We start from the raw sequence: 127,964 nt of genomic DNA, 5'->3' as shown, positions 1-127,964 counted from the left end.
AAAGCATAAAGAACTTGCAATCTTCACACAGGAAGGCTGGAGCTAGGATTTGAATCCAGAAATTTTCGAACTGTGAGGCCAATGTGCAAACCACTCTTTCACCATGCTGCCTAGTTATAAACACACTAATGCAAATACCCTAATAACATGTTGATGGAATTCCTTGATATTTTACAGTGATTTAGAATTTTATAATGCCAGTGCAGTGCAAAGTAGGGGTAAAGAACATTTGTAACCGTCTTTTTTTGCCACCACTCCAGTCAGCAAAGAAACTGGGAGCATAGCGGTAGTGCTGCTAGCCTTCATAAAGACGGCACAGGGTCGTCCCCCAGTCAGTGCCCCAACACTCTGCCACTGTAGCTCCCACGAGAAACAGATGCTGGGGCATTTCTAGACCCTGTGGTGGCACCAGGCAAGAAGGCCCTGGAGGTCCCCCCTCCCAAAATACATGAAGTTGCCATCATCATCATGTCCTGATGTTTCTCAAGGTTCCCCTCATAACCTGAGGTTCATATTGCTATCCACAACCAGTTTATTTTCATACTCTCTGACCAGCACCGACGTATGAAGATATCACCTTGTTGCTCCAAAGAGCGTTACAGCCCGGCGACGGCAGCAGACGGGTGAGTCGAAAGTCCATTGTAAATTAGCCGATTGGAAAACAAGATGCCCCGCAATAAACAACTTATCGATCAGTCGACTTCAAGCTTTAAACATCTATATGGTGTAATAAAGTCAACTCGTTGACAAATCGGTTCAACCCCTAATAGTCGCTATAGTGTTAACTTAATAAAGAAACTTGATAACGTCCTACTTTGATTTGAAGTAGCACTACATAGTTTCATTATAATCAAAGCACTACATAGTTTCATTATAATCAAATAAAATATAAAAAAATGGGATTTCCAAAAGTTTGGGCACCTTTTTATTCAAATTAATTTCAAGACCTGTAGGGTCTTTGATTAGCTCGGTAGACCATCAGTTACAAAGACAGGTGGAACCAATCATGAAAAAGTCTATTGACACAGGTAGTTGCTCGCTGTGCTTGTCCTAGGTTATTTTTTGAGAGAGTGGCAACATGGGGGCCTCTAAACAACTCTCCACTAACCTATTATTATTATTATCATTATTATGAATTAGGAGAAGGACACAAGACGTTATCTGGAAGGTTTGGACTCTCTGTCTCCACAGTCAAAAATGCAGTGCAGAAATGGAAGGCTACAGGAACACTCCTTGTGAAGGAATGATATGGTAGGCCGGAAAAATACAGAAAAGGCACAGACGAAGGATAGTTAGAATGGTCACAGGCAAACCACAGACCACCACCAGAGAACTACAAGAACATCTGGCTGCTGATGGTGTAGTTGGTCATCGCTCCACAGTCCAACGTACTTTGCACCAGGAAAAGCTCATTGGAAGGGTGATACCCAAAAAGCCTTTCCTGAGTGTTCGTCAAGCAGCACAGTGGGCAAAATCCGGCCTCGCCTGTGTGGATTTTGCATGTTCTCCCCATGCCTGCGTGGGCTTTCTCCGGGTACTCCGATTTCCTCCCACATCCCAAAAACATGCATGGTAGGTTAATTGGCATCTCTAAATTGCCCGTAGGTGTGCGTATGAGTGCGAATGGTTGTTTGTTTGTATGTGCCCTGCGATTGGCTGGCAACCAGTTCAGGGTGTACCGCACCTCTCGCCCGAAGACAGCTGGGATAGGCTCCAGCACGCCCACGACACTAGTGAGGATAAGCGGTACAGAAAATGGATGGATCGATGGAGTGTTCGTCACAAGAGTTGCATGAGGTATGCAAGAGCACGTCTGGACAAGCCAGAAGCACAGAAGCCAAGAAACCTGACTGAGCTGGAGGCATTTTGTATGGAGGAATGGTTGAAAAACCACCTGTCAGACTTCAGGGACTTGTCTGTGGCTATAGGAGGCATCTACGGGCTGTTTTTGCAACAAAAGGTGGCTCTACTAATAGACTGGACAATAGACTTCTTTAGGGTGCCCAAATTTATGCACATGCCTATTCATGCTTAAATGCACATACAAAAAAAATTATGTTGGACCAATAAAAATTATTCACTACTGAGATGTTTCTGTTTCCATAAGGTACGACATATGATCAAATTAAATTGCTGCTTCAAAACCTTAGCAAGGGACAAATTGATGCAGTGATTTTCCTAACGGGTGCCCAAACCTTTGCATACCACTGGAGGAAGTGCTGGAAAATACTCCTGCTAGGGACTCCTTCATTTTGCTCAGGGACTTCAGTGCTCACATGGGCAATGACAGTGAGACCTGAAAGGAATTAACTGGGAGGTCAGCACCTTCCTCCAGAACCTGATGTTCTGTAATTGGACTTCTGTGCTCGGCAGAGATTGTCCATAACAAACACCATGTTCAAATATATGGGTGTCCATTCGTGCACTTTGCACCAGGACACCCTAGGCCACAGTTCAATAATGGACTTTGGAGTCGTGCCATTATGGGTGAAGAGAAGATTGGAGCCGTAAACTGAACACCAAATGGTGACGTGTTGGCTCCGATGGTGGGCAAAGATGCCGGACTGACCTGGCAGACCCAAATGTAGTATTGTCGGGGTCTGCTGGGAATATCTGGCAGATTCCCCTGTCCATAGGAGTTTCAACTCCCACCTCTTGCAACTCCTGGGGGCGGCAGGGGACATTGAGTCCGAATGGGCCAAGTTCTGTCTTATTATCTTCCATTGTTGAGGCAGCCGGTGGTCGGTCCGTATGGTGGCAACAACGCCTGCACCTGCTGTTGGACGCTGGCGATGAGGGATGCCATCAATCTGAAGAAGGAATTCTATCAGGCTTTTTCTGGCCCGTGGGACTCCGCAGGCAGGTGATGGGTACTGGCAGGGCAAGTAGAATAGAGCTTTGGTGGTCGCTGGGACAAAAACCCAGGTGTGGGGGAGGTTTGCTGAGGCCATGGAGAAGACCATGACCGAGACCAAAGCCATGAAAACTTCCGCATGACTTCAAGGAAATTCTGGTCTACCATCTGGTGTTTCAGTGGGGGGAAGCAGTGCACCATCAACACTTTGTATAGTGGGGATGAGGTGCTGCTGACCTCGACACGGAATGTTGTGAGTCAAAGGCTGAGGAGAGAATACTTCGAAGACCTCACACGCCCCTTGGAGGAAGCATTGTCTGGGGACTCTGAGGTGGGCTCTCCTATCTCTGGGGTTGAGGTTAAAAAGCTCTTCAGTGGCAGGGCCCCAGGGGTGGATGACATCTGCCCAGAGTTTCTCAAAGTTCTGGGTTCTTGGTTATCACACCTCTGCAACATCACCTGGACATCCGGACAGTGCCTCTGGATTGTCACACTGGGGTGGTGCCCCCCCCCCCCTTTTTTTTTTTTTACGAAGGAGACCAGAGGGTGTGTTCTAACTACAGGGGGCTCACACTCCTCATCCTTCCTGGTAAGGTCTATTCAGGGTTTCTGGAGAGGAGGGCTCATTGGGAAGTTGAATCTTACATTCAGGAGGAGTAGTGTTGTTTTTGTCCTGGTCATGGAATAGTGGACCAGCTCTACACATATTGAATATTTAAATTTATATTTAAGATGTATTTATAAAGTGTAATGTGATATACGGTTTTATTGTGTAACTGGTCTGCGCGTGAACATTGGTGCTTTGTTGCGAGGAGGATAAAATGTAAATCAGATAAGGATGTGGGGGTGTGCTGCTGGAAAGCTGCCAGAAGGGTGCAGGTGGAGGCCACAGGCAACGTCTGTCGGAGATAACTGTGGCTACAAAGGATTGCTGTAAACTTTGAGAAGCAAGAAATGTTGAGACAGCGTCTGGCACCAGCGGCAAATTGCTATCATTCTGCATATCAATGATGATGTCAATGGACCCTGGACCAATCAGACAAAGACGATTCCACTCTTCATCTTTGAAACATTGTATACGTCTGGGGCAGGAACAGATAGCTCTGTTCAGTCTACACTATCTCTGCTGAGGCTAAGATAAGGGTAGCTGCTGACCCAGAGCTCTGAAAAAATGTATAGACTCCTCTGTCAGGAATAAATTGGTTGGCTTTTAACAGATCGTTATAATTGGAGTTCTTTCACGAAAATGAACATGCATGGAACTTCGAGAGTTAATAGGTGATTTTAAAACACAGGTTCCTTTAAATGGTGACCCCAACGTGATCCTGGAAGGACATTAGATAAAAGGACAGAGGAGTGGACAGGGATTCAGTTTGACTGCAATCTCCCCGGTGCACCGACAGATGGAGGTGAGCAGAAACCTGTTTAATTATATCACGAATTCTGCTCATTGGAAATTGTGAAATTTGGGAGATTTGTGGTACAATCGTTTCATTGTCAATAGTTACTAAGACATTATGTTGTTATTGTTGCGTTAATTGGAAGTCAGGGTAACAGAGGGCCTGACTGGTCAGGGTAACAGATGAAGTAGGGTAACGAGGTGCCTACTAGTCCCGTCGTAGACTGACTTGAAATCGGCCGCGGTTCCATTCTGTGACGTTTCGGTATTCACTAACACACTAACGTGTATGTGTTCACTGTGATGGGTTAAATGCAGAGAACAAATTTCATGTGCATGCATGCATGTTCATGACAATAAAAAGTTATTCTTCTTCTTCTTAAAACCGATTTAGAATAAGATGAGTGTGCCACCAAAACCCTAGGGTATGAATTGGACAGTCGAGTGTAGAGGTAATGAATGCGATATTTATCAGAGTGATTACCAGAAGTCATTGGAGGATTTGTGGATTGAAATAGAAGGTCAGTTGTTGGCTGGCATTGAAAGACACAAGCAGAATTTAAAAGTGTGTGGGCAAAGTGGAAAAAGGAAAAGTTGAACACTGCAGGGTGGATGGAGAAAAGAGATTTAAATAAGAAAATAGAAGAGAATGAAAAAATTTAGGAGAAATGTTCACAAGATTTGTGCGGTGTCCACTGCCATGGTAGCTGTTCGGAGCGAAAAAGAGCCACAAATTGACCCACTAAATCCAATTACGGACCTTCCCAAAAGCGGCCCCCGATGACTTCCCTTTATCCGGCTTTGCCAGTCGAGGGAGCCGCTCAAATGACAGACCTAGACACCAGGGAACTCCCATCAATCCCGGACGAGCCCCCAGTCAACAAGGTGGGTTAATATACCAAGAATTGTTTTTAAAAGAGCTTGAGTTTTTACAGAAACTAGCTGCTGGCAGTGAAATGTGGTCCAGGCGCTGAAAAAGTTGATGGGTGGAATGAGCCTTGTGTGTGGTGACATAGTGAGATTGTTTCGCGCCTGTTGCATTTCGGTTCATCAATCGGATGATATTTTGACGCGGTCTGGTCTGAATAATGTCAAACCTGAAATTTTATTTGCCCCTTTTGCTCCTCCAGTGTTTGCGGTCATCCGTGACATGTTCCTGTCCTCCTCGCCGTCGGTGCCAAAGCTCCCGGACTTCAAACCTCTCATGGATCCCAGTTCTCATTTCGAAAATTGACAATACCAAGGACCATTGAATTAAATAATAATAATAAATAAATAAAATATTTTGAATAGTAGTTAGATAAAGAAATAACAGCAGCTATTAGATGGGAAGTAGAAGCACAAAAAAACGGAAAAAAGGTCAGTTAGATGATAAACAAAGATTGTTTATAAGAAATGAAGACAATGAGATGCAACAGGAATGCAGACAACAGGGAGGGGCACCTAAGGGCTCTGCTCCTCTATTATCTGGCCCTGCGGGGGAGGAGAACCATATACTGGCTCTCCTCCACTTTCTGTAAACAAGAATGTGATAAGCCTGTATTCGCCTCTGCCAGCCATACCAGCACATACAAGTAAAATTGGAGCAGAATGATGGGTGGAGTATTAAGTCCAGACTCCTCTCCCAAATTGCAAGATAACTGAAAGGGACCTGTATCCCATGATCGAAGTGGCAAATCCTGCATATGAAGGTGAAGTAGGCAGAAAAGGCAGTACAATTCTTGTTTACAGACCTTGGTCAAAAGAAGAGTGTGTGAAAGGTGGAAAGCTTAACACCCTGCAAAAGAGATGTAGAAAAGTGGTGCCGTGATATGCAACAACTGGTTAGCACATATCACTGAAATGGAATGAGATCAGAAGTAAAAGAGTGGATTAAGAAACATGATGTAAACCTGGCCACTCAAGGGTTGGATGAGTTAATGAATCATGCTAGACATGCTGAAAGTGTAGTACGAAATAAAAAATAATAATAAAATAAACCTCCACCGGCATGCTTCAACTGCGGTCAGTATGGACACTGGTACCGTCAATGTACTGCTCCCACACAAATGCAACAGAGACAACCCGGAGGGGCCCCACCTCAAAGAGGAGGCTACAGAACTCCATGCGGCAGAGGTGGACGCGGCCCAGCACCCTGGCAACAGCAACCGCAGCAGGCTCCACAGCAACAACAGCCATCTAGCCAGTTCAACTGCGACGAGGACTGGTCCGATTACCAATAGGGATGCTCGGAGCCCGGGGACGGAGGAAAGGCAGAGCCTCTTATCCCCGCTAAGGGAAGACGACCACCTTAATGGGCTTTGCAGGGGCGCCCATGTGTCTGCCGATTTAGACATCATTAAAGACTGAAATTGCTGGACAGTCCCGGCCTGGACGTGGGTCCCCTTTCCCATGGGCTCACCACCTATGGGAGGGGCAATAGGGGTCGGGTGCAATGCGAGCTGGGCAGTGGCCGAAGGCAGGGACCTTGGCGATCCGATCCCCGGCTACAGAAGCCGGCTCTAGGGACGTGGAATGTCACCTCTCTGGCAGGGAGGGAGCCCGAGATGGTGTGTGAGGTCGAGAAGTTCCGACTAGATATAGTTGGACTCGCCTCCACACACAGCTTGGGCTCTGGTACCAGTCCTCTCGAGAGAGGTTGGACTCTCTTCCACTCTGGAGTTGCCCACGGTGAGAGGCGCCGAGCAAGTGTGGGTATACTTATTGTCCCCCGGCTCGGCACCTGTACGTTGGGGTTCACCCCGGTGGACGAGAGGGTAGCCTCCCTCCGCCTTCGGGTCGGGGGACGGGTTCTGACTGTTGTTTGTGCCTATGCACCAAACAGCAGTTCAGAGTACCCACCCTTTTTGGAGTCCCTGGAGAGGGTGCTGTAGAGCACGGTGGAAGCCATGGATCGACTCTCTTGCCTCCTACAGCCCTCCGATCCATCCCCTCCATCTCACACTGTACTATGATAAAAATGACGAACGTAAGTGACAAAAGAAAAGATGCTGAGTATGACTACAAGGTGAAGCTGTGGTTTGGTCCTAGGAGACTGGTGTTACCTACAGGAAAGTTCATGCGGTTAGTGGTTGAGGAAGCACACACCCCGACACATGAGAGTTATGTGTCAATGCTGAACAAGCTGCGCTTTTGGTGGCATCCTGATCTTCTGCGTAAGGTAAAAGAGTTTTGTGTTTCTTGTAATATATGTGGCGGCACGGTGGACGACTGGTTAGAGCCTCACAGTTCTGAGGACCGGGGTTCAATCCCCAGCCCCGCCTGTGTGGAGTTTGCATGTTCTCCCCGAGCCTATGTGGGTTTTCTCCGGGAACTCCGGTTTCCTCCCACATCCCAAAAACATGCATGAATTAGAGACTCTAAATTGCCCGTAGGTGTGAATGTGAGTGCAAATGGTTGTTTGTTTGTATGTGCCCTGCGATTGGCTGGCAACCAGTTCAGGGTGTACACCGCATCCAGCCCGATGACAGCTGGGATAGGGTCCAGCACGCCCGCAACCCGAGTGAGGAGAAGCGGCTCAGAAAATGGATGGATGGATGTAATATATGTCAGAATTTCAGTGTGGGCCCTACAACGAAGAGGGAACCGCAACACACTGAGATGGGCCGATGCCCGAATGATGTGGTGGTAATGCATTACACCAATATGGTGGTCCCAATCCAAGGAAAAAGGTACCCATTAATGATTCTCCACATTTTTTCTGGATGGCCCGAAGCCTATCCTTGTGCAAAAGACGACGCGCCGTCGTAATCAAAGCGCTGGTTAACCATTATGTCCCTACACATGAGTTTCCACAAGTAATCAGATCAGACAAGTGGTTCCACGGGTCACAGACACATCCTGCGCAGGCCTCTATTGTAGAGTAAAAAAACGTGGACCAAGTGTGAATGGTATAAATATTCTGTGCTATACGAAATTGTGTACACAATATAAAGGGAACCCTAGAACTATGATAAATATAATTATCTGAATATCTATGTAAGTATTTATAAATGTATTTATGTAAGTATTTATAAAGCGCTTTAAAGGGTACGCATTATATTTATTACATAAATAAATAAGGCATAAGTATTGTGTGTATACATAGGTTTGCACTCAATATTCTGGAAGATAAATTAAATAATAGATATCTTAACGCGTGTGCTGGGCGGATGTGATCACGGCAGAGTTGCGTCGAAGCAGCCTGAAAACAGTACCGGATGTTTTTGTTGTCAGAAAACGCTTCGGTGTATGAATAAAGGAGGCTTTTGAATTTGTGGAGCCCCAGATGTGTTGTGGCGCCTTTACAACCCGATCGGAGAGGGCCTCTGTAAGTCGAGGCGGTTCTGGTCCGCGTCGGGCTGCACGCGGGGTTTAAATGCTTTTGATGGATGAACTGGATGTGGCTAAAAGTGGTGTAAAGGAGTTTTGAAAGTCAGAAATGGGGAATGCGAAAGACAATAGTCAGGGTTACAGAATGACTTTAGTGTAGTACCGAAGGGATTGACATTAAAAAAAGCACGGAATTTTAATATTCGACTTGTGTGATGACTTAGAGAGTGGCTTTGCGGTGAGTTCAGTTAGTAGGGAGAACTTGAGAAATTAGTTGTTAATGCATGTTGGATCAGGGATTTGAAATGTATTGCTTGGAGAGCACTTGAAATGATAGAGAAGCACATTAACGCATACGGTGGCTCTAGTCCTGTTTGTGCCTAGAAGAAGAGCTTTGACATAGGTTGAAAAGTAATGAAAGATGTGTTAACTTGGCTGTCAGAGGGAGTCATTTAGCATTTTACGGAGTGGCACACAAGTAAGCGGTAAGTAATGAGGGAAGAGCATATTTGTAATATAAAGAGAGTCTGTATTTTTTGTAAGTAGATATACATAGGAGTTCCTGTTTGCGACAAACCGGATTAAGGAATTATTAAAGGGACCCGTGTCGACTATAGACATCCTTACAATACTAAGTTGATACAGTATAGTGAATGCAATCCTTTCCATTCACAGAAGAGGGAGGAGGTGCCAGAGGTGTTAAGTGGATTCGTTACTTAGCATAGTGACTTCCCAGCCATGTAGGAAGGGAAAATACGATAAATGAGAATAGAGAGAGTTAGGGTGTTTATAATGACCAGCTACATACGCAGACAGTGCCTAATTTGCATAATGTGCAAGGGAAATTATGTGGAGTACTTGTCTTTGAAAATGTCTAATTTGGTACGAGGAGTAATCTGTTTGGTTGTCTCCCCAGGTTCAGCATTAGGGCAGGGATGATTTTTTTCCATCGGTCTAGGCAAGTCAATTTTGAGGTGGTTTATTTATTTGCATTCTGTCTCCAAATTCAGGTTGATTGACTAGTTAATGCTTCCTGGAACCTTGTCAGACATAAGAACCTGTGAAGTCCTTCTTTGCCCCAGAGCCGTAAAATCGCAGGGAAAGGGCACCAAAATATATATAACAGGACACAAGCGTCCCAGCTGGGGGGCCAGCTTTATGACTGGGCACGGGTGCGAGTTTACGATCGGCGGAGCAGATGGTTGAGCGTAAGGGACTGAAGTCAGGATGGGTGCAGAGCATACACAACTGTAAAATGGAGAGCAAGAACAAAGGTTCGCTAGACTTAAAAATGGGGGCTTAGTTGAACAAGTTAGAAGGTAAGCGGATATAAGAAGAACTTAGAAGGTATGAACTAGACAGAAGCGCCGTTTGCTGAACAGGTGACTAAGGGAGGCCCTGGTAGTGTTAGCTTGGCCTTATTGACAAGAGAAAACCCAGTGTGCCCCATCTTATATATTCTGTAACAGCGGCTGGTCTGTCGCCGGTTTCGGCTTGGCCATGCTAGGGAAGAACACCCTCGACAGTAACAGAGACTAAAGCAATGCTGTGCAGCCAGGAAGAGGGGGGCCGGCTGTTAATATTTGTCATGATTGAATCAGAGAAACTCTTCAACCTGATGTCTGCATCTATATGAATAATGTTTCTCATGACAGAAAGGGAGACAATGAAAGGACTTTGCAGTGGAGACTGTGAAAGCTGGGAAAAATGAGGAGCTCCTATGTCTACGTTTACCAAGTTGTTTGGAATAATATGATAAAAGTCTGTTTCAGTGGGGGACAAAGTGGACACGACTAGAAGCCATCAAGGATGCTGTTTGGCTGAGGTCGGAGTCGGTCGGTGACCAGTGGCTTAGGTAATTTGGTAATTGGTATTGTCAGGTTCAAACAACCTAGAACATTTAATGATTTATTCTAACAGGTATTACGCAGGTCACCTGCCTTTGGACAGAAATAAAGGTTAAATGCAATAAAGTACATATATTTAAGAGTTGACAGTGTAAGGATGGTTAAGTTTTACTTAGAATCAGACGTCTCCCTTGTCAGAGGGGGTTTGTAGAGTCACTCGTAAAGATTGTAGGAGAAATTAGGGCCTTTTTGGGGTCATCCCTCTTGACTTTGTTCTGGAGTAATAAAAAGTGGGATACAAGGGGCGTGGTATTGCAAAGGCCAGGGAGAGATTTACAATAGGGTCAATTAAGTAATGCAATGGATAGAGGCCTGGTCTTTAGTGGTAGAGGGTGTCTTGATTTTGATAATTTGCCAGATGTAATATTGGGAATTAGGGGACTGAAGCAAACAGTTAGTTACGGCATGTTAGCATAAGCTATGAAAGACTCCTGTAGACTTGTAAAGGTACCTGTGGAAAATTGTGCGCAGTAACGTGTGGTTAGTTGAGCAACATTTAAGCAAGCCGCTTCTTTTACACTTGGATAGTGATAAAAAATGAATCATTATTAACCAGAGCTATTTTCAAATCGTCACTCTTGCAGGAATATCGCTTTGCTGAGGAGGAAGACCTAATGTAGTGATTGTAATATTTATTTCAAACCTATCAACCTTTAAATACAAGCTACGTGGTTGCAGGAGATGAGTCAACTGTTTGCCCAAACAGGAACGAGCTAGGTTGGATATTAATTACGTTAAAGAAGCGTCAGGTGGCTGTACAAGTTTCATAACTCTCAAATTACAACCAGTTCAGGGTGTACCCCGCCTCTTGCCCACAGTCAGCTAGCTGCATTATCAGGTATACAGTAGATGGTTATTTTCCCAGGTTTTTGGGCAATGGGGGCAGGTGAAAAGTTCCGCTGGTGCATGAAACCAGCTCCATTGATTTTGGACCTTTGGTCACCTGCTGATGACATGGCACCCCAACCCTCACTGATTATGGGGACTTCAACTCAAGCAACTTTATTTGTATGCCTCTCCACTCTTCCTCCAGACTCAGTGTACTTGATTACCAAATGTAAAGCAAAATTGACTTCCATTTGAAAATACAACTTAGGGCCACTGTTCTTTTTTCTCCTTAGCCGAGGTATGATGCTTCTGATGTCTCGGTTTCAAGATTGGCTTGACACCAGGAATGTGAAGTTCGTAGCTAAATTCCTTGACATGTCTATGCACAATTTGACTGTAGCCTCAGTCCCACTTCCCCCAATTGTTTCAAAGGGGACATATTTTGCCAAACCAACTTTTTCTAGCAAATAGGATGTAACATTGTCTCTATGGTGCCTCAGTAAACATGTGAAATATGAATTAAAATCGTCCGCCATTCCTGAGTTCCAGACGTTTTTCTGCCGGGAGGTCTGAAATCAGGTCATTCGAATTTCTCAAGCTTATCTACGTCACTAACGAAGAGCTCCGCCTTCCCTTTACGCTCCCTAGCCAGCGCTGTCAATATGACACACACAGTGCTCTCACAAGTGGGTCTCCTACACAGATACAACCAATCAGAGGAAAGGGGGCGGTCTTAGCCAAACATGGACAATGAAGCCGGAAAACTGTGTCAAACAGAAGTAGCTGTTGGGGCTTTTTCTGGACACTCGTCTGAGAAAACCAAGGTGTTTTTTTTTTGTTTTTTGTTTTTTTAATTCAATTAACACTATACCAAGTCCATGTTAGAGGATGTCTGGGGGTCTAAATAGCCACAATACGGGACCTTTAATGGATTTTGACTGACAATCATTTCAAGCTGCAGTGAACCATGTTACATCTTTTTCTACCAGTTTTTCCTTCCACTCAACTTTGTATCATGTGCTTGCATACAGAACTGATGACAATCAACTTCTTGAGCAATAATCTTTTATGTTGTCAATGACTGTCTTATGGAAAACAATAAAGTCAGCTGTCTTCCCCATGATTGTTTAGGCAACTGAACCAGACAAACCATTTAATGGCTCTGGAAGTCTTTAAAGTAACAAGGTGATTAACATACGACCAGTATTTTACAATAGCGAACAGTTTCACAACTCTATGAGATACTAAATTGATTTCTTTAAAACCCCTCAGGTGTCAAGGGGTTATATTAGCTGTAAGCCATAATCAATACACTGAAAGTCCCTGTAAAGTGAAAATGTCTTGTAAATCTGACACACCACCAGTGTCAACGACCCTGCCAAATTTGAATGATTAAAAGAATTTGCCAAGTACCCTATATAAAAAAAAATCATGAAAACTCCAGCCATTCTCTCAGCTCTTGAATGCTGCAGTTGTGTTCGCTGAATGCTATGAAACAGCGCCCTGTTCTGTGGTTAGCTGCCAATCAAATACCACTTCATCTAAAAACCACTACATATAAAATCTTTCTTATCCCTACATGTTTGAGCTGTGATAATATTTCTGGTCAAAGCCTCCGGTGGCTGGATTATATCCCACCGAGTCCTCATGGGGCTTTCTTACAACCTGACTAAGCGGTAGCCACCAGCTAACTCAAATGCTATAGCCACCAGCTAGCTCAAAAGCTAACAGGCTGCTGGATGCTCCACAGAGCTGACACTGCGGACAGATGGCGTGCTGGTCTGCCGAGTCACCTCCTCACTTGGTGCTGTATCGGTGTGTAGTTCCAAATAATAAAGACACTTCAGGGAAATTCAACCACACACACTTGGGGCTGACGTGGATCGTTGGGCGACTGGTTAGAGCGTGTGCCTCACAGTTCTGAGGACCGGGGTTCAATCCCCGGCCCGCCTGTATGGAGTTTACATGTTCTCCCCGTGCCTGCGTGGGTTTTCTCCGTGTACTCCGGTTTCCTCCCACATCCCAAAAACATGCATGTTGAGTTAATTGACGACTCTAAATTGTCCGTAAGTGTGACTGTGAGTGAGAACGGTTGTTTTTATGTGCCCTGCGATTGGCTGGCAACCAGTTCAGGGTGTACCCCGCCTCCTGCCCGATGACAGCTGGGATAGGCTCCAGCACGCCCGCGACCCTAGTGAGGAGAAGCGGCTCAGAAAATGGATGGAAGTCCAGAACATAGGTTGTAATGATGTCATTAATCAACATTGATTTATTACCCAGTGACCTCATATTGAAAAGAGAGAGTCTCGCAGAGATAACTGGAGACAGTGGTTAGATAGATTCACATTTTATCCTCACTGAGTTTGTTGTTCTACTTTTTTTGTTGTGCCATATTACTTTGACCAACTTACCGTCCCTTGTAATTACAGGGATCAAAAATGCCCATAGGGGTCTGACTTACTCTGGAAAAGACCCCACAGATATCAGTCAGATTCACAGATAAGGTTCTTCATGGGTGGAGAAGGGGCCCTTCGCATCTTAGTGGACGGTGGTTACAAGGTCTTTGAAAGAAATATTCCCCGGTGATTAATGACATTATAAAACAGGTTCCGCACCCCTACCTTTGAGCCAAAACTTTTCCCATTAGAAAAAAATCTGAAAGACCACCACCAAGCAAAAATGTCACAAGTGGAATCACTTGGTTAATTATGTACATTCGGCCACATAGTAGAAGAGCATGTAGTTGCTCTGCCTGTCCCTACACGACGCTAGATTTGATAGATTAACACGGGTTATGTGGATGAGTCAAGAGAACTGGGTAATTTTCTAAACGGCACACCTGATGAGTTCTCAAGGGAATCACTGCTAAATGAGTTTCACTTTTTGAATTCAACTACAGACGTAATTGAAGTTTTCCGCAATATTCAAATTTATTTAGATGCAGCTGAAGGTACAGAGCTACTTTTTCTCATCGTTCCTCTTTGCAAATAAGATGTAGGTTCATTGTGAGGTTCGTTTTGAAAAGCATTCTACGATCATATACAGTATGTCCAGTGTTGCCACAGTTACCTTGGAAAAGTAACTTATTTTACAAATTACTTGAGCTTGAAAGTAACTTATTTATTTTGCTGATTACTTGAGCTTAAAAGTAACTTACTTTGCTGATTACTTGATTTCAAAAGTAACGAAGTTAGAAAAAAGTAACTTTTTAGTTACTTTCGGCACCTGCCAAGTTCAAGTCCATGTAAAGGTGAGAGTGAGTGACACACACACACACCATTGCTCCCACCACAGTAATTTTGATGCAAAGAGCGAGAACACTTTTTTTCTTACTACATGACGTCAGACGTGCAGCGCGTTCAGCCAGCTCACAGACGACGTTGAGAGTTCTCACTTTTCATTGTAAATATTATTAAAGCTAAGTATTGTAAGTCCTTCAGTGAGTCAGTCCTTATTTTATGACGATTTATTATCGCGCACTTCGGTATGAATAGTTAACCCACAATGCATTGCGTATTTAAAACGCCAGTAAAACTATTCTTAATGTTCAAATAAAAAAGTAACTTCAAATACACTTTTTTCTAAGGAAAATAACAAAAATAGTGTGGCGACAAGTGAAATCACTTGTATAGAACTGTGCATTGTAGAATCAACAATCACTTCCCGATCCCTTTCTTTGAGGGAAAATTTTATTTATACATATATTTCAGTTAAATGCTACTGCACGCTTGGACTGCACTTTGTTTGAATGACCAGCTACTAATTCCTGTTTGGTGAGAGACATTGATGATGCCCAAGTAACTATTTTTGGATTGTAGAAGTAACTGTAGTCCAATTGCTTATTTTTGGAGTAACGTGTTACAAACATCACTGAGTTTCTCTCATCTCACACACCATTTTGCCGCTGACAGTGCAAAAGTTTGTGCAACGTGTCCGCCGGTAAGAAAAATCACCGTCGCGATTAAACGGCTGTTAACTGTAATGATGTAAGAATAAAAGTTCCACAAGAATGCGAGAAATAAATGTATAAATCATGTATCTAAACATTTTTTGTTTTATTAAATCATAATATACATGGACAAGGCTCTCGTCTCCAGCAACCTGAGGAAACACTGGAAACACCAGCGCGTATCCCAAAGTGTTTCTTCTTCGGTTTTGTGATCACACCGGACTGAGATCGGTGGTACAACAGAATGTTTGTATGTGTTGTCTACTGTAGAGATTCCCGGAGCAGACTGACAAATGACAACCATAGCTGTTGAATTCAGGATTTTTTTCATCTTACGTTTGGGGTCTGTAGCAGATAAAACAATCTTTTGAGTGGAAAAATCTGTGTACCAGGCCTAAGAATTTTTTATTTACGGTTACTTCCGTGTTCATCAGTCCTTGGGTGCTTCTTTGATTGGTTACATTCTGGTCCGTCACCACACACTGCATCGGGACTCGACAGAAGTCGGTGTTCCCCCCGACCTGTTTCGGACCCTGAAGTCGGGATGAATCCACATATCAGAAGATTGTCTGGTGTTTGACGTGTGAGGTCGGTAAGGAGCAGACGCGGCACAAAAACAGACCGATGGTGTGTGTACAAGGCCTTACTTACATACATTTTCCTATCACTGAATGCCCGTATTAGCAACTCAAATTCCAAGGGGGAAGTAACGTATTTTAAGGTAATAATAATTTCGGTTTTCTGTGGTGAATCGACATATCGGGGCTGCATTGATGTCTTTTGGGTGTAGCCGTGAACGATCTTAGCTCAAGGTAATTTGCCTTAATACTTGATTGCACTAATTCAAATCAACTGCTCTGGAATTTAATTATCCCAGTTTTGAGTGCAGGGGAAGTCAACACAAAACTTGGGTTTAGATTGATAGCACCAGGAACTTCAATAAAAGTGCAAACAATCCTCGAGCATGAACAAGTATTCTATTGAAGATAACAGTGTGGGCCGACTGGTTAGAAAATCTGCGTGGCGTTTGCATGTTTTCCTCATGCCTGCGTGGGTTTTCTCCAGGTACTCCGGTTTCCTCCATTCGGAAAACATGCATGGTAGGTTCATTGAGGACTAAATTGTCCATAGATGCAAATGTTGGTTTGTCTGTGTGTGCCCTGTGATTGGCTGGCAACCAGTTGAGTGTGTACCTCGCCTCTCGCCCCCAGTCAGCTGGGATACGCTACCAGCACCCCTGCAACCCAAGTGAAGATAAGCGCTCCGGAAAATGAATGGATGGATGGATATAATACAGTGTGGATATGGCAAACACAATATTCCCAGTTAAACTCGTCTCTAAAGTTTGTGCCTAGGGATAAGCATAGAGACCAATTACAATTGATCGATGAAAATTCGGTCAATTGTGTGGATTGATACAATGAGTGAAAATGATTGTGAAACATGTTGTAAGGCTCGTTTATGAAAAAAAAAGACTAATTGACATTGCTCCTCGATGAAAGAAGATGGCAACAACATGCCACTTGAGGTTACTCTTACAGATTCATTTCCGCATATGTGGGTTTAATTTTGAATTGATTGCAACACAATGCCTCCCTATTTATCCCCACATACACATCTGAAAATATCAGAACAAACGGTTATATCAATAGGTTTCCACGCCGGCCACATCTATCATCCCACGAGGAACACAGACCAAGATGACATGATAGTGACGTGAAACAGTACGATACACAATTATGAAGTGAAAAGTTGCAGTATTGGTCATTTCTGTGCCTACTTTTAATTATCAAGTGTGGAGTCTGTCACGTAAATAAAACAAGGATCTTTGTGTGTACTAGGCTTAACACGCTAATATCCACGCAAAGCTCCGTTATGGCACAATTTCTTTGAGCGACATGCTGGTACCCACGACAGTGGCACGGAAATGGGAGATCACAACGTTTAGATTCTCCTATCCCTCATATGCAAACCAACTGACTGATAGAAAGTGAATTTAATGAGTTTATCCGGGCTTGCAGACTGGTGCAGCATGTCAGTATCTTTGTACTACTTTAATAGTCTTGACTTCTTTGAAAGTCGTCACCTGACTGTGTTCATGTTGACATGCTGATATACTGTATGTCAACAAGAACCAGTTAAGGTGTAGGTATTTATTTTGATGTTGCATGCAATTCAAATGTGGAAAGGTTTAAAATGGGCCTTCTGTCTTTCCAGCTTATGTTATGTAATGTTTCAGCATTATTAAACAGTAAATGCAAAGTCTACACACGCATGTTAAAATTTTTTTTTTTTTTTTTTTTTTTTTTAAGACCAAGATACAGCATTTCAAAACTTTTTTCCACCATTAAGGTGAATAATACCCGCTACAACCCAAAACGTGGAAATAAATGAAAGTTTAGGGTGGGGAAGTAAACATAATTAAGATGTGGTTGCACAAATGTGCACACCCTCCTAACAGGGGATGTGGCTGTGTTCAGAATTAACCAATCACAGTCAAACACGTTAAACGCGAGTCAGCACACACCTGTCACCATTTTAAGTGCCTCTGATTAACCCCAAAGCTGAGATGTTCTATTGTACTTTTCCTGAATTTTTTGTAGTCACAGCATACAGCACAAGCCATGGTCCACATAGAGCTTGCACAGCATCAAAGGGATATTATTGTTCAAAGATAGAAGGGTATAAAAGAATTTCCAAAGCGTTAAATATATGATGGAGGGGAGCAAACACAGTCATCAAGTCAAGAAAATATGGCACAACAGTGACATGACCCAGAACTGGACACCCCTCAAAATTTAAGAAAAGGAGAGAATAAAACTGGTCAGGGAGGATGCCACGAGGCAGACTGCAACATTGAAGGTGCTACACGAAATTCTGTCACATACATGTGACAACAAATCTCCCCATCTTCATTTATCTGGACTATGCGGCAGGTACGGTGGCAAGATGGAAGACATCTTGCAAACAAAACAAAGCATAATCAAAATCTCCTGAACACGTTGGGAAAGTTTTGGTTCAATAAATTGAAAGTTTCACTTTTTGGCCTGAGGCCACCAAGACAGATGATGTGGTTCTGTGACCTCCAACTCTCAATGGAGCAGTTCGCAGCTGAGTGTGAAGCGGCTGGGATGAGAATCAGCACCTCCAAATCTGAGACCATGGTCCTCAGTCGGAAAAGTGTGGCGTGCCCTCTCCAGGTCGGGGATGAGATCCTGCCCAAAGTGGAGGAATTCAAGTATCTTGGGGTCTTGTTTACAAGTGAGGGGAAAATGGAACAGGAGATCGACAGGCGGATGTGCAGCGTCTGCAGTGATGCGGACTTTGTATCGGTCCGTTGTGGTAAAGAAGGAGCTAAGCCGAAAGGCAAAGCTCTCGATTTACCGGTCGATCTACGTTCCTACCCTCACCTATGGTCACGAGCTGTGGGTCGTAACTGAAAGAACAAGATCCCGGACACAAGCAGCCGAAATGAGTTTCCTGCGCAGGGTGTCCGGGCTCTCCCTTAGAGATAGGGTGAGAAGCTCGGTCCTCCGGGAGGATCTCTGAGCAGAGCCGCTGCTACTCCACATTGAGAGGAGCCAGATGAGGTGGCTGGGGCATCTGATTCGGGTGCCTCCCTGGTGAGGTGGCTTCCTCTCGAAAGAAAATAATTAAGAAAAGCCTACTAGAGCATCTGTGCTTCAGTTGGGGTTGATCAGAGTCACTTTAAATTGTGGCAGGTGTGCGGACTCCCATTTAACATGAGCTTGAATGTGATCGGTTAATTCTGAACACATCCACATCCCCAAGAGGGTGTGTGCACATTGTTTGTTTTACTTCCTCCTCTCCAGATTTTTTCAATTTTGTTTACAAATTATAGGTCATAGGTTTTTGGAGGAAATTATTTATTTTGGTCGCTTTTTTTTTTTTTTTACATTACAAAACTCTGGCATTTTTACACGGTGTTTAGACTTTCTCTCCACCATACGAGATAATATATTCCCACCTAAATAAGAAATATGACGAAAAAGGAAGTGTAGTCAAATGGCCATCCCTAGCCGTGCATCAACTACAACCCCAATTCCAATGACGTGTTAAACAAATAAAAACAGAATACAATGATTTGCAAATCATGTTCAACCTATATTTAATTGAATACACTATAAAGACAAGATATTTAATGTTCAAACTGATAAAACTTTGTTTTTAGCAAATAATCATTAACTTAGACTTTTATGGCTGCAACATGTTCCAAAAAAGCTGGGACAGGGTCATGTTTATCACTGTGTTACATCACCTTTTCATTTAACAACATTCAATAAACATTCAGGAACTGAGGACACTAATTGTTGAAACTTTGAAGGTGGAATTCTTTCCCATTCTTGCTTGGTGTACAGCTTCAGCTGTTCAACAGTCCGGGGTCTCCGTTGTCGTATTTTACGAGCCACACATTTGTGTGGCTCGTAAAAATAAAAATGTGTGGCTCATAACGAGCCACACATTTTGAATGGGAGACAGGTCTGGATTGCAGGCAGGCCAGTCTAGTACCCGCACTCTTTTACTACGAAGCCATGCTGTTGTAACAAGTGCAGAATGTGGTTTGGTATTGTCTTGCTGAAATAAGCAGGGGCGTCCATGATAAAGACATTGCTTGGATGGCAGCATATGTTTCTCCAAAACCTGTATGTATATTTCAGCATTAATGGTGCCTTCACAGATGTGTAAGTTACCCATGCCATTGGCACTAACACAGCCCCATACCATCACAGATGCTGGCTTTTGAACTTGGCGTCCATAACAGTCCGGATGGTTCTTTTCCTCTTTGACCCGGAGGACACGACGTCCACAATTTCCAAAAACAATTTGAAACGTGGACTCGTCAGACTACAGAACACTTTTTCATTTTGCATCAGTCCATTTTAGATGAGCTTGGGCCCTGGGAACCCGGCGCCATTTCTGGGTGTTGTTGATAAATGGCTTTTGCTTTGCATAGTAGAGTTTCAAGTTGCACTTACGGATGTAGCGCCAAACTGTATTTACTGACATTGGTTTTCTGAAGTGTTCCTGAGCCCATGTGGTGATATCCTTTGTACATTGATGTCGGTTTTTGATGCAGTGCCGCCTGAGGGATCGAAGGTCATGGGCATTCAATGTTGGTTTTCGGCATTTCATGTATTGATTTCTCCAGATTCTCTGAACCTTTTGATGATATTATGGACCGTAGATGATGAAATCCCTAAATTGATTGCAATTGTACACTGAGGAACATTGTCCTTTAACTGTTCGACTATTTTCTCACGCACTTGTTCACAAAGAGGTGAACCTCGCCCCATCTTTGCTTGGGAATAACTGAGCAATTCAGGGAAACTCCTTTTATACCCAGTCATGGCACCCACCTGTTCCCAATTGGCCTGTTCCAAACAGGTGTTCGATGAGCATTCCTCAACTTTCTCAGTCTTTTTTGTCACCTGTCCCAGCTTTTTGGGATCGTGTTGCAGCCATAAAATTCTAAGTTAATGATTATTTGCTAAAAACAATCAAGTTTATCAGTTTGAACATTAAATATCTTGTCTTTGTAGTGTATTCAACTAAATATAGGTTGAACAAGATTTGAAAATTATTGTATTCTGTTTTTATTCATGTTTAACACAACTTCCAAACTTCATTGGATTTGGGTTGTAAATCATAAGTATTCAGATTTAAATGCCTTAAAACAGTATGCAGTCACGAATTAAGGACATCACACTGTTCCAACTCTTTCCAACTGAAAAATGGCCGAAATGTAAAAGATCATCTCTATGGGCCTTTTTCAGTGCATGCTTTATACTTCCAACCTTGACCAGACTTGTAATGTTGAGGAAAAGTAAGATCTTTATCGGGAGAGAGCTTGCTGTTCAGAAAGAAAAAGAGAGATGCATTAATATCAACAGTACACACAAAAGCAATGTAAATATTTGCGACTGAAACATAGTTAAAATATCATTTATTTTTTCATCTTTTGTCAGAGGCCAATTACCTCAAAGGACACATTCAAATTATGTACACATTTACAATTTATTACAACTGATGACAATCTAATCACCTAAGCGGGTGATTCTGAATGTAATCCTCCAATTATCACGACAACAAAAATCACAAGTGATGGTGGAGTTGGACTGAGCTCCCAAAAAGCATTGAAGAAACTCTTCACTAGAAAAACTGGCGAATAGGCAAATTAAATGACATATACCATTATTACCGATACTACCTTAAAAAAAATACCAGGCCACGGTGGCAGCAGCTTGTCCAGACTCTTCAACCTCCACCAGCAGAATCCACTTCAGCAATAAAGAAAAACAGGTGGCTCTAAATGAAAGGATTCTTTTGTATTATGGTGCCGGTTCACAAAGAGGTATTTGAAAGAAGAAGAAAAAGATAATAAATCAATCTGAATACTGAATGTTTCAGGAATCCGAAAGCCAATTAAAAATGACTCTTTGTGGACCTTCACCGCCATTTATACATCATCTGTACTATTTCATTGAGATTCTTTGACTTAAAACAGTTTTTACAAATTAGCTATGACCAAAATGTCTTTAACATAACTGAAAATGTCTTTCCGCTCTGATCCTTACCATGGAGTCAAGCAGGTTAAGGTGTTCAGAAAGCCATTCATCCCTCATGGTAGATCAACCATTACCTAGAAGAAACTGTCAACAAGGTTTAGCAGTAAAGGGCACCCAAGCCAACATGTCGTCAAACACATGCACTATCAGCAAGTCCGACATATAATTAATTTAACAGTCTCGTCCACCATCGAGGTGGTCAGTACATTGAGCCATGTCTCAATATGTGAAATCAGAGGTAAGTACTTGACCCTACATTTTAAGAGATGTGCTTGCACTTGCTGCACACTTAGTGCAGAACTCCACTGAGACATGGTTCTTGTCCACGTGGAGGCACACGCCACCGGATGTCTCTTTCTCCTCCACTTTCACACGTTTCCGTGGCAGAGCGTAGTCGTGCTCGTTTGAGTCGGCGCCCTGGAAAAGCGAGGAGGATAATTTCATGCCATTCACACCGCTCAGCCGTGACAACAGCTGAGCCAACATGCTCTCATTGGCCAGCACGGCTCGCAGGTACCTGGTCTCATCTTCCAATTCCTCCACTCTTTTGGTCAGATGAGAATTTTCTGCTTTGAGCATGCTGTTTTCCGTGGACATGATGTCCACTTTTTCTTCCAGGCTGTGAACATATTCTTTCTTTTTAAGACGATTTAACCTAGCAGCGACTGCATTTTTGTTGATCACTTGGCTTGCTTGCTGTTGCTTGTTCCTCATCTTCAGGGCAGATGACACTTCAGCTCCGGAATCTTGATTCTTGGCGCTGTAAAGATGACCAAGATCAGTGTCAAAGACTGGCAAGGTTGTCTCTCGCTCAAGAATCCATTCCAGGTCTTCTATTCCCAACTGCTCGTCGAGGTCCTTCTCCATTTTGTCAAAATCATCAGCTGGGAACTCCTCAGGGAAACTTGGGAGATCTTCTATAGTTTTCACAGCACTGCTCACTTCAACCTCCAGGGACGTCACTGCAGTGTTGCAATTGCCTCTTCTCCTGGTTATCATTGTGTTATGCGTGTTGTGTGGTAAGTGGAATGTTAGGAATGAGGTCCAGATGATGCAGAATTTAGACCTGTAAAGATGAACAAAGGCTGCAATTATATTTCATTGTAAAATAACTTTTCAGCTTCGTAAAACACGTAGGCTGCACGTACACATTGCAGGTCCAAATACCAGCAATTTCGGTTTCCTGCCTATGCGCCATCTATCTACATGTACTTCATTAGATACACCTGCACAATCGAATTACACTGAATAGAAGATGTATCAAAAAATCTGCCATTATTATGATACTAATGCATATATTTGTACACCACTACTATAAATAAACCTATTTAAATTTTTTATTTTTTGTGCAAAATGAGCAGCAGGATATTTTCAAAGGCATAATATTTGACAGTTCATTCATATTATATATACACAGTGGAATCTCAGTTCACGAACATCCCTGTTTAAAAAAAAAACAAATATATATTTACTATCATTTTTGGACAAATGTGGTATGCTAGCTTTTCTGGTTACTGGTCTTTTCTGGTTACGTATCAAATGAATTTTCACAGTGGCGTAAGAATACTGCAACGCCCTCATATGTGATCAAGGATGACAGTCGCTGATTGCACTTCAGTCGCTTTACCACCATGAACACTAACAGAATGTACATTGATACAAGAGCAGCTATCAGGTACCAAACACACCCAGGCACTAAACAACACTCAAGAGGCAGATATTACAATATGTTGCAATGCAACACAAGGCACGCTCAGTTACTGCCGTACTTACCATTTTTTTAAATTTATTTCATATTTATGGCCTACTAGTGGTTTTCGTACGAATATTTACTGTAATTATGACTTTACAGAAGCATTACGAGGTGAACAGCGTGTCCCGAGACCAAACCGAGGACCCCTATTCCGTGCTGTCGCCCTGTTACTTCAAGAGCAAATGCCATTAAGAATATTAAATGGCGTGCTGCTGAACCATTAACATTACACTGAACTAAATAGTTGTTAAGCCATGTTGCGTCACAACAGCGCAAACGTATTAAGGCACCAACATTTTCAACGGCGTTCATGCTGAGGCCAACTATACATAACGTCTTGAACAACGTTACTTCTCAACTCCAACCGGAACTAGTCGAAACAGCACAAAAATGACTTTTTAAACCTCTCTAGCACACGTACACTCCGATTAACAATAACATTGTTAGGCTATATTCAAGCATACAAACGCTATGCTACGCTAATATTTTGGGACGAAAATTGTGTGTGTGTCCCCCCGTAAACTACAGATTTAGCACCGTGAGCAAATTAACAAGGCCCGGATCAAAGCCGTTACAACCCTATGGGCGAAAAAAACATCCATTTTAATCGCAAATGATTGTATTGTAGGAAAATTGTAGTTACAGGAGCCACGTAATGCAACGTTGTTGGTTTTTTTGTCCTGTTCGGCTGTTAGTTAAAGCAAAAAGGAGGATCCGTATCCCTTTTATGCCGGAATAGTTTTACTGCGTCACAGTGGAGTTTTTAAGGTGCCGCTGTGGTTTCTTAGTATTATAATGAATATTTATTGAGAACGGCTCAATAAATACGGTCGAGAATGGCTTTTTGAAGCGGTTACCAAATCCAACCGCGTCGTTTTTGTTAGCGTTTGCTAACACGAGTTAGCTAGCACCATGCAGCGCTAATGCCTGGATGACACAACAGTTTCGAACTGCGTTACATTTACCGTTCTTCTCAAACGTGGACAGTGTAGCGTTGATATAGACAGGTGATCGTGGGTTACAGATGTCCCACTGTATGATTATTTCCTCGGTAGCTCACAATTAGCTAATCCAAATGTGGCGTGTTGAAGAATGGCCCGGACTGCCTGGCGAGTCGCAACTTCCCAACTCAATTTTCAACATGGCGGCGCAGCGTTTAGTGACGTTAGTAATAGTCAACATTATAGTTATTTTTTTTTATTATTTTTTTTTTTACACACACAACTGTTTTATGTTTCTGATACTGCTTCGTCACAACGTGTGTACATGCATTTCGACGTCTTGCAAATCATCACAGCTCTAAATCTTGGTTATAAATTTTGTTGGAAAGAAATATTGTACTGGAGTTGAAAAAAACAATATTAAACACAAAACGTATGCCCTGAATTTAGCACTAAACAGGTGTATATAGTCACCCAAAGTTTATAATATTGGACTTTCAGGTGAGATTTCAGAAGATACCTGAAATACAGTATACACTCTGCAGGTGAACTTAATTTAACCTCTTCTAAACTTTTTAATGCACGTTCAACTCTATGTTTTAGTACATTACACAACTTGCTGTTTACTCACGAGGAACTGAAGGGCAAAATTCACAACAGGTGTTCGATCCATGAATCATCCAATAGATTTTCAAGTTCAAATACAATTGGTATTTAAACAGTCATCATCATCATCATCATCATCATCACGTATCATGCTGTTCACAATTTGACATCCTGAGACCAAGACAACGGCAAGCAATTGATCAAAGAGTACCTTGCCAATGTGAGGCTTCAAACAGGAAGTTCTCAAAGGGGGGCAGCCACTGTGTTTTACGTCATCAGCAGGTTGCAACAGATAAGAGACCAGAAGAGTCACAGAAAGTAAATAGAGAGAAAAATAATAATACATTTTCAAGGACCAAACAACTTCTGTGAATTCTGCCATTAGTCAGTTCCAGTTAAGATAGCACGTTGTACAAAATGTACTGAAACGTTTGTGTTCGACCTGCACATTCAAACGTTTTGAGAACATCAAGTGAAGATCATAAAAGGTGAGTAAGTGTAAACATCGTGCCACATCTATCGTCTTATTCACAACAATAAGATTTTTAATCAATAAAACAGAATTAATTAAACAGTTTTAAGCAGAATTAGAAAGCCTCACAAGTGGCATGCTTCCTCCCACAAAACTACGCTTCTTAGGTTTATGGATGATTTGAATGGTTGTTTGTCAAGATCAGGGCCAAGGACCCCATGAGTATCGCGCCGGCCTGTTAAAAAAAATAGCTCACTAGTGATGGGACATTGTGATTTTCAAGGTATGTTCTAGAAGTGGGCGGCGTGGTGGACAACTGGTTAGAGCATCAGCCTCACAGTTCTGAGGAGTGAGGTTCAATCCCCGGTCCCGCCTGTGTGGAGTTTGCATGTTCTCCCCGTGCCCGTGTGGGTTTTCTCCAGGTACTCCGGTTTCCTCCCACATCCCAAAAACATGCATTCATTGGGGACTCTAAATTGCCCGTAGGTGTGAATGTGAGTGCAAATGGTTGTTTGTTTGTATGTGCCCTGCGGTTGGCTGGCAACCAGTTCAGGGTGTACCCCGCCTCCTGCCGGACGGTAGCTGGGATAGGCTCCAACACACCCGCGACCCTAGTGAGGAGAAGCGGCTCAGAAAATGGATGAATGGATGGATGTTCTAGAAGTGATCATTTGAAAATGTAAACACTGGCAGAGCTTCATAGAAATAAAGTGTTACATATTAATTTTCATGTCTTCTAATTATTGTGAGAAATAATGAACAAGATCAGTGTTTTTAGATAAATGAATATTATTAATTGTTGATAATAACACATTATCAAAGGTAATTTGAGCATATTTCAGAAGCCTGTATCAAACTGGTAACCCTTCACATTAATCAGTGCCCAAGAAGTAGATCTCAGTTTCAAAAAGGTTGGTGACCCCTGGTCTAGATGTATGCTGCAATTTACTGGCGATCAGTCCAGGTTGCACCCCACCTTGCGCAAAATCAGCTGGGATAGGCTCCAGCTCACCCAAGACCCTAATGAGGACAAGCACTATAAAGAAAGAAAGAAAAAAAAGGATGGATATTAAATGCACTGCCAACATGTTTAATTGGCCACAAGGACAGATTTTTTTTTTTTTTTTTTACACACAGCATAGTAACATTGGTATGGTGAAAGGAGCTTATTATGAAAAGTGGAGAAGGAAAATGCCATTTCCTTACTTGGCAATGGTTGTAAAAAAGAAAGTACATAGAAAGTGTCTGTTGCGTCTCTCGAGCAAAATTCTTTAATGTTCTCAGTAGACTTTACACCGATTTTATCGGCCTGATTGGTATCGGCCGATAATTAGCATTTTATGCTGATCGTCTTTGTCATAATTCCATGATCCGATCAAAAGACATTGACTCCGCGTCGCCTTCGTGCACAGTATATTTGAATCCAAAAGCTAGTTTATTTTTAGCCTTCTCGCGTGTCTTTTGACATAGTACTGTAAATATCTGACGGGCAATAAAGTTCTTAAAAAATAAATAAAAAAACATGTCTGCGGTGTGGGACAGACAACACGTAATGCGGATCAGACTAAAAGACAAATCTGCTATTTCACGATTGCACTGTCAGACTACTGCAATAAAATCTTGTATTCCGATACCACTGCATCCCATTTTTTACGATCATTGGGCTTTATCTTGTCAACTCAAATGTGACCGGATACACTCGTTACCACGGCCACGACAACAACAATCGATCGCGTTGTGCGTATTATAAGAACTAAATGGGGGAAAACGTGTTGGTGGTCGCAGGTGCTCAGGAGAGGACTTTCATTTAAGACTTACTTCAGGTATGTTCACATACTTTTAATACTACACGTCTCGCAAGCAGGCAACAAAAACGTTATGTAGCCTAGCAAGCTCGTGCTAGCACTAACGGTTGTACATAAACCTGCCGCCGTTCTGTCGAATCATGCTGTAAAGTTTCGGTGTGGGTTCAGTAATTTGATTACAATACAGTAATTTAATTACAATAAGTTGGCACCCATTATTTCTGTCATGGTGTAATGTTGGTTTGACCTGGCTGATTAGAATACACGATCTGACTAGAGCAGTGATTTCCAACCTTATGGAGCCAAGGAACATATTTTACAATTGAAAAATCTCACAGCACACCAACAAACAAAAATGTCACAAAAAGTGGATACATTAATTACTATATGTACTTCCTGCCATCTAATAGAAGACCATTCATTTGTTCTGTCACTATGCCTCACTGGCATAAATATGAACAAAGATACATTATGTATTGTAAATATAATTTTTTGGAGCAACTAAAGTACACAAATATATACAGTAAATGAACAGGTCATTTAAATAAGACACATTGCTCCATCTTACGATCGGATCGGTGATCGTTTTTTTAAACTCGCTGATCGGCCCCAAAAATCCTGATGGTGTAAAGCCTAGTTCTTAGAGCTTTGTCATGAGAACATCTTTTTCAAGTTTCGGGACTATTGGTCTGAGATCACACATTTGAAAATGTATTATTTTCTGACATTTAATACTTAATTATTAATCTGTAAATAAAGGACTATGATCAATTGTTGTAAATGTTTATCATATTAAGCAAGCAAGAATACTGATCATGTGTAATCCACTAGATAATGTGCTTTTAACAACAAGCTCGTATAGTTTACAGCATTTTAATGAGACTCAAAAAAGTTGTAGTCCAGTTTTGAGCTTGCTGAGGTCACTGTGGCTCCAAAGAAGACCATCAGCTGTTCTTGTGGAAGCAGAAGGTCCAGAGACACTCTGTGGTGTGCTGCTCTCCAACTCCACTGGCTGGTCAAACACGCTCATAGTTGAGTAATTGTCCACCATCAGGCATGAGGGCACATCTGACTGGCCGGGGACTTTTCCGAGAGGGTAATTCTTCCATAAAACTTCATCAATGCACACTTGCCATGAGGAACCTTGAAGCAACTCTGCTTTTTCCACCTCTGCATTTGACCATTTGTTCTCCTCTCCTGTTCGCTTCTTCTGCGGGTCCGACTGCGATGGGTGGCCGTGGCACCTTGAACGCTGCAACTTGTCATGCAAACTCTCCAGTGTGTAAATAGGCCACTGTTCCTGTTCTATGTCCGGTTCAGAATGTTCTGTCCGAGTGTAGATGGAGCAGAGCTGCAGCAGCCTCTGCTGGGTTTCCATTGGAAGAGGATGGTCCATGTCCTCCAAGACTAAGTAGAGCAGGTGAGGCGTGCTGGCACAGGGAGCATCCAGGCAGGCGGACAGCAGCTTCTGCCATCTCAGCTGGATGCGGTGGAGAAAAATCTTGTCCTTCATCCTGGCTTTCTTCTGTGCCTTTGTTTCGAAGTGATAGTCACTTTTTTTACTATTACAGCGCATTACTTCCGAGATCCACCCAGAAATGTAGTACTTCCTGTGCTTGCTCTGCTCACTGGAGAGAAGCTTGAGTTCAGCAAACAGTTTCTCCAGGAAGAGATGAATGAAGCACAGCGAGTTTAGTGTTTTCAGGAGGGGAAGCCAAAAATGCAGGAAAGCTGGAGGGAGTTTGGGCTCAGTGGGACAAAACCAATCATTATCAGAAGTGTCACAGCCTAACGATGACAGTTGTTCAGATGTAGGAATTAGGAAACCATCTTCTAAGAGGACGTCAATGAGCAACTCATCAAACTCCTCAGAAAAATGTTTTATCTCAGCGAGTATCCAGCTCATATCAGCCAAAGGGTCAGGCCATGTGTTTTTGTCTTTCCCTTCATGGAGGCCCCCATAAGCATCATATCGCTCCTTTTCAAAAGAAATCAGAAGGTCCCTTGCATTCTTGTAAGCTTCCTTTTCTTTTTGCCGTGCAATGAGCTCATCTTCTTGCTGCTTCAGGTCCAACTCTTGCCCATACTGTGCCTCCCAGTCCGCACTGGGGCCTCCTCCCAACTGTCTGGACCAATACTCCTGCTGGAGCCACTCCAGAATCACCTCGCATCCCTTTCGGCACCATTTCAAAGCAGGGAGTTTCCGATGAGTGACGTCATGCCTTAGATTGATAATCCATTCTGGGATGTTCAAATTCCCGGCCAGTCTCCTTAATGGGCGGGCAATTTTTCCTTGTTGGCGTTCGGTGATCAAGTTCGTAAACCTCACCAGGGCAGCCCCATAAAGCAAAACCAGGTCATGAGAGTCCAGCTTTTCGGAGCGGTCCAGCACCTGACACCTCACCAGGTCCGCGGTGCAGTCCATTGCCACAGGAGTACTGTTGGCATACCTTGCTTTCCACGCCGATATCCGATGAAGACCATTCCTCTGCAAGGCGCAATCCTTGGAGTAAAGATATTCCCGGACTTGATCCCACTCGGCTTTGTTGATCCACGCTACCACATGGCGTTTTTTCTCCGAGCCCTTTCTCTTCATTTTGACGGGGGAGTGAGCGGCGGGCTTGGAGGGAACACTTCAATCCACCACAGTCTCACAGATGCTCTTTGAGCGTAACACCTAAACGTGACGGCAGGTTGACAACGTTTAGCTATTTTTTTTCTTTCCAGCGAGTGATGGCGATTCCACTCGGAAATGGTTCTCTTCTTCGTATGCTTTCTAACGACTTGCTGGCAGAATTGTAGACTAGTGTGCTCCATGCTGCCACCTGCAGACAGGAAAGGGGAGGCGCGGATAGCCGCGCCTTCACCAGTGCGCATGCGCGCCCGCTGTCAACGAAGAAGAACATGGCGGCTGTTTCGAATGAGGCTGAGCAGGCTCAACGCATTTTTGCACGCCTGCAGGTAAGTTATTTACTTCGCTTAAACGTCAAACATCCAATACACTTTGTACATTTGGGGCATGTTATGTTCTGTTTAGTCTTAGCGAGAATATTTCGACTCACAACGCACGGAGAAGCAAATAGAAATACGGTAAATCGCTTTATGTGAGTCTGTTTGCAAATAGTGGCGCTTTGCGTCGTTATCGCTGATAAACATTGATGTACCAAAATAAAAAGTTGGATATTCCGATACTACGCTGAATCATGCTCATGGACTCATGTATTTGAAAAAGCAATGGGATGGGATGGGATGGGTTATACCTCCATGTATGAGTTGATTGTACTTGGACAAAGGAACACTGAACTCTGGTTTCCATGTTAACAAAAAAAGCAGTGGGAAGAAGTCTAGGCTTATGATATGCTACCTCTTCTCCATACTCTGCTTCCATGAGGTACGAATAACTATAAATAATGCACATAATGATAATAATATAATATGTATACACATCACATTGAGAAATTGCCATGGACAAATGAACCAAACAATAGCAAAAACACAACATAGTCAATTACAAAATAGCTAAATCATCTTCTTTTCCTTTCGGCTTGTCCCCTTAGGGGTCGCCACAGCGCGTCACCCTTTTCCATGTAAGCCTATCTCCTGCATCCTCCTCGAACACCAACTGCCCTCATGTCTTCCCTCACGACATGCATCAACCTTTTCGTTGGTCTTCCTCGAGCTCTCTTTCCTGGCATGTCCATCCTCATCATCCTTGTACCAATACACTCACAATCTCTCCTGAATGTATCCAAACCATCCAAATCTGCTCTCTCTAAATCTGTCTCCAAAACATCGAACCTTGGCCGCCCCTCTAATGAGTTCATTTCTAATTTTATCCAACCTCCTCACTCCTGGAGAGAACCTCAACATCTTCATTTCCGCCACCTCCAGCTGTGGTTCCTGTTGTCTCTTCAGTGCCACTGTCTCTCATCCATACATCATGGCTGAGCTCATCACTGTTTTATAAACATTGCCCTACATCCTTGCAGAGACTCTTCTGTCACATAACACACCTGACACCTTCCTCCACCCGTTCCAACCTGCTTGGACCCGTTTCTTCACTTCCTGACCACACTCACCATTGCTCTGGACTGTTGACCCCGAATATTTAAAGTCCTCCCCCCTTGCTATCTCTTCTCCCTGTCCTGTCAGTGTTCCACTTCTTCTTAGCTAACCTCTTTCCCTGTATGATTTCCTGTACATTGAGGTTCCACCACCAAGTATCATTCTACCCTTTCCTATCAGAAGATACACCAAGTACTCTCCTGCCTGCCTCGCTGATCACCTTGGCTGCAGTGGTCCAGTCTTCTGGAAGCTCCTCCTGTCCACCGAGAGCCTGTCTCACCTCTTCCCGAAAATCCGCAAAACACTCAGAATTTCACAGAATTTCTCTTTCACCTCTCGGTCAGATCCTACCTGTGGGGTAATCAGATTATACATAATCAGAATCATCTTTATTTGCCAAGTATGTCCAAAAAAACACACACAAGGAATTTGTCTCCGGTAGTTGGAGCCGCTCTAGTACGACAACAGACAGTCAATTGACAGAGAACACTTTTGTGACATCAAGACATTGAGCAAAAAAAAAAAAAAAAAAAAAAAAACAGTCACTGAGCAATAAAGGGTTGCTAGTTGTCTAGTAATGCCGGTCCATTTTTTTTTTTTTTTTTTTTTGACAATTGTGCAAAAGAGTCCTCTAGCACTTAGAGCAGTTCGAATGACTAATATTGCAATAGTCCGGTGCAAGGACCATTGTGCAAAGGGCGCCGAGACTTCAAGGAGTGTATGGAGTTTAAAGTGATGAGTCGTGCGATAATCTGGGAAAATGTTGATTGTACAAATGTTGCAGATACTCCTCAATCAGTGTGCAAATGGGGCAGCCTCAATTTCAAGTTTCAGCCTCATCACTCAATCTGATACCCTTTTCACCTCCAAGACATTCTTTGCTAACGCTTCTTTTAAAATAACCCCGACTCCATTTCTCTTCCCATCTACACCATGGTAAAATAATTTAAACCCTGCCCCTAAACTTCTAGCCTTACTGCCTTTCCACCTGCGCTCCTGAACGCACACTATATCAACCTTTCTCCTAATCATCATGTCAACCACCTCCTTAGCTTTTCCTGTCATAGTCCCAACATTCAAAGTCCCCACATTCAGTTCTAGGCTCTGTGCTTTCCTCTTCTCTTTCTGCCTAAGAACCTGCTTTCCTTCGTCTTCAACCCACAGTAGCTGAATTTCCGCCGGTGCCCTGTAGATTAACAACGCCCGATCTGGTACGGAATTCTTTCGCTCATATTTGTTTGGCAAAGTATTAAGCCGGATACCCTTCCTGGCGCAACCTTCTGCATTTATCCGGGCTTGGGACCGGCCTACATTTTGCACTGGCTTGTGCCGCCATAGGGCTGCATTAAATAATAACTAAACAATAATCCGTTAGATTCTCAAGTGAACATCCTGGTGACTGTCACACTCCTGTTTCATCCCTGCATCCTATGAAGGTATGATTTATTGCCCCAAATGTCTCTCTGCACAGTAGCTAACATGGCAAGACTATATAACAGAGCAGGATGCAGAGTTAAGTATGATCCAGAACCCGTTTTGCTTTATATAAAATGAAGATATTTCTTGACAGTTTGGTTTGTATGTACAGTATTTGATGTGACCCCCCCCAGCTGTTTTTTAAATACTTTTTTTTGCCTATTTTGTACTCTACATTTGTTCTGGAATTCTTAAACAAAAATTTTGTTTTATTTCAGTCTGCTCATTTCTTTCGTGATTTCTTCCAGTAGATAATTTTAATTTTTGCTTTTATTTTGCTTTATTTATTCTACTATCTACAGCCAGATTGGTATTGCAAATGAGAATCTTCTCTCAATTGCCTTACCTGGATAAATGAAGGTTAAATAAATCCTCCCCAGAACAGAAATGTCATTGATTGAAATGTTTGTCTTTCTTGAGGCTGTTCCCTGTCCCTTGCTGGAAGGTGTGTACATACAGGAGTCTGACGACATGCTACAGCTACTCTGCACTCCATCCCAGCTTCGCACCGACATACTGACCTGGATCTGCTGCAGGTTACAAAAAAGCAACTTAGATCGCTACCTATTAGCATGCACGTCATTAGATAGCAAGCTTTATTAAAATGGCCACTTCTGTCTTCACAGTATTGACCCAAACTTTGCCAGTTTGAAAGAGAAGGCATCAAGAATAAGAGACCCTGATCTATTGACAAACGGTAACACTTTTGTCTTTAAAGGTCCCATGCCATCACAATCCTACTGTTTTATGCATAACATACAGTAGGTCAAAATGAGTCTGGGACCTGGTTTAAGTTTTACATCTATGCGGTTTGTGGATTGAATTCAAAAGACGATAAACGCATAAGGCTTGCAAAACGACTGTGTCAGGTTTCCGTCAAAGTCGTTATTCAAGTACTTGCCCACTTCGTGGTTGCTACACGCCCACTCATCTCGGGAAAAGGCTGCATCTTGTGCAAAGCTTAAACTTTGCGTCACCTGCCTAAACTCACAGGAGTTAAGGAATAAATGTCTACCATTTATTTTGGAAGAGATTCCGAAGCATTTCGGAACTGGAATTGTAATGTCTTCGGGCACATTTTATGGAGGATGGCTTTGCAAAATTAGCTTTCACACACTGCTGCAAGTGCATTTCTGGGTTTGGAGCAAGCGAGCCAACTGGGCAGCCACCGAGCCATGCAAATATAGTATATACAATCATACATGTGTTGTGGTTTACAGCAATATTGAAATATATTTATACTGTTGAATGTAACAGCGGTCACTGTCTGCAAAATGTGTGCGAGAGATGAACGCCTCACCGCAAGCCGGTGACGTTATAGTGAATCAATGGCACCCACTTTCAAAATATCCTCCTCTCTTTTACTTCACCCACATGACACGTGACCCCTCCTCTGTGAGGCTCCGAGTTGTGAGTAGTGGGCCAACAATCCAACGCTTGGTGAATTATGCTTCACGATAATAGCAAGACCCCTCCACATCGAATAAAATGAACGTGAGGTCGCTACGAATGCTTGGCTGGGCCGCAGAAATATCACCATTCGCCAACGGCTAATCGTAGCAAAGCTGTTTTCCATATTTTAATTAGGAAAGGTGAGCAATCCAATCAGAGCAAAGCTCATTTACATGTCACATATTCATAAGAAATCCAGCTGTCTCAAGTCCTAGGTGTAAAAAGACTAAGTATAGCTTGAAAAATTACTTTCTGGCCATTCTAAACCTAAAGTATCTCGCAAACCCGATAAAAGGGCATTCAAAATTATTAATAAAATTTTTTTTTCAAAAGATGACGGCATATGGGACCTTTAAATTGCATGCCTGACAAGGGGTAAACAATTTGGCAGCTCTCTTGTTTGGCTGAGCTTCAGGTTGATTCAGTTGTGGACAATCAAAAATCACAACCTTGAATAGATAAATGGGTGGCTTTTTGTGACTGCTGGCTTGTAAACAATGGCGACCTCAAGAGATTAGTGTGGATGTTGCCATAGCAGCAGTTTTGCATGTGTTCTGTCCTTCTAAACAGGGATGGCTGCACTTGGCCAGGACATGATGCTGTGTAAAGGAGACAGTCTGGACTTGATCAAGGTGGGACGACTTACAGTATGAGGCCAACAATGTGTCCTCTTGATGATCTTGTTTTGTCCTTGTAATGTTTTCATTCCAATTTTTCTTCCAGGGTGATGCAAGTTGCCACCAGCAACTTCAGTTCCTGGAGCAACTTCTTGCTGTGGTCTCGGACTGCAGTGTGTCCACTGTGCATGATGTGGAGATGCTGCTCCAAACACTATTTGCTACCGAGAATCTTCCTCATCTTACACAAATGTTTTCGCCTTCGCTGGACCCCTGTCTTTCAAACGTCATGTATGTTACACTCTTCCCCCCCCAACGCAATTCGAGTCTTTTTTTTTTTTTTTTTTTTGTGTGTGTGTGCGCGTTTTCTTCACCAGCTATGCGCTTCCCAACCTCTCTTTATATCACAGAGCTTTATACAAGGGTCCCAAATCGACCAAGCCAAGTGGAGACAATGCTGGGAGCATTGCCACTCTTATTCAGTCTACACGCTCCATGCTAGAGCAGCTACAGTCTGAGGTATGACCTTTATAAGGCTGCTGAGTCACTAATAATCGACAAATCAATTATTACACATAGGGCTCCACGAGTACTTGGGTATTTCGAGTACCTCGAGTAAATGAAATGCTCAAGGAATTCTCTCTGCATCTAGGAATAGTTTATTTTATTGTGAAGCCCAAGGGATATACGGGCGTTAATGTGGCACCACCTCCTATTACGGAAGAAGAGCTATTTGGTTGACAAAGCGGGAAGATGGCGAAGACCAATAGAGAAGAGAAATTATTATTAAAAGTATTTTTACACATGGAGGTAGAACTTCATACACTGCATTATATGCAAGTGGTGCATGGACACACGACTAAACACAAATACTCTCCACCAGCACCGTGTCGAAAACTTCACCGACCAAGCAATCACCGAAATACAGCTTAGCAGAAGCTAACGCTAATCTGTACGTCCAATAAAATTCAATTGCAGCCCTGCTTACCTTTTGACTTTGACATAATAAGGGCTATGGGTTGTTCTGCATGATAGTGCTGCTGCGTGATAATGTTTCAGACAGTGTAGTCTGGCCGTTGCTTGAAAATAGCTCTGGATCTTTGCCCAGCGTAGGGCCCTTTAATCTTAGAAATAGGGCAGATAATGTTTGCCCTAATGCCAAAAGTGCTTTCTGCTCTGCTCAACTCAGTGTGAGTTCCTGACAACAAATGAGGTGCCAAGTGCCCGTGTCTTCACTCCCTGCGCGCTGCGTGTGGCAATGTGTGACCTCCAGCAGCTGATGACCACTTTCTGCCACGTGTATGAGACAGACCTGAGAGCTTGCTGCACGAGAGAGACACCCAGCTTTAGCGCAGAGACACAGGTCTTCCAGAGAATATACGAACTCCTGCAAGCTTGCAACACGGTATGCGCACACACACACACACACACACTGTGTATGCAGAAGATGATCACCTGTCTGGAAGCAGGTGCTCACTTGGATGGCTCTTGTGCAGGAGTTGGAAATGCTGAACGAAGTATCTGACGCATCGGTGACTGTGAAGCAGGAAGTGAGCCAGCTGCGAGCAAAGCTTTGCCAAGGAAAGAAGGGCACTTTATGTGAGTGCTGCTCGCTCATCATACATCCTGAGACTGGTTCCTATCATTGTCTGTATTGCCATATTTTATCGCTGTGATTCCCAACCACTCTTCCAGTGTGCCGCGAGGGATCATCAAGCAAAACTTGAATGTCCAATTTCACTTAGAGCTAGCAGTGCGCCGCGGCCAAACTAGGCGAAAATGGGCATTCATGAACAAATTAAAACCAGCAACTAACCCTCACACACCTACCACCTGGCTCAAACAAAAATGTGACTCCTGTCATTCTTGTTTAGAAACATTTTGAAGCACCACTTGTTATAACAATAGCAACATGGCGTGATTGTCAAGGGAAAAAGCGCCTCGGCAAGGGGGTCGCTATAGTTCTCTGTCGGCAGGGAGTACAAAGAGAGGGAACTGATGAGAACAAAGGAGAAGGTGAATATTTGAGAGGCTGCTGACAATGATAGCCCCATTCATCGACTGCATAAACGTAAACTTTTGGACATACATTTCAGCAGCAGAAATACTTTTTAACATGTCAATTTTTATCCACATCTACATGTGAAACTATAAATATACCGTAGTTAAGTATTTTTCAGGAAAGAAAAAACACAATACGCTACCTTGACGTACAGGTTTAATTCTTTCCTTGACCAAGCTCAATTTACTCATTTATCAAATAAATGTTCCCCTTTAAAATGAATTGAAATGCTATTAATCTGTTTCAGCCCCCCCAAAAAAACACCCAAACTGATTGTTGGATGTTATAAATTAATATAGCGAGAAGAGAATGTAAACAAACAGGTTTTATATAGTGTAATTAAGGTGAAAGTCTCACACACATTATAGCACATTCGTGTATTGATGTGCCTTTACTGGGGTGTGGTCCAGAGAGTACTGACTCCAGCTCCGATTGCCCAATTTCTACGTCTGCTCCATGTACATGTTTGACTACTTGTCCTGTTGAATGAACTTCTGAAAGTGCATCGGTGAGTGTGACAATAAAGGTGAGGGATTTTCCGTTTTTGGGTGAAATTTCAGAATGAACCTAAAAGGACCAACTGTATCAATGTTTCAGCACAACTTGAATTTGGTCCATGAATGAAGTTATTGGTCCCTTAGCCACTTAATCTCTTTAAATGAACTCTGATGCCATCTTAATTAAAATTGTACAGGCACCATACTATGTCATATAGGTTTCCCACATCCATTGCAGCCTGGTCATCCTGAATGGGGGAACCCTCCATTTGCGGTCCCTTCTCGAGGTTGTCTTCTTTTCTCCCCAAATGCAAATAGGGTTTTGTGTTTTTCCCCTTACCTGATTGGGGGGTTTAGATTAGGGGATGTCGTCAGTCTTTGTCAACTGCGGGCCTGTGAAGCCCTTTGAGACTCTTTTGTGATTAAGGGCTATAGAAATAAACCCGACTTGACAGTCCTCATCATTTTGTTTACATTTGGACATTGAGACCAAGACGACGCCTAACAATTGATCAACAATATTCAAACAGGATGTTCTCAGAGGATAGTGGCACAGAGTTTAATAAGGAGTTTTCAAGAGCGCTATTAGAGAAAGTGGATGGAAATTAAAAAAAAAAAAAGAAAATCGTGAATTTTGTTGTTCAGCTCCTCGTTCGAGCGCAGCAAGCTCTACAAAAAGTACTAAAACATTGAACAGTTGTACATACTGTATATGCATTCAAAAGTTTTGAGAGGGCCAATTCACCTGTAAAGGTTATTTTAGATTCATCCTGAAAGTCAAATAACCCTAACTGAATTGTTCAGTGAAGTTTGTTGCAGATGTTTGAAAATTATAGATAAGATTTGTGTGTGTTCGCCCGTGCCTGTCTGTCTGTCTTCAATGAATGCAGGTATATCAGCTTTGCATTCAATTAAACAGGGACAGATTTCACACTAAGCAAATTTTTGGTTAAATTGACACAAATTTGTCATTATTTCAGCACAGTGAACCCACGCTATCCGCGGGGGATGGGCCCCAAGCGCTGTCACAAATAGCAAAAATCTGCATGTAACTGACTAGTTTGAATTTCAGCAAATAACGGAGGATAGGTCCCCCCCAAAAAGTCTGTGAATTTGCGAATGTGGAACCACATGTATACAGTATATATGTTGTGTGACATTTTTGTTTGACAGTGTGATCCATTAAATGTATGGATGTATGTACACATACAGGTGCATACATGCATATTGTATGCCTGTTTTAAAATGTGCCTCTGCAGATCAGTACAGGCTTATTTATAATCTGGATTGGGTCTCAATCTGGCTCTTTTGTGCATTCCATGATTTGGATGTTTTAATTCTTTAAAACATTTCTTATTGTTCTCAGCTGATCAACTGTATGAACTAACTACACGCTACAAAGACTTTGTCTCCCGCCTTCATTCCTCGGTGGAGCCAACAATGAACAAATGAATGGATCAGTCATCCCCCCCCCCACAAGCATGGCTTCCTTTTATTTTACATGTATTTGTGTAATTCTGTTGTTGTTCTGTACTTAATCTGAGAAAATAAAGGCAATTTCACACTGGATGGTGACCAAATGAGACATCTGCACTAGTTAGGATTACAGCACCTTGTCTCTGTGAAGCCAAAACAATGCAGCAGCAATTTGTAATCATATTTGACAAAACTATGTGACATCTTTAATACAAATGCTGTTTTTATTTGCTCAGCAACCCTGTGATGTCACAGCGCAAAGTACCAACAAAATGAATGGTTCAATGCACTGGATTTGGTTGTGACTTGACTGGAATTCAGTAGTAATAGCTTTGCTCCATATAGCTGACCATAAATGTACACCTTGTTTTAATCTAGTGGATTTTTCCACTTCTTGTGACGGTTTATTAAATATTTCATCAGTAAAAGTAAATAATACATGCATTGTAGGGATTAAATGTTTTTCTCATAAATGGGATAAAATTACAAACTGCTTGTATTCCATTTAAAATTTCAATGATCATTTTTACTGTATTTAGTGTCAAAGAGCAAAACTGCTGTTTTTTTAAGTGCACTCAATATTAAAAATCTGGGAATAATAGACACCCCTCCCCTTAAGTGATTATAATTAACTGTATTAATAGTTTAAACCATATCTTTTGTAGGACCCCGGCCGGGCCCTTGAGTAGCGTAATTTCAACCCTCTGTATGTGTTATGCATATGGAAGAATGGACAATAAAAGGACCTTGTACCAATATACCACAAAGTATGATCCTAAAACACTTGGGAAGCTGAGAGAGGCTCACAACATTCAACACTTACAAACATACTGTACTACTGTTGACAGTATTTTCCCACAAAAGAACAAAGACTAATAACTGAGCTTTTCTGCAAATAGGGTCTTGCGTGCATTAAAAAAAAGTCATTTTGGTTGTAGCCGTTTACAACTTTGAATGTGTCAAAGGTGCATACGTAATACTATACTGCTACTATAATACTTAATTTTACATTTTAGACATTTCAAATAAAACAAGTTGCTATACGTAAGGCACACAATTTGGTGCTAGTTCATCTTTGCCTTGGTGGCGGTCTGCACACTGCCTAAGGGAATAGTTAAGTGAACAGTTGTACTGTGTTTACATGTTGCGCATGCAAGGAATGAGATACAGTACAAGACATATTTACAGATGTTATGCTTTATGGACATCTGGAATCATTACCAGCAACTCGGCCATGGCTTCTACAGGCATGCACCAAATAATTGCTATGCATTTATGAGTTTCTCGGACTCTAAACTGCGTCTGTTTGGTGCGAGGCAGAGCTGAACGAGTGTCACACACGAGCATGTCTCCCTCCAAGCTCCTTCAGAAGCCTTTCCTGCTCAACCATTCTTTCAGCTCCTTATCAAAATGGCCTTTCACCTTCAGTGTCATCGTCACCTCGTTGACCTGAGTGGGCATTTCTTTGCCAGTCACGTCCTTCAGGTGCCGTTTCACGTCTTTCTCCAAAGCCCAGATGTCGCCCTCCACCTTCCGGACCAACGTCATCCTGCGGTTACCGTGGGTCACGTCAGTGTAGACCGGAATGTTGTGCATGCGGGAGCGACGTATCATGTAAGGGAGAGACGGCGGGGACTCTGCCGGCGGGGTCCAGCCAGACGGGGTCGGTCCCAGGTGCTTGGGCGGAGTGGGAACCCGAGACGGCGGGAGGAGACGCTCGACGAATTCATATTCCTCCGTCGACTCTTGGATTGGCCATTTTGTGGCACAAAGGGACCTGAGGCCCACCACGGAAATAGGAGATCCCGGTGACCCTCTCTGTAAACCAAAGACTCGTCGCGGCGCCACCGAACGAATGGCGAAGTTGGCCGCCATGACTGAACAGGAACGGTCGGTGTCTGACCTGTGATAGCGGCGGAAGTCATACAAGAGCTTCCGGTAGTCAGTTTAGCGTCGAGGAGTGCCCCCATTCTGCACTGCCCCCTGCCGGAAAATGTTGAAACACTGCCCCAAAGCGGAGCGTTCTCTTCTGGCGAGCAGAAGCGCTGACCGCTGATATAAACCTCATTCTAATATTTGTCCCGATAAATTGTATTTATTTATTGCCAACAGTATATTCTCTAAATTTTTTACAATTTCTCTTGGCTTGCACTGCTTCCAGTATGTGTATGACGTGGATGTGCTGGAGTATTTTTGTGGTGAGCACCGCAGCGCACCACTGACATACTGCATAACGATCTCATCACAACAATCGCAAGTCTCCTCTCCCAAATCGTGCTGCGCCATTAAAAATAAAATAAAATACAATTTAAAATTAATTCGTTTTTTAATTCATGGGTAAACTTTTGAAATACTATTTTCATCAAATGTTTCATAGTGATGTCTAAATGTGGCTCATTTTACATTGTTAAATATCAAACATCAAGAGGCTTATACAGTATACAGCATTCAACTCTCTCGATTTGTGCGAAATATTTTTGACACAATATGCCTCCCTTGCTAGTGCTTATCACGTTTGGCTCACATTTCTGGTGTTCTGGATTTGACCTTTGGCTCCGGACTTTCTTTGTGGAGTTTGCTTTATGTTCTCCCTCATGCTTAAGTGGCTTTCCTCCACGTTTATCCTCACATAGCAAAAATGGGTGAATGTGAATATGAATGCCTGCTTGTTTGTGGCCAACAATGGGCTGGCAACCAGTTCAGGGTGTACCCCACCTCTCAGCTGGGACAGGTTGCAGCATACCCACAACCCTAATGAGGGCAAGTGGTATAGAAAACGGATGGATCATGGAAGAATGTGTTTAATTGCCATCTTATTCGTGAACTAGTTATTCATGCTCATTTAATTCAATCATGTGTGAGAATTGAATTATAATTAAGCAATTCATCCATCCATTTTCTGTACCGCTTTATCCTCACTAGGGTTGCAGGTGAGCTGGAGCCTATCCCAGCTGACTTTGGGCGAGAGGCGGAGTACACCCTGGACTGGTCACCAGTCAATCGCAGTAACCAAGCAATTATTTAATAAAATGTGTATTTATTTGATGAACTAAATGTACACATTAAATGTCTTTTTGAATGATTTATTTGACTGCTATTTGACAAACACCACAGTTTGTGGCGTTGAACAACCAAAAGGGAAATCGACTTGGAAATACTGTGAGGAAAATAAATCAAATAAATACTGCAACCATCAAGCTTTGCTCGAACTCTTGCTTTTCCTCTCTCTTAGAATCACAGGAGCGAAAAAAAAAAAGAATCACAGAAGACATTTTTATTTATATACAACCACATTGGTCACATGACATTTTCATTCCATCGGCTCTTGTCATCCAAACAGTACAAAACAATTAATCACCTGAGTTTGATTATACTGTATGCTTAAACTTCATTACAAATGTGAGCATGTGTTAACATTACCACCTTTTTCACTTACAATAAATAAATTCCCAAATCATTTTCTGAAATAAATGACTGTAAAAGATTTAAAAAAAAACTAAATATTACAGGTGGCGCGGCGCTAGAGTAACCGGAGGGTTGCCGGTTTGCATCCCTGTCCCAGCGCAGGTTGTTGTTGTTACGTCCATGGGCAAGATACTTAACTCACATTGCCCATGTACGAATGTGGTTCAATGTTTTGTGGTGGTCAGAGGGGCCATAGGCGCGGAGTGGCAGCCGCACTTCCGTCAGACTGCCCAGGGTAGCTGCGGCTACACAAATTGCTTACCACCCGTAGAGTGTGACTATCGACAGGATGAATAATGTGTGGAAAGCGTCTTTGACTTCTTGAAAAGCGCTGTATAAGTGGTACGCATTACCATGATTATTATCACACCTGATCTAGATGCAAAGTTTAAACTAACAATACAAACTTGGAGGAAGGACTGAAACGTCCTACATTTATTTTGTACGGTGAGTCGTGGCGTCCCTTTTCTCATGTAACCGGAGGAGCTTCTGGACTTGTTCATCCTGTCTGTCTCCCCAGCTTTTCTCTCTGTCTCTCTCTCTTTCTCTCTCTCTCCCTCTCTCTCGCTCTCTCTCTCTCTCTCTCTCTCTCTCACTCGCTCCCTCTGTCTTCAGTTTCAGGAGTGTTGGTCTGAGAACGCCTCTCGTCATACTTCAGGCAACAACACCAAGCAAGCTCGGGGAAATTTATTGTCAGAGAACAAAAATATGGACCGAGAACGCACACACAACGGAGAGGCCATCGCTCTCAATAAACCCAACGATGTAGAGGTATGGAAGATGTGATAGATAGATAGATAGATAGATAGATAGATAGATAGATAGATAGATAGATAGATAGATAGATAGATAGATAGATAGATAGCTAGATAGATAGATAGATAGATAGATAGTGTCAAACAGTTCAGTGAAATGTTTTTCCACTGATCTCTAGCGATGAATGAGAGCGTTGTTACCGAAAGAAAGTTGTAGTCTAAGTGTCTTGTCACACCTACCTGTGCAACTGGATTTTGTAAACAAAGGCCAACAAAACAGAAGTTTCCCTTGCATTTTCCCCCCGACTGTACTGTGATAGATGACCTTCCATTTTTCACTTACACTATAGCCAAAGAACAGAATACATACTGTACATTACTGGTGAAACTGTATGCGAGAGCGCGTTGTGTCTTGCTGCCTTTCTCTCTGCCCAGGTGAGTCACTGCCTAGTGCGTGCGTCATTCCCTCTTGTAGCTACACATCTAGTGACGAAACAAACAAGCACCTCTCTGGGGTATGGAATAGACAGAGCTGTCAAATGTTCAGGAGCATCCATATTTTGTTACAGAAATCACTGAAGACTGACTCACTACGGCCGTAACACCGATTGTTCTGGATATTGGGGGGGGGGGAAAAAATCCAGTGTCCGACATTACCGGCCTTTATGGCGCTGTCTTCCCACCGTGACGAAAATTGCATGAATGAATTTCATGAAATAAACACTATATTATTTAAAAAAAAGAGACAAAGGAGATAAAAAAAAGCTGCTCGGGGACACATTATTTAATTATTATTATTTATTATTACGCATTGTAGGTCACGAATCATCACCCCCATGCTAGCGAATGAATTCCACTTCATTCTGTGGTTCTTACACGTATCGTTTAAGTTATCACGATGGGAGACCGAGGAGTGTGTAGGAAAAGACAGAAAAGCATGATGCTAATTGCTAAGCTATCGTGTCATGAAGTCGCAAAACACCAAATTAAGTGACTGGGTGATACAGTACACTTGTTAGTCACATGGGTCTGGCTGGAACCGCGATATAGCAGTGAGTAACCAAGTTTGAAAAACTAAATAAGCCAATTTGATACACATCTGGAGATAGAAATGTAAAATAGTTCACGGCCTCACAAGCCGCCCTCCGAACCGGAAATTAATTAATATGTCACTGGAGATGTCGTCTGAGAACGGGGTCTGGTTAAAAGTATGTTATTATTGATAATAAATATTTGTAATATGAGATAACCTTCATCAGTCCTACAATGGGAACATTTCCATCCTATCGGTAGCGATACTGGATATAGGAAATATAAATATATCATTGAATAGCATGCAAGAGAAGACATCAATACGAGTACATTCACAAAATAGAAATCTCCGCTATTGTCCATACATAAACTATCCCATTCTATCTATCAGCAATGTTATTTGTTTGTTTGCAAAATAGAGTGTTGAGGTTTAATTGACCTTTGAGATGTGATTAAATCGATTTAACCAAGGTTGCAGAATTATTTTATCGTACGACATGCTATACTGCAATAACTGTCCCTCGGTAATGTTCTCGATCAAATTTAGGAAATATGGAAATTCAGACCAATTGGGACAAATTGTTCAGGAAATGAATTGAATGCGGATAAAGCCCCGTATGCACTGTTTATAAAGCAAGGGAGTCAAATGAATTTTTGTTGCGGGCCACATTGTCGTGACGGTCTCCCTTTAAATAGCCGTTATGACTGTGAACCCATATGAATGATAATCACCTAATCATATTATTGCAAATTAGAACTGAAAAAAAGTGGTTTGGTAACAACAACAAAATGCTTGCTACTGTATATCGCTATTAAAAGTGAAGACAATTTGATATTTTGGGACAGATTTTGCAAGGAACATGAAATGAACACACATGATTTGCTTTAGCGGGCTTCATGACATAATAATGGGGGCCAGATTTGACAACATGCTTCCAACTAACCCACCGTACTGCCCTTGAAATATACAGCTTTTAACTCAGATATATTCATACCCCGGCGGCACGGTGGACAACTGGTTAGAGCGTCTGCCTCACAGTTCTGAGGACCGGGGTTCAATCCTCGGCCCCGCCTGTGTGGAGTTTGCATGTTCTCCCCGTGCCTGCGTGGGTTTTCTCCGGGCACTCCGGTTTCCTCCCACAACCCAAAAACATGCGTTAATTGGAGACTCTAAATTGCCCGTAGGTGGAAATGTGAGTGCGGATGGTTGTTTGTTTGTATGTGCCCTGCAATTGGCCCGATGATAGCTGGGTTGGGCTCCAGCACGCCCGCAACCCTAATGAGGATAAGTGGCTCAGAAAATGGATGGATATTCATACCCTAAAGTCTTTATTAATATTATTATTATGAAGATGATGATGATGATGAATGGTTATAATCTGGCTGGAACTGACAAAAGAAAGTGTCAAATGACTACAGTATTGGAACACATTTGCCATTTTTGTTGTATTTATTTAGTACATTTTGAAAATGAATCCTTGATCTTTTGCACTATTCTAAAGGATCCTAGTAATTTCTGTCATAATCTAAAACATTCTAATTAACTATACATTTAGAACATTGTATATGCCTGGATTTCATATCATTTTGGACATTTTTATATGTTGAAAAATAAGGAAAATATCTTACACCGCTCAAACTTTTTGTGTATTTCTATTTACTATTATTATTATTATTATTATTCCATCCATCCATCCATTTTCTGTAGCGCTTATCCTCGCTAGGGTCGCAGGCGTGGTGGAGCCCATCCCAGCTATCTTCGGGGGAGAGGCGGTGTACACCCGGAACTGGTCGCCAGCTAATCACAGGGTATTATTGTTATTATTATTATTATTCATTTATTTATTTACTTACTTCTTTTTTTCTTATTAGAAATGAACTGTAGTTGTGTTGGTGGATGTTGCACTTTTGTTAATTGTAATGTTTAACTAAACCAAACTAAACCAAAGTGAACTAAACAAATACTACTAGTGTGTCGCCTCTGTGTTGTCTCTTCCGCAGGCGACGGCATCCCCCTCAGGAAAAGTGTGGCGGCCCATCAACATGAACCACTATGCCACCAAGAAGAGTGCGGCTCAGAGCATGCTCGACGTGGCCTTATTGATGGCCAACTCGTCCCAGTTGAAGACCGTTCTCTACGTGGGGCCTCAATATCATTTCTACATCCCCCTCATTGTCTTACTGTCTCTTTCCATCACGCTGCAAGTCATCGTGGGTCTACTGCTCGTTTTTATAGGCAAGTAACTGAAAGGCCTGCATTGGTTTTGTCTGTGCGCCATGTTTCATACTGCATTACAAATGAGAAGAATGGCACATTGAAACCTGTCAAACCAGTCAAACGTTGAACCAAGTCACACTTAGCCGAATTTTAAATGGAAATAATTCAAGGGTTATATTGTTATTAATCCCGTTTAGCTCCTTCCTTTTCTACTTATCCTCCTGTCAATCTCATATACTACAAAATGTTCATCTTTTTCCCCAAGTGGATTAATTCCCATTCTAAATTGGTTTGTCTATCTGCCACCATTTCCAGTAACCTTACAGAGTGTTACACTAGAACATCATATTACCATAAATAACCCCTTCTATGTCATTTGACCAAGGCAGAGCGATTTGAGAAAACAGGCTAAAAAGGTTTGAATGAGCAATTTAGCCGTTTTCTCTACTGCCGTAGTTTGAATGTGTGACGTGTCACTTGAAAAGAAGATGTTACGGGAGGTAAATTGCTTCCAAGATAGAAGAAACACCAGCTGTTGTATACATTTCAACAGGTAAGTGAATTTATCCTCCTTGCCGACAGGGTCCGCGGGATTAATTTGTATTTTTTGAGGTAAATCAAACAAAACAAAAAAACAGAACCTTATGGAGTAAAATTGTTTTTGTCATCGTTTTTAGTTCAAATCAAAGGTAGTCAATCTTTTTTTTTTTTTGCCACCCAAAAGTCCATGGCACCTATTGTTTGCAAACATTATGAAAACGTCAAATAAGATTCTTTCCTTCCACACTAGTTGGCATTCAGTCTTCCAGTGGAGATTTCTTGCATCATTTTGGCTTGCCAACATTTTCCCCAAAAGTCTTCTTTTTTTATTGCTAATAGTTTTGGTTTGCTTTGACTCTGTACCAACAGTGAAGTACGATTTGAATGATGTGCGTAAACAAGCCAAGTTGAACAGGATGAACAATGTGGCAACTGTCTTGGTCTTCTTCACGGTCCTCATCAACATCTTCATCACGGCGCTGGGCTTCGAGGGACACGCGCTCAGGTGCAGTATAGGCCGCCAAACACACGCAGCCACATCTCTTGCTGTAATGATACGATCCTCTTCCTCCTCCTCAGGCCACCGCAACATGGCATCACGTTAGAAGCAGCACCTCAGATGTCCCATCAGCCTTCTGAGCGCAACGCGACCGGCCTTTGAACCAGCACTTTAACCTGTCATCAAATGCAAAGTTTGATTGTTAGAAGTCATTTTTATTATGTAGATAGCATTGTTTTACCGCTCTTCAAAATGCTGCATCATTCATAATTTTGTATAAAAACACTGTCTATGATTGGGTTCATCTGAAATGAAATTCTCTTACAGTATATTGACAAATCAGCATTTTTTGTCATCTCCAATGTAAACAGTGTCGCAGTCTATCATGAGTAAGGGCCATTATTTCATAGGTGGTGCTGAAAAGCATTTAAAATTTTTTTTTTTTTTTACATAAAACAAGCCGATCGAGGAAGAGTTCAAATGACTACGTCCCTTTTCAACTAACTTTCTTAGCTTGCAGGTACAATTAGCCTCATTACACACGCAAAAGTACTTGGACAGCTGCCACATACGGGAAGCAAACATGTAGGTTTTAGTAACAGCAATAACAGCTTCCACTCCACTAGAACTGCTTTGTACAAGACATGATGGATTTTTTCTGTCCATTCATCCAAAAGAGTATTTATGTCTAATCCGGTTCCTGATAAAGACATGAGTCACAAAACCTGCATATGTTTTTTTAGCAGTTTTCCAATCTTTATTGAGCCAAGGCAGAATTGTTTTTCTCACAAAACAACACCTAACAAAAATGGCACAAAAATGTATATACAGTATACTGAAATAATGATCTTGTCTGAATTTACTATACACATACTTAATGTGAAATCTGGGCCACAAATCCATTATTCTGTTGGAAGAATGGCAACGTGGATAATTGTACCTTCTGCCATCTAGAAGGAAGAGAATTTCAATGTCCTGCCTGTCACTTTATGTCACTGGCATGGATAAAGATACAATAGTATTGTAGTATAGAACAAGTTTCAGAACACGTTAAGTGGAATAACTTGCCACAGCTCACCTGATGTTGGCACAGTGGTTGGGAATCACTGATTTCGAGATTATGTGACGCTACAGGTAGCAGTTAGTTTGTATTGAAGGATCAATTGTGACAATGTTTGGGACAAGGTAGCACGATGGTGACGAGTTAGCCCACCGCCTCACAGTTCTGAGGACCCGCGTTCAAATCCAGCCTCGCCTGTGTGGAGTTTGCATGTTCTTTCCGTGCCGGTGTGGGTTTCCTCCCACATCCCAAAAACATGCACGGTAAGTTAATTGAAGACTCTAAATTGTCCGTAGGTATGAATGTGAGCGCGAATGGTTGTTTGTTTATATGTGCCCTGCGATTGGCTGGCAACCAGTTCAGGGTGTACCCCGTCTCCTGCCCGCAGTTAGCTGGGACAAGCGTGCCCGTGACCCGGGTGAGGATAAGCGGTGCAGAAAATAGATGGATAGATGATGATTTGGAAACCCATTCACAGTAAAAAAAAAAAAACATAGAATGTCTTTATTTTTTACATGGTTGTTTTCCAAGAAACCATGTACATAATCGATAGTAATGTCTTAAAAAATTAATTTACAAAAGCCTTACGTGCAATGACAACAACACTCAACATATAAAACAAACAAAACACAATCGTTGTATATTATATTGTAAGAAGAGCAACACAAGCGAAGCAATGCAAATCAAGAATTGAACTTTCTTTTTAATTTCTGTGTATCTATCACATCTTTCTTACCTCTGTTTACATACCCATGTTCAAATGGAAGGTAAACGTGATATACAGTAAAAAAAAAAAATTAAGACCATACTAAAATGCTCACCATTAATGTGACCGCACAACACAATTGAAATAATTTATATATATATAAAAAAACATTAGAGAGGGGTAAGTAAAAATTAACAACTGAGATGTGGTTGCAGAAGTGCACACACCCTCTAATAACTAGGGGTGTGGCTGTTTAGAATTAACCAATCACATTCAAACTCAGGTAAAATGGGAGCAAACACACACCTGACACCATTCAAAGTACCTCTGATTATCCCCAAACATTTTGACATCTCAGAGCTTCCGCAGCATCAGAAAAGCCTCATTGTTGAAAAGTATCAGTCAGGAGAAGGGTACAAAAGAATTTCTTCCAAGCAAGTGGAGAATATATGGCACAACGGCGACATTACCAAGAAGTCGATGTCCCTCCAAAATTCATGAAAAAAAATGAGAGGAAAACCGGTTAAGGAGGCTGCCGAGAAGCCGAAAACAACACTGAAGGAGCTGCAGAAATTTCTGACAAGTACTGGCTGTTTAGTACATGCGACAACAAACTGCCATCTTCTTCAGATGTGTGTGGGCTACGGTCAGGCGGCAAGACGGAAGCCTTGTCTTACTGTTAATATTGCGGTCTGATGAAACCAAGGTTGAACTTTTTGGCTTGAATTCCAAAAGGCATGTTTGGCGTTAAACACAATTACTTTTCATCACCAAAAGAACATCATACCTACAGTGAAGCACAGAGATGGCAGCATCGTGCTTTGGCGTTGTTTTTCTTCAGTAGGAACTGGGCCTTCGACAAGGTGGAGGGAATTATGGAGAGTTCCATCAAACGTCTGTTGTGCACAGGAGATGCCCTCGCAGTCTTAGAGATTTGGAGTGTTTTTTACAAAGAAGACCAGATGTGCCACACTGACAGACTTCCTTCCAAAAAGACAGTGCTATAATACTGTATAAGCCAAATGTGCTGTAACAAAGTCTAGTTTGAGGGTATGCATATTTATGATTTATGATCCCCTAAAATTATTATTTTCCCCCCCCCAATTACGTTTTACGGATTATATGTCACAAAACACTGATGGTGGAAAAAGTCATAAAATTATTTATCTTTGGCTAATTTTTTTAATATCACAAACATTTGAACAGGGGACTGTAGACTTTGTATCTTAAAGGATTAGTCTTGCTGAAATAGCAGGGCACAGTTTTTACAAGAAAAAGTGTTCTTATTTATCAAGCTTTTTTGAAGGTATTACAGTAGATTTTGTAAATGGGTGTTCCCTCGCAATGCTCCAATAATAATTTGAATTTCAATGTCACAATAAATGCCCAAATAGGCCTACAATTCTAGTAAAATGGGAAATGTCACATTTGCTATGTAGGACCAACATAACATTGATGTGGCTTCACATTTGGGATTTGCAGACAGCATTCCCAAATTTTAATTGTACAAAAAGTGTCAGTGTCTTTTAGAAATGAAAGAGTGCAGCAACAAATACCAAAAACATAGCTCGATATAAGTTAAGGAAATGACATGGCATCCTAGAAGTGGCGGTTTATTGATTATTGAAGCTTGAAAGGATTTTCGTCTTTGGTCATGTGACAATAGGTGTAGTAGGCAGCTGCTAACACCGCTAGCAGCAGTAGCATTCTGATCACTCTCCACACGCTGCATCCAGACCGGACCGCCTTCTTGGAGTGCTCAGCGTTTTGATTGGCTGTTCTAGTCCTACGCTGGATGGGCCTTTAGCACAGGAGGGAGGGGGGGGGTGACGATTATTTTAAGTCATTTGCTTTAATGCGACAGGTTTACAGACATACTGTGTCTCTCCGTCTGATGCCTCATCTTCAAGCGGTTCGCTGTTGTATCTCCTTTTCAGCCTGGGTGGGAAAATACTTTCCTTTCATATCGGCAAGGTCATAATGCAAAGGTGACTGACATTGCAAATGAGCTGCAAACAGATTTATTTGAAAAGGAAACCATGCATTTCCCTCACAATTTAAAATTGTGTCTGTGGCATGCAATGAAAATACCCCCAGGATTAGGAATGATATAGTAAAACCTCCAGCAGTATGCGTTGCGCCTGCCAGCTGCTTGCTGCTGTTTATCAGAAGCTAATGCTGTTGCAGTATCTAGCACTAAGCTATTAACCTAAGAACACTCAATGCAGCTCTGCTTACCCTGCACAGAGGAACCACTCTCTAATATAAACATCCCACCCCACAAATAAACAAACATTAAAACATCAATTTTAACATTCTTAATTCTTACACAAGCCGACTTGGTCGTACAGGTTTTCATGATGCTCCACCCAGCAGGACAAACAATGGACTAGTCTAACAAGGTGTGAGTACGCTGTGCACTGTATGGGTGTGTGGTAACATTGCACTCACATGTCTTCATAACGTTCATGTTTGACCTGTGAAAATGAAAGCAGGAAAGAATGTAAGACGATTTACCATGTCTGCCAAAACACAGAAGTGGGTAACAAAACACCGAGTGTTAAGCTGCGCCACTCACAGGGCTGCGGTACGTGACGTAGGTAATTTCCTCTTCTGTGAAGAGAAACAACAAATCAGTACACTTTTACTGCTGTCAGTTGTTTGAAGATTTGTCGGTCCGCCAACAGAACACTGATCATCGTCTTAATTGGAACATGTTCACAGTTTCTAAGCTTCGAGCAGACAATTCATTTCTACACTGCTTCTCCTCACTCGTGTCACGGGCGTGCGGGAGCCTATCCCAGCTGACTCTGGGCAAGAGGCGGGGTACACCCTGAACTGGTCGCCAGCCAATCGCAGGGCACATATTGTATAAACAAACAACTATTTGCACTCACATTCACAGCTATGGACAATTTATAGTCTTCAATTAACCTACCGTGCATGTTTTTGGGACGTGGAAGGAAACCGGAGTACCCGGAAAAAACCTACGCAGGCAAGGGGAGAACATAAAAACTCCACACAGGCGAGGTTGGATTTGAACCCCGGTCCTCCGAACTATGAGGCGGGTGTGGTAACCAGTCATCCACCGTGCCGCCTAGAGCAGAGATTATACAAAGATTATCCCAAGAGAAGAGTAATAACTCATCCAGGAGGCCACAAAGGAACTCAGGACAACTTCTAAAGAACTGCCGGCCGACCTTGCCTCGGTTAAGGTCAGTGTTCATGACACAACAATAAGTTCTGACCAAAAAGAACAAAGGCTCGTCTTTCTTTTGCAAAAAAACAACAACAACAACAACAACATATGAACGATTCCCAAGACCTCTGGGAGAATATTATATGGACTGACACAATGAAAGTTGAGCTTTTTGGAAGGTGTGTGTCTCGTTACATCTGGTGTAAATGTGGCACAGAATTTCAGAAAAAGAACATCGTACCAACAGCCAAACATGATGATGGTAGTGTGGTGGTCTTGGACTGCTTTCTCCTTAAGGACTTGGACAACTTGCTGTGCTTGATGGAACCATGAATTCTGCTCTTTAACATAAAATAATGAAGGAGAATGTTGGGCCATCAGTTTGTGACCTCAAGCTGATGCGCACTTCGACGATCCAAAACTCACCCCGCAAGTCAACTTTTGAATGGCTTTAAAAGACAAAAAGAAGGTTTTGCAGTGGCCTCGTCAAAGTCCAGACTCGAATCGGATTGAATTAAAGTGGCATGACCTTAACAAGGCCCTTCATGCTTGAAAACCCTCAACTTTTCCCCCCAAACAATTCTGCAAGGAAGAGTGGGCCAAAATATCTCCACAGAGATGTGAAAGACTCATTGCCAGGGATAGAAAACGCTTGATTTCAGTTGTTGCTGCTGAGGGTGGCCCAACCAGTTATTAGGTTTAGGCGGCCATTACTTTTTCACACGGGGCCAGATAACTTTGAACAGTTATTTTTTCCCCATTAAGTGAAATCACCATTTAACAACAGCATTTCAGTTCACTTGGGTTATACTATAGTTGTCGGATATCTACTACTTTACTATTTATTTTTATTTGATGCTCTTAAACTAACCTCAACTTAACTTTGCAAAAATCTAAGAATTTGAGAAGAAGGGGGCCAGTACCTTTTCACGGCATTGTTTGTGGTGCATTCCGATTCTGTCATTTCTCACTGGATGGATTGACAGACAGTCAAGAGCAGTTGTCCCTTACCACAAGTCTGCGGACCGGGAGCAGGACAGGGGCCATTTGGTACCGGGCCACGTGTGAAATTACCCCTCCTTATTCATCATTAATCTTAAAGTGGACATATTATGGAAAATATAACTTTTTACTGGCTTGTATATAAATAATTGGGTGGTGTCTTGGAGTGCTTGTCCACCCACCAAGTGTGAAATAAAACAACAAAGTTAATCTGTTAATAATTTTGTCCTTTCTGAAAATGCATTTCTGCTTCATTGTTATTTATCTTTATATCATAAATTCCCCCCACACCAGGTTTGTCAGCCCATCCCATGACCAGCTAAGCTGGACAAAAGATACAGTTCCACTATCAAGCGACGGCTGGACTACACCATCTAAACATTTTCATGCACAGACATTAATTATCATGCAGAAACCCCCACGTCCCCCATGGGTGCAACTTCCCGGCTATCGCGTCAAAGCCAAAAGGTAAACAGAGCTGCATTGAGATTCGAGTTTGTTAAAAACATTAGCATCTGATGAAGGAGACATACTTGCTCGCTGAAAAGGTTGATATGTTGGCAAGAGGATATTTGTTTTAGGTAATGTGTCCATGCGCCACATACACAGTAGTGCAGTTTAGAAAGTGCTTCCTTCATGAGTTAAAATGATTTTATTGTCATTATGGGCACTCAATTTCTTGAAGCCTGATTCACACTTGCCCAGGAGTATATTGGCCAGTGTATACCGTCACTCACTAGCATGAGACAAGGCTGGCCCCCCAAAATAGGCTAATTTCAGCGAGAGAAGAAATGAGGTGTGTAAAGTGTGTGATAATTCTTGCTCCTTGGGGTATTTTGACTATCACAAACGTCCTAAAAACAACTGGGAATAAAAATGCATAGACTCAGTGTTCTATTGTCTCTCATTGATTCACTTCAGACTGCTAACTTAATTGTTGTAAATGTTTTCTCAAAATCTGTGCGGTCATAAAGATTGCATGATGGCATCAGTTTGGATTACGGACGGAATGATTTCAAATATAAATGAATGAATGCGGCAGAGTGCGTTACAATGGCAGGAAATCATTATTTTCCAATTTCTTGCCGTTGTTGAAGTCTCAAAAAGAGTCATTCCACGAATACCGCAGCATCCTACCTTCCTCTCTGTAGTAAGTCTTATCAGAGGAGGGTTTCACTGGCAGTTGTTCCATGGCCTTCTCAAGCTTCTTCGCATACAACTTGCGAGTGGAGTCTACAGTCGCAGACACACATCAGCAGTCTACAATACAATCTTCAAAATGCACACGAAAAAGACGCACAACTATGTGTGAGTGGAACATTCAGCGTGCTGTACTGTAGTACGAAATTCAACTGCGGTCAAGCCAGCCTCCACTCGTAAAGTAGCAGTCAAGCCAGCCGCCCCTAATTTTGTTCATACTAGGCATTACGGTAATAGGTCGCCAACTCGCGGCGAAAGCCACCTTCAAAATAAAAGCTTCCACTAAAAGAGGTTTGATGAAGATGCGATATTGTATTTCAAAATAACAGTCTATGAAAACTGCATATTTTGCTGTCATTACCCCTGACTGAAAAAATCTGTTTAAAAAAAATATATGAGATATTGCAACACCGGTCTAGTTCTGGGGGACACTGCACAACCCCAGGTCTCCAACAAAAGAGGTCCCACCCAAATCGGATGCAGAATTTCAAAATAAAAGTCCCCTGAAATTGGTATATTTCACTGTCACTACCACTGATTTAAAACATTCATTAAAAAAAATAATAATAATCTATGAGATATCGCAACAACAGTCCAGTACTGGGGACCACTTTTGTTGGAAACCTGGGGTGGTGTAGTGTCATAGATTTTTTAAATGAATGTTTTAAATCAGTGGTAGTGACAGTGAAATATACCAATTTCAGGGGACTTTTATTTTGAAATGCCACATCAGATTCGGGTGGGACCTCTTTTGTTGGAGACCTGGGGTTGTGCGGTGTCCCCCAGAACTGGACCGGTGTTGCGATATCTCATAGATTTTTTTCAGTCAGGGGTAATGACAGCAAAATATGCAGTTTTCAGAGACTTTTATTTTGAAATACAATATTCATATTCTCTTTTAGTGGAGTCCTTGGTGGTCTGTCACACAGATCTGGACTTGTCTTGCAATACCAATGGGATTATTTTGGGGTGGGTTCGGCTCAGTAGGTAGAACAGGTTCGAATCCCTGCTACGACTGTCTGTATGTCGAAGTGTCCTTGGGCAAGACGCTGAACCCTAATCTGCTCCCAGTGGGCCTGGCATCGCCTCGCATGGCAGCATGACGTCCGTATTATTGGGAAGCTTTTATTTTGAAGGTGGCTTTCGCCTCGCGTTGGCGACCTATTACCGTAATGCCTAGTATGAACAAAATTAGGGGCGGCTGTCTTGACTGCTACTTACGAGTGGAGGCTGGCTTGACCCCTGTGAAATACTATACCACGCGATACAGTAATTGGAGCGGGGGGGAAAAACCTTTATCGTCAAATTCAGTATTTCGTGTTTTAAACAGCACTTTATAAGGTGTAACAAATTGCCTTGGTTGCATTTGTTAAAAGGTGTATTCGCCCAAATTTAAGGAGATAATACAGAAGCACGTCAATGACTTTGTCAGTTGGAAAATGGTATATCTTACCAACTATGGGTCCGTGTTTGATGCCGTAGTCGGTAAGCAACTTGCTGAGCTCCTCGTCGCTTTTGTCACGCAAGGACATTCTGCATAATAGATAAATATGTTCGATAGAGTCGATCGATGGGTACGTAAATGGTCGAGTTCAGAAAAGCGAATGAAACATGGTGGGTAACCGAAATAAATAAACAACCCCCCCCCCCCCCCCTTGTTTGGTCCAATAAGTCCAAACAAGACTTATTGGACAGTGAAATTACAAGATTTCAACTTACATTTGAATCAGACAGAAGCGTTCTGCGATGGAGGGGGAAACAAAAAAAAGTCTCCCGACCAGACAAGTTTGGGACAGAGGAGGAAGAGGGCGGGTGGGCGTGTTCATCTGGATCGTTACATTCTCGGCCAACTCAGTTGCCAGGAAAGAGGGAAGCGTTTGAATTTGAATTACGAATTCCTAACACAATATATATATTGTTTTATTTTTTTGGGATAAACTGTCATAGTCAATATTAATGGCTCAACAATGCCATTTTTGTTTTGTTGTTGTGCGTTTTTTTTTTTTTTTTGGGAGGTGTTCCTGTGTTGAGGGACTGTTTTGGAGATGCAAGGTTTCTGTTCGACACCAGCGATATGAGAGTTGGCAAAGTCAAGAAAACAGAGGCCCTTGTAACAGAAACTTACAGACTCGACTTTGTGACAGTTAACTTGATAATATAGGGCTAAATAATACAGGATACATGCACAATCCGTAAAGGGAGAGCTGGGCGAAGAGCTGGAGAGCAAAGTACTTGGTCATGATTACTAGTTGTAACTGCGATGAAAGAATGAATGCATCAACTCTTGGGTACTTGTAAATTGCAAGGCTGACCTGACGCTGAGAATTGGAGGTGCGGAGGCTTACGGCACCACGCAGGAGGCAGAGGCCTCGCTTCGGCTCGCCGGCAGCGTTGTCAAACAAGGAAAAATTGGCGTAGCTCGGAACGGAACCCTCATTCGGGTCCGGTCGTGGATGACCGGAGTTGGCCCTTGAGTCAACAACTACTCGGCAGGGTCGCGGGCGTAGCGATGTGTGGCGCAAGCGGGACTTTACTTCATGAGGCCGTATGATGAGAATGTAATCATGTCTACACGTGGGCAGAATTGTTGGTACCACGCTGTTAATGAAAGAAAAACACATAGAGGTCACAGAAATAAATTGAAACTGGCAAAAGTAATAATAAAATAAACATGAAATGAAAATTAGTCAATGAAAAATCAGACATTGCTTTTGAATTGTGGTTCAACTGGATTATTAAAAAAACAACAACAACAACAAAAAAGCCCTCATGAAACAGGCCTGGACAAAAAATGATGGTACCCTTAATGTTTTGTTGCACAACCTTGTGAGGCAATCACTGCAATCCAACAATTTGTGTTACTTTCAGTGAGACTTCTGCACTCTGAGCAGATATTTTAAAAAAAACTAACTAATTTTGTATTGATTTATTTTCAGCAGGTATTTTGACCCACTCTTCATGAGCAAACTGCTCCAGTAGTCTCAGGTTTGAAGGGTGCTTTCTCCAGATGGCATGTTTCACCTGCTTCCACAGATGTTTAATGGGATTCAGATCAGGGCTCATAGAAGCATTTTTTTTTTAGCCGGGTGTTTTGTGTCATTATACTGTTCCAAGACTGAGACCAAGCTTTCTGACACTGGGCAGCACATTTCTCTCTAGAATACCTCGATAGGTTTGAGATTTCATTGTACCCTGCACCGATTCAAGACACCCTCTGCCAGATGAAGCAAAGCAGCCCCAGAATAACAGAGCCTCCTTCATGTTTTCACAAGAGTGTCTCACAGTTTCACAGTCGTGTTCTTTTCTTGGTATGCTTAATTTTTGCATCTGTGAATATAGAGCTGATGTGCCTTGCCAAAAAGTTGCACTTTTGTCTTTTCTGGACATAGGACATTCTCGCAGAAGCTTTGTCAACATACAGTTTGGCAAATTCCAGTCTTGCTTTTTTATGATTTCTTTTCAACACTGGTGTCCTCCTTGGACGTCTCCCATGAAGTCTACTTTTGGCAAAGACGGATGGTGCAAACTGACACTGATGTATCTTGACCTTGGAGTTCATCTTTAATTTCTTTGGAGGTTGCTCTGGGCTCTTTTTTTTTTACCTTTCATATTATTCGCCTCTTCAATTTGTCATCAATTTTCCTCCTGCGGCCACATCCAGGGAAGTTGGCTAATCCCGTGGATCTTAAATTTCGGAATAATATGTGCAACTGTAGTCACAGGAACATCACGATCCTTGGAGGTCATAAAACCTTTACCTTTAACATGCTTGTCTATGATTTTCTTTCTAATCCCCTAAAATAACGCTCTCCTTCACTTCCTTTTTTTCCATGTTTGCTGGGGTACACACCATGTCACCAAACAGCACAATGACTACTTGTCACTCTTTAAATAGTCTGACTGACTGATTACAAGTTTGTAGACAACTGTGATGCTAATTAAAATGTACCTGTGGTCAAATTATTTTCAATCTTTTCAAGAGGTACCATCATTTTTGTCCAGGCCTGTTTCATTATTATTATTTTTATTAAATAATTCTGTTTAACCAGATTTAAAAAGCAATGCCTGAATCTCATTGGTTAATTTTCATTAAAATTATGTATTATTACTTATGCCAGATTCAAATGAGTTCTGCGACCCCTGTGTCTTTTTTTCCCCCATTAACAGAGGGGTACCAACAATTTTGTCCATGTGCGTGTATGGGTCGGTAGTGTGTGCGCGCGTGCGGAAATTCCAGGATGACATAGTCATATTCAACAAAGAACACTGTGAACAACAGAAAGGATCACATGCATGCAGTTTTGGTTACTCTACTCTGGGTGTCACCCAAAGACCACAAATGGTTAGCTCCTCTGAACTCTCTGCATTCCTTAGTTTCAGATTTGTGGCAGGCCCAGATATCCTAAACAGGTCTAGTAATTTCTTTGTTCAAGATCAGCAAGTTTGAGGCTCTGCTGATCTAAATAATCACCGAAGCTAAAGAACCTCTTAGTAAATTACAACAGTAGAAATTCAATTTTATTACTCGGGAACATGGGTATGGTTTAGACCGTCGATGTGAGACAGGCTAGTTCTACCCTAAAATGTGTTGTCCCAATAGGAATCCTCAGCAGACAACTGGATTTGGCAGTTCCATTTGGGGTTTAAGGTAGCTGAGATAAAACTCGGTTTATCTGGACATGGCCTGAAGATGGCTTTTGGGTTCCTTTCATTGGAAAGCTGATGAAGGGGGTTGCGCTGGTTTGTTGGCTCATGCCACTTAATATCTTGAGTTGATATACACTATATTGCTAAAAACATTCGCTCACCTGCCTAAAATGAATTTAAGTGACATCCCAGTCTTAATCCATAGGGATCAATATGACAATGGTCCCCCCTCTGCAGTTAAACGTCTTAAACTCTTCTGGGAAGGTTTAGTAATGTGTTTATCGGAATTTATGACCATTTTTCAGAGGAACATTTGTGAGGTTACACACTGATGTTGGACGAGAAGGCCTGGCTCTCAGTCTATGCTCTAATTTATGTGTTCTATAGGGTCGAGGTCAGGATTGTGCAGGCCAGTCAAGTTCATCCACATCAAACTCTCTCATCCGTCTTTATGAACCTTGATTTGTGCACTGATGCACAGTCAAGTTAGAACAGGAAGAGGCCATTTCCAAATTGTTCCCGAAAGTTGGAAATGTCCAAAATATTAGTCCCTGAGCTCCTGTGAAAGGAACTCTCAATGCTTTAGCATACCAAGAGACTTTGGACAGTCAAACAGTTTGAAGATTACCGTTTCCTGTTCCAACATGTCTGTGCACCAGTGCACAAAGCAAGTCCATAAAGACATGGATGAGATAATTTGACATGGATGAACTTGATTGGCCTGCACAGTCCAGACCTCAACCCAATAGAACACCTTTGGGATGAATTACAGCAGAGACTGAGAGCCTGGCGTTCTCACCCAACATCAGTGTGTGACCCCACAAATATGCTTCTGGGAAAATGAGCAAAAACTCCTATAAACTCACTCCTAAACCTTATTGAAAGCCTTCCCACAAGAGTTGAAGCTATTACAGAGCAAAGGGTAGACCAACATCATATTAAACCATAGAGATTTAGAATGGGAGATCACTTAAAATATGTGAGTCAAGGCAGGTGAGCAAATACTTTTGGCAATATAATGTAGAACATGCCCGTTTGCAGGTCACCCTGCTGAGTAGCCATGGAGATCAGTCTTGGTGCTCTAACATTAATCCAGACCTCTTGCTATATATTTGTGGCCTATGAAAGTTAAAAAATAAATAAATAAATAAAAAAAAAAAATATATATATATATATTACGTAAATAATGATTGTAGAATTCAACTGTACTTCTGACTTCATCCGACGTTGGAGCAGAACTCTGTCATAAAACGAGGACCCTCCATATTGATATAAAAACCTGCAGAACATAAGCGTATATATAAATCCACACTTTGCACATAATACTCAATACAACTGTATAAAAACAGCATTTAGTTACACTATTGACACTGGCAGTTAATTTAAAAATAGCTTATACTGATTGAATCAGCATATTTACTCTGCCAACATTTGGTTGGTCGTGGTTGTCGCTTAATCATAGAGATCTGTGTCCAGTTTACATTAAATGGCTATAGAAGTGGCAGCAGTACAGTGCAGCTCTATGCTTCCATGTTTAAATTTGGGTGTATGCAAGTAAAATTGAATTTCTAATGTTGCAATTTTCCAAGTAGCGTCTACTGTTAGATCAGCAGGGCTTCATCTCCCAATGTCAGTGTGAATGGTTGTCGATATGCCCTGAGAGTGACTCGCGACCCACCTCTCACCTAAAGGCAGCTGGGAAATGGATGGATGAGTTACATTTCCATTTACCGAGGGTAGTCTGTAAAGAAGACATGAACCCAACATAGTGCATCTGTTCACAGTGGACAACTAGAACAAAGTCATCACAGCCAGCAAAATACTAGACAACAACAACTTTATTGTGTATCAAAATACTGTCTTACAAACATTTAAAAGCATTTTTATTCAGGACAATATTCATGTTTTTGTAGCAAGTGAACTAAGGAGGGAAAAAAAAAAAAAAAAAAAGAGGCGAGAATAGGAGGCAGCTCAAAATGTGAGAAACACTGAGAAAAAGCAACTTTTCTTTTTTGGTCATCTTGGAAAGATGTGATGAAGCACAACTTTTGTCCAGCGTCATTTTAAATTATTCCCTTTTTAAAAGAAATGTTTGCAACACATCAGGTTGGTTTTATCCTGAATCTGAGAGGGCCTTGGAGAAACGAACACACAGCGGCATCAAACACACAAAAAGCGGTGTTGTGAGCGTGTGAGACAAGCTTCGCACAGTTGACTGTTGACCTAATGCTTTTATTTAATGTTTAATTAGATCTGTAATGTGCGTAATTTTAAGAACAGCAGTGACTAAAACTGGTCACACTATCAGCAGGTAAAACAACTTGTCAAAAACAAAACAAAATAAGGATCATGAAGAACATATAGAGCGGACTGGACATTTTTGCAATCACTAACCACCACCACCACCACCACTACTACAAACCACCCCTGGTTAGCATGAACAAATTCTATTTTCTATGGGCAATGAAAGAGTGTCATTTGATGGTCAAACATAGGAAGGCACATTTAACACCGGCTTCATTGTTCATATAAAATGTAAACTTCATATAGGGCCAAACTCAGTGGGAGGCATGCTGCACCATTACAACTGAGCCATCTATAGTATGCCAAACTTTTCAAATGGAAAAATATAAGCTGAAATGAACTGCTAGTTTACAATCATTAAAAGGTGCCCTTATTCTCCTTCCCGAGACCTTGATTGTTAGAAATGTGACAAAATGGATTCTACGACTGAAAATAAAGAGGAATATTTGCATCTTTGGGAGATGGGTGGTTTTCTAAAAGGTCTGCATAAACTGAAATCAGGCTGAGAGAAATGTATAACATGGGTGGGACAAGAAGCTGTAAACAATTACAACAGTGGTGAGAGAAGTTGCTGATGGTGGTGCATTTTTTTTTTTTTCTATTTCTTTTCTTTTCTTTCAGACAGTGATATAGAAGGGGCTGCCTGGAATGTGATCATCCCCCCATTTGACCACCAGGATGTACTCTCCCTTCTCTTTGAGCTGGTAGCTGACGTTATAGAGGCGGTTGCCCAAATGTTTTACCAGGATCTCTTCACAGGGAACTTTGGGGCCGTCCACCCCAACCAGCAGCATGTTCCGACCTGCGGATACAGATGGAAACGTATCAAGGTGTTAAGATTAATGATCCCGTATTTTGGCTATTTAGACTTCCAAAGAGTGACTCTCTAACATGGACTTAATATTAAAGTGTCAATTTCATTTAAAAAAAAACAACACCTTCGTTATGCCATACGAGTGTCCAGAAAAGGCTGACAGCTACTTCTGCTTGACCCAGTTTTGTATCGGTTTTGTCCATATTCAACTAAGTCCGCCCCCATTCCTCTGATTGGTTGCCTCCGTGTAGAAAACCCACTTGTGAGAGCACACTGATTTATTATGTTGACAGAGCTGGCTCAGGAGGCAGAGATCTTCGCTAATGACGTAGATTTGCTCGAGAAATTCAAATGACCGGATTTTAGGCTTCTTGGCAGATAAAAACATCTGGAACTCAGGAATGAGAGGATGATTTTAATTCATATTTCACATTTACTGAGGCACCACAGAGCCAATATTACATCCCCAAATTCTTGGACAGGCAAAAGGTCCCTTTTAAATTAGGGATTAGGGTTAAAGGTTTCATGCTGCTCCAGGATCATCAAATCATTTTTTTTTTTGTGTAGCGCTACTGTATCATTATTACCCTTGATGCTATTGACTGCAGAAATATGTGGTTTGATAAACTAGACTAGCGCACTGGGAAGAGAAAAAGTACCAAATCTGTGTTTTTTTTGTGTGTGTGGGTGTGTGTGTGTGTGTGGGGGGGGGGCTTCCCACCTAAGCCCCGGTCAAACTGTGCCGAGCTGAAATTAAACTGAGTTAAAACTTTGCAGCTCACTTAAAATATCCAACAATTTAATTCAAGATACAGTATATACATTTTTAATGACCATTACCTTGCAACTTCACTGCCTCTCAGGAAAAACACTCTTCATAAAATGTCGAAGTAGCTGATTAAAATCTGGTTGCTTTTTCTAAAAATAGTCACTGAAGGTGTTGGGAAAGTGGATAAATATAGCAACCAAATCAATTAGCTGGAAACATTTGATTCTTCTGTAAACTAGCTCCTCCCTGTTCTCAGCCATGTTAGTGTAAGCAGTGCATCTCAGCCGGACGCGGTTTGCTCTATGGAAGCTGTTTAAAAAAAGAAAAAGTAAAGAAAGAAATCACCCAGCCCTAGTTCATGTATGCACAGTGTACTTATAACACAAGTGCTTTAGGAATAACTGCTCAATAGGAACCCATGTAAAAACTTAATGTTTTTTTTTTTTTTCTTTTGATAACTTTGACATAACTCAGGAGCTAGGCAATAAGTGATGCTTGCTGGGGTAGGTGAGAAACTCAAGACATGCCTGCTTTGCTGCAATCAACACTGAAGCTGTTCTTCTGACCAACAAAGCCCCTGTTGAGGCCATGACCTTTAGCCACCACCTTACTGGCATCTGACCGGATCGGAGCACCTTGCTGAGTGGAGCTGATGGCACGAGTCACGGGATCAACCATGACAAAGGAGGTTTCATGCATACTGTGGCTGGACACAAGCTTGGAACCTAGAGAAGTGTGGGACAGTGTTACCCATCAACCTTTACTTAGACACTCTACATACATGTCTTTCTCACCAGTGATCTTTGCCTTGAAGGGGCTTCCCACAATGTGGTAGGGTCCACCATACTTAATAGATATGAGATAATTGCCAGGTGCCATTGGGGTGTACGTGACCTTGTAGCCCTCCGAGCACTCCACACAGTCCATCTTTACTTTGGAGGGACCATCAATGGTTACAGCCAAAGCCCCAGGGCCTGCATTGCTCGTGTTGACCACAAATTCACATGCTGTTCCTGTGGCAACAATGGAAGATTGGCGTTTATCCAATGACCATTATTCCACGCAGGACCACGCAGTTTGTTACCTGTGCTGCCTCTTTCCAAGCCCGGTCCATAGGCAGACACCATCCCTGGGTCTCCAGCCTGGCCCGTCTCGCCAACCCGGATCTTAAATGGACTACCAGGGATGTGACTTCCGTTGAACTTGACATCAATTAGATAGAGGCCATTCTCTCTGGGGATGAAGCGGACTGCATACTTATCTAGACAGACAGAAAATCACTTACGGAGTAAGAATTCTCCACAAAATGAATTCTCCACAAAATGAGATAAAGTGTTCCCTCGCCACTTCGCGCTTCACGTTTTGCGGCTTCAGTGCTTTGCGGGTTTTTCCCAAATATTCATTTAAAAAATAAATAAATACAGCCATATCGGCAGTCATATTGCGGAAAGACTCGTTTCATGTTGATGTGCGCATTTTCCCTGCATGCCAAACAAAGATGAGTTGACTTTGTACAGGCACTCATACAAGGCGCGTGATTGGTTCCCGGCGCGGCATCGACCAATGCGAGCACGAGTCGATTCATCCCGTGAGTTGATTGGCTGTGCATCATCGCAGCCTCACCCAGCATCTTCCCTTGTTGCGTCTCGCCAGTCTCGTCCACGCTGTTGTGTTCGCAATAACTTTTTTGGGTTAGTTAAGCAAGCCCTTACAATGCTGCCAAAGCGCTGTGCCGCTGTGAAAGCTTCCTCCGGGGCGCCCAAGAGGAAGAAGAAAATGATGACCATCAGCGAAAACGTGAAACTTTTAGATTTGATCAAAGAGGGCAGAAGTTATGAATCTGTGGCACGCCATTATGGCGTGAATGAATCTACAGTGCGGTACATCAAGAAAGAGGAAGCAAACATCCGCAAAACTGCTTCAATAAGGAAGTGAAACGTGTGGTAACTCCGCGTAATAAGAGAATTGTGAAAATGGAAGCTGCATTGGCATTGTGGATTGCAGGGAAAAGACTGAGTTTGGAACCCAATATTATCAGGACAAAGGCCAAAGCGCTCTATGACCAAATCTTGCCCGATGACGACAATGAAGAGGCTGAAGAAGGTGCTGACGAACCTCAAACCAGTACTAGCGCTGCCAGGAGTGATTTGCCTCCTCGAGGATGAGGCTTTTCAGCCAGCAAAGGCTGGTAAGAAAAATGTCAACAAAGATATGATACTCTGTATGGTGAGGCTTCCTCTGCTGACAACGATGCTGCTCGTTGTTACGTGGAGGAAGAGTTTCCTAACCTCTCCTCCGCCACCAACACAAGCCTCTCGCAGAAGGCAATGTTGATGAATGTTAATTACTGTATAAGGTTTTATAATTAAAGATTTAAGTAAATACGTGTACTTTTGTAATCTTCGTCTCAAATATGCAAAGTATAAAAACTGTTTACATATTTTAAACACTCTGGTACCCACATACACAAAAATTCCTAGGGGGAGCAAATCCTACTTTGCGATTTTTCTGGTCCCCATTTAACCGCGAAATACGAGGGAACACTGTATTACCATAAGTTTGTTCAACAGTTGTTAAAATGAGTTCAGGTGCCCGTTTTGTGGTTACCTTGGTCAATCTCAGTAACACAACATTCCTCCAGAGCTCCTGATGGGCTGTGTACCTTTGCATCAATCACACCCTTCGCTCCATTCAGGCTGACTGCAAATGATGCTGGGTGGTTCACCTTCAAGCCAGACTCCTGCTCAACAAAACACACTCACACTCTCAACCTGGCATCTCTGTTGTTCAGCATTTAAGGTAACCCCACCATCATTATACATGACATGATTAATTTCTACCTTACCTGGAGGTCGCTAAGAAGGCTAAAGAGGAGGCCGTGTCGTACAAAGGCAAGCAGGAATTTAACAAAGTGAAAGGGAGGAAAAGTCCTGAGTGTGAGTGCATTTATACAAATTAGCTACCCAGACAAATCAAAAGGATATTTTTGTGCATAGGTGACACAAAACTTATACCCCGCTGAAATGAATTGAAGCAGAGCTGGTCTCAGCTCAGTTCACCTTGTGTATATTGTGAATAAAAGGTGATGGGGCTAGGTTAAGTTGACCACAAAAAGAACTGGTCATCTGTCAAACAAGCTCACTATGGGACAGCAAAAATAAAGTTCAGTCTGCTTCAAATATGTTACACAGTGTCGAGTGGGTCTGCATGCATCTATCAACATCATATGTCAATATGATTGTGATAAAAATAAATAAAGATGGAACATTATTTTATTAATCCAAATCAAGTTAGGAATCTGAATTATTTATTTCGCCTAAATTAAAAACATAGTTTTTTGGGGTTAGTTGTCAAAGACTTTCCTCTTATCCACAGTAGTCATCCCATGTATACTACCATCTATAAAATATATTTTATGTGTAAAAGGAAGGGGGGGGAAAACAGCCCATGTCAGACCTCTTTAACCCTTTAGCGCCCCGCAATCACATTTAGAGGAGGGAGGCTGTTGGGAGCCTTTAGAATGAGGCACGAGAAACACACACAGTCCTTCCTTATCCCAGAAGCCCTTAGCACTGCCCAACAATGCAGCAGCTGCTGAGTGGCCTGCATCTCTCAAGACATTTGATCCACTCGGTCGAACGGCACAGTCAGTAATTCTTTGCTAAAATGGCACAATATCTATCTGACTCCACTTTATCCACATATTAGCTAAATTCTGCTTTGCAACAAGTTCTGTTCTCAATGTCCATTGTTGCATTTTCCCTCTACACTTCCTGATTGTTCGTACCTCAGAGTGGTATTTTACATAAAAGGTCACTTTACAAGCAGTTGCATTTTGGGCAGTGTACTGTGGCCTGGCATGTGCTTGCACATGGACGTGTGAGTGTCTCAGAGCCTCACCTGAAGGCTGGCAACAGTGAGGCGTCGGGCGTCATCTGAAGGCGAGGCCACTGGAACGATGAAGGGGCTATCAGGGATGTGCTCGTCATTAAAACGGATTGACACCTCATAGTCTCCTACACACACACACACACACACACACACACACACACACATTCCCAATAAAAAGGAAACAACATTTATACATTTATCAATTAGGCTACCAAAGGTGGCACAATAACAATAATTAATTCATTTTATTTACAGGCACCTTTCAGGGCACCGTACAAGGATAGTACAAGAAAACTAACAGTAGGATGGAAATAACATGAAACCATCCGTTAAAATGGCAAATGATATGGGCAATGTGAGAGTGAATAGGCAGTCCGGAATAGGTGTGTTTTGAGTCTGGATTTGAAAAGTGTTAATCAAATCAAACTATTTATAAAAAAAATTTCATGCAATGAAATGCAACTCAAAGTACTTTACATCATTAAAATCAATCAATCATAATGAGTCTATGCCCCCAGTTTAGCCTCCTACAACTTGTATTTGGCTTTTAATGGTCGACTATACTGCTACCATGCTTACATGTGCTGTACACTTTACTACGACTGCATACATGAGATGCACGCCATCTCTTCGGGCAAGTTGTGCAACGGCCAATGGCCCCACCATGTTGCATTTGCGATACTGTTGCCTACAGACTTCTTGCAGTCTACTTCAGAGTCAAAGCGTTGGGGATGAACTGTTTGGTATATGTGCAGATGATCTTAGTCCCGTCCAATTAACCGTATACATGCTGCAAAATAGTTATTTCAGTCGAATTTACTTCTATATCAGACTTTCCGACTTCCTTGTAAACCTATGTACTGCATCTCTTGCCTCACCTGGCTCCTGCACAATGTAAGACACTCCACTAGAGCCATCTTTGCGGTCCTCAAAAGCGATTTCAGCCTTGCTTGGGCCCTCCACAGCAATACTGAGCCCTCCAGCTCCAGCCTCCCTCGTCCAGATACTAAATTCAGCTTCATACAAAAAAAAAAAAAAAAAAAAAAAAAAAAAAAAAAAGTTCACTTTGGACAAACTCCTGTAATCTCATCATATAACATCCAGCCATCACACCCACCTGGCACTCCAGCCTCAGCTCTCTCCAGGCCTGGCCCACCAGCACGGACTTTATGTGCCCCTCCCTCTCCAAGGGGGCCAACAGTGAACTGGAACGGGCTGCCGGGCACGTGCATACCGTTGTATTTCACGCACACTGTGTGCACACCCGTCTCAGTGGGGATGAAACGTATGCAGTAGGTGTTGTTCTCTCCCTCCATAATGTCAGCCTGGTGAACCTGACCAGAGGGGCTGGTCACCTGAGCAGCCATGTCTGCTATGCTGATCTCTGAAGAAACAAGCATTTGGGTGGTTGAATTGAAAACACTTTTATTCAGTAATCCTGGCAGAACAGGATCAAAATAACAGTACAGTGGAACCTCAATTTAATGGATTTTGGGTTAAATTTACATTAAAACAGTGTTCAGTTGGAACTTAAAATCCCCCCCAGCAAGCCAAGTTTGGATAAACTTTGAAACTTTTTAAAGCCTTTTTTTAACCATCAATTCACAATTTTGTAATGTACTAGCCATTTTTGGCCATGAAAAAGTACAGAGATGTTTGGACTGTCCTGGTGCTTTAGGTCATGAAAAGTGCTCCGATTTTTTAACAGACAATCAGATTTAACAGGCAGCCCCTCGCCCCATTAGTCCATAAAAATAAAGCTTCCACTGTATATTGAATAATTGGTCACCAATAAAATAATGCACACAAGAACAGGAGTTCAACAGACAAGCACGCATTTTGCCACTTCAGATCATCTCTGTCACCTGGGATTTTGAGGCTGAGATCACACTGGCTGCCAACGTTGGCCACCGATGCAGCTCTCTTTTTCCTAGTGATGCTCTCCTTCATCCTGCCCTCGCCTGTAACCTTTACTGTGAACGCACTCCCTGTACACGCAATCACAAACAATGGGCAAGGTTAGCAATTCTGGACGTCACTGTTGTGGTCTGTCCTGCTATTTTCTCACCTGGAACATGTTGGTCAGCGAACTTTATGCTGATGATGTAATTCCCAGGTTCAGTGGGGCAGTATGTGACCTTACAGGTGCCGTCTTCCTGGTCCTCAGTGTTGATGTCCACTTTGCTGGGTCCTTCAATTGACAGGCTCAGGCCACCATAGCCTGAATAGACCAAACGTGTGAGAGTCATTGTAAATATTTTCTCAATGACATGCAAACTATAATGCTCTCAAGCTTGTACCTGCATTACGAGTGTCAATGATGAATTCAGCAGGCTCAAAGGTCCTGGCTTCACTCAGCCCCAAGCCACTAACATGAACGCGGCTGGCATCTCCAATCTCAGACTGGTTAATCATGACAGGGATGGGGCTGCTAGGAATGTGGCGACCATTTTTCTTTATGTTCACCAGATGTTCTCCAATCTCCTTTGGAATGAATGAGATGCCTGTAACAGAGAATGACAATGCGACCCAGGAAAGATATTTATAAGCTATCAAGCGTACATTTATTTGTTTATGCCAGCTACACTCACCAACATGCCCATTACGCAGCATCTTCAGGAGGCAAGGTTCCTCACGACCTGAAGGTGTGGTAAGTGAGGCTGTAAGTTGGCTCAGGTCAAAATCTCCAATGTCCAGAGGAATGTCAGCAGCTGATCCCACCTTCAGATGGGACATCCTCATTGAGTCATCCCCTGGAGGCAGGAACAAGACTGTGATATACCTTCATACATCTGCAAACAACCCACTTTGAACCCCTGGGTACATTTATTTATGTACTGTATTTCAGGATTTCATAAGTGCATTTACCAGTAATCTTTGCTAAAAAGGGGCTGCCAGGAATGTGCTTGTCATTGTATTTGACCAGGATGCTGTAGTCTCCTGGCAGAACTGGCAGGTAGGAGACACTGCACGTCCCATCCTGGTTGTCTAAGCAGCTGATGTCTGCTTTTGATGGACCCTCGATGGCCAGAGACAGACCACCTACAGAAAGAAATAATATATGGAAAGACTGTGTGTAAATACTCATTTTGGTGAGCAATCGGGTAGGAAATAAATTGGCATGAATGGCCTTCAAACACACATTTGGCCTTATCCATGATGAGAGGTAGAGAAAATGTATGGATGTGAATCATTTCCATGCTACTGTGTGAACACGGCATACCCTCTCCTGCATCTTTAGTGTTGACTGTGAAGACAGCAGGTTTGTTGACTGTCCCATGGATTAGGCCAGGACCATAGGCACTGACGTTACCACTGTCCATGTAGTCCACATAAAACTGCAGGGGACTTCCTATGAAGTAATAAAATTAGCAGACAAACCCCTCATTAATGTGATGCTATGCAATGTCTCAAAACAAAAAGACATACCAGGGATGTGAATGCCGTCGTATTTTATGTCCATCTCATGCAGCCCAGCCTCAATTGGTGCATACTTGACAGTAACAGTGCCATCCTTGTTGTCAGTGATGTCAGGGTTGGCAACCTTGCCTGATGGCATTCGGACTTCACCTTCAGTTTGGAAAAGACTACAGTAAGATTCATGCAACCCATAAGAAGAGCTCAACCTGACAATTCAGTTCCCTACCTGTGATCTCTCCCTTCTGAATGGTGAATGGGATGACCAGGTCAAATGGCCTGAGCCCCGTCACATCTAGACCGTTCATTCCCATTGGTCTGTCTGTTGCCTAGGAGACAGGAAGCACAGGTCTAATACAGTGTATTAAGATGTCATGGCGATTAACAACACAGCATAGGATCAAAAAACAAACAAGCAAACAAAATGGAATGAAACATTGAGATGAAATGATCAACAGTGGTGATCATTGGCATGATGATGACGATGACGCCAAGACAAAACTGACAATGAGATGAGGACTAAAACACTGGAAGGTCAAAGGACAGTTTAGCACCAAGTGACTCAGAAGACATGTCCACATGGATGACGGTCAACGCAGATCATTTGTCCCTTCAGTAAGATGTCAAAAAGCACTGGGCAACACTGTGATTCATAACGAACTCTTGTTTAGCTGAATGCCAATTTATTGACTTAATCAAATAATGACTGCAGCACTCGCTATATAATTGTTAACCAGTGTCTCTTTGTTACTGAGCAACTCTTTTGCATTGTCCATGTTAGGAGTCCTGTTAATGAAATGTAGGAAAATGGCAGAGGATGAGAAAGAAATGCCTCTCAGGTGAGACACCTGCAATGAGAGACTGCACAGACCAGCGCCAGAGATGTTTGATGGTGCAGAGCATAGGAAGGAAGTTGGGAAAGAGACAATGGAAAAGAAGAGGTAGGACCCATTTAGGTTTAACAAATGTTGAAAAGCATGGGACAGAGTAGTTAGGTACCCAGGGCTGTTGCGCGTAGTACTGGGGCATTTGGCACTGCTGCATGAGCTGGTCTGATGGAGATCCCTCCAGCGCCTGGGGAGGGCGAGAGGTTGGGAAAAATAGAGGGGATTGTAGGGAAGTAAAACAATGTGACACCACCTGGATCCAATCATATTTCTGTGGGGAGAGACCATGAGGCCAGGGGCACATTTCTCAAAGAGGTTTTCTTTAAGAAGACCCATTATGCTCTTCCTTGTCTCGCAAATACACAGAAATTACAGGAATAAAATGTTCATAAATGAACATTAAGGTCTTCTGTAAAGAGTGTCTTCACTATTCTGGGCACTGTCCTGTTTCTGAACTCAAAAAGCTGTGTGCATAGCTCTCTCACACCACCATAAGTCTTTGTTCTATGCAGGCTTCTGTTAGAGGTGACCTTTTTCCAGTGCTTGCTCGACTGTAAGAACTGTGGTTCTGAACCCAGTTTACATGAGAGGTGACAATGTTAGTTTTGTGCCATGCAAATTCAATTAAATTCAACAAATACTAGGATTATGGATACTCTATGTTCATATTCCAGACATTTCCAGTTGCTGATGTTGACTGAATCATGACTTACCGTAATGTCTCGTGTATAATGCGCATCCCCCCCAGCCCCCCCGAACAAAATTGGCAAAAGTCAATAGTGCGCATTATACATAGGTATAGGGGAAAATGGGGTTGGGTGGAAAACAAAAAAAACTCACATTTTATAAATGTATGCAGTCATCTAGATGTTAGGAAAAAGCTGTACACTTTCATGCCAATGTCATCACCCCCTAGAGGTTATGAGAAAGGTGTACACTTTCATTCTAATATGCCGCCACCTAGAGGTTATGAAAAAGGTGTAGCCTACACTTTCATTCCAATATGACAAGGGTACCCCGTATGACCGCATACATGTACAGTTGTGCTCATAACTTTACATACCCTGGTAGAATTTGTGAAATATTGTTTTTGTTTTTAATAAGAATGATAACTGAACAACAACCATCATTAATTTCTTTATGGTTATGTTTTGTGTAATAATGCTTTTCTGAAATGCATGACAGTTTAATTTGAATCCCATTAAAATAAAATTGTGTTTCGCCTAGCCCTTTATGTTTTCTTCAAATAATTGTACCCATCTTACAAATTCTGCCTGGGTAATCAAACATATGAGCACAACTGTGTTTTCTTAGTTACTAGACAAAAGTAGGGCTGTGAATTTCAAAATACACAATATTTTGATCATATGGGTAGAAAGAAAATCATGCCTTGTAAAAATGCCTTACACATGGGTAGAAGGGTTTTCCAGAATATTTAGGTCAACTTTGGGGGTGCGTATTATACATGAGAAATTACGGTAATTTTTAATTCCCCACTGTATGCCCAAAATCTTGTAAATTACATAGTATCTGGGTCCTGTAAAATCTAGTCAGATCAGGCTGTAGTTTGTTGCGCTCATTGTCTTACACTGCATACGTTTATACCAAGCTGACCTACAAATACACTCACCGTGACTTGGAATGGACTGTTGGGAATGTGCTCTCCTCCAAAACGGACGCAGATGACATACTCGCCGGGCTGTGGCGCAGTGTAAAAGATGTCGAATGTGCCGTCCTCGTTTTCGACAACATCTACGTCCACCTCTGCTCCCTCGGGTGTGCACACACTGCAGGTCACTTTGCCTTTCCCTGCTGCCTTGGCATCCACAGTGATGACTGTTTGTTCCCCAATCTGGATGGTTGGGCCAACACCAGCACCTGTGGGATTGAAAAATGATCAAGTAGATGATAGTCTTGCACTCTTACGGTACTCATTTAGCATGCACATTTCACCACCAAGAGAATAGATTAAAGATGAAATCTAGTCATGTTAAATCTAGAAACTATTTGCCCCACATCTGTAATGTTATATTTCTATGTAGAACGAAGCTTGATTAGCCGACGTGCCGGTTCAGCATGCCAACTTAACCTTTTTTTTGAGTTAGTATTAGTGTATCAAAATGATGTGGGCAAAATGGACACATGAAATGAGATCTGGGCAGTAAAAGGGAAGAGGGAAATGTAAAAGGTGTAAAAGAAGAGAGAATTCGAGCCCAGTGTTGTTTCCATGCTAAAAGACAGGCGTTCCTCCACAGTATAAAGTTGCTCCATAGGCTTACCTAAACCGTGACCTCCGATTGAGACTGATAGTAGGAACGGTGACAAGCAGGATGTGCAAAAGACAAAAGTGACAAACACATGGTCAGGTAGGCGTGGGGGTGATATTTTTTGTGCACTCCAAAAACTCAAATGATAAAAAAAATAAAAAATATAAATAAATAGAACTGTGATAAGTGCTGTGTGAAGCAAGGAGGGGTGTGTGCATTTGTGGAACAGTGAATGGGCTAGGGAGTGTAACAGCAATAGAAACAACAAATACATGAAAAGTTCTCAATTAAGAAGCAGCAGCAGAATTGATTTTTACATAAAAGCTCCTGAGAAGCAGAGACATTTATGGGCTTAAGTCGATCACTGGTCACGCGGTCCCATAACTCAAACCGCCAGAGGTTAAAACCAATGGGCGTGGCTCTGCTCCCATCAATGTGACCCAGTGATGAAAATGCAGTGCAGCAGGGAGCAGCAGCCCAAACCGGCAATCTTAGAGCGGGAACTACATTTCGATGTGACCTCATGCTCTCAGGTGACCTTTAGCAAAGCTTAAAAATGAAACCCAAATACTGAAATGTGCATCACTGTTGGCAAAAAAGAAGAGTTTGTCAATCATATTGAGTGATCTAACAGCTATTATTTTGGGCAGTTGTTGATGCATCGTTAAGTAGGCAGAACAGCTTTGACAACTTGGCAGCAGCCACCAGAAGGCACAAGAAATCCAAGCCCAAACCAGTCTAGTCTCTGAATAGGGGATTTTAGTGCCACGCATCGTCAATACCAGAATGCTGGATTTGTTTGTTTTGTAAAAGTAGGGTCGGGTTTAGGTCAGAGTCCACCTTTCTGCCTAGCTGGATGGTCTTTTCTGAATGATTTCCTTTGTTAATAATAAATGGCAGCTGCATAGTGTTTTTCAGGAGACCCAAAGACATACTCAGTACTCAACAGAATGGTTAACGCAATTTATGGGAAAAAACTGCGACTGATTTCTCAAGAGCTGGAAAGATTTAGTCTGAGGAAATTTACCTGGATGCCAATATCAACAGGTATAAGAGCAAAAGTATAGAGGATATTCAGTGCATACCTGTGACAGTGCATTTGCTGGCGTCTCCTGTGGGCAAGGCCCGGATGCGATATGGTGAATATGGGATCTCGTCTCCTCCATACTTGATCAAGATAGTATATCTGCCTGTCATGTCCGGAACATAGGACACCAAGTACGTTCCGTCATGGTTATCACGGATGTTGGCCTTCTTTGGCTTTCCTTCTGGATCCTGCACATACTTACTCATTAAACAGCGATACCAATTTTGTTACACTACATTCCTTACATGCCAAGAGACTCACAGTGATTTGCACTGCCAGCAGTCCCTCCCCTGCATCTTTGGCATCAATAGTGAACTCTACAGGCAGAGAGGCAGGCACCCCTGTGGTGTTCAGACCAGGCCCACTAGCACGGACTTTACTGGCATCGTGGGTAGGAAGCACCTTGATCTTATAGGGGCTGAAACAGGAGACATATTTCAGTGCCGTAGGCCCGGTATATAAAAAGTCCAGAATTTACACCTTCCCCACCACCGGCGGCAGAACAGAATCTTTATGCGTGTGGTTTTCTGTGGCGAAATTATTGGAGCACACCAAACAATACGACCAAACCTTTAAAATGCCAGATTTTTTTTTATCTTTGTGTGTGGGATCTTTCACAGAAAAAAATATCTTATAAGATCTGAAAAATTGTTCCATGTACCAGGTCTTAGAAGACTACTATGGTTAAAGTTTGGATGTGTGGTACCTGCGTGGGATCTCCTCATCAGCATACAAGACGTTAATGGAATACGGACCCTCTCTAGTGGGAACATAGTTGACCGTGTGAGTTTGGTCACCATTATCCACAATTTCTGCAGGTTCCACCACACCTAATAGACAAATAATTTATTTTAACCGTAATTTCTCATGTATAAAGCACATTTACCCCCCAAACAATGTTTCTAAAGTCAATAGTGTGCATTATACATGGGTATAGTAAAAGTTAGTACAGTAAAAGAAAATTCCTTCACAGGGAAATGAGGTATGAGTAGATGCGCTTTAGAAAAGCAAACAATTATTTTTAAATCTTGTGAACATAAATATGTAAACTAATAAATCATATTTAAAATGTTATAATTCATTTATTGTGTGTAAGTATCAAGGCTGTGATGCATCCTAGTGTATAGTTTTGACACTGCAGCATCATTAATACTAAAGTTTACTAGTTCTTGAGTAATTTATGCATTACTGTGGCGCACCCTAGTTTTAACACGCCGACTTCACAGAGCTATATTCCATCTCCCATTTGACCATTGGCATGTTAGCCAGCTTGTACAACATACTGAAAGCTAGAATGGTCATGTGCCCAGATAATACATTCACTCCTGGTGCAAGATTAACTAAATATTTAAGACAACAAAAGCTGCACAGGGGGAATAAACACACCTAAGCTGTATTAACATTCACAATAACTATTTTTTATTAGCTTTCAGTACGTTGTGCAAGCCAATGGTCACGTGGGAGGTGGAAAATACCTCAGTAAAGCTGCAGTGCTAATACTAAATACGAGGGTGCGCCACAGTAATACATACATTACTAAAGAACAAGCAAACCTTTGTAATACTGAACAGACTTAGGACAAAATGAGGGGATCACTACCAACATTTATTGCATATAAAATCAATCAATGGACAAAGTCATGGGTGCGCATTATACATAGGAAGAGGGGTTTTCCTGATTTTTTGAGTCAATTTTGGGGGTGTGCATTATACAAGGGAAATTATGTTAATACCACCTAAAAGACCAAATGATCATTTTTGTAATACTGCAGTAAATGTCATCTTAAAACAAGCATTTATCATAACAGAGTCGGGAAAATGTAGGAACACACCTTTGGGTCCCTGTACGCGAACCTGCAATGGAGCCACTCCAGCTTTGGTAGCATCCACTGTAAAGGCCTGTGGAATATTGGCCCTGACATTGCTGCCAAGCCCTGGACCTTGGCATTTCACCTTGGAACTGTCCACTGTGTCACTGACTGGCACTGAGAAAGGACTGCCTGCGAAGACAACACATCAGGTTTAGACAAATTAAATGTAGAATACACATTTCCCTGCATGATGAAAATAACTTAAAATGCCAATTCTAATTGAACCAGGTAACCCATTGGTCAAACGCCTGTTGTGAATTTGCCGTTCAGCATTAAAAGTAGAGACTGTCCAATAAAGTTACTTTGTAAAGGTTATAGTGCATTTAAGGTTCATCCTGAAATTTCCCCCAAAACCCCTACCCGATTTTTTTTAGGAGTGTATGTTAAGCAATGATGGACAGATGACAGACAGCGTGTACACATCAACACTGAGAAGTAGGTAGCTGTAGTTTTTTCACAAATTGAGTACCATTGATGGGTTGTCCTCCATAGGTTACGTTGAGGTTGTATGTGCCTGGCTCATAGGGGATGTACTCAACACTGCAACTACCGTCCTTGTTATCAGTGCAGGACATTTTGGCCTCCGACGGACCTTCCATCGCCAACCCAAGACCGCCAGTGCCTGCTCCCCTGTAAATAAGAAATATAAAAATGGGAAAATCCATCAATTCATTGAGCAGTGAATTTGCTGAAACAGCTTTGAATTAAAGGTTTCAAGTTCCATTTACCGTGTCTCCACTGTGAACTTGTTGGGCTTGTTGGTAGTGCCACTTTTCAGGCCAGGACCATGCACGCGTACTCTGGCCGGATCACAACCTTCAGTGACGGCAACACGGAATGGACTTTTTGGCACTGGGGTGCCATCATAGGAGACCTCCACATTGTGTGGACCTAAAGCATACACAGGAAACATATTTAAGCCTGTGTACCAGAAACAACAATGCACTCTCTCTAAACTGGGAGGACGGTATGTTGCTACTAACCCTCTTCGTAGGGCGTGTACTCTACATTATAGGTTCCATCTCCAAGGTCGGTGATCAGGCTATCAGTACGGCTTCCCGATGGGTTGCTGATTAGCGTTTTGATGTGGTCACCTCCCGAAAGTGTAAGAGCTCGAGCATCCACCGTGAAATCTGTGGTGGCTTCACGGAATACACCTAAAAAAAATGAAAGTCAACTTCATGTGCTGCAAATTTTAACAGGTTCTAATGTAATGTCATCGTGCCCTAATGATACCCCACTGAATCAATATAATTTTGTTAAAGGTTGGACAACGCCACTGAAACCAGTGCTTGACAGTCCGTCTGTGACTCATTTGTGACCTCCACCACAGAGGTACACCTGCTTTTTGATGTCTATTAACTGGGAAGTCAGTAGCTAGAGCGAGAAGAGTTCTGAAAAAACCATGATGTACTGTCTATTTCCTTGTTAAGTTATTCACCCCAAACTCAACCAAATGACTCAGCATGCCAAATCTACAAGATGGTAGTTCGTGGTTACTATTGATTTAAAAAAGGGGTTCAGGGAAAAAAAGTTTATTTAGATTACATCACTGGAGAGGAAACCCCCCACCCATGTAGGAATTGTCTTAAAAATGATTTTAAAAATTCATTTTTACTAAATTTAGTTTTCTCCTACCAAACAATTGAGAATTTCAGCATAGCAAACCTGCCATAAAAATAAATAAATAAAAGTAGCATTGTGGAAGTAATTTTACTTGTATTATACTGTCCAAGTCGCCAGCTTTTTTGCTTGGACAGGGACCAAGTTCATTATGTTTATTTAAAAAAAAAAGTCTTTTTTTTTTTTTTTTTTTTTTAAAAGAGTAAAATTTGTGGCTATATGCAAAGGAACACTTACGTAGATTAAAAACAATCTAAGGTATTGAAACTCAATGTAAATCAAACATTCATGTCTATTATCCTTGCCAATGAATACTGAATAGTACATGAACCAGAAAAACATCTGGGGACAAATTTAAGGTTATAACCCTTCTATTCTCCAAATTGTTTCACCTTTGCCTTCCACTCCTGGTCCAAACACACGGATTCCACTGGCATCGATTGCTGGCTCCACTGTGAGCCGAGCTGGGAAGTTGGGCACATCCTGGCCACCGTAGCGGATTGTCAGAGTGTACGAGCCAGGATAAAGGGGAATGTAGGTGATTGTGTACGTGCCATCCCCATTATCCTGGATATGAACTTCAGCCTCTGTACCACCATCGGAAATGATCTCTATGGTCAGTTCAGCTGGGCCAGCATTGGTACAGTCTACAATGAACTCCCCAGTTTCCCCAACCTTGGCACGCTCCAAGCCTGGGCCAGAACAGCGGACCTGACAGGAGATTATGAAATGCATTAACAACTAAGGCCTGCATTTCTAGAATTTAAATCATGAAAACTGTGCACATGCAGTCTTTCACAATTACCTTGGAGGGGTCTGTGGCAGGATAAGCTATAGGTGTGAAAGGAGAGCCAGGGATCTGGATTCCATCGTAAGTCAGTTCAACCTGGTATGGCCCCGCTTCCCGTGGGATGAACTTCACGTGACTGGTTTCTGGACTCAGCCCAGGCTCAACCTTAAAAGATGATTTGATACGTCAACATTTGTATTCTGTATGCAACAAGTTGTAAAAATTACTTTGGACATAATGTACTCCACCTTGCTGGCAACAGGCTTTCCTGAGGGGGCTGTCACTTTGGCTGCCACTTTGCCTTGACCTCCAGCACCCTTTGATTTCACAATCACTTCCTGGTCCTTGCCTACAGACATCTCTACAGTAAACACACAAGCACAGTAATGTAGAGTTGGGGGGGGGGAGAAAAAAATAAATAAAATAAATAAAAATAAATAAAAAAAACAGCTTGGGGTAAAACTGAAACAACAAGTTGATCAGGTTGCAGCATGTATCTAAATGTGCATGAACACCAGTTTTAAATGAAAAAGCGTCAGCGTGTAGAAACAACATTGAACTATTAACTATGGTTTAAAACAGGAATGATGAGCACGTACTGTCCCCCAGGCCTGTGATGTTGATTTTGCTGAGGTCTAGTGAGGGCGCCACAGCCACATTAAAGGGGCTCTTGGGTATATGATCTCCACCATAAGTCACAGCAAGCCCTAGAGGACCCTGATGTCAGGAAGGAATTGAGATTCAAGGTGTCACGGTCAATGTCAATGACAAGCTTGTGACATAAAACAACAACTCCATTGCGTTAGAGAACCTTAGAGTCAACAGTTAAGTGCAATGGTGAGTGTGGAAAGGAAGTGAAGAAACTGATCCAAGCAGGTTAGGATGGGTGGAGAAAAGTGTTAGATGTGTTAAGTGATGGAAGAGTCTGTGCTATAATGTAGTATGATTGAAATTAGCTCAGAGGGACAGCCAAGGTTAGATGCTTTAGAGACAAAGAGCGACCAGACTTCCATGGTTTGGACACGTTCAGGTGAGTGAGTGAGGATATTGGTGGAAGGATGAGGATGGAGCTGCCAGGCAAAAGAGGTACAGGAAGCCCTAAGAAAAGGTTGTATGTAGTGAGTGAAGCCATGAGGCCAGATTGTATTAGAAAGGAGGATGCAGAAGATAGATTGCACTGATAGAAAAAGATTACACACTGTGGCCAACTCCTAATGCGACAAGCCGAAAAGGGGGGGGGGAAGAAAGAAAAAAAAAAAATCGTGTCGGTTCGTACAATCATGAGCACTTTGATACAATTACACTGAACAAAAATATAAACGCAACAATTTTGTTCTTGCTCCCATTTTTTGTGAGCCGGACTCCAACATTAAAACTTTTTCTAAATACACAAAAGGCCATTTCCTTCAAATATTGTTCAGGCAGTATCTAGTCTGACCAACATTTGCCTCACGCAGTGCAACACATCTCTGTTGCATAGAGTTGATCAAGTTGTTGATTGTGGCCTGTGGAATGTTGGTCCACTTCTCTTTAATGGCTGTGCGAAGTTGCTGGATATTGGCAGGAACTGGAACACGCTGTCGTATACGCCGATCCAGAGCATCCCAATCATGCTCAATGAGTGACAATGAATGACATGTCCGGGGAGTATGGTAGCCATGCAAGAACTGGGATGTTTTCAGCTTCCAGGAATTGTGTACAGATCCTTGCAACACGGGGCAGTGCATTATCATGTTGCAACATGAGGTGATGGTCATGGATGAATGGCACAACAATGGGCCTCAGGAACCCGTCACGGTATCTCTGTGCAAAAAAATGCCATCAATAAAATGCACCCGTATTTGCTGCCCATTACGTACGCCTGCCAATACCATAACCCCACCATCACCATGGGCCACTCGATCCACAACGTTGACAATCAGCAAACCACTCATCCACACGGCACCACACACGCTGTCTGCCATCTGCCCTGAACAGTGAAAACCGGGATTCATCCCTGAAGAGAACACCTCTCCAACATGCAAGACGCCATCGAATATGAGCATTTGCCCACTCAAGTCAGTTACGACGACAAACTGCAGTCAGGTCAAGACCCCGATGAGGACGACGAGCATGCAGATGAGCTTCGCTGAAACGGTTTCTGACAGTTTGCGCAGAAATTCTTTGGTTATGCAAACCGACTGTTGCAGCAGCTGTCCGGGTGGCTGGTCTCAGACAATCTTGGAGGTGAACATGCTGGATGTGGAGGTCCTGGGCTGGTGTGGTTGCACGTGGTCTGCAGTTGTGAGGCCAGTTGGATGTACTGCCAAATTGTCTGAAACACCTTTGGAGACTGCTTATGGTAGAGAAATGAACATTCAATGGCAACAGCTCTGGTGGCCATTCCTGCAGTCAGCATCCCAATTGCACACTCCCTCAGAACTTGCGACATCTGTGGCATTGTGCTGTGAGATAAAACTGCACATTTCAGAGTGGCCTTTTATTGTGGCCAGCCTAAGGCACACCTGTGCAATAATCATGCGGTCTAATCAGCATATTGATATGCCAGACCTGTGAGGTGGGATGGATTATCGACAAAGGAGAAATGCTCACGAACAGATTTGTGAACAATATTTAAGGGAAATGGACTTTTGTGTATGTAGAAAAGGTTTTAGATCTTTGAGTCCAGCTCACAAAAAAATGGGAGCAAAAACAAAAGTGTTGAGTTTATATTTTTTGTTCAGTATATTTGCACTTATGGGGTAACAAAAGTTTATAGCTACTGTACATGCTTAACATACATACTCAAAGGCTTGGCTAAATTGTGTTTGGCGTCGCGTCTTCTGCATGCGGCACACACTAATTGACAAGTATAATTCAGGGGCTTGGTGATGAAGTGCTGCCTCCATGAGTGAGAATACAATTCATGCTAAACAGTTTTCACTCACTTTTTTTTTTTTTTTTTTTTTTATAAAGTCTGGGCTCAACAAAGAGCCAACCTGTCGCTCTGTGCCTAGTTGTCAGGGTAATAACTGTTCTTGCGTTGGCACATTCCACAGTATAGGTGGGCATGGTATGCAGTGGCTCATTTGAATAAGAACAGTTCCCTCCAAAATCGAGTGATTTCAACCAGTGTGTTACAAGTCGATGTTAAGTGCTCTCTAATTATTTTTTTCTGTATTTTTGACCAAAGCATGTCAGGGAAACACCTGAGAACAGCGCTAAACTATTAAAAACATAACCTCTAACTAGTGGCTGGACTTTGCTGTTGCTGGAGAATTATGAATTCATCTTCTGTTTAACATTCTGGTTCTGTCTACATGTTAGGGCCTTACCTGCTGTACAGGAGTGTATTTCACAGTGTGTGTGTTGTCATGGTTGTTAATGATTTCAAAGTCCTTAACAGCCTCTGCTTTGATGGGGCCGACAAAGCTGCTGTCCAGGTTTGCTTTTCCCGCTCCTTTAGTGGTCACGGTGAAATGAGTGGGCTTGTTTAATTCAACACCTAGCAAAGACAGCAGAAGGTTAATTGGACTAGGCATGTTTTTATTGCATTTACGGCACTTAATTTCTTTCTGGCCTTCAAACAAAAATTATATTTTGAGAAAGAATGAACAATGGTAAAATATTGCACACAAAAAATAAATAATCTGCAATATAGCAGGACTGTAGTGTGAACTGCAGTATAGCGGGGATAATTACACTAGTGTGTAGAAAACTTTTAATCCAAAAAATTATTTTTTAGCCATGAAAGCTTGCGTGCATTAATAGTGTATAAAAATAACTAAGTAATACAGAAATAGAAAATTGGAATGAAATTGTACCCTTACCACTGCGGCTGAGTCCTGGGCCTTCTGCCTTTACTTTACTGGCATCATGAGCAGGATCCACCTTGATCCTGATTGGTGTCATTGGAATAGCCTGAAAAGTACAAACATGAAACGGAATATGGTCTAAAGACAACTTCTCACTTACTGACAGTATATATATGCAACTTTCATGACAGAAAGAAAATATATTATATACTGTAACTCACTTGGTCAGCAAACAGAACCATGATGGTGTAGCTGCCTGCTCCAGGTGGTGTGTATTTGACAGTGAATGTATCATTGTCGTTCCTAATAATATCAAAGTCTATGTCAGCTTCTGCAGGCCCCACAACACCAGGGGCGCACTTGATTCCAATGCTGATGTCACCTTTGAATAACAGAAAAGCAAAATCACGATACACTCGTGTTTGCATAACTAATAATGCGATGGTACCGTAATTACGTGTGTATAATGCGCATTTTTTACCCCCAAAAAATTGTCAAAAGACAATAGTGTGCATTACACATGGGTATAGGGGCAAATGAAAAAGACTTCCACATTTTTTCAATGTATGCCGCCATCGAGAGGTTATGAAAAAGCTGTACAATTTCATTCCACTATGACAGCGCCCCCTAGACGTTATGAAAAAGTTGTACACTTTCATTCGAGTACGCCACCTAGAGGTTATGAAAAAGGTGTAGACTACACTTTCAATCCAATATGACAGGGGTACACATGACTGCATATATGTTCAATTGTGCTCATAAGTTTACGTAGCCAGGGAGAATTTGTGAAATAGTTTTGTTTTTAATACAACTGAAGACTGAACAACAACCATTAATTTCTATATGGTTATGTTTTGTTTAATGATAATGCTTTTCTGAAATGCTTGACAGTTTAATTTGAATACCATTAAAATAAAATTACATGCGTTTCGCCTGGTCCTTCATGTTTTCTTAAAAGAACTGTACACATCTTACAAATCCTGCCTGGGCAATCAAACATATGAGCACAACTCTGTGTTTTCTCATTTACGAAATAAAGGTAGGGCTGTGAATTTCAAAATAAGAGCAAGTAAATAAAAAAGTATTGTGTGTTCAAATAAGGTCTTTAACATCAGAATAATTATTTGAAAAAAAACTAACAAAATGCAGATAATACTTCATGTTTTGATCACATAGGTAGAAGCAAAATCATGCATTTCACATGGGTAGAAGGGTTTTCCAGAATTTTGAGGTCAACTTTGGGGGTGTGCATTATACAAGAAATTACGGTATATAATTACAGGGTCCAGCAATACACGAAGCCTAGTAACACCATTTTAGAGAAAAATTAACGTGCGAAAACAGAACCCTTTAACAAGGAGTAGTTACATCAGATGTATGCATTTAAAGGTCAGAAAATTATGAAAAGTGGAATGCGTAATGTTTCAACTTTTGCTACAGTTACAAAGTTAGAGTTACAAAATGTCTTGATTTAATCTTGTGGAAGGAAACAACTTATCCCATATTTACCTTGACCGGCCTCGGCACAGTCAACCGTGAAATATGTTGGCTCAAAGGCCTTGAGACCTGTCTTGGCCACTCCAGGTCCTGATACCTTCACCTTGTTTGGATGGCAGCCTGCACCAACGTTCATCTGTGGGGCAATGCAAAAGAGAGCACTCTGACAAAATGTCATTTGAAGAAAAATCTGTGTCAACTTTGATTAAACTACAGAGTGTACATACCCTGAAAGGGCTGTCAGGAATGTTGACTCCTCCCCAGGAGACCATGACTGTGTGTTTCAAAGGTCTGCGCGGTGTGTAAGCACAGGTGTATGTGCCATTGCCATTGTCTTTAACCTGCACATCCAAAGGAGTGCCTTCCCCATCCTGTAGAGTTCAGAACAACCAAGGTGTAACAGGCTATGCCTCAGAGAAATCAAACATAAAAAAAAAAGAGCACATCTCGTTTTAGCTTAGAAGCTAGTGTGCAATTGCACATAAGGGAACCAGAGCAGAGAACAGCCCCTGTAAATGGAAGACAAACTTTTTTTTTTTTTTTTTTAAGCCTTGTTGGGTGCTGTGCAGTTAATAATGTGGGGTGGGAAAGTAAATTTGAAAAGCAGTCAATGGTTTAACTTTTGCCCTGTAGGTGGCAGTAATATTTATTAAAGTGGTTAACAACTGTCAAGAGTTAAATTTTAACCTTATTTTTAAAAAAATAAAAATAAAAATAAATTAATTTGAATTAAAGTTGTATAATACACATTTACAATTGTTTGTATATGACAGCTTTACCTGGGCAACAATCTTCAGTGGAGCTTTTCCACCTTGCTTTGCATCCACTGTAAACTCAGTGGCCTTGCCAACAGCCAAACCACTGCTTTGAAGACCTGGACCATATGCCTTAACCTGGAAAAATAACACCGACTCGTTAGGAAGAAGGTTACATCTATGAAGTGAATTACAGTCCTGTCTAAAAGCTTAGGCCACCATTAAATGTGTTATGTTAGCAACACCATGACAGTTTGTTGCAGTCACCGTAGCTGTTGCTTACCTTGTCAGGATAGAAGTCTTTGGCAGGTGGGTTGACAATCTCAGCCATGAAGGGGGAGTGCTGAATGTCCTCACTGTTGCAGAGCACATGTACTGCATACTCACCAGGCTCTGTAGGCCAGTAGCGCACATCACAAGAACCGTCACCCTTGTCATCACATTCAATCTTGGCCTGAGATGGACCTTCCACAGAGAAACCTGAAGAGAGCAATGCGAGCTTAGCAAAGCAACCAGGATGTAAGCAACAGTGAAGATTTAAAGACCTACAAAAACATACCCAAAGTGCCAACATTTTCTCCAACAGCCTCCACTACAAAGTCAGCAGATTTGCCAATGACACCGCCCTCTAGGCCCGGACCCCAGGCCCTCACTTTCTGCTGCCCAGCCTCAGGTCCAACCTTGACTTCAATGGGACTAAAGAGTACAAATGGTCTTACTACAGTACTTGTTCCTCAATCCAATAACGTCAGTGGGAGCACATTTTTCAGTGCAAGTTTCTACCTGCGAGGTATGTGCTGTCCTCCCCAGGTGATGGTGATGCTATATGTGCCATTTGTAGTGGGGTAGTACTCAAATCCGTACACACCATCTCCCAAATCTTTCCTCTTGCAAGGCTCCTCAAGGCCCTCTGTAAATAGGGAGCCACATAAGTACCACTTTGTCTGGTCATAAATGTTAAAAGCCAATGAAACACGAGCCACTTGAAAAGGATCCTACTTAATTAAAATGTTTTAAACAATAGTTTAATTGTAAATCAATTTTAGCAGTTTGCAGCTTGGGCATCATGGCAAAAACCCACCGTGATGATAAACAATGGCTACATTTAAAACAAACAAGAAAAAAACTCACTGGGCCCCTTGATGGTGACTTTGAGCTCTCCAGTCCCAGCTCCTTTGGTGTAAACCTTGAAGTCTGCAGTCTCCTTTACCCTTAAACCCTTTGGCTGTAGCCCACGACCCTTTGCTTTGCATAGGCTGGGGTTGCATGCTACATACACACACACACACACACACACACACACACACACACACACACGCAGTGAGAGATGGTTCTCTGTGTTCTGTCAAAGTATGACAACACATCAGATCAAGGAGTTTGTGTGTGTGGTCCCTTTGAAGCAATCATTGAATAGCAGATATAAAAATATCAACTGAATACGTGTACCGATAGCCTATGATATTTGACCTCAGCAGTCAGGCTCTTGCTTTGACAAGGAAATAAAAATCACTAAAACTGAGAATCAACAAGTACAAATCTTGTATTAGACAAACCAAAGTAAATTATGTTTTGCTGGCAAGAACCATGTACCTACCAATCTGGCCTTCAAGCTACCATGGCCATCTTGGGTCCCATATCCGTTGGGATTTGTTGAGCTAACGTAGACAATCACTGGGGGTTTGAAGGAGTAAATAGTGGCTGGTGGAACACCGAAATTCACTAAGCACTCATTTGACCAGTGAGGTCAGCTAGCTCTGTCGTTGTGCTCTGGATAGCTTGGATATATAATAGGGTTCTGGGCTTTGCAGATGAGGATTAAAAAACAAATGCTTAACATTTGAAGGTCAGGTGACAACAGTGCCTTGCAAAAGTGCTTAAATGCCTTTTGTTGCCCTACAATTCAGTGGGGTCAGCCTTAATGGTATTTCCTTCACATTGAATTGCTACTGGAGAGCATCTGGTACTTTTGAACAGTGCCTTCTCTCTCTCTCTCTCTCTCTCTCTCTCTCTCTCTCTCTCTCCCTCTCTCTCTCCCCCCCACTATCTTAAGTGAGCTGTTAACATGCATAAAATGAAATGGACCTTTACCACTAAGCAGGAAACGGCATCAAATCGCCTCGTATAATATAATGCCCGTCACAGTTGGATGGCTTTCCGACGATAAGGGAAAACTCTACAGGAAAAGCGATTAGCTGTATGATAATGGGCAAGCTATGGCGTTCTAGTGGGAATATACAGTAAATAGACTGTCAAAAATGCTTCATACAAAATACGTTTTTAAATATACCACATGAACCTATACTTCAGTTTTTTTGCACTGTTAGCAAAGTAAAATTGCGTCATAATGGCAATTTTGGAGTATAATTAATTATTGACAGAAGACATTTTTAACCCAGAAAAATCTGTCAAATATTTTTTTGTAACTTGAAATAAGTGATTGAAAGAGATTAGAGGGTGGGGAAACCGACTGTAACCGTGACTAATGTCATTATGTAATCTGCTGACAGACTTATTGAGCTGGAACAAATAAGATTCAAACTGTTTAATGGAGAAAGGTCTACTCGCGACATGACAAAACGTCAGTTGCAAAGCAGCATGTAGGGAGAAGAGCATTTCCTCATGGAGGTGTGGAATTTTACCCCACTAGGTTACAAACAGAGAGCTTATAGGCAAATCGCATACACGCAAGTCCACAGATGCAATAATGACAAGACATGCAATTTTACAAAAACAGTCAAAATTATGGGCATACAGCTCAAACACACATGCATGCAACCACACATTAAAAATGATTGCATATTGCTATCTTTGTAAGGACATTCAGTGGCATAACCCATTTATAGCCCTGTACAATAATTTTATTAAATTTATTTAAACACTTGATATAACTTTCACCAAAAACTACAAAAATCCTCAAACAGTTGTTTGAAGGCATCTTCTGAGACTGAACACACTCGCAAAAAAGCTTCTTACTATAATGGTTTTAAACTATGCCGCTTACGAAGATAGCGATACAAGAACACGCAGGCACAGACACATTTGGGTACCCAAAAGAGATCCCAGGAAACAGGAAATAACAGCAGAAGGAAGAGGCAGCTCCCAAGAGAGGCCAGATGCCACCAGGCCTCTATCAGAGGAGGCCAGGGAGGATCCGGCACAGAGGCAGGAGGAGACACCAAAGCATTAGAAACAAAGAAAACTGATTGTGACGACAAACATGTAATCACTAATGATGTTACAGTAACATTGACAATAGGATATCAGGGACAACTGGTGTGACTCGGATTGTCAATGCATAAGATTCTCTTGAGGCATCATACCTTCGTCGATGTCCACTATGAAGGGACTTTTGCTGATCTGACCACCAGCAAAGGTGACATATATTGTGTGTTGGCCCTCCTGGGTTGGTTTGTAGGTGCAACGGTAGCTACTGTTGCCCTTGTCCTCTATGTTGCAAGTTACAGTGTTCTTCTTCCCTGCAGGATCCATGATCACAACCTCCACCTCACCAACACCAGCACCTGCGCAACAGGAGGGATATGAGGAAGACAAACCAGGAAAAAGTGCACCTCTTTCACCTGATACTTAATCCACGTAATTACCCGCTGTGTAGGTGTCAAAGTAAGTGCTCTTGTTAGCAATGTTCCCTGTGGGTTCTAAGCCGGGTCCCTGGGCAGTCGCCTTGCTGGAGTCTCCCTGGGCCATGCCAATCTCTACCTCAAAAGGGCTCTTGGAGATGTGTTGGCCTGCAAACAACACCGTCACCTACAAATTGCCAAAGAAAACAGAAAATATATCAGAATAATCAGCAATTAACACTAAGGAATGCTTTCAGATAAAATGTCAACTTCAGGATTAACATTAAAATTCCTTAATTCTACTTATTAGATGAATTATCCCACTAAATTATTGGAACAGTGAAGCCAACAACTTAATTTTGGTATGGACTGAAAACGTTTGAGTTCAAAAGATGGTTCAACTACTCCCCCCGACCCTCATGTATACAAATATGGTTTGGATGCACAACTTGGAAGATATTTGTAAGGGAGGACCAAATGTTTAGGTGACCAAAAGTATTGGAGGAGATGGATTTAAAAGATTACAGGAACCAAATTTGATAGCTAGTGTGCATTCTTTTGTTATGCAGCATCTTTCACCTGTTTGTTTTCGGGGGTTACTCTCCAGCCTTCAAAATTCATGCTCTACAAGATTTAAGTCAGGAGATTGACTTGGCCAGTCTAAAACTTCCACCTATTTTCCCTGTTAAAAGCTCTTTTTTTTTTTGGCAGTGTGTTGAGTCTTGCTCCATGATGAAGCCCCAGTAAGTTTGGTTGCATCTTTTTTCGAATTGGCAGACCGAATATTTCCGTAGAGTTCAGAGTTAATTTTGCTGCTGCATCATCATTAGCAAGCCTGTACAAGGAGCCATCCAAGCCCAAGCCATGGACAATACCTCCAGAGTTTTACAGATGAGTCATTATGTTTGGCATCATGAGCACACCCTCTCTTTCTGACTTCACTTATCACTCTGGTAAAAGTTATAATCATTGTCTCAACTCAAAACTTTGTCCCAAACTTTGAGGCTTTTGTCTGCTTTTTTTTTTTTTTTTTGCGTAGAGGGTTGAAAAAAAACCCCAAAAAAAAACATTTGTCTTCTGACAAATGTTTGTCTTCCGAGTAGAAAAGTAGAAAAAAGTACATCGTGATACTTTCATTCCTGCGATCTGGAGATTGCTAACCATTTAAAAAAAACTTATTTTACGGCATCTTCACAACTCTTGCTGGCATTTTCCTTAATATACTCAATTAAAATCTGTTAATACACCAGTGGTTTGTTGCATTTCAAATTTCCATTTGAAATGGTTGTATTGCATCTTCTTTCAGCTTCACAATTGCTTATGCTTCACCCAGTGACAACTCTTTGTTTTCAGGTTTGTTAGTCGTGCTCAAGAATATTTTTAGCCATGACTGTATAAAAAGACATTATGCTTTTGTTTTACTGTCTGACATGAAATCAGACCAAAACTTTTCTGTTTTAGGTCAATTAGGATTTCCCAAATCTATTTGCTAAATGCCATAATAGAAAGAAATATTTTTTAGACAAAGACACAGTATAATGATAGACAATACAGTCAAAAGTCAGTTAAAATGTGAATGGTGTGGTAACAACACTATACATCTATACATTACCTTATGCATGCCTGTGACCTTCGGCATATAGAAGACAGAGTAGGTGCGATTCTTATCATTGTTGCCAGTCACTTTGGCCTGGAAGTAGAAGTAAATGGTATTTAAAAATTCAGTACCAAGTGATACCATTTGATTAATGGCACCAAACATCAAGAACCTCCTCTCTGTGTCCTGCAGGGTCCTCGACATAAACAAGTACTTCTCCCATTCCTGCACTGATGGTCTCCACAGTGAATACGGCCTTTTTCATTACGACATTGCCAAGTGGCTCAATGCCTGCGGAGAGAAGAGGTGGTCTTTATTAGCTTCTTTCTCAGAATGCGTGTGTGTGGGGGGGGGGGGAGGGGTGTTCATCTGTGTGTGTGTTTGTGTATTTACCTGGCCCATAAGCACGAGCTTTCTTGGGGTTGAGCTTGGGTCGTAGTGGTGCACCAGGCTTAAGTTTAGCCTTTGGGAACTGGGACAGGTACGTCATGACTGAATGTTCATCCACATTGGGGTCAACAATTTCCTCAGGAGTTATGACCTGAAAGGGCAACATGACAAAAAAAGTTATGAAGCGAGCCTGACCTTTATTTGTTGATAAAAACAGGGATGCTACAGCTGTACAACCCAAAAGGAGAACTTTGTTAACTGTACTTTGGTAGAAAGTACATGCAACTGACTAACACACAAAACCAGAATGCACCCAGTGAAACACACATACTTTGTCTTTTTGATTCAGTCCACAAAGACAAAGGGCTCCTCTTAGCAGAAGCATAGCGGTGGGCGGAAACAGCAGCAACCACACAGCCAAGTGTGAGCACGCAATGCTGTGCAAGCTGCCAACTCCGTGCCAGTCAGCACAAGGCAACGAAGTCAATTCAGCCTCTGAGATAATTATGCATTTTGAAATTGCACCAATAAGTTCAGCTAGATAAAATGAGGCCGCCATGATCCTCTTGGCCCAATGCGGATTGAGCTGTTTTGATTATTTCTGTATCATGTGGGGCGGAACCAAACCAACACAGACAATTAACATCACAAATCTCCAAAATTTGTCAAGTAGTGCAGTTATAATTCAAACTTCAAGTAAAACTTGCTGTGTGAATGCTGAGTGCCAAACATTCACACAAATACATTTCTGCAACAAAAATTTGTTTAAAATTTTTCACCACATCAGCTCTCAACGTAGTACCAAAACTACCCACTATGCTTAAAAATAATGATATAAATTCTAAAAATGTGTGAGCTACAAAGAAAAGGAATAATTGACAGTTATGCACCATGGAGAACAAAGATAGGCGAGGTGATGTACTGTAATTTGGTATGTTAATACTTTGAGTTCATCATGGCCATAGCATTGATTCCATTCACAACTCAACAAATATATTGCTTAGAAACAAACAAATGCAATTTGCAGAGGTAAAAGGCAAATCCAAACAGATGTAATAGTTTAAATTATGAAATGTTGAAATCTTATGAAATCAACATACACGGGGTCATGCAAGTCCAATCCCAGGGCCACCTGTACTGAACAAGGGAGTGTTTTATTATTCATATTACACACGTTACATTACTTTGGTCTTCGGAAGAAGAATTACACAATACCTCTTGTTTGCAAGATTAAACACATTTACGGTGTAGAAGTAATTCATCACTTTACCTGTGGTATACCCAGCCAGTCATCAGCTTGCTGCATGGCCTCACGGGCATTGTCTACAGGTTTAGTCTGATCCCACTGGTCCCAGTCAGGACACAGACCTGACGGGAGCAGCAAAGGTAAGACGAACAGTATTGAAATCAGCATATAATGCTTTTATATGAAGAAAAGCCTTGTCATGTGAGGCTATAAGTAATGTACCGTAATTTCTCATGTATAATGCGCACCCCCAAAGTTGACCTCAAAACTCTCAAAAACCCTTCTACCCATGTATAATGCTTTTTTACAATGCATGATTTTGCTTCTACCCATATGATCAAAACATTGTCTGTATTTTGTTAGTTTATTTTAAAATAATTATTCTGAAGTTAAGCATTTTATTTGAACAGTAAATACTTTCCTTTTTACTTGCTCTTATTTTGAAATTCACAGTCCTACTTTTATTTAGAAAATTAGAAAACGCACAGTTGGGCTCATATGTTTGATTACCTGGGCAGACTGGTACAATTCTTTAAAGAAAACATGAAGGGCTAGGTGAATTTTAATGGCATTCAAATTAAACTGTCAAGCATTTTAGAAAAACATTATCATTCAATAAAAAATAACCATAAAGAAGTTAATGATGGTTGTTTTTCAGTCAGTTGTATTTCAAAAAACAATATTTCACAAATTCTGCCAGGGTATGTAAACTTATGAGCACAACTGTAAATATAGGGCTACACCTTTTTCATAACCCCTACGTGGCGGTGGCATATTAGAATAAAAGTGTACACCTTTCTCATAACCTCTAGGTGGCGGTAGCATATTGGAATGAAAGTGTACAGCTTTTTCATAACCTCTAGATTGTGGCATACATTTATAAAACGTGAGTTTTTTTCCACTTTCCCCTATTCCCATGTATAATGTGCACTAATGACTTTTGACATTTTCTTTGGGGAAAAATAATGCGCATTATACACGAGAAATTATGGTATTTCAGTAGTATCAAGCTGCATAAATAGGAATATCAAATACGTAATTTATCTTATTCTGATCAAGACAAGGAATTTGGTGCAACACTATGAATAATCTATCATTTTAAGGCATTACAATAAAACTTAATGCATTGAATTGAGGCCCACAACATGAAATGGGTACCCTAAATAAACTGAATAGAGGCAATAACTGCTGCATTACAACTGTGATTAGTGTTGCCTCTATTCAGTTTAATTCAGGTACTTGAGGGCATATAGAGTATTTATGCCTTTAGTTTGCATTTAACTGCAAATATATATTTAAATTTTCTTTCATGTTAAATGTAGCCTTGCTGGTGTGCCAGTTATTTGGGAGTTTTCTGCATGAAAAGAAAAAGCTTATCTGCCACTTGAGGCTGTGGTGGTATGCAAAACATTCCAAACATGCAAACCTTGTTTTTAAAATGTTTCATCTCTCTATATAAAATTATCTCTTGGTCATATCCCACTATGTATCCTAATTTACCAGAATCCCCTCCACCCACCGCAAGCCTTTTCTGTTTAGCTCATTAAAGGTTTTAACTCTCAACACTTTTCTTGACCCGAACTAGGAACTTCTTCCACCTTCACTTCAACAACAAGCAATGTGGCAGATGTTCTTTGTATCAAGTCAAAGCCATTTGCTAACTTTGTACATGTCTGGTTTTCTCTTCAGTAACTGTCTGTCGGTGGCACACATGTACAATGCATGCAACCTCACATTGTGGTCCTTCTCCTCTGTTTAACCTCCTTTTGCTTATAATCTATAATATACACCCCTTCAGCAGTCACCTGGAGCGCAACTGTCAACCAGGGCCCCCAGAGCTCGGCCATTCTGCCAGTCCCGGTTGAAGTTGGTGATGGGAAGCTCAGGTAGTTTGTTCTGAATCCATCCCAACAACCTCTGCTTGGGGGTCTTTTGTTTTCCCTCATCTGCCTCCTCCTCTTCATCCCACATCGGCATGGAGATGGAGTAGTGCAGGATCAAGGTCCAGATCAGACCCAGTATGAGCTTCATATTCCCATCAACGATGGCTTTGGAGTCTAGAGGCAACAAAAAATATGAAGACAGTCATTTATTTGACTTATTAAACCTTTTGATATTTTAAATCTTAATGCAGGTATTTAAAAAAGGTACCACCACTCTGAATCAAAGCTCTCAAACTCAAGGCCCGGGGGCCAGATCTGGCCTGCCATATCATTTTATGGGGCCCTCGAAAGCAAATCGCGTGTGTCAACGTGCGAAATGTTATACAATAAATAACCTCTGTAATTAATTGTATAATGTGTAACTATAACTAGGGATGGACCTGATCAAACAGTGATTTTGGATTTCTTTAGTAAAAAAATAAATAAAAAAAATACAAAAGGAAAGGGAAAGCTTCAAAACACAGTGATTAAGGGATTAACCAGTTAACTAGATCTAGGATAGGCGCTTCCAACTTTTTTCTGGTTGTGCTTTTATTTCAGAACAAAGATTGATAAATTGGATTGTAGAATGTGTCACAAATGAGAAGATTTAGTACATTGGCAAAGCCACGAGAGAAGACCTAAAACGGTCAGCATTACCAGAAAAACAATGGAAAGAATAAATGTGCTTAAGAATGCATTCGTTGTACAGTTTCCCTAAAGAACTTCCAAAGCTTGTAACAATGGCACTCAGCACATAAAACCTGAATCCTGTTGCTCTAAACGTTCGACACACTTGCGTATTCAGACAAGAGTCAAGAGGAGGAGAAAATGAGGAGCTAGGTTGGGGAAAAGAAATCACATGTACACACAGTCAGCATGTAACAGTCAGAGGCACGTACGTACATGTTGCACAAGATGGGGTTGATTGGGAAGGTGATTTCAAAATTGAGGAAAAGGTGGGGCAGTGTGTGTGTGGGTCCTAACTGATGTAATCCGACTTCTAGTCTACATAAGTATGCATTTAAGCTCTGAAAAATGCTCTGCAGAAGTTCTGTTATTATACTGTAGAAATGAGTCCAAGTGATTAAATGTTTTTATCATTATTAAATTGGCACTCCATAAATGAGGTGTAATGATGTCCCACAATATGTGCCACGGGATGTCAGCTGCCCCAGAGGAAAATCACAGTGATTTGGAGCAGAGTCAGACGAGACAAAAAAAGGAAAAAAAAAAAAAAAAAAAAAAAGCCTGCTTTAGCAACCCCTCACCATGGGAACTCTGAATGTGTGGTTCGTCATAGCAACCCAGTGTCAACTCACTCTGCGGTGGTACAAAAGAAGAGGTTGAGGACACAGAAAAGCCAAGAAGCATGATAAGAGTAGAAAAAGACCAACACTAGTGAAGAATGTTTATTAAAATGCATAACTACTTTGCACTGATGAGAGTTGCTGAGTGTATCCAAGTGAACCACACGTCAGAACAAGCCCTAAGAATGCCGGTGATCCAAAAGAAGGGCGTGTACCACCTTCACCATCTACCCCCAAAGATTTAACAGATGAACAGAACCATACCAGACCCAAAAGCACCACAAATGCTCAACTTTTGTGACTTGCTAACACAATGAGCAAAAGGCGTAAGTCATTAGTCTTAGCTACAGTCCTTCTCAAATTCTTATATTTTTTGCAGTTTCCCCACTTTATGTTTAAGATCGTCAAAGAAATGGAAAGACAAATATAACACAAGTTAACTTAAAATGCTGATTTCATTTATTAAGGGAAAAAAATAAAATAAAAATCTATTCAAAGTTACTGGTCCACATGTGTGAAAAAGTAATGGCCCCTTAAACCTATTAACTGGTTGGGCCATCCTCAGCAGCAAAAACTTAAAGTATTTTCTATAACTGGCAATGAGTCTTTCACATCTCTGTGGAGATATTTTTGCCCACTCTTACTTGCAGAATTGTTTGAATTCAGCAAAAATCGAGGGTTTTCGAGCATGAACAAGCTTTTTAATGGCATGCCACTGCATTTCAATCAGCTTCAAGCCCGGACTTTGACTAGGCCATCATTTTGTTTAAGCCTTTGAGAAGTTGACTTGCTGGTGTGTTTTGGATTGTGATCCTGCTGCAGGACCCAAGTGCGCTTCAGCTTGAGGCTGAACATTGTGTTTCAGGATTTTATGTTAAAGAGCAGAATTCATGGCTCCATCAATCACAGCAAGTTGCCCAGGTCCTGAAGTGGGAAGCAGCCCAAGACGATCACTGTTGGTATGATGTTCTTTTACTAAAATGCTATGCTACAGTTACGCCAGATGTAATGACACACACACACACACACACACACACACACACACACACCTTCCAAAAAGATCAACTTTCATCTTGTCAGTCCATAGAATATATACTTTCCAGACTGTTACAGTGGGTACAGAAAGTATTCAGACCCACTTAAATTTTTCACTGAGTTATATTGCAGCCATTTGCTAAAATCACTTATTTTTTTACCTCAATGTGCACCCCATATTGACAGAAAAAAAGCAGAATTGTTGAAATTTTTGCAGATTAAAAAAGAAAAACTGAAATATACACCCATAAGTATTCAGACCCTTTTCACACCTGGATTTGGGGATCCTCTGCCATTAATCCTTGCAGATCCTCTCCAGTTCTGTCAGGCTTCCTGTACGAGAGCGCCTGCATTTCAAAACCACGCACGCACGCAAACTGCCAATCAGCTGGAGAGCCCCTGGCATTCACCGTCTCCCACTGATTTAGACTACGATGGGTTTCATGTGTGCTTTCAAGTTGCAGAAATGTTTTTATTCTTCCTCAAATGACTGGACACCTGTACACACCCTCTTTTTTTGCCGCAGCGTTCAAAAATTAGGCTGCATATGCGACCAAATAGTCCTGTCATCATTTTAAAAAAATTAAACAAAAAAAATGCTGGATTTCCAGCACAACAACTGAGTATTAAGCCATAGCGGAGTCTTAAAATGCCGATTGATCGTACTTTATGCATCCCTGCTAATTTGTCCTGCCTCTCAGATGCGGGACGCACATCAAACGAGGTCCTCGAGGGGTGATTAATTACTTTTTCCGCACAGAGGCAGGTAACTTTGAATAGATTTTTTTTCCCCCCTTAATAAATTAAATAATTTTAAAAACAGCATTTTAAGTTCGCTTTGGTTACATTTGTCCGATACTTACATTTGTTTAATAATCTTAAATATTAAAGTGGGGAATATGCAAAAAATAGAAAAATTTGAGAAGGTGGCAATACTTTTTCGCAGCACTGTAAAAGGTTAATTTCTTGCCGATTGAGAATTTCATCTGGATCCAAGACAGTATCTTTAAAAGATCCCGGATAAAGAACAAGCACACAGTTTGCTGAAGACAAGCAGACTAAGGACATGGATTACTGAAAACATGTCCTGTGGTCTCATAAAACCAAGATTAACTCATTTGGTGCAGATTGTGTCAACCAGGTGAGGAGTGTAGTCAAGCATGGTGGTGCGAGTGTCATGGTCTGTGGCTGCATGAGTGCTGCCAGCTCACTGAGGGAACCATGAATGCCAACACATACTGTGACATACAGTACTGACGCAGAGAATGATCATCCTCCCTTCAGAGACTGGGCGGTGGGGCAGTACTCCAACTTGAAAACAACCCCAAAAACACCTCAAAAGACTGCCTTGCTAGAGAAGCTGAGAGTAAATGTAATTGACTGGCCAAGCATGTCTCCGGAGCTAAACCCTATTGAGCATCTGTGGGGCATTCTCCACTGGGAGGTGGAGAAGCATAATGTCTCTAACAGTCACCAGCTCTGTGATTTCATCATCAAGGATTGGAAGAGGATTCCAGTTCTAATGTTTGAAGCTCTGGTGAACTCTATTCTCAAGAGGGCGTAAGGAAGTGCTAGAAACATAATGGTGGGCACACATTCTATTGACACTTCAGACATTTTCACTTAGGGTTGTATTCACTTGTTGCCAACATTTCAGACACTAATGACTGTTGATTGAATGTTGTTGATTAGGGGTGAGTAAAAATAGATGAAATTATGCGTGACAATACTCCCCTCCAATTTCAATATCCATTTAGTTAGTCTGAATCTACTCACCTCCTGACCGGTGGGGAGTGCTTTGCGTGTTACTCACGTATGGATGGAGGCCACTTTCGACCAAACGACAACAAAATGGAAATAGACAAAAGTAAGGTCTTTAGTAAGTTGTCTGCACCAAGCATATTTTTTCATTTTAATCACAATTTCCAATAGGAAACAAATAAAGTTTAAATGCACTTTACTTTTTCAGTCTTTATACAGAACAAAATAAAACAAATAAATTAAAAAAAGTTAACATACTATATATTTAACGTATTTTTGGTGTTCACAGTAACATCTTGAAGGGGATTTTTGTTCTTTAGGTCAGTCAACAGGTAGTAACTATTTATTCTTCTGCTTTAGGACACAAGGCAGCTCACACTTATCTGCCTTGTTCTTTGATACATGCCTTTCTCTCCACTAAACTTGCTAGGAATGTGCCGGCATTCCCGGCAGACCACACCAGTTCAGACGGAGCCCATATACGGACACAGACTGCTACAAAATGATTCATACCCCCGAGTGCATGTGCGCATGTATGCGCAGTGTGACTGAGAGTCTGCCGACAACACCCCACACAAAAAAAACCCCTCCCATGACTCAACAATATGTCGTGTTTGTGCAGCCATCAGCCCCCACTGGAGTGTCACAGTCATGACATCATCACAACCTCTGACCTTGCTGAGGATCATATAGACCAAGAGGGCGTGGCAGAGCAGACAATAGATGAGTATTAGCAGGATTTGAAGTTCTGAAAAACATTCACAGTGTGCTGCAACATTTGGGACGACTCATCCATGTCCATTACACATACAAATCCAGACAGGCATTTTGTTTTAATTCCCATGCAAGCAAAGTAGATTTTCTAATTTCCCATGGAAAATCAACAACATAACTCAGTAGAGCGTAGACCTCCTCCAAAGCGGAAGAATAACACTGGATAGTGGTAAATTCGCCAATCCTTGCTTAGCAGCTAGTCCGGAAACAGCTGGGTATGTGGAGGACGCTTGCAAAATTGTTTGGTTGTGCTGTTGAAAAAAAATAAAGCTGCTTTTTTTTTAAACTCCAGTCTTGCAGTTGGCAACAATAAATTCGCTGTCAAATACAGGTAAATGCAATTATGATTACGTAGGCATGTATTGCTTGTCTGACCCATATGGTGAAATACATTTCTTTGTTATAAAAACAAAACTAAATAATCCTTATCACAGAAATTCTAACTATTCTGAAGTGTGTGTTTGGTCTATTATCTCTGGGTTCTAACAATGCTTCTTGCCCGAAATTATTGGTAAGGAAGACCACTGATGAGCAGCACAACTGAGTCCATGTATGTGTTGTGCCCATACAATGTACTATGTATGTTGTGTTAATTTCTTCACTAATAAACACAGATTTGGTGGAGGCGCGACATCTCAAACATTGAAAAAAAACTAACGTTTTTCATGAATGAAGGCAAATAGAATTCTGAAACGTGCGACAATCCCATATAGAAATAGGAATAATGAAGGGACCTGCCAACAGTCCTGACCTGAACCAAACAATATTGGCAGACTTGCGAAAATTTCTTGTTGAGGAGAGCAATGGCATCTCCTCTACATAGGCCCGTGACTTTTTTTTTTTTTTTTTTTAAATAAACTAAAATTGCAAATGTCTCATTTCTTCATTACTGCTAAAACTTCCATCTTGTAACCCACCAAAGAAACCCCAACAAGATTTTGATTATTATTATTAATGTTTAGCTTTGGTAACAGACATTTGACATGGGGGAAACAGAGCAGAGGAGCCAGCCAAATACCTCAATTTTGTGTTTCATCTTCATAATGACCTTCGCATTACTGGTATATTCAATGTGGTGCAATTCAAAAAAAGGTCTCATTACCATTCACTCTACAATATGAATGCGGCCTCACGCTTTGACCCACTCTCACGGGTCGTTTCCTACCTCTTCCACCCACCTCCCTCCCTTAAATAAGCCACAGTGGAGCTACTACACTTCCTCATTTTCCTTTCTGCCATTTCCACTCGGTCACCCACACTCCCTCCCTCCTCTTCACTCCCTCAGACTGGAAAAAGTTCCCCCTGGTTTTTTAGCCTTAAAAGGGCAGAAGCAACTGGATCTTGGCGGCCCTCCCATTCCATGGGCTCTGGTTACAGAGGAGCGGGAGGAGTTTGGGAAGACTGGGGAAGTGAGGCAGGGAGGATGGAAGACTTAAAGAAGAAAAGGTAGACAAAGTGCTGTGTGTGACTTTTTTGTTTGTTTAATCTTGCACAAGCAGAGATATCCTGGAAATGCTTGCTGAAAACATAGGTTGAGGTAGAGGGGCAAAAGGGAGAGATTTTGGCCAAGAGGGGGCTGCAAAAGCAGAGAAAGGGGGTATGGGGAGGCAGAGCATAAAATGATGAACGAGGGGCTTTAATAAATACCATATGGCTTCAATCAGGTGGTTTTTCATGGAAGCATCTGGTAACTGAGCAAGCAAACAAACAAGTTTGCATTTCTAAGTCATTGATTAGCTCAGTATCACAGAACATTTCCAGCATTATACCCTGCTCATCTTCAAATCCATTATATATGATTCTTTTACATAAGACATTTCTTTGTGAATCCTAAACCATGGCTTCATGTCTCTTGCTCGGTCTGAACAAGAGGAATGGGCGTAGGGGAATGTTTCAAACGCTGATGTAATGCAATAAGCCAGGGGTGTCAAACTCATTTTTGTCACAGGCCACATTGTAGTTATGGCTTCCCTCAAAGGGTCGCAACTGTGAACCCATATAAATGAAATATCGTCTCATAATTACATATATACAACGATTAACTAGTTTGGAAATAAGAAGGCAATAAAAAAAATGCTTGTTCAACTATAACATTTATTTTAAAAGGGGGATTGGGAATTTTTTTTTGCAATATTGTCAACATGTTAACATTTGACATGTTAAGAACTTGTAATTTTGGTATTTTCACAAGAAACGAAGTCGACGCACATGATTTGCTTTCACGGGGCACATAAAATTATGTGGAGGGCCGGATCAGGCCCCCGGGCCACCAGTTTGACACAGGCTCAATGAGCCGAATGCCACTGAATGTAATGAGAATGCACATTCTACTTTTGCTCACAACCCCTGTGACCAGTCCCCCTTCTTGCCTTTGCAGACAGGAAGCTATGCCAATGATAAGGCGCTAACAGGAAATGATCATTTGGACCAGAATAGCAAAACTCACATGAATTCCTGTCTGCCTTATGCCTATCTATCCATCAAATGCCTATACTGCTTATCCTCATTAAGGCTATGTTGGGTTTAAGCCTATACCAGCTGAATTTGGCCGAGAGGCGAGGTACACCTTGGAATGGTCTGCAGCTAATCACTGGGCACATATAGACAAAACCATTCAAACTCGCATTCACGTGTAGACAATTTCGAGTCAATGAATCTAACATGGATGTTTTTAGAATGTGAGAGGAAGCCAGAGTACTTATAGAAAACTCACACAAGCATAGGAAAACAATAACATCAAAAGGCTAGAGCTGAGATTCAAACTCAACTGTAAGGCAGACGGGCTAACCACTGGTTGAGTCACCATACTGCTATGCCACAATATTCACTCTTTAAAAAACAAATGAAATTTGGGAAATGTAATGTACTATAATATATAATTATCCAAATCGGTATCCAACAAAGGCGGCACGGTGACCGACTGGTTAGAGCGTCTGCCTCACAGTTCTGAGGACCGGGGTTCAATCCCCGGCCCCGCCTGTGTGGAGTTTGCATGTTCTCCCCGTGCCTGTGTGGGTTTTCTCCGGGCACTCCGGTTTACTCCCACATCCCAAAAACATGCACTGTAGGTTGATTGAAGACTCTAAATTGCGTGGTGTGAATGGTTGTTTGTTTATGTGTGCCTTGCGATTGGCTGGCAACCAGTTCAGGGTGTACCCTGCCTCCTGCCCAATGATAGCTGGGATGGGCTCCAGCACTCCCACGACCCTTGTGGGGATAAGCGGCTCAGATAATTGATGATGGATGGATGGATGGCATCCAACAATCTATCTAAACATTTAGAGAATAGCGGCACGGTGGACGACTGGTTAGCGCGTCAGCCTCACAGTTCTGAGGACCCGGGTTCAATCCCCGGCCCCACCTGTGTGGAGTATGCATGTTCTCCCCGTGCCTTCGTGGGTTTTCTCCGGGCACTCCAGTATCCTCCCACATCCCAAAAACATGCATTAATTGGAGACTCTAAATTGCCCATAGGCATGACTGTGGTTGCGAATGGTTGTTTGTTTCTATGTGCCCTGCGATTGGCTGGCAACCAGTTCAGGGTGTACCCCGCCTCCTGCCCGATGACAACTGGGATAGGCTCCAGCACGCCCGCGACCCAAGTGAGGAGAAGCGGCTCAGAAAATGGATGGATGGATTTAGAGAATACCATCAGTAGAGTGATAATGTTATGAATTGGGCAACTATTACTTGCCAACATTAAATAGCCATTCAAGCTCTTTAAATGCCAGTAAATAAACTCAGAAGCTGAAACAAAATCTTAGAGACCATGTAAAGCGACAAAAAAAAAAAAAAGAAAAACACTCTTAAATTTGACACTGTAGAGAAGAGTATTAAGTCAAGTGTGTAAATATTTTTTTTTGGGGGGGGAATAAAAAACAAATCGCCAGCGTGTTTGCTGAATGAGTTGGAAACTCCCTGCTCAATCAAATAGGTACAGTATGTTTGTACAGTGCTGCGAAAATGTATTGGCCACCTTCTCAAATTATATTACATAGTTTCCCCGCTTTAATGTTTAAGATCAAACAAATGTAAATATTAGACAAATAACCAAAGTGAACTTAAAATGCTTTTTTTAAAAATGGTGATTTCATTTCTTAAGGGAAAAAAACTATTCAAAATTACCTGGCCCGAGTGAAAAAGTAATTATCCCCTTGTTAAATCATGAATTGTGGCTAATCACAATTTTTGGTTAATTTTCACTGATCACACCCAAGCCTGATTACCTCCAGACCTGTTCAATCAAGAAATCTCAAACTGAATCTATTCCGACAAAAAACAAAAATCTAAAAAAGCTGCAACAAAATGACACAATCCAAAGAAATTTCAGAACAAATCGAGAAATAAAGTAATCAAACATTATCAGCCTGGAAAGAGTTACAAAAGTTATTTCTAAAGCTTTAGGATTCTAACAAAGCATAGGGAGGGCCATTATCCTCACATGGAGAAAACTTTGAACAGTGGTGAAACCTCCCAGGAGTGGCCGGCCTACAAAGATTACACCAAGAGAACAGCAATGACTCATCAAGGAGTCCACAAAGAAACTCTGGACAACTTCTAAAGAACTGCAGGCCGCCCTTGCCTCAGTTAGGGTCAGTGTTCATGACGCAACAATAAGAAAGAGACTGGGCAAAAGTGGCATCCATGGCAAAGTTCCAGGGTGAAAACCAATGCTGACCAAAAAGAACAAAACCTAGTCTTAGTTTTGCAAAAATACGACTTTGGGGAAAATATATGGACTGACGAGATGAAAGTTGAACTTTTTGGAAGGTGTGTGTCTCGTTACATCTGGAGTAAAAGTGGCACAGCATTTTAGAAAAACAACATTATACCAATGGCCAAACGGAGGTAGTGTGATCTCAACAATTCAGGACTACATTGTTCTCAGTCTTTGCACATGTTCAGCAATTCAAACATATTTACTGTGCTTTGAAACAAATCATGAAAATTACTTTACAGTGTCTTTAATTCAACTATTGATCATACGTCATTGATTGTGCATAGAAATGTGGTTTAAAAATCATCCATCTTACCTCCATGTATGTATGAATTAACATTGTATCTTTTTAACATCACCACCAAACTCAAAATGGCTGACATCCATAGACCTAATGCAAGTTTTTAATATGCTGCTACCAAAACACACTCTTAAGTCATTGTATAGACAAGTTTTTAGAATTACATGACAATTAGCATTTTATTGAATTTTTAGTCATCTTTATCTGAGTGTTCCTTGACCCTGTCCTGTCGCAAGACTTTGATTGATCTGAGGATGAATAAAGGATTATCTTAGAATTTACTTTGTATTTGTGATCTTTTAAACAATACACAAGTTGCTCAATTATACTGAAGAATGTAATTCCCAAGTACATATATTGCATCCTAGTTCTACACTATGCTGTATTAACTTCTACAGTTGTCACCGCTCTCCGCCAGTCCACCTCTTGCAGCACCCAGGCACTTCAAATTTCATGGACTTTTAGTGTCAATATGCAAAATAGGTTTCCTTGTTTCCATTTAGTCCACATTTCTTTATTACGAAATAGCCGGGCTGTTGCCACACATCCATGTGTCTCAACCTGTCTGCACAGCCCAAGGCAATAGACAAGAAAACAACCAGTTACAAAGTTACACCACAGCTGTGTTTACAGCACATCAAACATGCCGGCTCAATCACAACTATAGTTTATAGGTTAAAACATGGCTTTTTATTTAATATAAATAAAAATATGCTGCTGACAAGACATTTGCAGAGAATCTGCAAACACAGCAACAATCACAACTATAGTTTAGGGCAAAACATGGCTTTTTTTATACAAATTAAAATATGCTGATGACAAGAAAATTGCAGCAGATCAGCAAACAGCACATTGGTGATTATGGTTTAATTAGTAAACTACCTTACACAGGCAGGATGATACCAAGTGGGAATTCTTACCGTAATTTCTCGTGTACAATGTGCATTTTCCCCCCCAAAAAATTGTCAAAAGTCAATAATGCGCATTATACATGGGTGTAGGGGCAAATGGAAAAAAACGTTCACATTTTATAAATGTATGTCGCCATCTAACGGTTATCCAAAATACCACTGCCACCTAGTGGTTATAAAAAAGGTGTAGCCTACACTGTCATTCCAATATGACAGGGGTACGTATGCCTGCATATATGTAGTTGTGCTCATAAGTTTACATACCCTGGCAGAATTTGTGAATTGGTATTTTTTTAAATAAATATGACTGATGACTGAACAACAACCATCATTCATTTCTTTATGGTTATGTTTTGTTTAATGATAATGCTTTTCTGAAATGCGTGACCGTTTAATTTGAATCCTGTTAAAATAAAATTAAAATGTGTTTCGCCTTCTCCATTTTTTCTTTAAAGGATTGTACCCATCTTACAAATTCTGCCTGAGTAATCAAACATACGAGCACAACTGTGTTTTCTAATTTACTAAAAAGTAGGGCTGTGAATTTCAAAATAAGAGCAAGTAAATAAATAGTGTGCTCAAATAACGTGCTTAACTTCAGAATAATTTTGAAAAAAAAACTAAAAATACTTCATGTTTTGATCATATGGGTAGAAGCAAAATCATGCATTGTAAAAATGCATTATACAAGGGTAAATTGGTTTCCCAAAATTTTGAGGTCAATCAACTGGGGGTGCGTGTTATACATGGGTGTGCATTATACACGAGAAATGACAGTAAACTTACTCAAACGTGCGATGAGGCAGCTGGAATATGCACACAAGATATCTCCGCCACGCGGTACCTAGTGGGTTAGAGCTTCAGGATAGTACTCCCTAACACACCCACACAGTGTGCAAGAAAGCTGAAACTGATTAGAACTGATCAAACTTATCCTATCAAACATATGTCTGACATAATTCCATGTATACCAAGTTGACTCGATGACCGCAGGTCAAGCTAACAAAAGATGAAGATGTTCGTGTTATGCAATATGTGAGCGCTATTTGATTCTCATTTTCACATATTTACAGAGTCCTTGCTCAGCACAAAAAAATAAACTATACCATTGCTCAAGCTCACCTGTTAAAGATGCCCTTCTCCTTGGACTACATTTTTACACAGATGTAATGGGGGAAAAAGTGGTCACACTAATGGCATCTGGCTACAGACCAAGTGTATATTTTATAGATTTGCACTGTTTAACCGTATAATTTGAATGTCTCCGAGTTGACAAATTCTTCAAAACACACCACTATCAGATGGAACAGCCACAGATTTGTGACTGTACAACTGACCGTACTAGGGATTGCAAAACTACCAACTGAGCGTTTGTGGTTCAGTTTGTAGTCGGTTGTTCACTGACCGGAGGATCAGCGAAATGTCCTTGGTCAAGACACTGAACCGTAAATTGCCTCCAGGTCAGTATTGTAAATGAGATGCTGTTCTCAATTGCCTTACCTGGTTAAACAAAGGAAACGATTAGAGTATTAATGTCCTTCATCCAACAAATCAATTGTTTGTTTTAAAATGTTATTTTAACAACAGTCTAGCATCTTTTTGAATATTCTGAACTTCTCCTCTGATGCCATGTTTGAAAAGATTGATGCCACTCAGAGGAATTGCCACAGAGAAGGTTTGCATGGACAACCCAACTTGTCATAGCTAATCTCATGTTATTCTCCTTAGACCTGATTAATAATATTCAGTTCAGTGGAACAAATCAACAACTTCCATACATTTGACAAAATTCTCAACAATCAACTGATTATGTACAGGTCATATTTATCCATTGCATCATGCAAAATACAATGCATGAGAACAACATTGGATACTATACAGTGGGAACAAAGTATTCCAACCCCCTGAAATTTTTCATTTTGTTATATTGCAGCCATTTGCTAAAATCATCTAAATTCATTTTTTTCCCCTCAATGTACACACACCACCCCATATTGACAGAAAAAAAACTGGAATTGTTGAAATGTTTACAGATTTATTAAAGAAAAACTGAAATATGACACAGCCATAAGTATTCAGACCCTTTGCTCAGTATTTACTAGAAGCACCCTTTTGAGCCAATACAGCAATGAGTCTTTTTGGGTATGATGCAACAGGTTTTTCACACCTGGATTTGGGGATCATCTGCCATTCCTCAGATTGCAGATCCTCTCCAGTTCTGCCAGGTTGGATGGTGAACATTGGGGGACAGCCATTTTCAGGTCCCTCCAGAGATGCTCAATTGGGTTTAAGTCAGGGCTCTGGCTGGGCCATTCAAGAACAGTCAGAGTTGTTCTGAAGTCACACTGTTATTTTAGCTGTGTGCTTAGGGTCATCGTCTTGTTGGAAGGTGAACCTTCGGCCCAGTCTGAGGTCCTGAGCACGCTGGAGAAGGTTTTCGTTCAGGATATCCCTATACTTGGCCGCATTCATCTTTCCATCGATTGCAACCAATCGTCCTGTCCCTGCAGCTGAAAAACACCCCCACAGCATGATGCTGCTACCACCATGCTTCACTGTCGGGACTGTATTGGACAGGTGATGAGCAGTGCCTGGTTTTCTCCACACATACCGCTTAGAATTAAGGTCAAAAAGTTCCATCTTGGTTTCATCAGAGCAGAGAATCTTATTTCTCATCATCTTGGAGTTCCTCAGTTCTTTATTTTAGCAAACTCCATGCAGGCTTTCATGTGTCTTGCACTGAGGAGGGGCTTCTGTCGGCCACTCTGCCATAAAGCCCCGACTGGTGGAGGGCTGCATTGATGGTTGACTTTCTAGAACTTTCTCCCGTCTCCTGACTGCATCTCAGCCACAGTGATCTTTGGGTTCTTCTTTACGTCTCTCACCAAGGCTCTTCTCCCCCGACTGCCCAGTGTGACCAGACGTCCCAAACGTCTTCAATTTAAGGATTATGGAGGCCACTGTGCTCTTAGGAAACTTAAGTGCAGCAGAATTCTTTTTTGTTACCTTGGCCACAATTCTGTCTCTGAGCTCTTCAGGGAGTTCCTTTGACCTCTTCAAGCAGTTCCTTTGACCTCATGATTCTCATTTGCTCAAACATGCACTGTGAGGTGTAAAGGTCTTATATAGACATGTGTGTGGCTCCTAATCAAGTCCAACCAGTATAATCAAACACAGCTGCACTCCAATAAAGGTGTAGAACCATCTCAACGATCTGAAGAAACAGACAGCATCTGAGTGTCACAGCAAAGGGTCTGAATACTTATGGCTATGTGATATTCCAGTTTGTCTTTTATAATAAAGCTGCAAAAATTTCAAAAATAAATTTTTTTTCCTGTCAATATGGGGTGCTTTGTGTACATTCATGAGAAAAAAATTAACTTAAATGATTTTAGCTAATGTTAGTGTTTTATGCATTAACTGCATTTGCTTCCATTACGTTCCAATTTGTTCATTTATTCAGTTAGTCCTTGCTAAAGTAGAATTTTTTTGGGCACATTATTATTTTTTTAATTATCCATCAATTATTCTTATTTAAAAAATCATTTTCAAGTAAAACTGTTACATATTGTTTGAGAATATTTTTCCCTAAAACGAGGACTAGTCGTGATTAATAATCATGACTACAATAGTGATTAAAATAATCATTATTTTGGTCATAATCTTGCAGCCCTATTAAGTGTAAGTACGTCACAAGTTTGTCGAATAACCATCAACAAAAAGTCAAAAACTACAGAGCCAACAACACTTGAAAATAGCAGTTCCACAATTACTTGGACACATTTGTGGCTTGGGATAAGACTCATGCATAGCATGTTACACAACACTTTGAGACAGCGAACAAAAGACACACCACGACTAAAACTAGGACAGTGGTGAAGAAAGAAAGAGACCTCAAGCGTTATGCTGTGTTACAATGGCAGTTTGTGCTAAGTTGTGGTGAGGGTGGCTGAAAGGGTGTGTCCATTTTCTGCAATGAGAGGAGGAAGTAAAAGAGCTAAACGGCCTGCCCTTTCATCTTCTGATTCGACGAGTCAAAAAAGGAAAAGCTGGATATGGTGAGTCAGCTGGAACCACGTCCTGAAAGAACTACCAATGACCCATTTGGTCCAAGATTTGGGAGGAAAACAATGTTCTTTGGGCATGGTTACAGAGAAAGAAATAGAAGGTAAACTAGTAAAGAGCCTCACTTTGCCACTAACCTCAGGACAAATTACTAACCCAAGTACAACGCATGGTGCAGGTTACATTTTCACCCGTGCTTATAAGCACAACTCAAAACCAGAAGTATTTTCATGCAAGATTGAAAGGGTGTGGTACAGGCTGGGGAACAAACTACTGAATACGTGGTGCCGATTCAGTGGGGAAACTACTACTTCTGCTGATAACCAATTTCCACAAAGCTTCACTAGAGGGGTGTGGCTTCAGCAAAAGCTGCACCAAATGTATATATTTTTTAATTTGTAAACTGTTAAAACAATTACACAAGAGTGAAATGTGTTTTTTGCAGTTGAAAACCCATTTATAATGTGCATTACCTAATACTGCAGGACTGGATTGGTACTGTATCAGGAGTAGAGGTGCAACGATTAATCAACAACTAACCGATTATCAAATGAATGGCTAATGATTTTTGATAATCAAATCTTGTTTACCTTAAAATTGTCCAAATCCTCAGAATTTCAGCCTCTCAACAATAAATGATTATATTTATTATAATAATAAAACAGCAAATAGTTACATTTATTATAATAAAGCAGACTTATTTTCTTTGCGTTTCATCAAAATAAGACATTTGCAAACATCTTTTACTTTGGAAAATGTTGGCCCATTTTCGAATGTGGACCAAAAACAAATCATATTTGTGCATTCGATGCACTGTCAATTCGAAACAATGTCCTGTTTCTTTAAAAGGGATGGAAATTATTATTATTTTTTTTTTTAAAGTCCTATTCATCGATAAATCAGAAAAAAATATGACTCTATTATATTATTAGTTGCAGCCCTAATCAAGTCTTCAAATAAGGCCAGGAACCCTCCCAAATAAAAAATAAAATAAATGCATGAATGAGTGAGGTTAACTGAAGCCTCAAAATTGTCCATAGCTGTAAATATGAATGGTTGTTTGTCTACATGCCCTGGAATTGAGTGGTGACCAGTTCAGTGTGTACCCCACCTTTCGCCCAAAGTCAACTCTGATAGGCTCCAGGTCACCTGTGATCTGAGGCCAAGAGTTATTGAAAATGGATGGCTAGAATAGATAATAGTGTTACGTCAATCTACTTTACTGTCTTCATTACAGTATTGTCATTTCAGCCACGTCTCACATTAGATCACTATCCTTCCGGCATGGCCCCATTACTCAGACATGCAAACACCAAAGGCATTAAAAAGGTGACAGACCAAAAAAAACATTGTAGGGGTGTCTCCAACTTGCGCCAGGCCCATCTCCACCTGCACCCGATGCCTGCTTCAAGCTGTGTCACATGAATAGCATGCTCCTCTTTAAGCACTCCCATTCTGGAAAATAATTGACTAAAATCATTGTCTGGTTCACGTCATTTTTCACTATTTCCAACTTCATACGCTAATCCCAAATGCATCCTCAGGAAAGTTTTTTTTTTTTTTTTTTGGCCATTTCCGAATTTGAAGTTATTTAATACTGTGTTGTGACATAACCCCAAACATCGCTCCGTCGGGTTAATACATTTAACATTAACATCCGTAAACTAATTAGATAATTGTAGGCGCGTTTCCTAATTAATACAAGATGTACTAGCGGATCAGCTCTTGTCGCCGATGTCAAGTGTGCTTTGCGGTTTCGCTGGCACCACAACCTCAACACGAAAATACAAAAGACCAGTGCAACAAATACGACACTGGCTGATCTGATGAGCAAAAAATTTTGCTTAAACTCAAGGAGTAGCAAGAGAGGATGTCCGCTCCAGAGGTGGGTAAAGAAGCCAAATATTTTACTCAAGAAAGAGTACTGTTACTTGACAATAATGTGATGTAAAAGTAAAAAGTAGTCCTCCAAAAAAAATTCCTTTAGTATGAGTGAAAGGTACACAGTGAAATAATGACTCAAGTACTGAGTAAATAGTGAGTAACTTCTGATTTTCTTTTTTTTTTTTAACCACAGCATGAATAGCAAAACAAAAAATGTTTTTTACTGCAAGGGGTTTTCTCAAGTTCTAAGTGGGCTGAAATATCCACATTTGGGCAGATGGTTCCAGGCAAATCCAACAATACATGAAAGCTGTTGTTTTTGTTCGTCTAAACGTAAACAAGAGTAGCGCGCCGTTGCCTTCATGGTAACAACGACCTTCACAAAATTGCCACCACATATGACATGACAATCAGCCGGGCTGGCTCATCTACTGTTAATACCTATGCCCGGGAAGCCCAATAGAAGACGACGTGTGAGGTCATAACTTTCTTGTAAAGTTTGATTGGTGAACTAGACTTAAAAGTCACGAGCGCTTAAACTGGATTGGCGCAAACAGCGCCCGATTCGGAAGTCGAAGTCTCACGCACGAAATAGTTGATAAATAAGCAATAATTGATAAATAAAAGTAGCGAGCAACATTTACATCATTGAAACGGAGTAAAAGTACTGTTACTTCTTAACAGCGGAAGAGTTTTTTTCTGGTGCAGTCTACTCCTGTGACTCCAAAGCAGATCCCGAGAGCACAGGCGGAACCTCAGGCCGATGTGCTTTCGCATATTAGTCCGCCGCGGAGTAATATTCAGAAATTACATCTGTGTGTGGAATGGATCAAGTTGCCAGCGTTCAAGGAGTACGAAGCAGCCTATGACGTCAGCGACGGCGACCCCCCACCCCCCACCAGGAAAAACTCATCGGATCTGTACGATTCACATAAATGGCCTATTTTGAGTTCAAAACGGCAAATTTTGCTGAAAGGTGACTGATTTGCATGTATGCTTACTAAGCATCACTTTTTTTTTGTCGAATTCTAATTCCACAAAAGGGAGTGAAATGCCTCACTTGTTTTCAACTGTCAACCCATTTATAATGTCCATTACTGCCACCTTTAGAAATTACAGTGGAACTGCATTGAAAGCACTTAAACACCCTGTAAAGTGACAGATTTTTTTTTTCCCCCCCAAAACGAATTATACATTGTTCAAGATAAATGCTGAAAACATTTTTTGGACTTGGCTAGAATGCAGTCCGGTGACGCACTTTGGCATCCGGCATGAGTCCACCAGCCTACCACTATTTTAAAACTTTAACCCGTTCATTCGCATCAATGGTTAGCCGGTGCAACTAAGATTTACTACAGTGTGTAGTTGGCTAGCTTGCGATGCCAACACCTTGAAAATACATAATTCTCTAGATGCCACAATTTACAGAACAGCTCAGTGTCTTCCTTTACAACCCCAATTCCAATGAACTTGGGACCTTTTGTTAAATATAAATAAAAACAGAATACAATGATTTGCAAATCATGTTCAACCTATATTTTATTGAATACACTACAAAGACAAGATATTTAATGTTCAAATTGATAAATTGCATTGTTTTTAGCAGATAATCATTAACTTAGAATTTTATGGGTGCAACATGTTCCAAAAAAGCTGGGGCAGGGTCATGTTTACCACTGTTACATCACCTTTTCTTTTAACAACATTCAATAAACGTTTGGGAACTGAGGACACTAATTGTTGACGCTTTGTAGGTGGAATTCTTTCCCATTCTTGCTTGATGTACAGCTTCAGCTATTCAACAGTCCGGGGTCTCCGTTGTCGTATTTTACGCTTCATAATTCGCCACACATTTTCAATGGGAGACAGGTCTGGATTGCAGGCAGGCCAGTCTAGTCCCCACACTCTTTTACAACGAAGCCATGCTGTTGTAACATGTGCAGAATGTGGTTTGGCATTGTCTTGCTGAAATAAGCAAGGGCGTCCATGAGAATGACATTGCTTGGATGGCAGCATATGTTTCTCCAAAACCTGTATGTACCTTTCAGCATTAATGGTGCCTTCACAGATGTGCTAAATTGCTTGTAATTGTACGTTGAGGAACATTGTCCTTAAACTGTTCGACTATTTTCTCACGCACTTGTTCACAAAGATGTTAACCTCGCCCCATCTTTGCTTGTAAATGACTGAGCAATTCAGGGAAGCTCCTTTTATACCCAATCATGGCACCCACCTGTTCCCAATTAGCCTGTTCGCCTGTGGGATGTTGCAAACAGTTTGATGAGCATTCCTCAACTTTCTCAGTCTTTTTTGCCACCTGTCCTAGCTTTTTTGGAACGTGTTGCAGCCATAAAATTCTAAGATAATGATTATTTGCTAAAAACAATAGAGTTTATCAGTTAGAAGATTAAATATCTTGTCTTTGTAGTGTATTCAATTAACTAGGTTGAACATGATTTGCAAATCATTGTATTCTGTTTTTATGTTTAACACAACAGTCCCAACTTAATTGGAATTGGGGTTGTTAATTCCCAAGCGAGGTGGAGACAGCACAGACGAGCCTGCCACTCGTCTGCCAGCCAAGAGAAGCCCAGAAGCCTGTTGGCTTGCAAGCTAGCTGGTGGCTAGCCCCTCTTATCGCATCGCAAAAAGCCCCACAACGACCCAATTGTCGAGCTTTGTTAATTGTGGGCCTGTGAAGCCCTTTGACACTCTTTTGTGATTAAGGGCTACACAGATAAACTTGACTGGACCTGACCAAGAGGGATATATTCCAGCCACCGTAGGCTTTAAATTGATATATTCTCACAGCTCAAATGTGTAGGGATGTGCAGACATAGGAAAGTTGCTTGATGAAGTACAATGCATTTTCCAGTGGGGCCTGGTTATACACAATCAGAAGGCATGCTCACAGACATTGAGAGCAGGACAATGGCTTAATTTTTTCCATGATTTTGAAGCCTCATTTTATATACTTGCCGAAGTGTTGTTTTTTAATAAAATCATTCAAATTTACCAGGGTTGTTAACACTTGTCTGTGGGTGTGTCAAATTTAGAAGCCTTGCCTTCACTTTACAGGGACTTTTTGTGTTCAAAACAATTACTAACTTGGGCATTACCTGTATATAAAGAAAGGAGATAGCAGTACCATAGCTGTCGTGTACAGTTTCTTGCTCCAACTCTTTTGCATACAATATTGTATTCGCTGCAAAGCCAGGTAAGATCTACCTCCATCTGGTATTATAGTTCAGTCTTCATTGAGCTCTAAACCCTACTAAGGTGCTCGTTGCTTCATTCACTGCAGTCCCACCACGTTTACACAGAGGTGTTACAAAGCCAACTCATGCAGTCCCACCACGTTTACACAGAGGTGTTACAAAGCCAACTCATAACGACTTCTCACATGATTTCAAGTCCGCTGTTTCGACGCAAGTTCACCAATACACGAGAAACTACATCCAGGCAAAGTCTATTCAATCCAGTCTGATGTGACAAGCCAGGAACAAAGTTCTCATACCATGGAACCCCAGCCCACAGCACGATATTAGCACAGACAATAGGCCTGTGTCCAAGCGTGTTCCTCCAAGATCAGCTCTCCTGCCAGCTGATTGCCTGAACTACATCCTGACCCACAAAGCTTGGACTCAGACTAGGAGTAGGCAGCGGGGGCGAGCACAGAAGGACAGGGGCCCTCTTCCCAGTCCTCCCAAATCAACTGGAGAAAGGAGGGGACAAAGCAAGGCCCATGTGTGTGCGCGCACACACACACACACACACACACACAAACACACACAAACACGCACGCACGCGCTTAGGGGGAACCGCCTGCTTTTTCACTCAACACCGAGAAATGTTACCAGCTTTCTTGTAGCTCCATCTAAAACCTGCTTTGATGACGTGTGTATTTCTATAGTTCCACAACACAGTTGCTCATAAAGTTAGAACAAAACGTCTCTCTTCTCTTTTACGGAGAGAATTCATGGGTAATTGGGACACAACGTAATCATCGCACCTGGTCAAAAGTTATTAGTGATGCATAAATAAATGGGAACAAACACAGCATTGTGTCGTAAAACAAAGTTATTTTTACGTTATGGACAACACGGTAGATTCATTGTTTTTTACGGCTTCGCATCTTTTTGTTCGCCAGAGTTAAACGACACGATAAATGCATGATCCATTCATTGCACTCTTCGTAAAAGTGACTCACCTATGGACACCAACTTGATGTTCTCCTTCTCCAGGAACTCCAGGGCTACGGACACGTTCTCCAGCTGCATCTGGCGGAAGGTGGGCCTCTGGTTGTACTTTCGGAACATCTTCTTCTGGGACAGGACCTCCAGGAGCCCGATGAGCCGCAGCCCATCGCCGAGGTCCGTCTGCAAGTTGCCGACTCGCTTGTTGACGCATTTCAGGTGCTCGTTACACCAGCGGGTGAACGTATTCTGCTGGATCTTCTTCCACGGCGCGTCCTCGGCCAGGTCTTTCTCCGTGGCGGGCATTTCTGCGTCCTTGTCCGTGGAGAGAGCGTTGGGAGCGGGCGCGGCGCTCTGGTGGAGTCGGGGGTGGGAACCGCTCATTTTTATAGCGTCGGCTGTCTCTCGGTTCGCTGCCTGGTTTCTGGGTGGAGTCTTTTCAACTTTTCCTTTTCTCTGCCACTCGGCCGCGTCTGTTTGACAGAAACAAATCAAGACTGAAAGTTGGGAATACTAGAGAAGACTTCTCATAACCAGCAAGACATTTGCTCGAAACGTACACCGCTCTGAGCTAACTTGGGGGGCGAAAGTGCACCGAAAAAAACGCCTCAGGCGACCATTTCGACGACCTTCCTTTTTAACCCTTTGTGTACCCGCCTCTCGCCCAAAGTCAGCGGAGATAAGTTTCCAGCTAACCCGCCACCTGAATAAAGGGAAGCGGTATAGGAAATATATGGATATTGTATTGTTACATCCCGCGAAAATCTACTTTACAGTCGCCATTACTGTACAGGGATTGTCGTTTCATCCATGTAGGATTTCAATTGGATCACGATACACTTCCGGAATACTGAGCACCCTGAACTGGTCGCCAGCCAATCGCAGGGCACATGTGGTCAAACAAGCATTCACACTCACATGCACACCTATGGGAAATTTAAGAGTCGTCGATTAACCTACCGTGCATGTTTTGGGGATCTGGGAGGAAACCGTAGCCAGGGGGAGAACATGCAAATTGAGAAAACTCCACACAGGCCGGATTTGAACCCACATCCTCGGAACTGTGAGGCATATGTGCTAATCGGTCGTCGACCGTGCCGCCCAATGGCAACAACAACAATAATAATAATAATCTCAAATTGCTGTTGTATTGCTCTACAAACCAAATCCTGCACGGAAATCCTAGTTTTACTGAATCGAAGTTATACATCTTAGATGTATCTAATCATTATCCACTATCTATTTTTCGTACCGTTCATCTTCACTAGCTGTAGCCTATCCCAGCTGACTCTGGGCGAGAGGCGGGGTACACTCTGAACTGGTCGCCATATATAACCATGATATTTTAAAAAACAAACAAAACCAAATTTGTAAAATGAGATTTTTATTCAGATTTTTTTTGACACATTCCCAATCCCTCCACCCACCAGGGGCAAAAGGCTTCCATTTACACAGAATGAACATACAGTATTGGTACTAGTGATAGTAATAGCACTAGTCACGGGCTCCCTCTCGTGTTACAGGAAAGAATCACTGCCTAAGTACAGTTCAGTTGTTTTTAACTTTTTAGTACAATACATTTGCATTCAAGCTTTAGGAATTTTTGTTTTAAACTTGTATTTAGGTCAAATGTTTAACTTTTATGTGCAATACATTTTCATTGAATCATTTTTTAAGTACAGTTGTTTTTATTTTCCTGTCTTTAAACACAGTGTTAATGTTCAAGCTGTGCTTAATGTTACAGTGGCTTACAATTATATTAAATATACTTTTTAGGAACCAAATACCGGTCTCGTTTTTTTTAAGAAAACACTGTTGTATTTTGATGTTGGTCATGATGGTGGTACTACGAGAGCTAAATATTTTATTAAGTGGTACTTCAGTGGTAGGTTTGAGAACCACTGCAGCAATGTATTCCAAGGCAAGCACAGTGTGCAGTGGTTAGGACGTCGTCCTCACAGTTCTAAGGTTCTCGGGTCCGGCCTTACTTCTAGAGTTTGCATGTACTCTATGTGTGTGGTTTTTCTTCGGGTACTTCCTTCCTCGTTCCAAAAACACGTTTGGTTCATCAAACATTTAATTGTCCTTGGGTGTGAACGGTTGTTTGTTCAGTCCAGGGTGTACCTTGTCTCTTGCCCAAAGTCAGCTGCAATAGGCTGAGTATGAGTGCTATATGTTTGTGAAATGAATAGATAGATTGGAATATAGTCTTATTTACTATACCCATAGAAAATGCACTACTTCAACAAGTGATTATGGACTAACCCAGGAGTCATCAACCTTTTTGAAAAGAGAGAACTTGGGTACTGATTAATGCGAAGGGCTACCCGTTTGATACACACTTCTAAAATGACAAATTTGCTCAAATTACCTTTTCCTAAGTGTATGTTTTTATGAATAATGATATCAATGTAAACACACTGATCATGTTAACCTCTCACAATTATTATTATCAGCTATTATCTAACAAGGTGGAAACCATGAATATCAATATGTACCTCTTTATTTCTAAATCTTTTTAAGTGTTCATATTTTCATATGATCAGCGCTACATTCCTAGGAAATCACAATGTCCCATAAGTGGTGAGCTATTTTTACAACAGGACCGGGGGCCGAACTGGGTACCCACAGGTACCATGTTGGTGACCCTAGCCATTGAGATGTGGAGTTTTCTGCCCATTTTTTTTTCAGCTTTGATTCAGGTGTCCTGTCACGCATATTTTCATACGACTGCCATTACTGGTGCATAGCTAGAACTGTCGATGTCCGTGGAGTCACTGTGTGTTGTGTACAGTCTTATCTTTAAAGATGTTACAGAGGGGTCAGACAGTGTCTAGACACAACCCTCAACCACTCCTCTGGTGTCTTTCTGTACAGATGAAAAAAGGCATCACCAAGTAGGCACAACATAACCTGGTCAGGATGATGCACGACATTTCATAAAAGCTGTCTGTCTTCTGCAAATGTAATGCTGATTATAGTGGGCAATTTATAAATGTTTTTTGGATCTTGGTGTGAACAAAAGTACTTTCCAGTGTTAGCAATTAATAAGATGCTTGACGTCAGCTCTGTTTGAGACAAGAGTTTGAACCCATAAAATGAATGAGTGCTTTTAAAGTTAATTTGACACAATTATAATGTCATGGTGAATTTTAAGCAGACACAATATTATGGCAGAGGGCTTGTCCATCCACGTTTGCATTTTAGTAAATTAATTTCTGCCTTCAGCATTAGTTTTTTTTTTTGTTTGTTTTGTTTTTTTAACAAATGTATTCGACCAGTGTTTCCCAACCTTTATTTAGCCAAGACACGTTTTACGTCCCCAAAAAATCTCACAAAGGAACAAATGTTAATTAGGTTATGTACCGTCTGCCATCTAGTGGAAGAGTATTAAGTGGTTTTGCCTGTCACTATACGTTGCTGACAGAAATAGTTAAATAAGGTACATTTATTTGTAGTAAAAAAAAAAATTAAATAAAATACAAATTGTAACCAATGAAGTGAAATTGTATAATTTTCCACAACTCCCCCGATGATCTCTCAAGGCACACCAATGTGCCACGACACACTAGTTGAGAATCACAGCAATAGGCCACCATCCAGTGTGAGGTTGATGCCACAGCTTCCACAAATTTACAGCACCGGTAATTACCAAAATATTTGTCCATGTTTCTGAAACGGTTTATATACCCCAGCATGTAGAAGCTCTTTAATCCAAATTATATTTTTATACTAAAATATAATTATAATTTGTTCATTTTGAAATGTAGTATTTTACAAAATAAAACCTTGAAAATAATAAACCACATAATTCCTTGATTAAGATGTCAAATGAGTTATTTACATGCATGTAGGCCCTATTGTTATCGCAATACATATATTTTTGTTTGGGTGCTGGGGACGAAGGAAATCAGTAATTTGGGTTTTGAGCTGTAAATGTTTGAGAAACACTGGGCTAGAGTTTTAAAGATAAGTTCAACAGGTATGCACTGAAAGGTGCTTCTGAGCTGTGACAACGAATGCTTCCTTTTTTCTTTTTTTTTTGTAATTGGCCCTCTTCATACTGTTATGGGGATGAGGCTAACCTAACTTTATGAACACACGTCATGAACAGTCTGGATACGTCAGTAGTGGCTGGAAAGACAAGGAGAGATGATACTGCCGCTAGCTTCTTTGACTAAATAAGGAGTGCAGTGCCAGCAGACTCAATGTGGCCTGCAGCCATTTGCCTTTGTCTTTCAGTGTGCGCGTGGGTGTGTGTCTGACTGTCTGGTCAATGGAGAATCTAAGGAATGTCCCCCAAACACCCTCTCACAACCCAGAAGCCCTGCAGGAGCCCCCGACTTAATAACACCCCAATAAAAGGGATCTATTCTCTCCTTCTTTCGCTCTCTCCCTCCCTCTCTCTCACTCTCTCTCTCAAAAGGAGGTTCAGAATTTACTCGATTTTAATTGAAAAAAATTCACAAACTTTTCAAACAGTTGACATAATGAAACCACTATTGTATTGTAATTGTATGTGTTCAAGCATGTCTCATCTGCAGGTCAGAATTGATCTTTGCTGGGACTCATTGCGGAAGGCGAGTACGTGAACTATTTATTTTATTGTATACTACTGCTCAAACGCTATTCAAGAAAAAAAAATAAAAAGCACAAACACTGGGCAGATAAATGACCAAGACCCTTACCGTTTGAACGGTCGCTGCTGGTAATTTTTTAACTTGTGCTTTGTTTCCCTCTAGTGACTAATTGTTTTACTGCACACAATCTGTGTCATGCAAAACGCAATTTTAACTTTATGCACCTTTATATACAGTAGTCTGAGAATAAATGCCGGCTATACGGACACTGATATCCATTAATCCATAATCACCATTTTAGATCTACCTTTGATTTTATGACCTAATTGTGCCCTAAATGACCTCAATGGAAATGCATCGTCTTTTCCAGCCACATTCCTCTTCTTATCATAATAAAGACATGAATAAATCTTGACAAAGCTCCATAGTCTAATAGACACACTATCCAATAACACATTATGTCAAAAATGAATCAACCCTCTGCAAAAGAAAATGCAATATATACCCGAACATAATATACATCAGGGCGTGTGTGCTGATGGGGCCCTCACCAACTGATCCAGTGGCCTACTTCACTTGAATGAGGTTTTAATGATTTGTGTCATTAGCCATTGCTCAAGTTACTTCGTTTGGAACAGATTTGTTCGTTTGGAACAGATTTTTTGTAAAATTTTTTGTAAATTACCCCAATAATGCCAATAATATTACCCCAATAATGATCATGATATAAATTAGGCTTTGAAAGGACAAACCTGTCACTTTGACAAGTTCAAGCCTTTAAATGCGGACTTTGAAGGTATTCATAGATTTTTAAAAGCATAAAAATGTGCGGGAATAGGTGGTTAATGAATTAAACTGCTCATTGGTGAAATACAGGCCTCACCTGGGTCCTAACTTGCTTCCTCTCCTCTGTGATACAGCTGATCTGATTCTGAGCTGGCTATGCCAACAGCTTGTCGTCTCGGCACACCACACCCAGTCAGCCACATAGCCGTGAAGAAGAAAGGGCGAAACGCATCTCACCAGCATACTACCAGTGTGTCAAATGTGCATGCAAAACACAATCATCATTTCCTATATACATGCATGCTCCCCTTGTAATTAAATCAAAGTGACAGGAACCGTTAGAAATAAGGATAACACTTTTTACTCATGTAATCTAATCAGTATATTTTCTTTTTATTTGGCTCCCCAAAGTCACACTTACCAACAGCTAGTATTCCATAACACCAAGACACACACAAAAATAATAATTAAAAAATAATAAAAAGAATCCAACATTACAGTGGTACTTACCTGCAAAACTAGTCTAGTCAAATCAATTGACTAGAATTCAAAACTACACTAAAATAACAACAAACAGGACACAAATGAAGCAAATAGGACATACAATCAGAACTGATACCAACAATGATTGTGATGTCTCTTGAGACACTTTTCAAGCACCTTAATGCAGTTAGTTAATCCTAACTTTTTCTTCCAACGGCCACCTACAGAAAAATCGAAGGATGCAAGGGCAACTTTGTCATTCTTTACCATGCTAAAACCAATCCATCATTGCAAGATATGTATGCAATTATTGAATGTTTATAAATATTATTTATATTTATTTAAAAAAAACAGCTAGGTGATGAAGCAAAAAGTCAATAATTTTTCAAAATGTTTGGGTAGCCAGCAAGCATCTTGTATCCCACCAGCAGTGGTGGTTTCTGGAATGTGCGATATGTGCAGCCGCACAGGGCAGCATTTCTCACGGGTGTGTCAAAGGGTGTCTTGCAAAGGGCGCCATTTAAGGTAGGATCGTTCAGAACCAAAAACAAGTCCAATCTGTATTAAATTGACCTTGACAAGTAGCAGAAAGTGGAGGAAACAAATCTAAATTCCGAAGCGTGTCTTACTGAATGATGCGTGAATTGTGGAAAACAAGGATGGAAAGAATTAGAATACATTTCTTCTCTTCTCCTGCCTTGTCACCCAGTGTAGGAAGTAAATAATACAATGCCTAGCAAATGACACGGGAAGCAAAAAAAAAAAAAAAAGGAAAGTAAAAAAGGACGGTGGGCCACAAATGGCCCCCGTTTGGACACCACTGCCTTAATGGAACATGCATGTATTTTGTAGCTACTGTATGTGAATGTTGCATATTTAATTACTGTCTTTCAAAAGATCCCACTAAATCTTTCAACTTTTTATGCCAGACATTGTCATTATTTCTGCATTTGCAAATCAGCACTCTGGCACTCAAAAGGCTGTGCCTGCTCAGAAAAATCCCCACCTGAGATGAAGTGATTGACAAAAAACATGTTAAACAGGATCAAAATGTGTGTGGGGTCCTTAAAACTGTGCTTTGTTCTGTCCAAAAAGAAACACTGCATATACCCAAAAAGAAAACTGGCTTAATATATGTCTGTCAAGCAGTTCCACACAATTGTATTTTGTTTGATCTACACAATAAAAATGGGTGTAGAATGTGACAAACATGCAATTGTGTGGAAAAGGTTGGCATAAAGTCCCATTTTTGAGTGTGCATGAAGATCACTTCATGCATGCTCCAAACATATATAGGTCAGATCCTTTTCATCGTCACTTTACTTTAAATATGTCATAATAACATGTAGGTACTTTGGCGCCCCCCGCCCCACATCACAAAAAAAAAAGAACATAATAAAATATTAGAGAGACATGCAGAGGAGATCGAGGGTCACAGAATTTTCACAAATTTAATCCCCCCCAAAATCACTAACTTTTCAGTCATTCGTTTACTTAAACACATAAAGCTCTAGTGGTTTGTGCACAAAATATTACAATTCAAAATGCACCGTGAAATACACTGGGCTAAATAGTGCGCGTGTGCGATGCCCCAACCCATCTCTGGTGAGAGAGAGAGAGAGAGAGAGAGAGAGAAATCACTGTCCGTAGATTACCTTATTTGGTGAGACGCCATAAATGAAGCCTGGCTAACTGAGGATCAGAGGCATGCAAATTACATGTTGCGTGATCGTGCACGATCAGGTCCGAAATCCAAGGCACGGTCACCTGCATGCCTGGGTGAATCGAGTGTTTAAAATGTTGTTTAAAAGGGAGCAGAATGTTTACATGGGATAACGTCACACTCGCACCGACACACGCCGATCTGGAACTAAACGATCTCCCTCTAATTTTAAAAGGAAACTTACGTGGTCTCTTGAGAGGTGAGCCTGTCTGTCTGTCTGCGCTATCCTGCGTGGGTCCTCCCCACGCGAATTGCCAGCGTGGGGAATGGACTTTTCAAGTTTGGAGGCTCGTGTACGTGCAAACAGAAGAGGAAAAAGTAGTTCCTCCGCTCTTTTGGCTGCCGGACTCTCTTCTGAGGAGTAGTGCTTTAATTGGTGGACGAGTGGAAGCATCAGAGGTGCTGTGGGGGAGTGACTGACTTCTCCGACTCGTCCTCTACCCCGCGCCTCTTCTTTCACCAGTGACGTCACGACCGCGCCTAAAGATGTCAAAGGTGTGATGTCATCGCCGCGTGTGGCGCACGTACCTCTATCATCCTACTTGTTAGTGTGTATGTATGTTCCACACACACACACACACACACACACACACACACACATATATATCAGCCCCCAGCTGAGAGTTTACTCAAAAGGCAAGAATGTTCTGCTTACAATTCATCAGTGGTGGGAGGACATGAGCAGAGGAGGAGTGGAGACAGAACAGAGAGAGGACGAGAGAAGGGATGGCGAGAAGGAGAAGAAAGCAGACAGAGAGAGAGACAGAAAGACGGAGGGAATTGATGATTCTGGGAATGCCATGAAAACTTCTACTTATAAACTCTAACCCCTGTTTGGCCCTGTTTGGTGTGTGTGTGTGTATGTGTTGCATTAATTACAGCCAGATGTCTGCTGTTGGGCTTGTGAGCCAGGCGGTCAATGACATCATCCTTGTGGAGTTTGTAGACGTTATATTACTAGATCCCACACACAATAATAATTTGGGGAGGACTGATGTGGTTTTTCCAGGAAATAATGCCAAAAATAGCAAAAATACATCTAATGTATATCAAGATGCATAGGCGCAGTCATTGATTTCATGACAGCTACAATACTTTCAGTATACTCACAAATCCAGTTGCACTTTTCAACCCTCATTGTAAATTACATATATTTTTAAACTCCTAATTCCAATATAAAAAACAAAAGCCACTTTTATGTATTTTCTTCTTATGTTTGTCCATTACAAACATTTTACAGTGGGGTTGCAATCATTTTCAGTGCAACACATATCAATGTTTAACATCCATCCATACATCCATTTTCTGAGCCACTTCTCCTCACTAGGTTCGCGGGCGTGCTGGAGCCTATCCCAGCTATCATCGGGCAGAACTGGTTGCCAGCCAATCGCAGGGCACATACAAACAAACAACCATTCGCACTCACATTCACACCTACGGGCAATTTAGAGTTGTCAATTAACCTACCATGCATGTTTTTGGGATGTGGGAGGAAACCGGAGTGCCCGGAGAAAACCCACGCAGGCACGGAGAGAACATGCAAACTCCACACAGGCGGGGCCGGGGATTGAACCCCGGTCCTCAGAACTGTGAGGCAGACGCTCTAACCCGTCGTCCACTGTGCCGCTAATATTTAACATATTAACATGGAAAAAATCGGCAAGTGTGTGCTTCCTGCTGTTTTAGTGTGGTGTGTTCGAGATTACAGCACACCACACACACAATATCTCCATCGACAATTGTGAGAGGGACGGGGGGGGGGGGGGGGAAGCACAAAGAGTAGTGGTAGAAGAAGAAAGATAAAAAGCTAGGTTAACTGTTAGCTTATCTGGTAACAACCTTGCATTTGCAAACTCTTTTTATTTTTGTTGTGGTAAATGACTTGTGAGACATAAAACGACATAAAAGCTTCAGGTCGCTGCCTAATTAATTGGTTGTCGTTCCATTTCACATCAAAGTCATGTCGTCCGTGGATTCAGTCTGCCTTGGTATTAACCGCACGAGGATTTGCAATCGCAAATGTTGAACAGGTTTAACATCTGCAATTGTTGGCCCAAGCAGATTTAAAAAAAAATCGGAAAATCACTTATTACACAACTCACTACAGGATAATTGCTCAAGATAATCTTTAGAGACATTCAAGAATTATGCTTTGTGAGTCATAGTCACACCTAGAAACAATTTACAGTCTTCAATGATGCTCAGCTGTTTGTGAAATAGCAATATTAATATTTTTAGTGCGGTGAATATGATTTATGTTGTGTTTTATGCAAGTATTAGTGTGCCCAGTTTATTTGCATGCTAGTCATTAGCCATTATGGCAGTATGGTGGTTGTAAAATGGATGGATGGATGATTATTAAGTTTTTCACTTAGCCATCAATGATACCTCGCTGTGGTAGCGTCACACACACACAAAAAAAAACCTGAGCTTTCACGCGATGTCCTACAATTTCAGATACATGACACCCATCCTCTGTTTTATTGTTCTGCAATTGTATTTTCAAACAGTTAATCATCCGACTACATTTGTGGTATCAATATACACACTCTTATTATGTATTATCTATATTATAATTTCTGTATCCAGAGAATAAAAACAAGGCGTAGAGATGTCATATTGTGGAACTATGCAAAGACGACAAAACTTTGGCATCCAAATCCCTCTTTTAAAAAAAAAAAAAAAAAAGAGATTCATCACTGATTAAAAGCACGTATTATTGTTAATAACATGCTGACTAAAGAGTATCGAGATGAGTACAATACCCAAATGGGGGCAATCAGGGCCAATAATCCTCAGTTCGCGAGTGAGGATAAGCGTTACAGAGAATGGATGGATGTTCTGTGAATAGGAATTTTCAAGATTTATAGATCTGCTATTACGGATGGGAAGATTGGAAGTAAAACTTCAATGTAATGCGATGCATAGCGACAGTAACATGGACAGGGTCTGCTTTTAATAGTTTTAGAGTCAGGAGTTAAAAATCAGAGCAGTATGGCTCCGACTGAAAGCGTCACAGAAAAACTTGTCTTTGTTAGCCAGTTAAGGAAACTAAGTTCAATGTTTGACTGGAAATGATGGAGGTGATTGTTTAAAATGATCCTTGGCCTCTTGTCTCTCTGTCTCTTGTTCAGTGTCTTGCATACAAATATATGAAACTGTACATGTGCCAAATATTAAATTACATCCTTCCCCGAGGTTATACTAGAGCAAATTAACTCTTGAGTACAGACTTTTAACAATATGCCACATTGTTTTTACTTGCTGTCTCAACTCATCCCCCCCTACCCGACTCCAAGTCAAAGGCACTCAACACACATAAACCTTGATCCCATATAACCAACTGGAGTAAATGTGGAAAAATTTTACTTGTTAAAGCGAGGTCCATTTTTAGATGTGAAATCTAATCTTTATGGTCACTGGAAGCAGGCAAATCATTTGCACAGAAACAGCAGTGTAAGAAAAGATCAAATGACATAGGACCTCCATTGGCTTCAATCAAGAGTTATACAATTACGACTCAAATCAATTTATGATATGGAAATTATTCGTAGTCATTGATGGTGTAGTGGTACAGTTGCCTGACTTTATTGCAGGCAGTGTGGGTTCAGTTCCCACTCAGTGATGGTGTGAATGGGAGTGCAAATGGTTGCCTGTGTCTATATTTGCCCTGCGACTGACTGGAAACCAGTTCAGGGTGTAGTCTACCTTTTTCCTGAACAATCAGGGCCAATAATCCTCGGCTGAGACAGGCACCAACACCCTGTGACCTGGAGCAGGTTAAGCGGGCTTGACAATGGATGGATGGACATTTTTCTTTTATATTTTTAGGTGAAAAGTCTCCCAACTTGAAAGATTCAGGACGCACGACCACATTCAATTTGAAACTGTGCATTCACCTACAAGTTTATTGGAGCGTCAACTCGATGAGGTCTTTAACATGATATATTTCCCGTTTTCTCCACCAACCACAACTCATTTCATGACATTATGAAAAGAGGGAATTTGTACATCCATCCTGACAAAGCAGTTTTATCAATTTGAGGATTGTGCCAGCACATAATAAGGACATGTTCTTATTTCACATGCTCAGTGAAATTAGGCTGAAGTTAGAAAATTGAAATCACTTGACACTTATTATTATTATTATTATTAAGCAAATGGCTATATTTATATATATATATATACCCACTAACAAGTAGGATGATATAGGTACATGTATTACGTGTTCAAATGAAGTGCTTAACTTCGGAATAATTATTTGAAAAAACTAACATAATACAGATATTACTTCATGTTTTGATCCTATGGGTAGAAGCAAAATCATGCATTGTAAAAATGCATTATACATAGGTAGAAGGGTTTTTCAGAATTTTGAGATCAACTTTGGGGGTGCGTATTATACACAAGAAATTACGGTACTTGAGTTAGAAAGTACTCAGCGAAAGAACTACTCAATTACTGAGTAAATAGTGAATAACTTCAGATTTTTTTTAATGTAAGAGCATGAACATCAAATAAAATAAAAATAACTAAATAAAATATGAATGTGAACATTCAGATATTTCTGAACAATATCATTCAGTCATCTTCCGTACCGCTTATCCTCACTAGTGTCGCGGGGGTGCTGGAGCCTATCCTAGCTGACTGGGCGAGAGGCGGCGTTCACCCTGAACTGGTCGCCAGCCAATCACAGGGTACATAGAAAGAAACAATCATTTGCATTCACATTCACACCTACGGGCAATTAAGAGTCTTCAATCAACCTAACATGCATGTTTTTCAGATGTGGGAGGAAACCGAAATACCCGGAGAATACCCTCGCAGGCACGGGGAGAACATGCAAACTCTACACAGGCGAGGCCGGATTTGAACCCGGGTCCTCAGGACTGTGAGGCAGATGTGCTAACCAGTCGCCGACCGAAAAGCTGATCACTTAATCTAAAACATCCATCCATTTTCTGAGTCGCTTATCCTCACTAGGGTCGCGGGCGTGCTGGAGCCTATCCCAGCTGTCATCGGGCAGGAGGCGGGGTACACCCTGAACTGGTTGCCACCCAATCGCAGGGCACTTACAAACAGACAACCATTCGCACTCACAGTCACACCTACGGGCAATTTAGAGTCTCCAATTTATGCATGTTTTTTGGGATGTGGGAGGAAACCGGAGTGCCCGGAGAAAACCCACGCAGGCACGGGGAGAACATGCAAACTCCACACAGTCGGGGCCGGGGATTGAACCCGTGTCCTCAGAACTGTGAGGCTGACGCTCTAACCAGTCGGCCACCGTGCCACCTAATCTAAAACATAATAAATAAAATCTTTATAAAATAAAATCTTTGTAAAATTCAGCTCCAAGAAATGGTCTTATACAACAGTATATTGTTTCTACTTGTTAAACAGCACAATACTGTAGGCTCACCAGGTAGGTGATTATACAGATTGGACTGGATTAGGAAAGCCACACACCTGTCAATACAGCTCACAGTGCATGTCAGAGCAAATGAGAACCATGAGGTCAAAGTAATTGCCTGTAGTGCTCAGAGACAGAATTGTGGTA

General features: G+C 41.5%; 7 protein-coding genes across 15 annotated transcripts; 2 read left to right on the top strand and 5 right to left on the bottom strand.

Annotated features, from left to right (window-relative positions):
* Nucleotides 1–21,196: 21,196 nt before the first annotated feature.
* crebzf (CREB/ATF bZIP transcription factor) lies at nucleotides 21,197–25,328 on the bottom strand. Of its 3 annotated transcripts, none has more exons than XM_061687718.1 (5): nucleotides 25,161–25,328; nucleotides 22,353–22,901; nucleotides 22,092–22,252; nucleotides 21,845–21,919; nucleotides 21,197–21,547 (listed from the first exon to the last, which is right to left on the bottom strand). In XM_061687718.1, exons 2-3 carry the CDS (start codon nucleotides 22,832–22,834, stop codon nucleotides 22,204–22,206), a joined length of 531 nt encoding a protein of 176 aa, XP_061543702.1. In that variant the 5' UTR covers nucleotides 22,835–22,901; nucleotides 25,161–25,328; the 3' UTR covers nucleotides 21,197–21,547; nucleotides 21,845–21,919; nucleotides 22,092–22,203. The 3 variants fall into 3 exon arrangements, with proteins under 3 accessions (XP_061543702.1, XP_061543693.1, XP_061543684.1); XM_061687709.1 differs by lacking the exon at nucleotides 25,161–25,328 and adding an exon at nucleotides 24,554–24,740 and having other exon boundaries at nucleotides 21,197–21,575; XM_061687700.1 differs by lacking the exon at nucleotides 25,161–25,328 and adding an exon at nucleotides 24,554–24,740.
* A 1,382-nt stretch (nucleotides 25,329–26,710) lies between these two features.
* On the bottom strand, nucleotides 26,711–30,185 carry las1l (LAS1 like ribosome biogenesis factor). Its single transcript, XM_061687665.1, has one exon. It carries the CDS (start codon nucleotides 30,006–30,008, stop codon nucleotides 28,296–28,298), a length of 1,713 nt encoding a protein of 570 aa, XP_061543649.1. The 5' UTR covers nucleotides 30,009–30,185; the 3' UTR covers nucleotides 26,711–28,295.
* Nucleotides 30,125–39,257, top strand: haus7 (HAUS augmin-like complex, subunit 7). 2 transcript variants are annotated; one of them, XM_061687679.1, is made up of 10 exons: nucleotides 30,125–30,373; nucleotides 32,853–32,913; nucleotides 33,374–33,489; nucleotides 33,580–33,650; nucleotides 34,976–35,037; nucleotides 35,129–35,313; nucleotides 35,433–35,541; nucleotides 36,212–36,427; nucleotides 36,519–36,621; nucleotides 38,948–39,257. In XM_061687679.1, the coding sequence occupies exons 1-10, from the start codon at nucleotides 30,165–30,167 to the stop codon at nucleotides 39,031–39,033; spliced, it is 1,218 nt and encodes a 405-aa protein (XP_061543663.1). In that variant the 5' UTR covers nucleotides 30,125–30,164; the 3' UTR covers nucleotides 39,034–39,257. The 2 variants fall into 2 exon arrangements, with proteins under 2 accessions (XP_061543663.1, XP_061543671.1); XM_061687687.1 differs by lacking the exon at nucleotides 32,853–32,913.
* A 981-nt stretch (nucleotides 39,258–40,238) lies between these two features.
* Nucleotides 40,239–40,961, bottom strand: mrpl49 (mitochondrial ribosomal protein L49). Its single transcript, XM_061701544.1, has one exon. It carries the CDS (start codon nucleotides 40,930–40,932, stop codon nucleotides 40,423–40,425), a length of 510 nt encoding a protein of 169 aa, XP_061557528.1. The 5' UTR covers nucleotides 40,933–40,961; the 3' UTR covers nucleotides 40,239–40,422.
* Nucleotides 40,962–43,148: 2,187 nt separating this feature from the next.
* si:dkey-93l1.9 (uncharacterized protein LOC562339 homolog) lies at nucleotides 43,149–47,895 on the top strand. Of its 4 annotated transcripts, none has more exons than XM_061701171.1 (4): nucleotides 43,149–43,293; nucleotides 46,311–46,545; nucleotides 47,437–47,572; nucleotides 47,647–47,895. In XM_061701171.1, the coding sequence occupies exons 1-4, from the start codon at nucleotides 43,231–43,233 to the stop codon at nucleotides 47,726–47,728; spliced, it is 516 nt and encodes a 171-aa protein (XP_061557155.1). In that variant the 5' UTR covers nucleotides 43,149–43,230; the 3' UTR covers nucleotides 47,729–47,895. The 4 variants fall into 4 exon arrangements, with proteins under 4 accessions (XP_061557155.1, XP_061557238.1, XP_061557319.1 ...); XM_061701254.1 differs by lacking the exon at nucleotides 43,149–43,293 and adding an exon at nucleotides 43,304–43,712; XM_061701335.1 differs by lacking the exon at nucleotides 43,149–43,293 and adding an exon at nucleotides 43,717–43,792.
* Nucleotides 47,896–50,906: 3,011 nt separating this feature from the next.
* On the bottom strand, nucleotides 50,907–56,554 carry emd (emerin). Its single transcript, XM_061701045.1, has 7 exons — nucleotides 56,453–56,554; nucleotides 56,187–56,266; nucleotides 54,671–54,766; nucleotides 51,911–51,945; nucleotides 51,784–51,809; nucleotides 51,211–51,270; nucleotides 50,907–51,133 (listed from the first exon to the last, which is right to left on the bottom strand). Exons 2-7 carry the CDS (start codon nucleotides 56,263–56,265, stop codon nucleotides 50,953–50,955), a joined length of 477 nt encoding a protein of 158 aa, XP_061557029.1. The 5' UTR covers nucleotide 56,266; nucleotides 56,453–56,554; the 3' UTR covers nucleotides 50,907–50,952.
* A 4,646-nt stretch (nucleotides 56,555–61,200) lies between these two features.
* On the bottom strand, nucleotides 61,201–122,810 carry flna (filamin A, alpha (actin binding protein 280)). Of its 3 annotated transcripts, XM_061687635.1 has the most exons (49): nucleotides 122,589–122,810; nucleotides 114,847–115,305; nucleotides 93,762–94,013; nucleotides 91,981–92,078; nucleotides 90,714–90,861; nucleotides 90,493–90,611; nucleotides 90,336–90,413; nucleotides 88,748–88,910; nucleotides 88,466–88,666; nucleotides 86,277–86,414; nucleotides 85,929–86,055; nucleotides 85,705–85,841; nucleotides 85,429–85,625; nucleotides 85,170–85,283; nucleotides 84,618–84,761; nucleotides 84,403–84,526; nucleotides 83,115–83,275; nucleotides 82,909–82,999; nucleotides 82,414–82,583; nucleotides 79,699–79,816; nucleotides 79,348–79,460; nucleotides 79,115–79,264; nucleotides 78,702–79,020; nucleotides 77,670–77,843; nucleotides 77,415–77,577; nucleotides 77,156–77,316; nucleotides 76,648–76,815; nucleotides 75,523–75,646; nucleotides 75,078–75,234; nucleotides 74,815–75,004; nucleotides 73,742–73,765; nucleotides 73,093–73,340; nucleotides 71,575–71,649; nucleotides 70,805–70,904; nucleotides 70,588–70,728; nucleotides 70,382–70,510; nucleotides 70,027–70,200; nucleotides 69,750–69,911; nucleotides 69,459–69,662; nucleotides 69,227–69,379; nucleotides 69,024–69,146; nucleotides 68,276–68,542; nucleotides 68,037–68,174; nucleotides 67,168–67,283; nucleotides 65,875–66,007; nucleotides 64,352–64,528; nucleotides 64,062–64,280; nucleotides 63,795–63,992; nucleotides 61,201–62,486 (listed from the first exon to the last, which is right to left on the bottom strand). In XM_061687635.1, the coding sequence occupies exons 2-49, from the start codon at nucleotides 115,214–115,216 to the stop codon at nucleotides 62,302–62,304; spliced, it is 7,635 nt and encodes a 2,544-aa protein (XP_061543619.1). In that variant the 5' UTR covers nucleotides 115,217–115,305; nucleotides 122,589–122,810; the 3' UTR covers nucleotides 61,201–62,301. The 3 variants fall into 3 exon arrangements, with proteins under 3 accessions (XP_061543619.1, XP_061543636.1, XP_061543628.1); XM_061687652.1 differs by lacking the exon at nucleotides 71,575–71,649; XM_061687644.1 differs by lacking the exon at nucleotides 73,742–73,765.
* Between the last annotated feature and the right edge of the window lie 5,154 nt (nucleotides 122,811–127,964).

This window comes from Phycodurus eques, chromosome 1 (genome assembly GCF_024500275.1).
Source record: "Phycodurus eques isolate BA_2022a chromosome 1, UOR_Pequ_1.1, whole genome shotgun sequence".
NCBI lineage: Eukaryota > Metazoa > Chordata > Actinopteri > Syngnathiformes > Syngnathidae > Phycodurus > Phycodurus eques.
This window is presented reverse-complemented; position numbering and strand designations above follow the sequence as displayed.

Excerpts from the sequence above, each read along its gene's own strand:
- crebzf (XM_061687718.1), bottom strand. The coding sequence starts at position 22,834 with ATGATAACCAGGAGAAGAGGCAATTGCAACACTGCAGTGACGTCCCTG. Across the intron at positions 22,253-22,352 it reads GAATTGGAAGATGAGACCAG|GGCGCCGACTCAAACGAGCA; the intron begins GTACCTGCGAGC and ends TCGCTTTTCCAG.
- las1l (XM_061687665.1), bottom strand. The coding sequence starts at position 30,008 with ATGAAGAGAAAGGGCTCGGAGAAAAAACGCCATGTGGTAGCGTGGATC.
- haus7 (XM_061687679.1), top strand. The coding sequence starts at position 30,165 with ATGGTTCTCTTCTTCGTATGCTTTCTAACGACTTGCTGGCAGAATTGT. Across the intron at positions 35,038-35,128 it reads ACAGTCTGGACTTGATCAAG|GGTGATGCAAGTTGCCACCA; the intron begins GTGGGACGACTT and ends TTTTTCTTCCAG. Across the intron at positions 35,542-36,211 it reads TAGAGCAGCTACAGTCTGAG|TGTGAGTTCCTGACAACAAA; the intron begins GTATGACCTTTA and ends TGCTCAACTCAG.
- mrpl49 (XM_061701544.1), bottom strand. The coding sequence starts at position 40,932 with ATGGCGGCCAACTTCGCCATTCGTTCGGTGGCGCCGCGACGAGTCTTT.
- si:dkey-93l1.9 (XM_061701171.1), top strand. The coding sequence starts at position 43,231 with ATGGACCGAGAACGCACACACAACGGAGAGGCCATCGCTCTCAATAAA. Across the intron at positions 43,294-46,310 it reads ATAAACCCAACGATGTAGAG|GCGACGGCATCCCCCTCAGG; the intron begins GTATGGAAGATG and ends TCTCTTCCGCAG. Across the intron at positions 46,546-47,436 it reads TCTACTGCTCGTTTTTATAG|TGAAGTACGATTTGAATGAT; the intron begins GCAAGTAACTGA and ends CTGTACCAACAG.
- emd (XM_061701045.1), bottom strand. The coding sequence starts at position 56,265 with ATGTCCTTGCGTGACAAAAGCGACGAGGAGCTCAGCAAGTTGCTTACC. Across the intron at positions 51,946-54,670 it reads GACTTACTACAGAGAGGAAG|AAGAGGAAATTACCTACGTC; the intron begins GTAGGATGCTGC and ends TTCTCTTCACAG. Across the intron at positions 51,134-51,210 it reads GCATCAGACGGAGAGACACA|GCCCATCCAGCGTAGGACTA; the intron begins GTATGTCTGTAA and ends CCTGTGCTAAAG.
- flna (XM_061687635.1), bottom strand. The coding sequence starts at position 115,216 with ATGAGCGGTTCCCACCCCCGACTCCACCAGAGCGCCGCGCCCGCTCCC. Across the intron at positions 85,842-85,928 it reads GGACAGCACATACCTCGCAG|TCCCATTGAAGTCAAGGTTG; the intron begins GTAGAAACTTGC and ends TGTACTCTTTAG. Across the intron at positions 66,008-67,167 it reads TCACTGTTGCCAGCCTTCAG|GAGTCTGGCTTGAAGGTGAA; the intron begins GTGAGGCTCTGA and ends TTTGTTGAGCAG.